General features: G+C 40.9%; 5 protein-coding genes across 6 annotated transcripts; 2 read left to right on the top strand and 3 right to left on the bottom strand.

Moving 5' to 3' along the window:
• The first annotated feature begins 6653 nt into the window (after positions 1–6653).
• On the top strand, positions 6654–62600 carry ctnnal1 (catenin (cadherin-associated protein), alpha-like 1). The gene is made up of 19 exons (XM_053863897.1): positions 6654–6984; positions 39334–39523; positions 44861–45048; positions 46808–46927; positions 50103–50192; positions 50385–50555; positions 50937–51137; positions 51779–51865; positions 52339–52497; positions 53199–53291; positions 54745–54895; positions 55817–55854; positions 55934–55984; positions 56298–56452; positions 56885–56933; positions 57377–57433; positions 59270–59389; positions 60526–60609; positions 61417–62600. Exons 1-19 carry the CDS (start codon positions 6895–6897, stop codon positions 61585–61587), a joined length of 2265 nt encoding a protein of 754 aa, XP_053719872.1. The 5' UTR covers positions 6654–6894; the 3' UTR covers positions 61588–62600.
• Positions 61649–65240, bottom strand: abitram (actin binding transcription modulator). The gene is made up of 6 exons (XM_053863898.1): positions 65080–65240; positions 64890–64941; positions 64619–64748; positions 64459–64535; positions 64077–64146; positions 61649–62876 (listed from the first exon to the last, which is right to left on the bottom strand). Exons 1-6 carry the CDS (start codon positions 65174–65176, stop codon positions 62739–62741), a joined length of 564 nt encoding a protein of 187 aa, XP_053719873.1. The 5' UTR covers positions 65177–65240; the 3' UTR covers positions 61649–62738.
• An 11298-nt stretch (positions 65241–76538) lies between these two features.
• sla1a (Src like adaptor 1a) lies at positions 76539–88648 on the bottom strand. The gene is made up of 9 exons (XM_053863228.1): positions 88531–88648; positions 81213–81371; positions 80911–81001; positions 80025–80124; positions 79854–79940; positions 79656–79759; positions 79359–79490; positions 77569–77698; positions 76539–77494 (listed from the first exon to the last, which is right to left on the bottom strand). Exons 2-9 carry the CDS (start codon positions 81249–81251, stop codon positions 77320–77322), a joined length of 858 nt encoding a protein of 285 aa, XP_053719203.1. The 5' UTR covers positions 81252–81371; positions 88531–88648; the 3' UTR covers positions 76539–77319.
• A 12718-nt stretch (positions 88649–101366) lies between these two features.
• Positions 101367–108099, top strand: ccn4a (cellular communication network factor 4a). Its single transcript, XM_053861913.1, has 5 exons — positions 101367–101546; positions 104692–104980; positions 105153–105407; positions 106136–106329; positions 106398–108099. The coding sequence occupies exons 1-5, from the start codon at positions 101499–101501 to the stop codon at positions 106695–106697; spliced, it is 1086 nt and encodes a 361-aa protein (XP_053717888.1). The 5' UTR covers positions 101367–101498; the 3' UTR covers positions 106698–108099.
• Positions 107861–124846, bottom strand: ndrg1a (N-myc downstream regulated 1a). 2 transcript variants are annotated; one of them, XM_053861911.1, is made up of 16 exons: positions 124691–124846; positions 117441–117512; positions 116618–116653; positions 114173–114278; positions 113843–113963; positions 113319–113381; positions 113155–113215; positions 112583–112669; positions 111684–111740; positions 111501–111604; positions 111368–111424; positions 111236–111287; positions 110739–110786; positions 110407–110442; positions 110172–110223; positions 107861–109083 (listed from the first exon to the last, which is right to left on the bottom strand). In XM_053861911.1, the coding sequence occupies exons 2-16, from the start codon at positions 117492–117494 to the stop codon at positions 108845–108847; spliced, it is 1173 nt and encodes a 390-aa protein (XP_053717886.1). In that variant the 5' UTR covers positions 117495–117512; positions 124691–124846; the 3' UTR covers positions 107861–108844. The 2 variants fall into 2 exon arrangements, with proteins under 2 accessions (XP_053717886.1, XP_053717887.1); XM_053861912.1 differs by lacking the exons at positions 116618–116653; positions 117441–117512; positions 124691–124846 and adding an exon at positions 114931–115092.
• Between the last annotated feature and the right edge of the window lie 1321 nt (positions 124847–126167).

Below are 126167 nucleotides of genomic sequence, written 5' to 3'. Positions count from 1 at the left end.
ATCCACTGATGAATATGACGCACAGACATTGCTACTTTGAAGATACCTCAAGTCTTCTCCTCACAACTAATGTTTGTGCATGAAATATTAACACAGTGGATTTAGAAGTTTCCGAACTTTGTTGGTCTACAATGTCTGAGATCAGCTGTCACCCAGCCTCAGATGAAATTTCTGGGTTTCAGGATATACAAGCAGCTCATTCAGAAACAGCACATAACAAACAGAAGAATGAAAATATGGGAACAACTTTGTATAATGCATAACAAATGCAAAATCTCTTCTACTGATATGGCGACAAGACCAGTAATTGTACCACAGAAAAAGCACTCAGAATAGTACATAAACTAGAATAAAGACCACACACAAACTGTTTGCAAAAGCAAGGTTACTTAAATTTCCTGAGCTGCATTTGTCTAAAATGTAAGACAAAATGTTGCCTGCACTACATGTATCGTAATGTTATACAAAGCCAAGAAATCTTAGTCACGTAAATCTCAAATGTGATAACAATGTATTAAAGAAGATTGACATAAACATTCATTCATTCATTCATTCTGTCAAAACAATATTATCCATCTTCTTATATTTATTTAAGGTGGCGTTGGAGGTGCATCAGCATCCCTGTTCCCAGAAACCTCTTGCTCCTCAAGGGGGAATATCAAGGTGTCATGTTTGAAAAAACATCTGTCTAACCAAGAGGTTGTGCAGGTTTTTGTACCAACCAAACAAGCTCCCGCAGTTTGACCAATATTTATATGGAGCTCTTTCATTATTCACATTATTTGGTGTGTAGTTATGTTGAGTGTCAACATAGTGTTTGATACTGCTATTTTGTCACAAAACAGAAGAACAATAATAACCCAAGTGCTAAGCTATGTTTATGAGGTATCCTCCCTTAAACTGGAGTTAAGATAAACAGATGAAACTTTCAGGACAAAACAAATGATGATAAAACATTTGATGAATAAGTGATGAGCATGACTAATTTCATTTTGCATCATGACCTCAAAAGCTATAAAGTCAAAGATACAAATTTCAAACATTACAGTGTGGCTTATTTCCATGAATAAAGATGATATGCTGCCTTTGCCTTCCAATATTGTGCTACAGCTCATACACAGCAATCCCGAGTGCCTGGTGTGTAATTTTAAGCTTCAGCACTCTCATCACTGTGACCGGCATTCCAATCATTCTGGTTTAATTGTGTGTTTGTTTGTTTTCCTGCCGCGTGAATTTTGTAATTCTATCTTATCTTGATATGTCTCACTCAAACAACCCAGGCCATTAGAGACGATAGAACTTCAGCTCGGGTGCAGTGTAAATAACACGTAGATTACAGATTGAATCTTGCTTAGAATAAACACAGATACAAATATTTTCATGGGCAGAAAAGGCACGTGTTCCACCATTCTGTGTCTCAAGGAAGGAGTAATAATCTTATGACAAGGTGTCCTTGGTTATGCAACAGTAATGGTGACACAGAAAATCATTGCATCGGATATTTGGCACGTTGCTGAAGTCTGTTCGTGCGCAATTAAATTATCTCCATCCCAGAGGGATGGTTGGCGAGAGTGCAGAAAAACAGCAGATGACCCGCTCCTTGTTAGCTGCGCTTCTCTGGTTCGCTGTTAAAAATGTTTCATTTCTCTTGGCATGTAATATTTAGACTGTCGGTAAAGTTCAACACCTGAGAGCAGCAGAGCACACTCATTACGAACAACTTTGAACCTCCGCGGATGCTCTTGTTTTCAGAGGGAGTTTGTGTAAACAGTGGAGAGTCAACTCCACATTGATCCATGCAGCTCGCTCGGATTTGACCTTCTCCCAAACTCACGGTTCCTTTGATAGCAGCTGTTTGACTGGCATCTTTATCAAATAATATTATGTTATTACTGCAAGTTGATAACTGACAGTGACAGCAATACAGTTTAATGAATGTTGTAAGATTACAATCATGATGAGCAAATAAGGGAAGCACTGGTGTGTGATATTTGAATCCTGATCCTAGTTTTTGTATTCCATGACCGTTGCAGGAATTTTAAATGAAATCAACTAATATTGTATGCACAGTACATTTTGGAAGGTAGGTGAGTTGAGTTTCTGCAGCATACATGAAATGTCCAAACACAGAAAGAACTAGAAAAGTGCTCAAACAGTGCAGATGTCTACCGAGCCGCTCATTTTTTGTACACTTTGTAGTTGTCCTTTTGTCAATATATTTCATGTTGAATATGCAAAGTATTCTGTGGTGTGACAGAGTTCCTGCAGGACACGAGAGATGACTTATTACAGTGACTATATGCTGTGCTTTATAGAATAAAACAGTCTGTTTATTGTCCACTTTCAACAAAGCTAGTCACATGACCAGATGTGTCAATTGAAGATCAATGGCAGGAACCAAACAAAAAGCACAAAGTTTGCTGTGTAGGTTTCTTTTAAATGTGTAGGTATGTTCTGTGTTAAGACACACAAACACATCTCAATTATTATTATTTTTTTAAATACTTCCCACTGTGATTAGCAGACTGAAACGCTTTGGACATCCATGAACAAAATCAAGAAGAAAATAAAAATCGAATAACAACAACAACCGCTGAACGACTGCACCAGAATTTTTAAATACATTTTGTATTAAAAAATTCTGATGATCCATTATATTGATACATTATATTGATGTATCTTTTATTCTTGTTTTAATAATAAAAATATAATAAAATAATAAAAATAAATATTTTCAATAGGTCTGTCAAGATGTATGAATTAGGGCTTTAAAATCGAAATAAATATTACTGCTGCTAATATTTTTGAAGCTAATGATATCGCGCACATTTGACCATCCACCTCGCCGTGTGCAAGCTTTGAGTGACTCTCCATCTGTCCCGAAGTATGGAAATCAGGAAGCTGTGAATGGAGTCAGAGTAAAACGGTAAAAATGACATTGTTGTTGTCTCTGACATTTTTGCCTTGTGTATTGTTTTTTGTTCATTATGATGCAACTGAAACATAACTTTCTCGTTTGATTGTTTTTCTTAATTGTCTTTTCCGTTGGCTATTTTAGGAGTATTTCTTGTCCCTTAAAATACATCAGAATTAAAGTAGATTTGGAAATGTATGAGACATATCAAATTTAAATGGAATGTGGTTCAAATTATGTAAAGCACAATAAACCAACATTTTCGGTACATTTTTAAGTGTAATGTGTAACACATTTAAGTGTAACACATGATGTCATCACATTTTATTTTCAATTTTCTGTCACCCTCCTTTCTTGGCCCCTCTCAACGATCACAATATGTGACCTGGCCCCTTAGGAAATTGAATTGCCCACCTCTCCTCTGTTTTAAAGTCACATCAGATGTTAGTCGTCAGTTATTTATAGTAACTGAAAAAATGTTGTGCTTCTATTCTAAAGAATGTTTTTGACATGTAGATATGTTTCTATCGTCGTGGGTTGTTGTAGTGACAACTGTTTCCTTAAGTTCCATTCATTAATCCCAAGGTAACTATGACTTTAGTGTGATTAATCATGAATAACTATATCATGAAAACATCATGTGACTGTACTATGGCTTCAGTGGTCACCATATTGCCCAAGGAAACAGCAGCTGTAAATACTGTATTGGCCATGCAGGTTATTGTAAACATATTCACTATCACAGCATAATATGACACAACTCAGATTTGGATATTAACGTTCAATTGAATCCATCAGCAACCAACTCACAACCCACTGTCTCCTTCTGGATAAAGTTTGTATTCTTTCAAATTTCCTGATCTACTTTTACGTTAAAAAAGAAAGCTCGATTAGTGTCAAACTTTAAGAATACGCTTTTGATGATGCCTGCACTGAAGACAGGGTCACATTCCATCAGACTTCTAGCAACAGGGACAGTTGTGTGAGTACAGCTATGGCACAATGGTGTCCTTGAAATCAAATAACAATTACAACACAATAAAATTAATTATTTATTAGTATATGGAAATGGTTTATTGTAGTGGTACAGGTGAGTGTTTCTGACTTGCTACTCTTCTTGTTCATTTGCTGTTTAAAACCAGATATCAATTTCCGGCTTACAATTACCATGAAAATGATTTCCTTCACGATTCTCCTTTGATTTCCAGGATTCCAAGCACTTATCCACTAGGGATGCATGACATCACACTCACTCTTACATCCTGCAGTAGGCAAGATGCACTCCCTCTCCAACACTTCCTGTCCCTTGAGTTGCACTGCCAGATGAATGATTGAAAAAAAAAGGGTGAAAAAGTCAGCACATGGGCAGACATGCAGCTGTGGGCAATGCAGTCATACCAGCATGAAGCATCTATTATTTAATGAGTAATAACCCTGCTCTAGTATGTATGTACAGTATACAAAGAGGACTTCCTGCTTGCACGAGATTTCGGGAAAAGAGTCGACAGCCAGCGTGACATGAAGAGATAAGTGAGGCGAAAGCAAATATTGAATAAAGGACACAAATGAGGCACTGTTTCCGAAAAAAAAAAAACATGTTCGTTTCACAGCAAGGGGGCTTTGACACACTTGCTCCGAACGCACTCACTAGTGAGTCTGCTTCTACAGTTTGTCGGCTGATATTTGTCAAAAGCGTTTACGTAACATACAACTTTCTTCTCTTAGTCCTCTTCTTGAACTCATCCTAAAGGTGAACTCAAGTTCATGGGGAACAATGGAAGGAGCCTAAGTGGAGCGTGGCATTATCTCCCTGCTAGAAAGCAGATTAACTATAAAATGGCATTAATTACTGGGATGTCACTTAAGGGCGACCACGGACACACACTCACAAAGAAGTGTGCTGTTTGCGTATCCCTGCATTGTATTCAGTTTTCATATCCATTTAATTATCCGCGTCTTTATTCAGTTCAGTAGTTATTCGTCAGTCTATCCGGCTGATTTATGTGGCCTGGCAGACACATCGCAGTCAGACTATCCACCTCTTCAACAAACCTATCCATTCATTCATTCTGGTAAACGTGCTTATTAATGAGGTCGATGTTGAATCAGAGTACACATGATTCATCTGACATCTCTGCAATTATTCCAAGTCCCAATTTCAACTCAATTGCACAATGCCTATTGTTCTCAGGGACAGATTACCTTCCTTAGTTAGATTCATACATGCAGCCCGCTACAGGCAAAAACTATTTATAGTGGATGTAGCTTTGGGGACATCAGACTTCATGTTGGTCACTATATAATATCAGACGTGTTCTCTAGCGATTATTTTTTTTCATGAAGAAGATTATATTGAAAAGGCATTGATTCGAATACAACAATGTTTGGTGACTGAATGGGTGCACTGTGGACGAATCTAATCCCTGTGTGTGTGGGTTGCTGTATGTAAACACTGAGTCTTAAACTCATAGCTCTGGGGTTTAAAATAAATACTGGCTGTGTGTGAGCCGGCGGAGAGTTTTCTCACACTCACCTACATACACATCTATTGTCTCCGGTGCTGACACAGAGGTCCCCGCCAGAGTTGATATTAAAACAGCCAGCAGAAGCTCTAATAACTGTGCTACAGTCCTTCTGTGCCACATCTACTCTCACAGCCATCTGCAGAGGTTATTTGGCTCTCGTCAGCCAGCGGTTTCGCTTGATAACTTTGCAATAATAAGAGGACAACACTTAGAGATACACTCATAGTTTGGTGAACACATTTTCATTACTTGGTCCAGCAAAGCAAAAATAACTCAGAAATACTAACATTTCTCTCATTACAATCCAACACATTTTTACATTAAAAGAGCGATTATGTTTCTCAGACACACTGTTGAAAATGAAAACTTGAAATTGCTGTTCTGAATATGTTGCTTGAGTTAATTAAAGAAATACATTTAATCCTAATATTGATTACGCCAAATCAATTTCTTGAACTGATTTTATTTTATTTTATTTTATTGTACAATGTGACTGAAGGCAACTTATTCATGAATTCTTACAGGGTCATGTGATCATCAGTGGCTCTGTTTATCTTGGTCATACTTTAATAAGTCAAACGTTCTCAACGTATTCTTTTCTGGAAAATATTATAATGCAAAGCACAGATTTTTTTTAAGTTTTAAATGTATGTTATGAGCTAAATAGGTTGGCATGGTTGACAGACTAGGTTTGCACAGTAAACAATTATAATTATGCAGAACTAATTGTTTTTACGTAACTAAACATGATACATCGACACAACTTTTGAGCAAGAGATTTAGTCCATCAAAGCATAAAACTTTGAATTGCGACTCCACTGCTGTAAGTTGTCTAGATTTTTTTCTCACCTCATCTTTTTTGTTTTTACATTGCATCATGAGCACTATCTTTATGCCCCTTGATCTGACCTCAGACCTTTTCACGCCAGGACCTCAAAACTGCAGGAAAAACATTCATATCCATATCTCAAATGGGTTACCAGTAATTAATGGTTATTACTCGTCAAACTATCTGAGGGTGTTTAAACAACCATCGTCAATGACTTATCAGGCACATGACCGCATTTTGGCTCTCTTGTTTCAGCTGCTACCGTCCTGAAATGTTCTAGAGGTGAATAACAGTGCTGCTTGTCAAACCGAGTGCGCGCGTGCGTGCGCGCGTGCGAGCGAGCGAGCGTGTGCGGTTGCCCTCAGCGGTGTGCTGCAGTCCTCTCGCCGCCTCGGCTCAGTAACTACATGGACATTACCGACCACTGTGGCGCAACCACCGAGCCGGAGTGGATTCAAACACCGTGAGTGTGGAGACAGACAGTCCGCAAACGCGCGTGTAACCGAGAAAGAAGCCTCCAAACTCGGTTAGAACAGTTTATAGCCGCGGTGGAGAAGAGCTGAGCTGGAGGACTCCGCGGTGTCGAGCTTTGTGTCAGCCAGGCAAGCAGCGACTGCTCGGCGGGAATGGCTTCGTCTCCGTGCGGCAACTTTGATTCCGGGCTGGAGATCAAAACTCGCTCGGTGGAGCAGACTCTTATTCCTCTTGTGTCACAGGTGAGTGGCATTAAAAACGCGTCCGCATCACGACTGTTCCACTTCATTTCCACTTAGTTAGAGTGGAAGCGTCTTTGGCTGGAGAACTTTCCTCATGCCGTGTTTACATGTTGGCTGCGTGTTTCCGTCTCGACTGTGCTGGGCTACTTTCACTGCTTCGCTTTAGTCATCTGATGTTCACATGAATGACTCGATAAGTTCCTTAGGATTCGTTTATAGTTACAAAGTTTAAACTCCCTGCACAAATAGGTTTAACTCCTACTGTTGTGTAACTTTAGACGCGGATCAAATATGATGCATTTAAAAATACTTATACTGAGCCCTTTCAACAGCAAAGGGTTACAAAATATCCAATCGACATTACATATCAGACTCTTATTTTGGAACGTCACAATTGGCAATGACTTCATTTCCAGATTTCTCGATTGATCAACAAGAAGTGGAATCAAATCTGACTGTGGAGAGCTAGCTAGCTAACAGGCGAACCACATGATTCTCAGGTGTTTGGCTGGTAGGTCTTATTTGCACAGCAATTTTAATGGTCTCACATATTTATTATACTTTATTTATCGTTTAAAAATGAATGAAATAATTGTTTGAGAAACATTCCATGTGATCACAGTTTAGTACCTGGATGTAAAGTTCCAGTGAGTTGCATCTTAGATTGTAAACCCATTGATTTTTGGGTTCTTCTCATGATGTTTATGACTGTATTCCTACATCAATTACATCTTAGTTTATCACTTGAGTCCCTCTTTATTCTAATTTCTTTAATTTGTCCTTATGAAAAGACTTCTGTGTTCATTCTGTGTTCTTCATTTCCCAGACTTGGCACTCCCAATCCTCTAATTGAGTTTTGTATTTAAGCAGTGTGACTGTAACAACTATAATAAAGTCAAATTAAATCTTTACTAACTGTAAAAGCCGTTAGTTTACTGCATGCTTTTGCCTTAAATTAGAGTGTTTGTGTCACTGCAGTTTTTTTTTTAACAGTAGCATTTTCACTGTGTCCTGCATTACAATGAAAGACGACTCACGTCTTGTGAATAAAAGAATGACAACCAGGCTCTTACAGGCCAATGAGCCATTGTTGTGCGGGAGGCTCAAGGGAGCAAAGACCTGTAAAAAGCTCTGTTGTTCTGCTGAGACTGTTTAAAAGAGTGGAACCTCTAATGGGTTTTCTGAGTTGCTGTGAGAGAAGTGAAGAACTGGCACCATTCAGGCCACGCATTGATTATCATTTATTGGTTTTGATATGGTTATGAACATAGATGTTGTATTTACATTTTTATTCAACTTGAGTTGCATCAGTAAACTGACTTAATCCTTAGTTATTATGGCTATCTAAAATGTGATTTGGTAAGTGTGATTAAAAGGAATCTTAAATTATGTAAAAGCATCAAACCCAATTTTCGCATTGCAATGCTTAATATTATAAAAAACACATTTGAGAACTAGTAGAACATCATCAGGAAGTACATAGTATTCTGTGTAGGTGTACATTATTAAGTATTTTCCCAAAAAAATGTGTCCTAAATCTAGAGAATGAATAAAGGGCATTAGTTTTGACAAGAAAAAGGCATTTGCCTTGTAACAAACCACATCACATCGCTGGTTACTTTCATGCATTTACATCTAACAGCGTTAATCTGGCTGTTTTGCACTCTCTGCGATTTGTCTTTCATTTAAGTAAATTAAACGTGCGCTTTATTTATGCCTTTTCACCGACTGTGCAATACTCCCGTACTATACACTGCGTATGGAGCAACTTCACATATACCGTCAAAAGAATTCATTTCACTGTCAGTAGTCAAAAGTGGGCGTCAAGGACATATCTAACTTTTTTTTTTTCTCAGCGAAGCATGTCCCCATAGCAACAGGACTTCGTCTTGCTGAAAGAAAGATTTTTATTGAGGCGCATCTCAATGTAATGTGCCACTGTTGTGTTTAGTGGTGTAAGTTACTATTTCACTCAGAAAGTATCTTGGCCTTCTTTCACTGTCACATTTTAACTTTAGTGAGTTACTCAATGACTTCCCAGTAACTTTTACTGACTAAGGATACAATGGCCTGCACAGTTTATGTCGTTCAGACTGAGAGGCAATGTGACGTTACGTAACAGATGTTCAGTCAGAGTTTTTCCTGTAAATAACGCGGCAGCAAGGATGTGATGTGATGAAAGATCACCGTTTTGGAGACCAGTTACTGTTATGTCTTTATCCATTAATCTTTAATTTTCTCCGCTGCAACCCTGAGTCTGTATGATTTACTGGACAGTGAGTTCTAGTGATTAGATACAGCAGACTCATATTTGTGAGAGAGTCACTGTTGTTGCTTTATTTTGTTTTGTTTATCACATTAACTTGAAAAATGGAGCTAGTCCAGATTCAAAGAATCCGCTGAGTCTCAACACCGCTGTTTTGTTTCCAAAATATAATTTCCTTTTCATGACTTGAAGCAGGACAATGTATCTCAATGTCAGAGGAAAGAAAGTGTTGTGGCTAGACAGATGTCCAAGATGTGGGTAACGTGATTTGATACATTAATGGAGCCAAACGTCAACCAAAGTACCCACAAAATCTATTTTGCAATTAAATGCCAAAGCGTATTCTGTTTTCCATCAATGGACAGTTGTTAATGTAATTGTAGACCTTCCAAAAGGAATTGGCCATGTTATAGGGCCTATTTATTGTTGATATTTGCTTGTTGCTCCACTATCATTAGAACATGAAATATGATCCAACTGAAGTGTGCAGTAATTGGAATATAGTAGGATTATTCTCCGCAGCGGTTTGGTCATTAGATAACTATCAGAGAGGAAATGAAAAAGCAGGTAACGTTTGATAGCATATCATGTTTTCCCCTTTTTATGAAGTTCTCCTTTTCTCTCTGCTCCTCCTCTCTTTGCACCTCTAATCTCAGTGTCTTGTTGATATCCTCAGCCCTGTCTTATCAGTTCCACTCCCACCACTGTGTAATTATAGACCAGGGACATCCGAGGCTTGGGTCACACACCAACACACAATTATGCACCTTTTGCATTTACTTTTTTATTGTTTATCTTGTGTAAAGTTTGGGATTAACCAGTAGCAATGGTTCAACATGGGCCCCTGTTTTGCATTTAAATGGTACATTCTCCAATTACTGTTTAATTTTAATGAATAGATTACGATAATTTAAACAGATAGAAAATCTTCTCAGTGTTAACTGCCAAAGCTGTGATCCAGTAGTCAACAATATCTCTGATGTGTCCAGGCGTCAGAGATATTTGTTTGTTTTTGGTAATAAAAGATATGAAACCAACCAGAACCTGAATGGACTTTTTTAATTTACAACTTTACTACTTTATTTCTTTACTTTTATTTATTTATAGTTTTGACTTTAAGTCAACCACTCCTCAGGACTGTCATCGGCTTGAATACGTCAGGTGACTGTGGTTTTGCTTTGAACTGTAGTGACTAAACAGAAACAAATAGACTATCATAGGAGCAGTTCACTTTGTTTGTAGTGCATAGACACATTATTTTGAAAATCACATTTAAATCACTATAAAACTGATACTATGTTGACAATTGAATGCAGTGCTCCGCTATGTACAATCTTTTTTTTACTTGAGTCCTGACACAGTGTTGGTGGAGTAGTGCTCCAGTAAAAGACGAAAAGCAGAGACGTTTTGTTGAGTACTTGAGTGTCTATACAGTACAGCTTGCAATGGTCGTTTGTTGCTCATTAAAATTAAAAGCTGCTGACAATTTTGTGTTAATATTTCCAATAAGCTCGACAGCTGTTTCCAATTGAGCACTGCTCTGTTGTCCGCCATTGTTGTGCAGTGGTGATAGCGTTTTCAAAATGCCATTTTTGATGCATCTGTAATGAAAACTATTTTAAACAGTTTAACAAGAGAACAACGGTTTTCTTTTAACAACAGAGCAAATGTAATAAGATACATGTAATAATGACGTAAGAATAAAGAATAATCTCCACTCAGCACACTGATCGAGTCGGAACTGACATGCTGTGTCGGAACTGATGAGCTTGGTGGCGCTGCGATCTTCAGTGATAATTCTATGAGTGTTCACTTCTTGCAAAGTGCATACAGACACTGTATTATGGACCAGCACTTCTTTGCCGTCACCAGTCAGATTCATCACAGTGTCCTCTGGCGGTCAAAGAGGAGAGGTGTGTCCAAGTAACTGTTGAATCCTCTTGGAAATTGAGAAACAGTGGATAATCGAAACGGTCGATAATCAAGGTTCTGTTGAGAAGTTCCATGATTAATAATTGAGGTCAATTTGTTGTTTGTTGTCCCGTCCTAGTTCCATTTACTATGTTTTCATTGGTGACAATAGTCAGATCAAGATTGTCTTAACATGAAGTGAATTAAGTAGAGCTGTGTATTGCAAAGCAATATGTATCCTGATGCAGGAGTGGTGATACATTGTGATATACTGCAATACTGTAAGTTCAGCAACATATTGTAATAAGAGCCATCATTTTAAGGGGGAAAATCTGGTAATGAAGTACAATATCATGCGCATATGTACGAGTTCAGTGTTGTGATGTCAGTCCAGTAAGACTTTCAGTTAAATTTCACAGTCCAAGAGAGGAATGAATTACTCCCTTAATTCATCTTAAGAGATCCAGAACCAGCGCATTGGAGTGATGGTGTGATTTGAGTGAAGAGAGTCGACAGGTTTATGGAACAAAATAAACATACACATTTCATTGTAAGCTTAAATATTGGGAGAGGATGTGGTCATCATGCTTTTCTGTATGTTGACTTTGTATTGCGAGCACAGTAAAATGTTTATTATGATTATAATAACCTTGCCACTGAGGTCTGTTTCAGATTTAAAAAATGCTGAAAACTACTGAGAGGGGAGTTCTGAAGAAAACACTGTTGGATCTGGTCTTAAATTTTAATAGCATTGTAAAATATTCACACAACAGAGCTGTACTTTTGTGTGAGAGCCCTGGATTGATTAGCAATATAGTTCATGCTACAGGTTAAAGCAATTTCTTTCAACCAATAAATCCTTTTCTGTAGTTTTCTTGTGAGAACCAGCCTCTTGAACCAGTAGCCCAAATCTACTCATCAACATCACTGATGTCTGGGTTGTGCGTTCATAAATCAAAACAGAAGTTTACCTAGGTGCAGGTCACTGGGTCCCAGTATAGTCCTGCTCAACCGTTACATACAGGTTTAATGGAGCTAGGGTTATCTAGGTAGCTTCACTTGACGAAGACAAATTCCGCTTTCTCTCCCACGGTCGGAGTAAGCAGTTCACATGCATTTCAGTCTGATGTTATCTGGACAGACTACTCTTATACTGAAAAAGTCTGGCATCTTCTTTGTTTTTGTTTCTTGTGCATCTTTGTGTGAAAGGTTGAGTCACTCCGGTTTGTTTGCTTGTTTGCTGCATAGGTAGAGCTCAATATTTCCTGTTAACCAAATTCTATATTGGAATAGAGCACAATTTCAAATGGATTGTCTGTTACACAACAGAGATTATTTAAAAAAAAAAAAAGATGAAGTGCTCCCTCTGGCCCAAATTCAATAATATGCTTCTACTTCACCTTTGCTGTTTCTGTATTGGAACCTGCTATATAAGGGTAATGAAACTAGCGGGGTTGGAAATAATGAGGGTTGCAGACTGAAAAGTGCTTGTTTTTGTGTTGCCCCAAGGATGTAGCGCAATTAGTGATAATTGGGATACGTTTATCTGGAGGTGTTCTTCTATTTTGTCGCTGTTGGTGGTGCTAATACACTCATCTTGTGGTGGTTTTATAGTTGATGTTTGTTCCAAGTAAAGCCAGCCGCTTGAGTGCGCAGACGTGGCAATCAACAGGCTTGAGGACATTGTCTGAGTGTTGTTTTCATGTAAATATCTGTGGGAATAACCACATAGGAGAAACTAAAACACAGACTTAGATCAGATCGCTGAACCTTTAAGCACATGTGACACACTGGCCTTGTGATTGCATAGTTGTGTCTGCTCAGTCATTGCTTTACAGAGCTAAACCAAGAGTTTAAAAAGTTTTAACTATAATTGGGCCTGGAAAATCCGCTTTCTGTCAAAGTTTATTAGCAGAGTTCTCTGTGAAACTTGCAGTTATGATGTGTGAGTATCGCTAAAAAACATTTTGCTCTTGTTTCCTGTGTATCGTAAAGGGGTTTTTATAATGTTGCGAGACATTTTTTCTCAGTAAAAAAATGTTATTTGTGAGCACGAGGCAGAGAAAGTGTTGACCCTGAAAAGATTTTATTGAAGTTTACATAAAATCACAGGAGGCACAGCCTTTAATGCACACTGAGGCCGTCACAAATCAAAGATGACAAAATGAATTTTAGCAATCGATATACTGAAGAAATATTGGCTTGTACCAAGCAACTTGACAGTATGACCATGATGCCAAGATGAGTGATAAGATTATTAACATATAGTGATTTCAAATCAGTCATGTATACGTCAAGATAATTTGATTCAGTCTTTTCGGTCAGGACTTCTGGACTAAGAAAGCTGCAGACTGACACAAATCCTCAACACCATTGGCAAATGTCTGACCTGTTCTCTTGTCAATGCCTGTTTTTCAACTGAAAGAAACAAATAATTATCCACATGGGTGTCCCAGCTATGTCACAGGTGCAATTTCACTCTTTTTTCTTACTTTGGAATCACAGGACTGAGAAACTTTGTGATTTTGTGCCATTATGCGTACGATTAGTGCTTTTTCAGTATTCAAAGTAGTCTTTTTATTTCCAACACAATAGCATTGCAATATCCAAGAATGGAAATGAGGACTATTTCACTACTGAATCTGCCTCTACTTGTGCTTCTGTGACCAGGATTGGCCCCGCCATGCACCTTGCTTTACACTTCAGCAATTGCTTTTAAGGGAGTACTTACAGATCGCTGTTCCCCTCAAGTACTGATAAAAGCATCTGGCTGTTGTGTTGATCTGTTGACCTCATTTTAACAAGTCTTGTTCCAGTTGAGAAAGTTTTGTAATGTTGCAACCGGCAAATAACCTGCCATGAAGTGATGAAACAAAAGAATTGCATCCTTTACAATGATGCGTGACGGAAATCGTCAATGGGGCTTGTAATGTGGGCCCTAACTGAGGCTGCATATCTGCATTTGTCTCAGTGAGTCTTTGCATTTTCTTCCGTTATGTTTTTCTTAATTAGTTCTTATTGCTTCATGTAATTACTCCTCAAAGAAGCTGGTGTCAAATAGTAGAAGACTTCATGCTCAAAAGAAATCACTGCATAATTACTGTGTGTTTGTATATACATACATGAGTATTGCAAACAAAGCCTCATTCAGCCTACAGTGAAGTGAGTTAAAATCAAGGCCAAATAGTGGTATCTCATGCAATGTAGATAGCTACCTTGCTATATAACTTATTATATAATAACTTGCAGTACGTGGCAACAATTATTTCAATTGAAATTGTGATGTTATAGAAAGCAATTTCCAAATATCAAAGTCTGTGATACAATATGTGCTGCAGTGCTCACTTCAGTCGAGCAACATACATATCAGTGCTTGTTTTTTTAATGAATTAATGAATTGTTATAGTTTTTCTGGCTTCGTAAAGCTCACATATACTGGAAGGTCCATTTGCAAACAGAACAATATTGCTGAAAAAACAAGTTATAATCATGGAGTTCATTTTTTCAATTTGATTAATCGTCCGCTGCCAAAAAAAGGTTGCTACATTTGTATTTTCTCCCTAGAATTCTGTTCTTTTATTTTTGACATTTGATATGATTTGTGTAGCAAATTTGTTCCAGTGGCTGTCTATTTTTTTTTTTTTTTCCAACCATTGTTTCTCCTTAATTTCCATGAAGCTGGGGCCAGTTATTTGACTACAGTAAGACTGAGTCATTGATTGGGCAGCATTCACCATGGGGCGCATGAGTCTATCTCTCGGATTACTCAAACTTTTTAACCTCTGTTTTGGTCCCAAAGCAGCTTTTGTGCTGCTTGTGGATTACGTGCAAAGCCCTTGTTTGTACAAGAATTTATCGCAGGTCTTTTTTATGCCTCTCACGAAGCAATTTACTGCAAGTGGTATACACTTTTTTTTTTGGCTTTTTGGTGTACTTGTTTTGGTTGAAAAGGTTGGATCCAATTCGAACAACTGTCATCAGGGATGTCCTGCCTAATCTTTCATTGTTGTTCAGCATCACTGGGTTTTGGCTAGAGCAACTCACTATTTATAACTGAAACCAGTCTGACGTCATCTCGGGGATCTGTCAGATGATTAATAATTTAAAATTAATGATGCAATTTATATGAAAAAAAAAAGATTTATTCGCATCATAAGGTAAAATTTCAGCTGAGGTATCTTCCATAAAATATCACTCAGTCCTTCCGATATAACAGAATTTCTTATTTGTTCTTATAATAAGTTGTTATATAAGGAACATTTTAGTTAAAAATTAAAAATCAGATTCTTTAAAGTGAAGTAAATGTCCATTGGGAAATGTGAAAAAACAAAAACCCTGACAACAGACTTGTTTTATTCTGCCCCCTGCCAGGATCAAAGGCTGCTTAAAATGATGACGCTGATCATTATTTATAAGCTCGGACAAAACCAAAAGATCTCGAGCACACCACTTCTCAGTCTGTCCGCAGTCAGCATATTTGTTTTTGCTGCGGTTCCCTGTCAGCTGTAACATTGCTGACTGCAACACAGCACAATCGTCAAGTCTAGCCTGTATGTGTTAATTGCTTTCTTTGAACGTCTTTGAACTCTTCCACTCATGATAATGAGTCCTCATCACAAGGAGAGGTTGGACTTGACAAAACTAAAAGAGCATGCGGGACGTCGAGAAGACGGACTACCCAAAAAACTTCTTATCTGGTCTCCACTCATTTGAATGATTCAAGAGTATTCAGGAGTAAAACCCAGAAAGTTGGCCTCCGCATCACTTTTAGTCTGACTGAATACGAAGGAAAGATAATGTGTAATCTCCATAATATAGTCCAAATAAATGTTTTTTGAAGAGTACTTAGGGTTTTGTGGTAATGCTAATTCACTCACTATGGTTATGTGAGCAGCATTTCCACTATCTGAATATATGTATTGTGGTCGGGTATTAAATTAAATTATATCAACAGCCGTCCGTTGCACAGCAGCCTTCCAGCGGAAGGTATTGCATTATTCAACTTATTTGTGTCTGCATCTTGTTTTTCAGCTATTTGTTTCGGATTAGTTTGAAATGAAAGTTCAACCAGTGCTTTGTCTGAGCCCCTTTTGCTCTCGGGGCTGCAAGCTCAGTTGCTGCAGAGTGGCTGAGACGGACGGTGCAGGAGGACTCGTATTTGTTAAGAACTGATTTAGTAGTCCTGTCACATGGAGTCATGTCATGCCCAGTGACACAAAGATTCAGCACAGACAGAGAGATATGATCAGACATGATCAACGATCAGCCTGATCCACCGCTTTGATCCGGGAGATATTTAATTCCTAATACACGGGATCAGATCACTTGTGTTTACGTGAAGAGTTTTGGTATTCAGTTCAGGGTCAGCCATTTATTCTGATTAGAGTGCTCCAGGCCGCAAATATGAGAATTGAGCCAATGAGCAAGAATAACGTCTTCTTTAGACTCAGGTATATCACAAACATGAAAGCCAATCTTTTCATTACATAATAGGTATTCCTTATGTCAACGCATTGTCACTCTCAATGTGTCAAATAAAAAAAACCTTGACCCATGGATGTCTCATCGAGTAATTGTCAAGGTAGTCGGTGACTAGTCGACTATCAAAATTATAGTTAGTTGCAGCACTATTATGTACTATTAAATAATCGGGGGGGGACCAATCGTCTTATTTTTGGCCGTTATCGATTTTTTGCAGATTGTTATTTTTAAAAAAAGTGTTAAATATGAAATTAATAACTTCTATTCCATTGAATCCATATTCAATGAACAAGGAACAGATCAAACCCACAACATGAACTTCACTCATCACTTGTTCAATACCGGAATGTTGCCATATAGCCTGACAGACAACTCTAGTTTTCATCGACTGCATGTCCAGGGAGGTTTTTTCGATTAGCATTGGTTTTACCTGCGGTTCACTCTGGTTAGCGTTCGCTCATTTAGCCTCTTACTAGTGCGGTGTTGTGATATTTATGATGGCACTGAAGTAAAAAGGAGACTTGACAGGGATAGGCTTAACTTATTTGATTGAGGGTGAGCACATGGTTTTTGAGGAAAAATGAAATAGACACACTAAATAATTACTCATATTTTTGCAAAAATAAAATTGGGGAATGGTATAGGGGTATAGGAGAGTATAGGAAATAGCTGTTTGATGGATATATAATAATATAATATAAGTAAAATACGAGCAACTCGATAGATCTGTGAGATAGAATGACTTTGCATGGATCTCTTAGAGAGCATGCGCTTTGACGGAGTTTGTGGACTGTAATAAGATGGGTGTGGTGCCAGTGACCATCCTTTTCAAGTGAATGTGTTCTGATATCAGAAATGAAATTCTTAACAAGAAAATCTCATAGGTAACATCATCTAACCTTTCGTGAAGGACGTGGAGGAATCTTTTATGTCCGTTTGGAATGTCGAACGATTCAGAGCGGAGTCATTCGTTCCCCTGTCAGAGCTTTTCCGTCGTGATCCTGCGTACTCGATCCTTCACTTTATGATGAAGTGTTTTCAGGTTGTTGGTCCGCAGAATGAAAGAAGTTCCATCACCTTGTCTGTATGCTTTACACATTTCCTCTGTTGCTCTGGCACCATTTTCCGAATTTGGTTTCTTGTCACACACCGTATTCTTTTGCTCTTTCATTCCCCGTCTTCAGCCCGGCGCAGAGTTGCTGCCCACCTTTCTCCACTGAGTCCCCTGTTTTCTCACTTTTAATCTCAGTCCCTCAAGAGGGTCCTCCGTCCCTGATTCACCTCATTAATTATGCATCCTTCTGAAAACCTAGCCAGAGGCTTCAGGTAGAGCTCAAAACTGTAAAGCTCTAGCTCACACATTGCTCGTTGGATTCTTTCTCATTTATTCTATGAAAGTAGAGTCAGAAAGTGGCAGGCCTTCATTTGTTCCGAGGAGTAGTGAGAAGAACATGGCGTTACCAGCTCAGTCAGTTTGTTCTGTCCTTTTCCTTGTCACAGGAAATCTGAGAGGCCTCAAGATGAGGACATTCATTCCATCTTCTGTCTGACTCATAATCATCTCATGAGGAGTCGTTTCTGGAGCCAAATAGGGTGTCGGAGATATTATCACCAATGCTAGTACAGTTTTAGCACTGTGCAATGATTGGATTTGATATTCTACTGATACGATTATGTAAAAGATGATGATGAGCTTTGGTTTGGCTTTAGTTTTTTTTTATAATCTTCATCTCTCAAAATAAAGTGTGAATGTTTGTGATGAGATTCTAGCAACACATCCATTATGCGGTAAAATAAAATCCCTCAATATTCCAGAACCCTCTGGTGGTTTTGAATGAAGAAAAAATGATGATCAACCAAATAATGCGTCTGTGATTATTGGTCATATTTTCTAAGCCTACAGTATTTTAATGATGACTTAAATAAACTTGCTTAACTCAGGCTTTTCTTAAAGGAGACTATTCAATGCCTGTCCCTCATTTGCATTTAAAATTAGGTGTAAAAACTGAAATGTTGTTCTAATTAAGCATGCAAGCCTGGTGTCTGCATCTCCTTTCACTAACGTTGTTGTTATAGGATAATCCCACCTGAGGGATGTATATACTTGATCATTTGTCCGGAAGTAAGCAGCCTTATCAGTGAAGGGATAGTGTTTTTATCTTGCAGTTGTTCCCGCATGACTGAGCCTTTGGGCTACAGATGTAGTCTGCAGGGATCTGAAAAAACAGTGTTAACACATGCACTCACAAAAATAACACTGTATCAATTCTGCTACTTTAAAAGCTGCATAAAGCCTTCATAATGAGTTCATGGCACAATCAATATACAAAGTGTATGATGACGGTATTATCAGAATTCAGCACCTTGTCTGTGCATTTAATAGTTTAAGGGATGTTGCCATTATGTACTTGAAGCCTTTGTTAAGTGTCATGTAGTGAAAGCATGTTCCTTAAGCCTGCATAAATATGTCTGTCACAACAGAAGCCATTATAGAGTCTGAAGTGGGGCGCTGCATTCCTTCACAGATATCATGTTTCCAACTCCGCCAGTGTGCCGCTGTGTGAGGTTGTGTGCCTTGCGGAACTTAATGAGGCAAATCAGCATAATGGTAAAGGCTTGTGGTAAAAATCAACACAGTGAGCAAGGAGATTCTTGTTCACACGTAAAGGAAAAGGTTATTCAACACCTATATGGAAGCCATTGTGTGCTTGCTTATCACTTCAATCAGAAGTGAAGACAGGAGGCAGAAAACTTGTTTTGAAATGGGTGGTTTTGGTCTTGATTGATTGCAGCCACACACCCCAGGGGAGCAGTTCGAACCGTTGGAAGTCCAGGGTGAGAGGGGTGTAGTCGTGCTTGTGTTCCTCTACGTCCCACTGGTGGGCACATCATGGATGGATGGAATACCTTTTTTCCACAATGGAAATAACTGTTTGCAATAGATAACCAGATATTTGTGGATGAATTATTACTGATGATTGAATTGGCAAAAAAAAATATTGAATCAGGAGGATCCTGGGGCTGGATTTAGGATTGAAGAAGATCCAGGGCTTAGCCCGCATGCGTGATGGATTCGGTGGTAAAAGGAAATAGATAAAATAAAACGTACAAATTAATGCTCCCTTTGCAATGAACTTTATTTTTAGCGTTATTATCCTTGTTTGTTTGGCTTCTTCCCAAATTGCCATCATGCACTTGCTGTGTTTCATAATTTTACTGACATTTAACCTGAATCAGTCTAAAACATATTTTAAATCCTGTCATGTTTTTTCCTGAGCTTTCTACACCAGAAAAACGCACAGACGCACATCCAAATATCATACTGGAAGTACCCAGGTTCATCAGTGAGCTTCACAATGTCAGGCTGTAGCTCTACCCACTTGTCCACTCTACTGCCATTTTATTAATGTTTCTGTTGCATTTATAGTTATTTTTCATACAAATTTATAAAGCAGAATATGCAATGTGATTAAATAGCTAAATTAAATATATGCAGCTGTTTGGGCAGCGAACTATGTGTTAAGACCCATTTATGCTCAATGCTACATACATATCCAGATACAGATGGAGCCTTTGTCCATTTTTGTCTATATTTCTGCATGTTTCCACTAAGCTTACGGATACAGACCAAATAGAGCAGTAGCTTGAATGAGACAAAGAAGATATAACAATGGCGGAAATTATCCGTCCACCAGTCACAATATATTTAAGTGGCTCGCTGTCCACCGCATCCTACAACATTGGCTTTGTTTTTCTTTTTTGTGCTAGAGGTACATTGTCAATACTTCTTCCACAGAAGCTTGTTGGCTTTGGAGTTTGTCATCAACTTTTGAATCTTGTCTACTCCCCCGGTGAATGTATTTTTGAACAGTAATACTAACGTAAAGAACGCATAGAAGTATGTGATAAGTGGGTACAATTTCGTTCGTAAAGGGACCATAAATGAGCCTTCAGAAGTGTCTCACTTCAGATGTAATTTTGGTTTATGTTCATAAATTAACTTGCATAGATATTTTTTCCATCACTGAGTTAAAAGGTCAAAGTCGCGAAAGGGAGAAAAGACATGGGGCCTCCCATGTGTCTTCAAGCACTTGTCACTGTTTCTCTGAATGAAGTGTTCTGATGTTCAGCCTGACAGGTTCATTAATTAATGTTGTCAGTTCCCTTTTAAAAATGTCTTTCTTCTTAAATGTCAGTCCTCCAAGATCACTCTTGGAAAACCCTTTGTTCTCTTGAAGAGAGTGAATTTGTCTTGCTGTCAGGATTTGTTGACTTCCTTCCCTCCCTGCCTGACACTTTGTCTTACCATCTCTTTTTATTTCATTTTTCAGAGGCAGCGACCTGGTAGTGTGTAAAAGCTTGCAGTCGTTTAATGGGATGAGTTAAATGGAGCCTTAAGTGAACTTGAAAAGCACGTTTTTTTTCTTGAAGTTCAAAGACACTTAAGTGTCAAATGTTTCAAAGTAGAAGTGCCACTGGCAAGAGTTTTGGGTACATCAAACTTTCTTTTCATTTGTTGTAAACTCCAAAGGAGCTCACCAACACCATTATTTGCTCATTGACTGTAATTACCTATTTGATGAGTGATGGGATGTTTTTTAGGCCAAGTTGGGAAGCACTCTGCAGATGAGGGCTGAAAACAGTTACTCATTGAACTCTGTTGGGGAACTGTTACTTGTCAGACCCTTGAAATCAGTAATGCTTGTCTAAAAGTGGCCAATACAAATATATTATGTATAAATGGTATGTTGGGACTGAAGTGTAACAAAATATAGAGCGTTTTAAAGAAACAATTCTGTGTTTTTCCCATCACATTGTGTATAAAAATAATGAATAGTTGTCATGGGGAGTAATCTTTAAAGTGGTCTTCATGTTTGTTATTAAATTAATTTTGTTCATTTTACTCTTCCAATTTGTACAACATCATATTTCTTGCTATAAGCTGTTATTCGGTGGCTTATAATGGATTTGGAAATAATGACTACATCAACAACATATACGCCACCAAATATCATTCTTGCCATTCCTGGTTACCTTTTTTGTTATTTGACCTTCATATATATCACTGTATTAGTCAATTGTCTAAATGCACATCAATCTATCTCATGTCAGTTAGATTAATGGAGAATAAAGAATGCCTGCCCCAAAGTGTTGTATAACATAATTTATTCTCCCATGCTCTCGCATACACAACCTATTTTTAACACACAAAAGTGTTTTCTTCTTCCACATTTGCCTCACGTTGCTCACACAAATCAACCTTTAGTGGCATGTAAAAAATTCATAACTGTTTTCTAAGGAAGCTATCAATCAGTCAAAACACTTCAAGCTGTAACTTCAGCTTTCGTCATCATGACTTCCATTTGTCGTGCTGAATTTCTGATTCATCTTATTCACTGCTCATACACACTCACTGGCAGCAGCACTGCCAGAAGACTTATTGATTTCACGAGCTGCATTATTGATTATGAATTTATTAGTGTACCACTAAAAACAAGTAGATATGTATTCTATGATATAATTTATCATGTTGCATCCTTGGCTGTTTGCTGCTTCTTCTACAATTAACTGGAAACATCTATAATGAAAAACTTATATGTGCTGAGAGACAGAAAGGCTTCTGTGTAAAATTAACCTAACTACATTTTTGCAGAAAAGAAAACACATATTTACTAGTGCAAAGGGTTGCCCTCTGTTTCTGTGATAGGCTCCAGCCATGTGCAGCCCTGCGAAGAGAATGAACCACGAAAAATGAATAAATGAAGGTCTTCACCCATGTATGTTGTCATCCTCAGAGTGAAGGCTTTTCCTGCTTCTACATCTTTTAAAGCGACAATGTATAGTTTAAGAATATTGGTATTTGGCGGCACTGCTGGTAAAAGAGTGTAATTGCAAACTGTCGTAAAACGACCCCCCAGGTCAGTAGAATAGCGGAGTCAGCTGCGGCAGCTGCCATAACAGTTAGTGATAGAACATGTTACGCTTGTCCAAACCAGATAGTCCATCAACACTGCTAATGACAGTGAATCGGCTAAACTCTTTTCTCCGTCTTATAAATGCTAGTAGACATTAGCCACAGACATTAGCCGCTAGCGGCTAACCTGTTTGGCTAGCTGTAGCTACACTATAGTTAAATAAACACAATAAAATGAGTAGCGGACATTGACACGTCTGTTACCATCTCAAAAATATGTGCCCAACATTTGACAGCACACCTAAGACCCACGATAAACACAAAGAGTCACTTACAAGACCGGTAAACACTGTCATCTCAGCATCTGTTCATTCGTCCTCGTTTCTCTTGCTCTGTCAGATTTGCGCTTTCTCTTCTCAGACTCGTCCCTGCAAACTCTTTCCTCTGCCATGATGATAATAAATGGTGGCTGCTGACTTAGCTCGGCATATGAAATTATTTGGTAGTCACACGGGTGAGCTGTGGTTACCTCACTTTTAGGACACACCCCTTTTGGGACCCGACCAGTTACATTGTCTAGATATTCCTTATACTGACTGCCAGCGAAACAGACTTGGTGACATCAGTCTGTTCAATATGAAACCTGTCATTACAGAAGGTGGGGAAATAATATATTGATGTATAAATGTTACCTTTTGCTGCATTAAGAGTGAACATTGATCAAACTCCAGTATTGACTTTTAGAAACTATTTTGGGTGAGAGTTGTTGCAGAGAGAAGTTTAAACTGAACTCGTCCAGTCTCTACTTCCCTTTCATAATAAGTTTGGTAAAAGTAAAATCATGCAGGAAAACAAAATTGCGAGGCAAATTATATGAGACCTAAGTGGGAGCTGTGCTTAGGGCCACACTTTGTTTTTTGTAATGTTATGAAGTTTCAAAGCAAAGGTGTGCAGATTTTTTTTGCTGTTTTTCTTTTGAAGTGGCTCCCCATCACTGGGTGAAACTAATCTTAATTGCGTTGTATCAGGAGTGTGAAGATTGTCTCCTTTCATGTGCGATACAGAACGTGAAGCAGTTGTTTTTGTATGTTGAGTGATGGTGTGATAAAATCCAATTCTTAAGTGATTATGTGACTGACTCCGGCACCACCATGCTAAACATGAAACTAAAACTTGTATCCAAGATACAATGATGTCATGAATGTGTGACAAAATTGTACTTTCAACATGAATCAGGTGAACATTAGCAGTGGAAAATAGTGCAAATACATATTTTACAAATGTATATGTGACCGCAGCCCTATAATATGAATTTCACTAATCCAATTAATACTGCCCAATGTTTAAATCGTAAATCAACCATTAATAATACAGTCAGCAGCAGCACTACTGGAAGACTTATTGATTTCATGAGCTGCATAATTGATTTGAATGTATTATTGTACCACTAAAAACAAGTAGATGTGTTTTCTATGATATAAAATATGTTGCATTCTTGGCTGTTTACTGCTTCTTCTACAATTAATTGGAAACATCTACAATGAAAAACTTTTATATGTGCTGAGACCGTTCAGAAAAGCTTCTCTGTGTAAAATTAACCTTATATCTTTGCAGAAAAGATGAAGAAAACACATATTTACTAAGGAAACGGGTTGCCCTCTGTTTCTGTGATAGGCCCTGCAAAGAGAAAGAACCACGAAAAATGAATAAATGAAGGTCTTCACCCATGTATGATGTCATCCTCGGAGTGAAGGCTTTTCCTGCTTCTACATCTCTTAAAGCGGCAATGCATAGTTTAAGAATATTGTTTTTTGGCGGCTCAATCTCAATCTCTCAATCAATCAATAATAATAATAATAATACCGTCTCCTTGAAAAGAAACTAGGAAGGCTTGAAAGGCACTTATCGATCTTAAGTATCTCCTCTGATTGGCAGAAACTTCCCCGGTTACCCTTGTCTCTTATGAAACGTTGCTTTGTGTTGAGATTTTTCTTAAGTCTGACTGGCTGCCATGGTGTCACAGTTGTTGCATTAACAATTGTATCTGGTGTCAGAATCTTGTAAGCCTCCCCATAAACGGGTGCAGGCGGGCAGTTAAATCCTTTTTTATTTTGTGTTGGCATTAAAAACAGAATTGCTCTTTATTTCCAATTACAGGTGGATAAATCATCACTGATTACTTACTATTGGAAAATGGTGTCTTTTCTGCAATAGTGAAATGCTCTTATGATGTACAGAATTTCAGTTGAGAGCCATCATTATTTCCATTTTTCCACACACGGGTGGGCTGAATCCTTCTCCACCATATGGTCCATATGTTGCCACATTTATTTGTGATATTGAAGCTTAGGATACAAACAGTAACTGCAAATTTAATATAGGATTTGCATGAATTTTTTTACACAAGCTCCTCCTACATTGTGGTGCCGATCAATGTCCATATGGAATGCAAGCCATGGTGCTTTAAAGAGCAACTAACAAAAATCACTTTGATTTTAAATATTTAAATGCAGAAACGCTGAACTAACTTCATGATCATAGCAGACTCGTTGTTCAGCCCGACTGGATCTAATAAGGAGATGGGCAGATTCAGAGCTGCAAGAGTCGTAACGTAACGGGCTGACCTCTCATTTGCCAAGATTGCAAACAGGGGAGAACTTTATAAAGCAATAAGAGTATTGAGGTAAAAACATGTTAAGATAAGTACTTTACTGCGGTGCTACTTTATTGTTTTTCAAATCACAGCCTTTGGGATTTGAAAATAGCATTATATTACGCTATGATGTCGATTTGAATCAAAGCAATAGTTCAGGCGTAGTTTCTCTCAACATGCAGTGAAGTGTGATTTGCAATATCAGGGCTGCCTCATATCAGGAGAACCCGCTAAGGAGGACTGTGAAAGATGCACAATACGTTCTGTCGTCATCATCTCACCCCGTCAAGTTGTGCTGCAGTTCTTCCGCATATTGTTGCAAGTGACGTTAGTCTGGTCAAGTCCAAACCACCCGTTTCATGTCTCATGTCAAGTCTTGCCGTCAATTATGCCGAGCTTGAGACTTCCTCAATGTTTCTTCCACGAGGATTTGTTGTTGTTGCTAAGGTTGATCGTTGGGAGATCACCTTTTGTCACTTTCTGGTGTACAATAAGGGCATATTTTATTCTCTCTGGGTCCACTCTGTCTCTGACTCACAGCCGTCCTAACCTTGTTCACTTGGGATTCTGTGACAGGCAGAAAGGCATTATAAACACTTAAACTTGTTTGTTGTGGTCATTCTTTCTTGTCTTTGTCAGCAGTCTTGCAACTGAGTTCTGTCCTGTTAGAGGAGAAGAAAGTTATTATTTAAATTAAAAGAACAGTTAAAAAGTCTCTCAAGAGGACCCAGTGATTTTGCGATACAAAGCTTCAGCGTAATGGTGAAATACTGTTCTTTGCTTCCAGTTGACTATGGCCTTTGCCATGTTTGGATTCTCTCTGAACAGACAAAATGATGTTGTCCAAATCTCTTCCAATTTCACTGTTGGAGAATTATACCCCATAGCACAGAAATGTTAGTGTGAAATCAATGCTGCGTGGCCTGAGAAAACAGACAGCGTTGTAAACAAACACTGCAGAAAAACAACAGCCTGTAAGGACACAAAATAAAAATATAAAATGACTTATTTTTTATTTAAAATTACAGCTGTTCAGTGCTTATTCGAATCTAGCATGGACATGGACAACAGCAAAACAGATTATTAGAAAGAGGGCCAGCACCAGAACTGTTGGAGAGATATGTTTTTTTTAATATATATTTTACTGTAGACATAGCCAGAAAAAATGTATACTATGAGGAAAGAATGTATTTTATTTAGCTTTTTTCTTCTACAGTTATTGTTTCCATTCCAGTTGCACCCTTGTCCTCTTTATCTCTACATCACAGCTGTCCATCTGGTTTTCTTACCCTTCTATCACTCTCTGTTATCAGCCACTGCTGGGTCCTCTTTGCTTCCTGTCCCTTGTGTCAGTCTGACAGATATCACTGCTTTTCTACTTCCACTAGGACCCACACTGAACACATGGCACTTTCATAGTGCTGGGGTGAGTGTTGCGATGCAGACAAGTTTCACATACTTCTAAAGGTATTATTCCAATTTCAACAGAACGTCCCAATCTCCTGTATCAACTGAATCGGGTGACCATGGCCTGTCAGCATCCCTCATCTGCTATATACAACACAAAGGTTAATAATTGAAATCCAATTGTACTTTGCCATGCAACTGAAATTGTAGCCCAAACCAGCAAAAAATATTTATATTAAAATGGATTGTCAAGTTAGGGAGTTGACGGGAAAGAAAATAATTTGAAAGATGGTGTTAAACTGAAAGTTAAAAAAAAATGAATGGAAACTGGAAAAAGTGAAATGAAGTCTTATCAGAAATGGGAAAAAAAAGATTAAAAAATGGAAGAGGATGTGGCAGTCTGAGATTTTCCTAACCAAAGAGACCCCAGCAGGGGGAACACTGGCCATCAATTGGATCATGCTCACATGTGTCTGGATGGTCTATGTGACAGAAGTGCACAGTGAATATTCACTTGTTTAGAACAGAACAGGTTTCGCTTCTGTGCTATGGCCAAACCAGCAGGCTATACATCGCGCTCCTCCACTCACATAAGCACTTCACTGTATTATTAGAATGCACTTCTTGTGAGGAACTGCATGAAGCATCAGAAATGACGTGGCTAAACGCCTTTATAATGACTGTGTGTCTTTCTTTATGCACTTGTATGATGCTTGTAGGAGCAAATCTGTAACAGCAAGTAAACCATTAAAATCTTAACTACTTTTTATAAAGCACAATGTATTGGGATTAATGTAAATAACAGTTATGAAATTAAATAATGATAATTTCTCATTGTCCACTTAATGCATTCAAGTGGATTAATTTAAAGTGTGTGCTTAGGCTGCTGTGTGTTTCATTCAATTGATTTTATGATCTATCAATCAGTAAAAACCTTGGCCATAGGGTTTTATTCCTGTTTTTTTTCTCATCACATTAGTCTTCTCTGACTGATGCTCAGATTGCACACAATCATCAAAGCTAGAATTAAGCCATCACTAACCACCATGAGCCCTATCTGTGGAACTGACTGCCTGAAGGCTGCGTAGTGATGACATTTTTAAACTCAAACATGAGACTTGCATTTGAAAATCTGCTGTCACAAGTGAGTAAAATTCCTGTAAAATCAGCACTTTCAAACCAAAGTTTGGAGATGTCATCCATTTGTGTTGATTTAGTTTGTCAGTGTTTGTTTCCTGACGGTATTAAAAACACCATTTTTTTAGAAAAATATTCTGACAGCTGATGACTTGTGTCTTGTGACACACTTATCGTGGTTCAGGTCATAGTGACTTGTAAGAGCTCCCTTGACTACACACCCAGTGGGCACCACTTAAGGCTTAATAGATTTCCCATTATTTCAGGCAGGCTGTGATGGAGTACCAGGTAGTGCCCGGGCCTGTTCTGCTTTTCTTTGTCAATTTACATCCTGAGTGGAAACACTTGTGTGAGATGGCACATGAGTGGGAAGCCAGAGAGCTACCAGGCCCAGATGAACACTAGTCTTTGTGCCAAACAATAACAAAAATGTAATCTAGATCCTCGCCTTTTTTTCTAATGCTGTTTGGAAATCGCTACAGAGGTTTATGAGCAAACATGAGCCATGGCAAGAATTCTAGGATAAATGCCAGATTTTAATACCGTGCCTGGGTTGGATTATTTTTGTAGTACTTCTCAACAGTAAATAATTCAAGTGAAAAACGAAGGCAGATTTTATTAGTGTCTGGTGTCTGCCAGCCTGAGAATCACTTTCTTATTTACTTTCCGTGCTCCCAAGGCACAACAGAGCCAACCGACTGTCAAAATTGCTGTTTAAAAAATCCCACTGTCACAAGTGAGAACAATTCAAATTCAATTATGCTAAGCTGTTTTGTATTTCCTGAAAATAAATTTACTTTTTGGGGCTGTTTTAAGTGCAGAGGAAATAATCAGATAGCTGCCTTCCCCTTGGAAAATACATTTTTTTGATAAAACATTTGCATTTTCCTCCTCCTCAACAATGAATCCGGTCGTGGAAATTATTTTGCAAAACTATCCAGTGGGTCAAAAGTGTTGTGCACCTAAGAGAACAGACTACCACTGAGAAGCAAGGCGTCTTTCGGGATAAATTGGTTCTGTCTCGAACGATACAAATTGTAGTGAAAAACACTTCGACCTTTTGTCTGAAAAAAATATTCTCTGCAATTTGGACTATAAAAATGTATCTTTTAATATCTGATCATATCTTTTAAGAACATATGTTATAGCAAAAGTTGTCATAACAACACAGAGTCTTGCACCCTCTGTGCAAGTGGATATCTTAAAAACCTGCTCACATTGTCATATTAAAACCACAAATTAGTAAGTTCATGAACAAAATCTTTAAAGGTCTGAAACCTGATGGATTTTTAGGTATTGCCTCTGTTGATGTTAGCAAAACAGAGTTAGCATTTTCAAACAGTCTGTGGCTTCAACTGTCCATTTGTACTCACAATAGTAGTAATATTAGCATTGGAAAGTTGCTGAACACTCACCCAGGCAAAATAAACACATCTGGGAGGATTGATGCATCTGCCAACGAACACACATAAGGCTGTTAAATTTGTGATCAACCTTTTATTTTATTTTTTAGCACTTTCCTAGTTGGTGGAACCCCCACTGACCATGGCAATAAATTCTATTCTGATTCTGAGGGTTTCAGCCAGGATTTTCTTTTTTGTAACTCTGGCATAACTCACTGGAAGTCACTGTGGTCAATTTAACCGAGTTGGTGTGAATATAAATTAAAATTTTAATCATGAAAATGTAATCTCAGCTATGGTCTGTCTCTTCATATGTTCAGCCTGAATGCGTGGCTTGAGTTCCGTGAGCTGGATAGCTTTGTTAAAAGCCAACATAATCATGTCCTCCTCCATGATGTGTTATGCGTTATGTGTGATCCACGTCTTCCGATGTTTCTGATGGTGATACCTGTGTATTTTTCCTGGACTTCTGGGCGGTAAAACAGGTGAACAGTTGAGACAGCCTGAGGTGGTTTGATCTGGCAGTCACGTTGTGTTTAGGACACATCCCCTCTTCTTGCTCTCTTCTCTCCTGACTCATTCCTTCTTTCTGGCCCCCGCCCTCCCACCTTCTTCCCAGAGAATTACGTGAGTACCAAGGAATGAAAAGAGGTATTGTGTTCTGCTGAATACAAGCTGTGTATGTGTCTGTTCTGTGTGTTCCTCGGTAGCAGTATCCAACTATGCAGGAAGGGCCGCCCTGGCAGGCCAGGACCAATTTGAGAAGGTTTCTTAAGCTTCATATTAAATACTCTGATTGTTAGTTCTAGTCAGAATCAAAGGTATGAAAAAAAGACTTAATGCAATTACTGAAAAAAGTTTGTCTCTTTTTTCACTGAGACTCCTATCAGCCTGTGTGTGTACAAAATTATCACCTAATACACAAGATAAAATTAACTGTACTCTCCTTCAAGATCCAGGAAAGGTTTTATTTAGCTTGAACTTTTATTTAACTTGAGTTTTTAGGTCTTTCAAAAAATCACCTTAAATGAGCTACGTGAGCTCAACAAAGACAAGAAAAGCAATATATCCTTTCCATATTTGTCTTCAGGGTGTGCTGGTGAATCCGATGACCTTCTGCTCTTCCTTCTCTTCTGCATGTCTACAAATGTCATGTCTGATTGCCCTAACAAGGCTTTAAGGTGAAACACTGGCCTTTTCCCCATAAACCTAGATACATTGTGATAAATGTCTTAACTAATTTGAAGGCTGTTCTGTTTGTTTTGGCTTAACAGACATCCAGCTTTCCGACTGTCTGTGTACGTCTGCCACATGCCCCAATTTCAGTCCACCTCTATCAGACGGTGCCAGCGTGTCTGTCTCGCTGATGGCCAACACAAAGCTGAACGTCTCCTCTGCTCTGTCAAGACTGAATTCAAAATCACTTGCTCTGAAGATGTTGATAATTAAAACAAAAACCCTCCAACTTCAGTAGTACTTCTGTCCAGGATTTTCCCACCACGGACTCAACAATTGAGTTGCATACTTTGACCAATTTTGGACACTAAAGACGAAAACTCATGCACTGCACTGATGTCAGTGTCCGCTAAATGAGACCAAATTGAACTTGAATGCAGCTGCTAAGTTGTAAGTTAAAAACCTTCACTGTAGAAATTTGTCTCTCACAATTCGTATATTACAGGATAACCTACCATCTATCTGGCTTTAGCGACAAAAAGCAACACTGACATGATGTTCATCTTTAATATCAAAGAGGCAGGAAGGCTTCGTCTGTGCCATATCCACTTAACTGAAGGCCCCCAGTGTGTTGATAAATATCCCCACCTCCTAGAAAATCCTTCTGTGCCCCTTTATTAGAAGCTATTCTCCCAATGATCTTGTGATTTGATGCCGAAACATAAGTGGCTGCACGCATATGGTGTGAAACCATCTGTGCTCAATCATCATAAATGGCCTTTTCTTTCTGTCACTGTGTCTTCATCCTGGGAAAATGAGGGAAATGAGGTTTCAGTTGTGTGGCAGAATGTGAGAAGAGCGTCTATATCCTGCATTTTCTTGATTTTGATTTATTCAGCAGGGATAGTGTAAGAGAAGGTGAAAACTGTTTGATTAACAGCTTAAACGCCAATGCTGGGGGGAGGCAGACACCCGTGGTGGATGTTTTCCTTCAGCCCATCTAAATATTTTGGCTGCACTTTCACGATTTAATGGCCTATTGATGCTTCTGTTATGTATGAATTTAATTTCAAACATTGTTACCATCACTGAAAACATACTTCCATGCATTCTTTGCGCTGGTATTGCTGTCCAGGGACACTCCCATGGTGTCTTATATTGACGTTGGGAAAGTTGCCTTTTGTGTCCCATACTGACGAAAAAGGCAGCCTTCAATATTACATGTTGACGCATTGGCTGTATGACTCATGAAAAAAAGATGGACACTCTCCACCCCTTTATTATTGATAATGCACCTCTATGACAAAAGTGGATAAAGGGGGCAGTGTTGTAGGTAGCAGTGGTAGGTGAGGCCATTAAATATTTCACAATCGGAGGACGGAGAATTTCCACCATTGTTACGTCTTCTTTGTGACTCATTAGCGCTACGTATTGGGTAGTCTAAGCAACACCATCCTCATGGTTTCCGTTGATAATGCTAGCTTTGTACTTTGTGAAAATGCTCCAAAAAATATGCACGAAATGAACGCAAAGCACTGAGAGAAGGCTCCATCCCTTTGCATAGCCAAAATGTAATATTGGGCTTAAATTGGCCATTGCTTTCAATTTTCCTTTTTCTTCTCTGTGCTCCTTTTCAATCCCTTAAACTATGGGGGAGTTGTTGTACTATGTTTACAATTAGTAAGTAAACAATTATTGCAGTGAAGAATACTATTAAAATGTTGAAATTTGAAGTCAAATATGTGCTGTATATTTTATGAAAATAGCTGATACTCCTGTTCTTCTGCATTAAAATGAAACCAAATACAAACTGTAAAATGATGAGCATAGCCACTACTTGAAAATACTGTTAATTTTGATGTAGTATAAATATTAAAACAACAATTATATGTTCCAAGTTTGGAAAATGTTATGGAAAAGTTACTTAATGCAGTCTGCTCATTGATCTAGCCGCTGTTTGTTAGTGACACTTTCTCTTCATTGAAAATCATTGTTGACTGCTTAATATATTTTTGTGAGTCTTTGTTATCATTTTTCATTTGCTGTGCTCCCAAGAATGGCTCCCAGCCTCTACGACTCTTTGGTATCAGTGTGTCTAAATGCGTATGTGAGGCTTGGACTGTGTGAAAAATTGGCTTGGCAGTCTGTGTAATTCCTGAAGAATGCATGACTAGTCAGGACTATGTATGGAGGTGGTTCAGCTCAGCTTTTATGCTAAATTGAAGTTCCGCCCTGTAGTTCTTTTGCAGCGGGAGTAAACTTGAGAAAACCTGCTCGCCCTTGCTGATTATGCACGGGATGTACCATACACAGCTGAATGTGTGCAGATTTTGCTTACTTGTCTGAAGGAGATGTCAGTAAATTTGCTGCTGGAGAGCTCTATTATGTTTTTTTCCCCTGGCTAACTAATTATAATAGAGCTCATGAGTAAGCATGTGACTTTTTTTTTACCTGACGCCTCAGTCATTATTTGCATAAAGAACTCTTTCTGAACTAGTTTTCCTTTAAACACTCTCACAATAGGTGATTCCTGTTTGATGATGGAAAGAAAAATCCTACCAAAACTGCATGGCATGATACTATCAGCAGGCGGCAGCCTGGACACGTTTTGCACCTGCGGCAGCAGCATTTCTGGCGTGCAACACTGGTATCCGTTGTAGCGCCATATTTTCTCTTGAGATGAAGATGTAGAGCAGAAAAAACAGACATTAGGTGTGTAGTTACCATGCCGGTATGTGGTCTCATAAACAAAACTTTTAGTAGATATGTGAAAAGAAATCTAGATGACACCGATGAGCAGCGCCTCCAACATAAAGGGGAGGCATCTATAACCATATCAGCATGTCATGCATTCATTTTTATACTAATAAACTAACTAAGATACATAAAACAGTACTCACACATTGTGTCACCTCATATATTAAAGTCTTTACACCAACTGATACTTCAAATGATGGAACTTCATTTCCAAAGACATTTAGTTTTTTACGTTTATCAAACATCCAAACAGTGATATGAATTTTAAGTAGCCTATTCATGCAGATAGTGCTGCTCAAGCTGACAATAATGTGCCTAATTAAAATTGAATTTCTGTGTGAATGAATGTAATCAGGAGGAGAGGAGGCATGAATCCTTCAGTATGTTTTTTTGTTCGACAGCTTTCTAGTGATTTAACTTCTGTTCACGTTCTGAAGCAAACCCCACAGGAAGCAGTTTAAACTTCTCAGGCTGCACTGGATTTCTTCCTGAGTAGTTTCTTGCTGCTGGCCGGCTCTTGGGACAGCTTCTATCATCATTGTACACTGGCAAAAGGTGTCTGGAGATTCAAGGTGCTGTTGAATTCACCAGGAGATTTTAAAACAGGAGAGGAAGCGCGCAGGAAACAAAGATGCGAGACATGCTCCCTTTATTTGACTTCCTCCGACACCTGTCTCCCTCTGTCAACGTGTCCTCTGTCTTTTCATTTCCTTATATCACCTTTCCAGTCTGGCTGTCGCCCAGCGCCACTCTGATCTCCATTTAGCTTGCGGTTAAGAATCTGTCACCGCTCAAATTCTCATCCTTTTTGATTGTAAAATAGACGGTAAGATCATAAGAATTGCCCAGTTGTCAATGGCACAGTGGCCAGGAAGGCTTAGTGATTTGAAGTAGTGATCTTATAAAATGGAAGGTTTTTGTTTTATATTACTTAACAGAAATAAGGCAAGGAAAACACCAGCCCTGAAGGGAACCATGTATCTTGTGCTTTCAATAAATACAGAGAGTTTAACTGCCCTAGGCGATGAAGGGAGTGAGTGAGTATCAGAAACTGGAGAGCTTGACTTATGTTATTTTAAGTGACTTATTTCCAGACGGTTTAGAAGCATACTCCTTAGCGTGCAGCATAGTGGCCCAAGGGTCAACAGTTCCCTAGTTCACACTTCCATATTAATGTGTGTTGTTGGTTTCATATTACAATTTTCTATATGCAACATTTTTATTGCTTTTTATCATTATTAGGAATCACTTTGTGTAACGTGCAAAATTTAGAAAATTATTCATTTATAAGTTTTTTGAAACAGTGGTCTATAATATTTTCATTATATTGATATTAAAATATAGAAGTATAATATAATATCACATTTTAATAGATATTATACAAATTATTCAATATGTCTTGCCAAAAATATAAAACTAGGCAAGAGTAGGACAAAATGTAATTATGCCTTAGCTTAGCTTAAAGTATGTATCATTCAGCCAATGAATTTGAAACCAGCCCGAGACTTCAACTTATTCTGTCGTAAACTATTGCAATGTGAGCACATCATCCAATTTAAGAACTTGAAAAGCAAAAGCTTAATGCTATTGATAGATTTTGGGAGGTGGCATCACAACACTTGAATCGAGTCTGGGAATCTGTTTGCTCGACAGATCAAATCCAAAAACTTGGCACTGCAACACTGCTGTCGATGTTACAGTTGTGTTTCTATAGAGCATTTGAGATTCAGCATTAAACGTGAAAGCTGCGTTTTGATCACAAGATAGTGTTCTCTTCAATGTTTTCAAAGTTGTTAAAAGTGTTCAGACCATTACGAGAGAAGAACTTTAAAGTAAGGCAGTGTTGTCCCATTAGAGAGGAAACAAATCTGATGTTCCACTTGGGATGTTTCTTCTCTTCGCTTCTCGCATATGGTGTCCAATTATTTATCAACCACGCACATTCAGACATAAACAAAGCTGTGTGGATACAGAACTATCTGAGAAGTAAAGGTCAACTTAAATAAAGCTTGGTATTGAATACAAAACAACACCATTACATCGAGGAGTGAATGCACTGCGCACATATGGAAGAAGCGGCTCATTTATCCCTTTAGAATTTGTTTTCCGAGGCATTGTATTGAAATGATGACCGAGACTTGCCTCAAGTAAAACTGTTGAGACTTCAACCACAACACAAATGCACAATTATGCAATTGAGCAACCACAACAGAGAGCAGAGGCCGGTAGCTATGGGAGGCCGTCACAAGTGTTTCCAGCTTTTGTTATTGTCTGATTTATAGTCAGCACTCTGTCCTCGAGTCGTTCATCTAGATTTCCTGCTACTTAATGTGTGGGCTCTGGATTGTCGTTGCTCAGAGCACACAGTTGGTTTATTGTTGTGTAATTGAAATCCTAATTTCCTCATAACACAGACTGATTAGTTGTTTACAAAGGGAGAGAAAAACAAGACCCTAGGTGGTCAATCATGAGTTCCTGATGTATATTACTAGGTGTGTGTGTATGCGCTTGAGACTGACACGAGTGACTGAGGACGGCGATGCTGTGGAGCTCAAGTAGATGATATAAAAAAATCGTATCACAATGCTTTTATTGTACTTTATTTGTGATTCAAGTGGTGCTTAGCTGAAAAGTATGATCGACGAAATGTGTGTTATATAGTCCATAAAATGTTTTTAAGCTCCATGTTGTGGGTAATGACTGCTGTAATTACATATTTACTTTGAGTAGTAAACAAAGAGAGGCGCCCTGAAGAATGAAAATGAATGGTAGGTTGGGGATAATCACAGAGTATAACACAGATAGTGTAGAAACAAAAGGCTGTTTAACTTCCTATCTATAGCTGTGGTTGCATCATGGTGTTTAATTCAGTGTATCTTGTCAGCACTACCTATGTTGTCTAGCATGTCCATGTAGGAGGAGGCACTGGGTTTGACCCGGGACTCATTTCTCCGTTGTCTGGTGGGCACAGGTTTTTGGAGAACTGTTGCTCCGAACCTGTCCTTGGATGAGCATTAGAAAATGGATTGTTACTTTCTAAAACAAAGGTCTCTATATATGATATTCCAAATGCATGTGTTTTTTTAGACTAAATAAATACAGCTTTTGATATTTTATGTCCTATTCATACTAAAATAAAGCACTCATGTAACCATAACCACCAGTGCAGTAATAATAACCGTAATTACACCTTAAAGATAAAACGGCTTATTCTAAATCTACCATAACAAAGCTTCACCTTTACTTCGGCTTCTCACTGGTTACTTCAAGAGAAATATAATTATTTTCACGTTTCTTTGTATTGTGTGCAAAAACACTGGCAACTGAGTTTAAGCCACTGTAGTGGGAAGATAAAACAGAAGAGTGGCGCCGTGGCCACTGTAATCATGTTGTTTAAGTGACTATATATCTGTCGAGCACTCTGCAATTTGCTGCATATACCAGCACATTAACACGCAGTATAGTCTTTCATAGCGCCTGTAAAGAAACCTCAGGCGACTGCATCTGCTTGTAGTATAATCTAGAGTTGTAAAAGATGTATCAATGAAGTCATCCTCTTGCTTTCCTCCCAATGTACAAATGGTCTTGATGCATTTGAATTGAATCCAAATGAAAAGCAAAACTACTGAAGCCACTGAAACAAAAAGGAAACTGGAAGATTAAGGCCCAACTTCATTTTTCAAGTCAGCAGAACTTTTGCAAGACCTTTTATGAGGACATCAAAATTCTTCCCTTTCATGTCGACGGCGTGACTTTAGTTTGGATGGTTGCGATAAAGATCTAGCTGTTAAGATCTTAATTGCTCGATCCTATCGACTGCTATTTAATTTTAATGATCGCCAAATACGAAACAGTTCCAAGTGGGACACAAATCTTCGCCTCAAGTCATGAAATATGATGTTAATGGGTTGTTGGTGTTTGGAGATTCTGGACACTCGGCGTGTCCGCCTATGTCTCTTTTGTGGCAAACTCTACATGGGGTTTAATAAGGGATTCGCCTGAAAGAGTGTTGTGAGTTCAGAGTGGAAGATTGAGTTGAAGATGAAAAATATCCTCTGTGGCACAGAAACACCTCCACAAGTGATAGAGGGAACCCAGGAAACCCCTGACAAAAGTTTGGACCTTTGAGTTCTGCTGTTCTGTTCTTATTTGTGACTTCCCTGAATTGACTCAATTTGTGTTTTTGACCTATTGAACCATGAATCAGCACATGCAAGATCATTTGAAGAATTAATCTTAAAAGGTATTAAAAAGAATGCAACGCAGTTTAAGCAACAATTCAAATACAATTACAATATTTTTGTCCTGTGGGGCAAAAAGGATTTGTTAACCACAGCCACTGGACAGAGACACGATGTCAACATGATATTCATAGTGGTTGGACTGAACTCTGATATACAAAGAAGAGACATTTGCCATAAACAGCCGTGTCAGATATTATGCAAACAAGTTTTGACATTGTCATTAAGACTTGTTTTTCAGTGTATTTCAGCAACATGTACCATTGCTAGCCAACAGCAACAGTACAGAAGTGTTATTGCCTCATAGTGAGCATGAATCTCTGTTTTCTTTAGAAAGACCTGCCAGAATTATGTAAGCTGCCATCAATCAATGCCCTTATGTCGTTGTAAAAACCAAAAGCCATTCCCAAATAGGACAAATATTTGAAGCTGATGCTAGTCTAAACATGATGAACATGATGATGTGATCAGCCCAGAGTGCTTTATTTTGAATGTTAGTAAATGAATGCTTGAATTTAAAAAGATTTTTGTTTGTCACATGATTGTGCAGGTTATTTAAAACAACAAAAAGTGGTGTAAAATGGTGCAGATTGAAAAGATGTTAGCCTACAGAACACTTGACACACAACCATTTAAACCGTAGGTGACATTCCTATTTTACAAGACTGACTCAAGTCTGACTCTTGTTCCTCTTGCCATTTAAACACAAACTTTCAAGAGGATAAAACCTATGATTATAAGCATTATATAGCGGTGTGTTGTTGCAGAACATTGACTTTGGTTGTACACATAACGTTGATGGAAAGAACTTTGCTGTGAGTGGCAGATGACTCAAGTGTTCTCCTGGTGAATTCGTTGCTAACAGGCAAGACTTTGGAAGATTCTCTTATGCTGCCTCTTAAACGTACTTCTTTGATCGAAACGTGCTGGTTGTGGTTATACTGCATCACTATGCTGTGTTCCACTTTCTATCAAACATCTATCTGATCCCACAATGACTGTCATGAGTCCCTGCTAAGACCACCCGGAGCTGTGGACCAATTAAAATCACCACTCGCTACTTCCTCCTCTGAATGCCTTTCAACACTCCCTCGAACACGTTGAACAGCTGATGAGGAAGCGATCAATAAATAACTGATGATTTTCACCATTCATTTATAATGCATCCACTCAGCAAGACCCACTAAGCCCCGCTGAAACACGTCAGGCTCAGCAGCCTTGTAGATTCAGTTGGAGTGGATTTGTAATTTCAATGCAACGTTGTGTTTGTATTATTTTTTTTCCATGAAGAAAAAAAATCAATCTTTCAGAGCCATGTTTACCTGCTGAATTATATCCTGAGAAGACTGTCATCATTTGTCTTTTTTGCTGTCTGTCACAATGTATATGGCTTTGATTGTTCAGTGAAATGTTTTATTAAAAAAAAATAAATAATAAATCGTCTATGGCAAGCTATACGAGCTAAATCTTGTGGAACATATTCTAATGATTTTTCATAACAAGAAATGTGACTTATTTTGCTGGATAAATAATCAACTTTATTTCTGTCAAGCTTTCCAATTCTGCTGCCTCCTGAGTGCAGCTTGTGATTTGAAACCTAGTGTGTTATTTTGTGATCCATTTTCATTTTATTTTCACTCAGAACTCAAGGGGGGCCTTCATTTGTCTCTTTTGGCCTTGGAAGTCTGAGAACAGCTTGAAATACCAGTCATACATCATTCAAAGTTCAACTTGCAAACAAAAACTTAGTGTATCAGCTGTGTGCAGGACGTTCTTGCATCGTATGTTCGGTTTGATTTACTAGTGCAACTTCTCCAGCATTCACCCTGGAAAGTTGGCGAATGCTTCTCAGTTTTTTGTGTGGATTGAAGTAGCACCTATATATATATATATATATATATATATATATATATATATATATATAGCTAAGGGATTAATGAGAGCACCAGTCAGTGAAGATTATACACATGAAGTTATTTAACCTTTTCTGTTTGTTCCTGAAGATCACAACACTCATCAACCACAAAGACAAGCCCAAGAAGTCTGAGCGGACCCTGGCTGCCATTCATCGAGTGGGTCAGGCTGTCAGCGTGGCCGTGGGACGGTTTGTTGCTGTGGGGGAGGCCATCGCCACCGAGAATCAGGAGCTGAAGGATGAAATGGGTCATGCTTGCTTCGAGGCACGCAGGGCAGGTGAGATCATATTATCACAGGCTCTGCTCTCTTTTTGCCACATTGGGAATGAAATTCACCTCATGAAAATCATGCCATTTCAGCTTCATTAGGCTTAATTCAGTAATTCTAATGGGTTGATTTCACGCTGTGTTACACCGGTTGACCCTTTGAAGTGACTACAAGATGTAATTGTTATTTATCTGAGATGAGGCAGGCAGAATAATGTGCCACTTCATGGAAGGCAGCGAGAAATGAATGGTCCTTTCCTGAATGTTTAATAGATTTCAAGTTTAACACATCAGCAGACAGATTTGAGGAACACTCGCAGTACTAAAGCATGCAGCCTTTTGAATTATAAGGCCATTTTATGTGAGGAATCTTTCTGCTTCTAATGTAGGTGTTTCTACCCTCTGTTTAACAGTCAAGTCGCTGCACTGGTTTAAGAACACGGTTTGATTTTGAAGCAAAATGCTTGATAAATATGCGGCTGAAACCTAAATATAAAGGTAGTTTGCTACAATTTATGGGTGGCTTTTCTTTAATTATGAAGTTTCTCTTGCATCTTGCGTGTATTTTTGAAACAAATATGCAAATTTCTGGTCAGTACAACCAAATCATTTCTTCCCTGCCTCTGGTCTTGCGAACGCTCAGTGACGTTATCCTTGCGTGTTTGCATTTGGAGCACATTTATTCTGTACTCTTTTTGCATTCACAGCAACTATTAAACAACAAGGTTAACCATGATGCCATACGAGCGTAAATAAAGGTTTGATGTGAAACATCTGTTAGTCAACCATCTATGGTGTTGCACTCCATCATCTACAGCAAACCTTGATTGCTGTGATCTGGCAGAGAAGAAAAGAAGAAAAGTAAATTCATGACGACTGGTTTTATTAGAGGGTTTCACGGGCAAAGAGTTATCTACGGCACATTTTCATTAAGTTAAATGGGACTATTCTGTGTCCTTAAGGGATCTTGTCACTGCTCTCTTTTCAAGATCATTTCTACGGTCCGCTGCTGAATATTTTAACACACTTGCAAATTGATATGCACATTCTCATATGCATTTTACTTGCAAGTTTATTGTTGTAGGAGCCAGTCACCTTTGAAACATCCATTGTTTTGTTTCAGTAGTCATGATGATGTGTGGCTGCTGGAAAATGGAGACTAGAGTATCACCACTTTTACTATGGTTTTGGGTAGAGACACATTTCACTTCATTTTTTGGCAAACTGTTCTGTGGAACATTGAAGCAGGCTGTTACGAAACACTCTGGATGAACAACACCACTATATGAGTCTGTTCATCATCCCATTGTTCCAGCCAATATTCCCACAGTACACGCGCTTCTCTGGGCAAGGAAGAGGCTTAATGTTTTTAACAAGAGCACTCTGAAAACAGTAACATCCTGGCTTAGAATTTTAGACACGACATGGTGATAATGGGTTTATTTTTGGGAAACCAGCTTGTGCAGCAAGGCGTTTAATCCTTACACAGCGTTGATTTGCAAAGATGGCTCCAGATCAGCCAACGGAAGCAGAGCCGAGAGAAGAATGATGACTAATTGTGTATGCGAGAGAGACAGTGTAAGTGTGTGTGTGAGTGAAGGGGCCAAATCAAGTCTAAATGTGAAAATGTCTGAATTTGGGATGCCAGCTTTTGACTAATTTAGACCGCTTTTCACAGGGAAAGTGTTTAAAAGCCTTCAACTTCTCCCAACAGATAAGGCAGAGCTGCTGGAGGCCCACAGAGCTTTTGTTAGCAGTTCATGGTGAAACTGAAGAAGATGTTTTGAGGGACAGACAACACAAAACGTATATTCTGCAGGAGAGAGAAGAGCTAGTTAGAGAAGCTTTGACATTTCTCTAATACCTAGCTGCAGGGAGAGTCTAATCAGGCAGGCTTCAGCCTTGTGTGCCAGAATAAACGAAATAAAGGCTGACTGAAAGCACTGGTTTAATTAGATGCTACCCATCATCAAAGCTGCTAAGAGATCCAACGAGACAGGTCAGAGAATGCAATCTGTCTTAGATCTCTGTCTCTCTCACTCTGTGTCATTCACATCATTTATGGCTTTCCTGCCCCCTTTTCTACCTCCTGTACCGAAGATTAAGAATGCTTTAGATGATAGACGGCTTCCAGAGAAAACTTTGGGAGCAAGTGTGTCCTGAAACTTAACATTTCTATATATTACCACTCAGAGGTTGCCAAATGTGTGCAAAATGATATTCAAATAGCAATGTTACAAGCCACTTTCCGAGGTGGCATTTATGTAAATGCTTTCGCAGCACTTTGGAACTCTGGTGAATCCCGACAAGACTTTGTGAAGTTTAACTGTCATTTTTGGGAAAGAAAAATGCCAGTTATTTTGAAAGACTTAAGTAAAGACATGATTTCTGAGGGACAAACGAAAAAGTGGCTTTTATAAATGTGTTTTGAAACCAAATGTTGAACATTGTCCAGTTAGCACAGTCACTGAAGAACAAATGAACAACTATCCTTGAAGTTTCGAGAAGATGGTGGGACAAGGAACAGGTGATAACATTTTGGTGGCGATCTCAATTACCATCTGGATCTTAAATAATTTGGAGCATGAGCTTTGACTGTGTGTTGGACAAGTGAGTTTCAGAATGCTACTGCCACCTGCTGTCTTCATGAGTTCATTGTTATCAACGGTGTTCCAAATGATTGGGACCAATAAGCAATTAAGTAGTCCAGGGGTGAACTCTGGGTCAAAAACACAAGTGAAGAGCAGTGCAGAGGTGGGCGCTCTAGCTGCTTTTCTGGTGAATGAAACGTTTTGATCCAAATCACGAGTATACAAGAATAAAAATGTAGCTCTCAATGTTGCAGTGGTATTCAACTGAAAGTGGCTTTTAGATCCTGTATCCTCTGCAGCTTCCTCCCACCCCTTTTCTTGTGCCTTAAGCCTTTTTTCTGGCCCCTTTACTATAGTGGCAACACAGAGGCAGGGAACCACTTACACAGATGATACAACTGTTAACAAAGAGCAACCTACAGACCAGCATGGCCGGTAATCTGAGAGGAAACCAGAGTTCCTTGAGAAACCCCACTGAATTACAATGAAAGCATTATTCTTGGGTAGAAGTACATATGTTTATGAGTAGATTTTAAATTTAAAATTCTGAAATCGCTACACTGAGCTTTCAATTTTAAGAATGAATATAATCTATACTGGTTAGAATGTGTTGATGGCATCTTGACTTCGGCGTGACTGATGACTGAAGTTCACTCATCATTAAAGTGACTCGTCGACTATCAAAATAATTGTCGGTGAAACCTTTGGAAAATGTCGTCCCTTTTGCTTTACTTGGGGAGGAACAGTGAACTACCAAGTAGAAAATGCAGATCTCCTCTCTGTCACAAGTATTTTGGGACGCGGTGATTTTGTATTAAAAATATTTTGTTCCCTCGGGCAATGACACTGTTATACATGTGGGCCACATGCGGTCTGTCGTGTGATTATGGCGATCAAAAATGTGCCATATTAATAAAAAAGAAATGACTGTGAATTGAATTTGAAATGAATTATACCACAGTATAAAGGCTATATCAATACATAACATATAACATATTACTATTTGACATTGTGTTTTTCAACCTAGTGTTATTGTCCTACATATATTATATCTACATAAGTCGATACATTTTTTAAGCATTTGAAATTGATCACAATTATCACAATCAGATAGGTGGCAGTAGTGTAACAGCACTCCTACAATTGCACATTGCAGGAACTAAGAGTTTTTTTCAGCTTGTCCAGCAAGGCAGCCATGCTAGTTAATGGTGAGCCAGATGAAACAACTGTACTGAAATCAGAGTCTGGCCATCGTCATCTTTATTTGGACAACTTTAATAGTGAAAGGTGCCAAATATGTTGTGTTTTGGCCTTAATTTGTTGTTGTTATTTTAATTTATAATCCTGGTCCGCATGAATTGGTGAGAAAGTTGTTGGCTCCAACGCCGGCTCTCCGGCCTGCTACTGTCACGCTGCTCGAGCAATTCTTTGTGAGTCACAGCGCGGTGGTAAAAGCGGCAACGGAAGCTGGAACTAAAGTGTTGCCTGTCGGGTGCAATCATTGTGTTACTGCCACTTCTTTTATAGGACCAGCCGAAAAAAGACAGAATGGTGACCTCATACAGACCCGCTCCCCTCCTATTCTTCCGTCTTACCAGCTTTTCTTTGGATGGTGCAGATCTTTGTTTATTGTCGACATGAATTGCTTCTCCAGCAGTTGTCTTCAGGCCTAAGATTTTTACCCCCAAACTGTCTGACATCACCGGAAAGCGTGACATTTTGTGTTTGTTCCCAGCTGGCATGGTTGTCGTACCTCTGTGCTGAATTTAGAACCATGTTCCGTCCTGTTCTGGATGATGTGCTGTCATGTCAGGTGCTCTTCCCTGGAGGAGACAGTGCACAGAAGGGGAGAAAACAAACTACAACAGTGTCATTCTCTGGATGATGAATGTATGGAACAAGACGTTGGGAAGCAATAGTGCTTAGTCATAGCTTCTATAGATGAAAATGCTCTCCATGTTTCTCACTGAGAGCGAGTGCTGTGTCAACTGCAGCCAAATCCTCTTCTAGGCAGAAACCTTGAGAGGCCAATTTGTAAATGACTGGATTGAAAGAAGAGCTGCGCTGAATAGGTTGGAATATAATTATAAAAGTTACAGATCACTTGAGGGAATAAGGCATTTAAACATGGTGATGGTTCGGCACTTGATGTCAGGAAGGTGGTTCAGTATAATGGCAACATCCAATTAGCCTAAAATGGGTTTCAACGGTGGGTGTGATTGCCAAATATCAGTTAATCTATTATTAACCAGAAGTGGTGTTTTCTGAGTAGACAGACTTGTTCAGAGAGCATTTCTCCTAGCCGACTTTAATGATCCTGGATGATGGTTTGTTTTTCTCCATTTTAAATTTCCTTATAGAAGCCTCATCATTTTCTTTTTCTCACTCATTTCCACTGAAAGCATCTCAGTTTGAATAAATACATTTGTTTCTGTGGCTATACTTGTGATTTGTCAACTGAACTCCCTAAACTGTGGCAAAAAAAAAAATAGAAATCCTAAATCTAAAGTAGATGTGTAACCCTGAAACTACTTCAGGAAGACAAATACCCCTTAACTCAGAAATTAAAGATAAAAAAAAATCAGAGTTGTGCTAAAGCACTTTTATAAAACATTGCAAAGCTGAATCTAACAATGATAAATGAGTGGGATGGATACTTGGCAGGGGCAGGCACCTGGGCTCATCAGAATCCTTGTCCTGATGAGGCTTCTGTACTTTCTGATCCACTGTCAGCTAAATCTTATCCTCTCTCGCAGGCGAGGCCATCGCCCAGTTGACGGACGTGGGATCAGCCTTGTCCTCCCACTCCGACGGACGCGTCACGGTCTTCAGCGACAGGACTGGGATGGTGAAGGCTGCTCGCCTGCTGCTATCCTCCGTCACCAAAGTCTTGGTGCTGGCTGACCGTATTGTCATCAAACAGATAATTGCATCGAGAAACAAGGTGAGAAGGAAAATGTGGCGTTATCTCTTACTATAATGCTGTTATTGGTACGACAAAGTAGCTTGATTCATTAAAAAAATAGATATTAGTAGACGTGGCAGGACATTCTTAACAGAGATTAGGGAATGCGGTGGGTGTGCAACTATATTTAAAAAGGAAATGCTCCAAGGTCATTTGACTGGGTCATTTTCTTCATTATGACACAATTGATTTGTCACCATAGTGAAATGTTAACTCGAACACCCCCTCCTCAGACAACGTGTTTGTGGATTCTGTCAAAATTATTTAGAGTGGAAACAGTGCCAGCTGTAATCATCATAAATTTCAAGGTTGCATTGTGGGAAATAATCTCCTTACTTTCTTATTGGAATTCCAAGGCATGACAATGTTAGCATAAGTTTGCAATTTAATAAAATAATTCTGTCAGGACTTGAACATATTTCGGGTTAGTTGTCACATTTTCTGCATTTGTTTTGTTGATAAATTCATTCAGAGGGAATGAATTAAGTGTGTGCAATGTGTTAAGACGTAATGAGATCGCTTCATTGCTCTCTTGGAGGGCAGGATCATACCAAGAGAATGTAATATGGGTTTTTAAGAAGTGTACGTGTGTGCTCAAATCTAATTGGATACATCATTTTCTGATCTATTTCTCTTGAATATATTCACTCCTGTGCATAAAAACCTGCTACACAGCCAAACACAGTCCTATTAGAAGAGCACTCAACACGATTAAATCAGTGCACGGACCTCACATGTACCTGGCTTTGCTCTGAGTCCAGCAGGAGTGATGAAGATGAAGGTGCAGACTGAGCCAAGAATGGAAACAAGGTCTAATCAGCACTGGTCATCCCTGTTTGGACAGACAGTCAACAGCCCTCTGTTCTCCATTACTGGCAAACACAATTACAGCTCTCCCTCCTTCGCTCTCAGTCTGCTGTGCATTAGAGCTCAGCTTCTGTCTTTGCTGAGGACCACTATTAAATACGGCCCAGCAGCCGTCTGTTCTGGGTTTATTTAAGGATCCAGCTGCTACACTCATTGGGACTGTGAGGACACTATCTATCTCTTTTTAAACTACTGACACTTGTTTTGAGAGGTTTACAAGTAAACTTTTAATGTGTCTTTTGAGCGACAGTCTGGGACAGGGACACTGCTTTTTAGATAAACTCTGAGCTTGTACTTATCACTTTTTATCCAAAAACCTGCTGACCAATAGTGATTAAGATCTCCCTGGAGACTTGTGCTTAAGTTGCACTTTCAACATCACTTAGTCAGGTGGTCGAAATTTAGATAAACATGAGTACTCTTTAAATGGCTCTATTTATTTATTTTTGTCCCAGGAGGCACCTGTATCCAAAATGAAAAAAACATATAGACAAACAAATCCGACCTCAGTCACCGGAATTTCCCTCAATAATAGCATGCAAGAAGGTTTGTTTGTATTGTTGTTTCAGCATTTATTATTTAAATCGAGTTCAGCAATGTAAAGATATCTTTATTCAACGGTAGATTTGCCCCAAGAGATTCACTGGTACATACAACTGTTATAGCTTCATGTTACTTTTAATTTTATTGGAGCAGTTATAATTTTGCCTGCAAACTGATTCGCTGTCTTATTCTGTTTTCCTCATAGAACATGAGAATGTTGCTGATCAAAATCCTGCTCCCTTCAGTCCAGAGAAGAGTGTGAATCTTGAAAGAGCTCGAACTGTAAATGTGGTGTCTGACATCCGTCTCTGATCTTCTCCTCTCACAGGTTCTGGTTACGCTCGACCATCTGGAAAGAGTCAGCACCTTCCAAGAGTTTGTTCAGATTTTCAGCCAGTTTGGCAATGAGATGGTGGAGTTTGCCCACCTCACCGGAGACAGGCAGAATGTGAGTAGCAAAGAAAATGTCATTTAAAAATGATACCTGTACATCTCAATTGGTCATATGCAATGACCAATTGAGGTTAAACATTAGAAAAAACAACTCTTTTAAACATCGTATACTTTATGTTACGCTGGAAAACTCATCCATTGTCAGGTTAAGGTTGACATTGTCAGTTACCACAGGACTTCTAGACCCTGAAAGTAGGGATGGCATGGATGTTCCATCAATGTAGTAGATTACATGAACAAAAAAGAGAAGTACACTTTGAAGTCTTCTGACCTCAGTCATCATGTTCCACAAGTAATTCTACACCTAGCAAGCACAGATTTGTGACGCAAAATGGCCATCCACCAGCTAAACCCAGCAGTGCTGATATTCAGTTTTTGTCAATGTTCTGTCTCCATAGTTACAATATAACTGTTCTGCTTTTTGTGTCAATCAATTTAGCTCGGTCCAGGAACATGAAAACAACGCACTGACTAAACGTTAATGTATTTATGAACCAAATGAAGAGTGATTAGCAAGAGACATATTTTCCAGGCCGGAATCATTCACAAGGTTTTTCTTTTTTCTTTTTTTCTTTGTAGATATGTTTTGTGTGGTGCAACTATGACTTTTAGAACTCTAAAAATCTAAAAACCTTTACAATTAAAATCCTTAGCGTGACATCAGCAGAGGGTGGCAGACATACTACATATTGTCTGTACCTGGCTGCATGCAATTTATTGTACATGCACCTAAATATTTACATAGTGGACAACTCAGTTTATTGGCGAGCCTGCAGATAAATAACAGCAAAAATGCTCACAAAGACAACAAAACCAATGCTATATAAATGCCAGTTTGTAGTATGATTGGCTGTGCCACAAAGTATATACACAGTACGGGATGATAGAGGCTGGCAAAGTATATATATATATGAATGTGCTGCTGCATATTTGCTCTCTTTGAGGCTCCATTTCTGGCTAAATTTGTTTATTCATGCAGATGTAATCTTCTCACAAACATGAATGAGCAAGCAGGTGGCGCAGTGAGGTCGTTGAACTCCCTTTGCTCTAAATGTGCATGCGACTAAGCAAAAGATCAATAATTCCAGCTGCACTCGTTTTCGACATCCCGAGTGAGTAAAAGGTGTTTAACTCTTAAGTGGTCACTGGCCGAAAGCGAAGGATCCAGCGACTTATTTTGTGTGACCTTTGGGGCCAGTACGCTTTCCTTAAAATGTGCCACATGACAAAACTTTTTCTCAAAGCTTTGGAGAAAAAAATCCACCAAACTTCCAGCTTTTAACTTTGTTCTGTCAAAGACCTCTAATCCCACTTTGATGCGCACATTCTGCCTCTGCGGCTAAAGCTCCTCGCCTGCAAACGGAGCTGATGTGAAGTGCAACAGCTGTGATATCTCGACAGGGAGGAGGATCGACCGCATCTCCTTTACAAATTTATCTGCACTTGTGTTTTCTCATTCACTCTTAGTGTTTCACAATTGCAGCTAAGTCTTTTGTATTGTCACTTTGTCCTCTCCAAGTTCTGCATGCTCATGTGAGCATGGCTCCACGTCTCTCTTTATCTGGGGGAACTGAGCTCACTTCCGCTGAGAGATAACAAATGTCAGATAATCACTGGTGTAATTTATAGCGTGGAACCAGGGCTCCAGTTGATTGATTCTACTTGTCCACCTTTCTCAGTATAAAAAGTGAGTAAAAGCCTCTGCATTTTCTTGAGATTGCTTTTATGAAATTATTACATTAGGGGCACCTGGCGATTTCGTTGCTATCAGAAGAGCCTTAGTCAATATTGAAAAAATGTAAATAGAAAATGTTGCTCCAAGTATAAATGAAAGGGAAATGTAGAAGGCATTTACCCGGTGAAGTGTTTGTCTCCACATCTTTGTTTCCTTTTTTCCTTTGTATCTTTCATTTGACTCTGTAAACCAGATCAAAGACGAAAATTTTGTGGGGCAAAACAAAGGATCAGGATTTTAGCTCATATTTTTGTAATAAACATAAAATGGTCAAAACTTGTGTAAATGATTGACTTATGATTAGCATATCTTTTTAGTGCACTGGTGTTTTACATAGGGCTGTATCATATTGAAAATTTGAGGCTGAAGCCGAATAAAATTTTAAATGCTTGCCTGAATACAGAATAATACAGAATACGGAATATCCAATGTGGTTAAGATTTTTTACTATTTTTAAAAAAAACATTGCATGAATAGTTGAGAGCATATCTACATAAGGTTTAGACGATAGAATATTTGACTTTTTTGCTATGACTTCAGACTTTGCTTTTCAAATAGTAGAAATAATAAAATAAAAACACAATTTCCCATTATATAATGGGCTGATAATGTAAACAGAAGGCTCTAGATAGTTTGGTTGAACGCTCTTTGCAAAATGCAATTCTATTCTTGCTCTTTCACACTTTAAAAGTATCGAAAACATCAACCTGTATGCAGACTTTAGATCACACATCGGCAACACTTTGACATAGTGGACAACAAAAAGACAGAACATTTGATATATTGGTTGAAAAGTCAAAATCATTTCCGCTTGTGTCCACTGTTTGGTCACCGGCGGACCAGGTAGTGAGCCGTGGAAACCGTGTTGTCACAGGTGAAGGTGGAGGATTGTGCTCCAGATTTTTCTCGGCGCTTTGAGAATGCGGGAGAGGGTTGCCTGAATTTCTTCTGCGGTGTCACGCAGTTAATGTTTGTATTTAAAAAGCACTTTCTGTTACATTACATCAATCACCATCAGCCAAATTACCATGGAAAAGAGTGGATGAGAACCAGTGAGCCCCCAAAGCTTCCTGCCAGAAAGTGTGACATCCCAATGACTGATGCCTTGCTGGCTGAAAGCCAGCTTTGGATCAAAAATGCAACTCAGCCTATGAACATTATCTCACGCCTAACCCTAAAAATAAACAACAACTATTCGAATACGCAAAAGAAACAACAGAGAGTCCAGTTTCCACTGGAGTTTTTCTGCTCCAATCTCTGTCTATCACACATATAAGTCTGCCTTTAATGAGTCAATCACGTTCCCATCTACCTTTAATTTCTTCTTCTTCCAACCTCAGTATATGAAATATGACGGTTAATGGAGATCATGACTATCTACTAAGTGCATACTAACCTGGGAAATGTGTGTGGTGTGTGTGTCCTTGTCGTCTAGGACTTGAAAGATGAGAAGAAGAAAGCCCGAATGGCAGCAGCAAGAGCAGTTCTGGAGAAGTGCACCATGATGCTCCTCACAGCCTCCAAGGTAAAGCCCCTGTTTGAGAATCCTCCATCGGCTTCTCTGACCCGATTGTAAAAGCTCTCACATATGTCTTGCATTCTGAGAATTCCCAAGCTTGTTGGAATATAATGAATCATTTCTGATCGATTTCGTGAAAAAAGCACACCAGCGAAAGAGTATCACATCCTTTGACTTTTCACATATGATTTTCCCCAGACTTGCCTTAGGCATCCAGACTGCGAGTCAGCGCGGATCAACAAAGACGCTGTGTTCCACCGAATGCGCTGTGCCCTGGAGCAGGTCATCGAGATTGTGACTGATGCTCGGAGCTCCGGGGAGAACAAGATCCTCTCTGCGAGTATCTACAACAGCATCAAGGACTTCAAGGTAGAAACAGAAGGAAGACTTAGAGAAGGAGTCGCTAGTGCTAGTAGGCCTGGATCAGATGACTCCGGGAGCCGCAAATCCTCACACTAAGATGTGTTTTTATGAAACCAAAAACAGTGTTTTGTCAGTGTGATAGTTGTTTTGCAAAAAACAGACACTGCTACGTTGTGAATTGATAACTGAATGAAGTCATTGAAATGTGAAAAGGGCTTTTATTTTTTTTGCGAAGTTGATCTTCTCCTTCTAATGTTCAAGTAATGTATTTAAGTAAATGTCTTGCGTAGCCGGAGGTAAAAGGAATCTCAAAGGGCGTCACTTATTTTCTCTGATCCTTCCGATGCCCTTTCACCTCACTTATTGGGCACCCCTCTTCTCGCCCAGTCAAGCGTAGAGTGCCTGAGGGAGAACTTGCACTCGCTGTCACCGCAGAGCGTGGGTGGCCAGCTGGAGGCGCTCGTGGAGCGGACGGAGGACTTCACAGATTCAGCCTATACCAGCCACGAGCAGCGCCAGGCCATCCTGGGTCTGTGCCAGCTGGCACGCCAGGACTCTCAGCAGCTGGTGCAAGCCTGGACCGAAGCGGTACGTTGGCATGAGTGAAAACATACTTATAGTGAGGAACACTCATTAAGACAAATTTGAGTGTATGAAGGAGGGCAGTTGTTAATGTCAAGAACACTAGAGATCCGATAAACTTCACATCAGTCGTGACAATGGTTCAGAATTAATTTGATCAATTGAATATTTTTAATGGATCAGAAGATGGCACAAGAAATCATTGCCTGAGCACAATGGTTCGACTATTTGGCTACAGTTTTTTTGTACTTTAAATGTGATGTAACCATTAATTATTTCTCATATTGTTGCATAAGTGTATCTTGTACTTTGTGTGTGTTGTTTATTTATGTATTTACACATTTTTTGTGAATGTACTTATTATTGTGTTGCTCACAGATAGATGTTTAAGTAATATATTGCTGTAAAAAAAGTTTTTATATTTTTGGTTTCTTTACTGGTTTGTAATGACGACAAATTAAATGATTTAATTATGCCATAATACAATGTATATAATGTCGCCACTTGCTTCTCATCATCAAAATACGATTTTAAATGGAGTAAACTGATGGCAAGTAAGACAAGTAGAAAATGGAAATGACTCACATCCTGTCTTATTCCATCGAATGATGCCTCATCTTGTGATGTTTGGCATTTCTCTGGAGCAGCAGTCAAGTAAAGCCAAAGAGGCCACGGAGGAGATGGAGGTGGCCATCCTGAAGACTTGCCAAAGTGTCAACGACCTACGACGTGAGGTCAGCGGTCGCTTCTCTTTCCTGTTTACTCACCGAAACAAATGTTTTATTTGTCACTAGTCTCCTTTGATTCTTTACACTCGTGGGTTCATACTAATAGGGCTGCAATGACTGGCTGACATAGTGGACTATAACCAACCTTTTCGCTGCCGATGATATTATAAGTCATCCCTCTCTCTGAAGTAGGCGGAGACCACAGGACCATTGTCACCCTAAACGTCAAATATGAACATAATCTTAAAAAGATAGCTGTTAATAAATTTGAGATGAAGTACAGTTTTACTTAAGCCAAAGTTTTTATTTATTAAATTGCCGAAACAGATACATGATGTATACACAGAAAACAGTACAGTATATACAATACAGTAAATACAATGAAATTATCATGTCAGCTGACAATCAAACACACTCACAAAAGGACGATTAAAATCACCTTCAAACATCTATTTATTTATTTGGATTCCCATCTGCAGCTACATAAGGTGGCAGTGGGACGAACATCTGATCTGCTGAAAGTTCACGGAGAGCAGTCGCCTCTGAGGGCACTGAAGACGGCTGGAGCCGAGGGAAACCTGGAGGATGTAGCAGAATATTCACGCACAGTCACTGAGCAGAAGGAGCAGCTGGTGGAGGCAAGTCGACCTGACAGTCAAACTCATTTTAAAAAATAGTCGTTGAATCATCGATTGGGACTTGGATAAGTTTGAATTTCGATTGAAACAATGTTTTATCGAAGTGTATCTTTCTGTGTGTAAAGCTCATTTGAATGGGATTTGTGAGCTGAGCAAATGTATATTCATTGACTGAGTTAATGAGTGTGGAATGATGACCTATATTTGAGTGAAACCAGACATCCAGCATCTGGAAAATGTCGCATGTAACAAACTGTAACTTTGGTTATGAAGCTGATGAGCATGCGCAGTTGATGTTTCGGTAATCCAGGTATGAGTTTTCCGCTCAAACTTTGATGAGATTGATGGATCATCGTACAATTACTGAGTAAAATCATGTGTGGAAATCTGAAATAAGTGTTTTTAAGTCTTTTAAAGTGTTGTGTGTTTGTTTAAGAAGGTGAACTTTAGGAGGAAAGTCTCACACACTTAAAATGTGTTACATTATCATAATATCTCTTTGGTGTTGTTTTTTGCTTTTTCCCTGGTTTTAGCTGTTGTGTGTCTTGAATAGTAAACAGCAGATGAATGCAGAGGCGGGCGGAGAATAGCTGCTATAGTTAAGCATGCAGATGTAGATACATCATAGCAGCCCCACAGTATGCACAGTGGGGGCAAAAAAAACGTATTACGTTTTATATTTCTTGATTTTCATTCCACAGAACTGTCGGCTTCTGTGTCACGTGTCGGGGACGGAGCCGCTGGAGATCACGTGCATTCATGCTGAGGAGACTTTCCATGTGATTGGCCCGCAGGTGAGTGTAAGATAGGTTATGTCTTGGCATGGACTTCCACTCCTGAGACATTCTGAGTCTGAATATACAATAAATGACTACATTAACATATTGCTTGGCTGCAATATACTTAAGAGAGAAGTTGTTGAGGCAGTGTTAATCTTAAAATAGGAAGTGCTGTCTAGTTGCTAGTTCTGTTGGGGAATTTGTATATATATATATATATATATATATATATATATATATATATATATATATATATATATATATATATATATATATATATATATATATATATATATATATATATATATATATAACTATATATATACTATATATACTATACTATATATATACATGTATTATGTATTGTAGAGAAAAAAATCATGTTGGTGGTCACAATTGTTCGCAGTTTGAGTAGCACTACAAAAAATAACCCCCAAATTATTACTTGATGCAGCACAAAATATAAGTATAGTTTGCCACCTTCAGTTCCACTACATATGATATCAGTCTCCACAACTCTGAGCACCACAGTGCAGGAAACCAGCAGCCACTGGGTTACAATTAAACAAGATGTTCTCACTCCAGTCTCCCACAGTTTAGTTTGTTGCACATACCATTATCCCTAAAGGAAAGTTGCCATCACCATTGTGATTTATTTGGCCAGTCTAAATCAACTGCAGCCCTTTTTAAGATCCTATAACGTCCATTCCACTAGACAGAGATTGACCTCCTGCGCCACAATGGTGCTGTCCACCAATTAATTATATTTGCTCTTGGACGCTGTCCATATCAGTAATTATCCCGCCACGTAGAATGTTCCTTTCCTGCGGCGCTAATGCCCGACCCCACCTGACTCTGCACTAATGACCACTTTCCAAAGTTCAAAGGTCAGACGATCAATTTCTTTGCAATTTCAGGTTTCGCAGATGATATCAATCTCTGTCTGTCTTCAGAAATCGAGTGTTTGCCCTCGGGTGACAGTTCAAGTGAACATCAGAGCAGGAAATGGCGGAATGAATCTGTTGTGTTCCATTATTTCAGGTGATGGACACAATAGATACAAAACTGTTATGGAAGAGAAGCTCTGTACAAAAAGAATCTCTTCAAAAAACGAAAGGATACAAATGGATCAGACCAACAAGCTGGACACTCAATTTAATGTGAATTTTCTGCGTCCTCTTTTTAACATTTGTTCATTGTTGATTCCATTGATGGATAGAATTGAACATTTTCCGGGATTCTAGAGTGAAGTGTGAGGACGTTTATATCACCGCTATGATGAAAAAAACAAACTGTGACATGGAATGTGTGTCATGGGTCATGGCTGTAGAGTGTTTTCTAGGGATGGATAGTTTACATCCCTTAGCTACATCAATGTGGTCATTCACCAGACAGTTTTGGGTTTCCAATTGTTTTTTCTTCACTTGCTTGTACTTTCTCTCTTCTTATCGTGTGACTTGTTGGACAGATCATCTCAGCTGCACAGACTCTGGCTCTCCATCCATCCAGTAAGATTGCAAAGGAGAACCTGGAGGTCTTCTGTGAGGCCTGGGAGTCTCAGCTCTGTGACATGGCCCTGCTGCTCAGAGAAATCAATGACGTCTTTGAAGGCAAACGAGGTGCGTTTTGCTGCAGTTTTTTTTTAGTGTGGAGAACAGCATTGATCCGTCAGCGAGGAACATATTTAAGGCACAGAGAGTCTTTGTGGAGCGTCTGAGGAGCTTTCTGAATAGAGGCTTTTTAAGAAGAGTGGGAGAGAGAAGTCTGCATTAATGTGCAATCCAAGACTCAACAGCCAGAAACATCATTACTGCTTCCACTTTGTGGCTTGTTTCAAATACAATTTTGGAAAAATATGCATATTTAAGTCAGAGAATAAAATGTGTATAAAAAAGATACATTTGACTAAAATAAAATATCCAACTCAACAAATGGCTAAAAGCTCAGTACTTTTCTCACATTACCCCAAAACAAACATCCATAAATCTTCAACATTCATTCTCAACATCTCCACAAATTTTATCAGCAAGCTTTTTGCTGGTCTAGTTTTTAGTGCACAGTAACTTTTTGAATTTGATGCATTTCAAGTTTTCAAGAGGCCATGTGGCAGGGCTGGTTATTATTATTTTTCACTAATCAAATCTAGCGTACTTAAACAGTGGCTTCACATCAAAATAAAGTTTAAATCTTTTGTCATTTAAACACCAGAGTTTGCAAAATGGCTCGTTCGAAATGTTTCGCTGATTCTGAAGGACCACGTAGGACTACAAAAATGGCCGATGCTTGTGAGGCTGTTCCATATTTGACTGATCACCACGGCAAAATGTTCCTCTCCCTCAAAGCCAGAAACACACTTCTTTATTTTACTTACTTTATTGATGTAATAATAATAACAATAACAACTCCAAACTAACTAATGAAGGATGTTGTTTTAAATTGCGAGGAATGACGTTGTTATTGTATATCTCATTTGTGCTTCGAACTGCAGTACAATGGTTTCCTGACTGAACTTTTGTATGGCTGTTATACTCTGTTTGCAGGTGACAAAAGACCTTACTTGTCACTTCCCAGGCCCGGGGTAAGTGTGGTAGCTTCCTAATGACAACTTTGATAACACAATCAAACCCTCTGATGATCATGGCTCTGTGTCTTCCCAGAAACACTCGGCTAATTTGAAGACTGCCAAAGCTGTCAAGTTGGATGCAGAGGTACTGTACGCTGTCGACTCAAACTATATATCATGTCATGTCTTGTACTCTGCTCCGACAGCAGTGTATTCATCTCCAAGAAACTTTGTGTCAAAAAGAATTGATGGCGCTGGTATGGTAATAAGCTGCGTTTGTGCTGCTGCAAGCAGTTTTCCAGGAGCCGCACCACCACTGGCAATGGGATTATGCTGATTATAAAACTTCTGTTAACAAGGGAAAAACAGCCTCGTGTGCTTTTGGGTTTTCTCCCTTTTAAAGGAAATGTTTCCTATGCAAATTATTCATTTGTGTGTGTGTGTGTGTGTGTATTCAGGAGCAGACCAGCATGGCCAAACTGGGTCTGGAGCTCCGTCTGCTGTCATCGGATATTGACACGGAGGTGGAAAAGTGGGACGACCAGGAAGTGGACATCGTCCGGCAGAGCCAGAGTCTGGCCAGTATGGCCTATAATATGTACCTGTTCACCAGGTAACACAACGCTGCCACACACACAGCAAGTGATAAACAATCCGGTGTCATATTGGGTATCACAGATGATCCAGTCAAAAAAAAAATAGAAGAGTCTATTGAAAAGTAGTGACATTTAAATATAAAAATGTTGACCTCTGAATTTTAATGTCGGACCCACGCAGAGCACAGGATAGAAACAAGGGACAAGACAGCAACCAGATTTGCTCCAGAGCTTTTGAAAAGCCACCTCCATGTGGACCTGAACCTCTGTCGCGGCGTAGTGTTAATGAGCCTCCTGCAGCTATACTCCTTCTCATGTGACAATGTTGACAAGACTGCAACTCATTCCGACATGAAAATCATTACCAGTTAGACATTTGGTCGATCGTTATGGACGTTGTGGATCCATCCGTCCCCCTCATTTATCATGTTTGTGTATCGATTCCACAGAGGGGAGGGGCTGCTGAAAACTACACTGGATCTGTTTCATCAAGCCGAGGTATGTTGGGCCGCTGATGCCGTCGCCTCTCATTTAATCCCGACTGTCGATGAGTACATGTGTTTTCTCATTAAACCTAACACGCAGAGGAGCCGGCGGATCGATGCTGAGCAAATGCCAACACCTGGTCAATGCCCAGACAAGGTCTTGTCAACGTGATGGAAATACGCTGCAGTAAATTTCTGCTCAATTTAGGAAATAACGTCAAGCATTTCACGGAACTGGAACTCCTGCCAGCTATGAGCAGCAATTTGTAGCAGTCAGATCAAAATGTCGGCCGTGATTTATTCTGCAGGCGTGAGTGGATAAGATAATGGAGGGAAGATTGATGGAGAAATGAGTTGTTTAATGTTTTGAACATTGTAGCTCAGGTTTCCTTTGTAGAATATACAAGTTGTTGTGCTGAAGGATCATTAATTTCACTCTTCGTCTCATGCCTCTAGGTTCTGTCAGAGGAGGGGCTCCAGCTGTGCTCATCTGTCCAAACTTTTTCAACCCAGGTAAAAAAAAAAAAAAGCCTTAAAGCCACTACTTATGGAGGACTTCTGTCTCTGACAGATGAATTCATCATTAATTTTTTTGGATACACTGAGAGAAAAGTATATTGTGGAACGTCAGTCACTCAAGTTTTTATTTACCAGCGGAAAATTTTATACTATTTGGTTTGCTTGCTGATCAGCTTCACCATTAAAATGCAAACATGAGACTGCAAATTCACATTAAAATAATTATTTATGTTATTATTTTTGCTGGTCAGTCGCACATTATTGCTGATAACCATTATTATAGTCAATATTATTTTGAAAACAAAATGTATTTGTACTCTATTTCTGTCAATTCAGCGCAAAATTAATGAAAATGTTTCAAAATATTTATATATAGAATTACAAGTACTGCAAATTTTTACTGGTAAAATCGATGATGACGATGATGAAGAATGATATAGAGTGTGATATAGAGTGACATGACACTACTTCACCACCACCTGATACTGTAGGTACTGGCCACTGCAGATGTCAAACTTTGCATATTATGTGAAGGTAAAACAGAGAGAAAATAATAGTTAGAAAAATACTCGGAAGGTGCAAACCTCCACCAAGCCGCTTCAGTCCACTAAAACTCAATCTCCCAATGAGCTCAAAAAATTCTTTCATTTTTCTTTGTCCTATTTCATATGAAAATTTTCACCAAATGCACCCATTACTTTTCAAGTTATTTTAGACACGGTCAAACCAATGCTGGCCAAAACATAGCCTGCATGGTGGAGGTAACATGGCAGATTGAGTACTGTGGTTCTTCTATATCTAGCATCTGTCCTCTGCCTCCCAGGATAGGCTCCAGTCCCCACAACTCCCAGTGCTCGAGTTGAGGGTCCTGCGAAAAAAAAAAACGCTCCAAATCCTGATCCCCCTGAGGAGTTTTTATTCCCCTCAAGAATCTAAGAATGAAGAAAACGTGGGTCACTTTTATCACGCAAAGGCTGGTGCTCGAGCACCTTGAGGGGTCTCTCTGTCCGTGTCCCAGTGGCGTCAGGAACATGGCCCCCACCATTTTTTAATGATGAAAAATATTGGCCTGAATTTCTTTTACAACTCGACTACTGCCCTTTAGGGAACAAGAGCTAGATGAGTCAATGAATCAACACTGGAAAGCTAGTGCTACTGCACTGCAAGTCTATTTGAAGAGACTTTAAGCAGAGAGGAAGACAACAGTTATGAACGTCTCTCAACCCAGTACTACTCAGTATTCACACTCCAGCTTCAGCGTGTCACACAGCCCCACCTTATAAATCACCCGGCTCCAAAGGGAAATTAAAGCTGCCACCTACTTGACCATCCTCTTGTCCTGTTGGAGGCGAGATAAAACAAACACACGCCCTTTTCACCGACACCAAACTCTTCCTCTGTTTTAATGAAATAACTTTCGACGGGTATTAATTGCTGCCATTTGTCTGCACTGCTCCTGCAGGTGCGCAACTGAGCGTCTGCGGATGATTAATAATGAGGAGGCCGCGCTCTCCTCGCGCGTCCTGATTAATGACTTTAAGAGAAGAGGCTTTGGCAGCAAACACGCGCCCTGCGCTTCTAAAGTTTGAAGTTGCAAGCATCGCAGCTGTTGAAATTTCAATTAAAAATGTATTTTTCCCACAGAACTGTAATTAGCTGGAGATATGGAGGAGACGTGAGGAGCAAGCAGCTGGATGTGCTGTTCAAGCTCCTGTTTATTGTTTTCATCCTCTGTTTTCGCTCGTCTATTTTTGAAGCGCAACGCTCCGTCACTGTCTCTAAATATTCTGACGACCTCCACACCTCTGTCTGTCTCTGTCCCTGCTCCAGCTGGTGGATGAGGAAAAGTCAGTCGTGATGACAGAAGTGGACAAACTGGTGACTTTGTGCCAGCAGCTGCAGGCTGGTGCCAGAACGCCTGTGCAGGGCAAGACTGCCACCTTCCAGAAGGTACGCACACTGCAACCACAGGCTCTGCAACTGCATGGAATGACAAGCATGTCCTTTTAGTCTTGTGACATTATTACTACAGGCCACCTATTAACTATAACTGACTTTATATTAGCCATGACACTGAGTGCACCAACTTGCAGTTCATCATTGTCTCCTCATAATGTGTTAATTTCTTTATTTAAATTTTACAAAATAGTTTGTTGTCTCCTAGGCAGACTGTTATTCACTCTGTTGACTTCATACTTTAAAAAAAATTACGTCTGGCTAAAAGAGAGGATAGTTAATGGTGGCAAATATCAATTGGGAATCAATGGTGCGCACATAGAGCGTGGCTATCCTTTTTGTAATGTCATCGTGTGAGTGAAGCACCAATATGGAACAAGAGTGAGATAAATGTAGGTGTGTTTGGAATGAATGAGCCGCTGTAGATCAGTAGCAGGTCGCCTTGTAGTGAAGCTGCAGGCTACAGTCTGAGGAGAAGCATAAGATCTTCTTTCATGAATGATGACACACGTTCGTTCTCCGACCTGATACTTGAAGCCCAGTGTATTCAAACTTAAATAATTGTACAGTTTCATTCATTATAAGGTTTTCTTCAGAACGTCGATAAAGCTAGTGTAATATATTTGTTCATATTTCCCTCATATTTACACTTCGTGTGGCTCTTTGATTTGACGCAGAAATCAGTCATTCTCCTCCTTTAAGTGATCTTTTATCGCTTGTTTTGGCGTAATTTTCCCCCATATGAGTATTGTACAAGTAACATCCGACTTACGACTGGGATCAGTTCCGGTCATAAGTCAGATTGGACGTAAGTTGAATGCCATTCAAAATATCCGACGCGAGGGTTATAGGTGCTACTGTAGTGGTAGATGGCTGTGTGAGAGTGAGATGCTGGGATACTGCGCTGCCGTAACTGTCGTACGTGATGCTGGGCTGCTACGTGCTGCGGTGCCAGACATTGAACAAAAAAAAAAAATCTGCATGCTGGCATCAGCTGGCCGTGGTCATAAGTACGGGTGGACGTAAGTTGCGCTGGTCGTAAGTTGGATGTTACTTGTATACACAATAAAAGCTTTCTTGTCAATATTATGAACAAATGCTGAACTGTTATTTCTTCTTTTTTTCTGCAGGTGGATTCGTCAATCCAGAAAACCAGATCCATCCTGACTGCTCTCCTCTCCCTCCTTCCTGTCTGCAACAAGCTCAACAGAAAGGTAACAGTTAGCTTGTTAGTTTGTTGTTAGTTTGGAGCCTCAGACAGACCTGAAGAACAATACATGTAAATTAGTTGAGAAATATTTTGGGAAAAACGACTGGGATGTGTTGCATGTGAAAGCCTAACATTGGAACCATTTTAAAATGTGAATATAGCTTTATATTTCAAGAATCTGGTATCATATGAAACAAGGAATTGTACTTTGTATTTCAAAATAAATCTGCCCAGCTGTTTGATTATGTTAAGCTTGTTGAAAATGAGCTTGATTTAACCATGTAACCGAATGTAATTAAGAATATAGGAGAGGGAGATCCAGGACAGATCCATTTCCATGACACAAAAGTCTGTGTTCTTGAAATGACTGGGCTTTGTTTGACTCCTCCACAAAGATCCAAACAGCGTATGAATGTGTTGGGTCAGGTCCAACACTCCAGTTGGTGAGGTTAAATGCCAGAAGCAAATGACTGAACAGTTCAAAACTCTCAGGACAAAGACAGTACTAATCGAACAAGGATGCAGTGATGAAGTCATTGGTCTACCGCTGCTGAACACGAGGGGGCAGCATTTCTCCCACGCTCTGAACGAGCGTCCATATGTTAACAAAACATTCAAAAGCAGGTAGAATTTTAGTCAATAACAATCAAGTTGTCATGCTTGATGTTTCCCCTAAAAAAGGAAGGGCAATGAACCGCTTACTCAGTTTAAAAGACTTTATTTAATAGACTTTTGTCATGCAGACGTCACGGGACAGAAATTGAGATATTCCTGTTGAAGCCTTATGTGTTTTTGCGGCTGCTGTGTGCAGTATAAGTCTGAGAGGAGCAGCCTGGGCTCCCCACAGGACTGGAAGGAGCGGCAGGACACGTCCACGCCGCTCACAGACAACGGGGTGCTCGCCGACAAAAATGGAGAGGAGTTCGGGGTCAAGTCTCTGGAGCAGCACATGCCAAGTCTGAGCATCCTGGAGAGCAACTGATCCAGGAAGTCAAGCTGCGACCGCACCCCTCTGTCACAGCGCAGCACAGCGCCAACCTCTTGATCCAGGAAACACCTCCCGAACCGCCATGTAGCCACCACCAGAGCAGGATGTCAGACAGCTGCTCCCTCAGAGGAGACTCGCCACAGTCCACGAGACAATCAGCCAATGAACACCCTCCGTCAGTGCGGCGCACCACCCCCACCTGACTCTAGCTATGAAGCCGCACCAGTCGTACAAGTGTGGACTTGGTGTTTTGTTTGTGTTGCTGTGTAACTGACACCATGTAGCCCCCCACGTGAATAACCACCATATCTCACTGTGCATGGTCACCACCAGCTTGTAGCGTCAACACTGTATATTGTCCGCCGCCTTGCTGCTTCCTGTCCGTGATCTGCAGAACACGTGGTCTCATTTGATATATCTGCTGTCTGCATGTTCCTGACTCTGTGCCATGTTGGTGAAAGAACGCTAGCATCATGCCAAATCTTATCGCCCTCACGGGGGCGCTGTGACCCTTTTAGAAACGTGATCTCGATCCACACTACTAAGGATGCGTTGTTGCGCTCACACCACCACATGAATGACGTTTTAAGCTTAAACACAAAACGAAGTGCAAGATTTTATTTTCAGAATTCAAGGGCTAAACAGTATCCTGAATTTGTGGAACCACTGTAATAACCTATATCACATAGGAGCCTGTTGTGAATCTGAGATGTTGCCAAACGTTTGTAAAGTAGTGTGGATGTAAATCTGTCCTCATCCCTGAGGCTGTTTTGTTCAGTCAACACCTGATGGATCATTATGGAAAAGAAGGATGATAACATAAGAGTCAAGGAGATGCGAAATGTGTCGACTGATGTGGGCAACGGTACGTGACGCGCAGACACTGATGGAGAGCTGTAAAGGATGCTGTAGCCGTGTCACCTGAGGAAATCATAGCTATAGTTTTGGACCATTTATTCGCTTCATGATCGAAAGAAAGTGAAAAAAATAAACTATTTTTTCTTAAACCACTGGCCTGTGAAAATAACTAAAACAGTTCAACTAAACACTATACAGTGTGAGCACTGGAAAACCAAAAAAGGCACAGTTATTTCAGAGTTTATCGTGCCTCCATGTTTGCAGTCTTTCAATGGTGATAGCTCCTGTCAGGATGCAGGCGATTGGCTCCTGCTTCTTTTAGCGACAACCTTTTCAAACTCCTCCCTGGACAGCAGGTTCTCCGTGATGCTCTTGCTTTCCTCAAATTTCGGCAGGATGACGGCGATGTATCCTTCGGTGGACGGCTGCCCAGATAGAGACAGAGGTGTATAGTTCAGCAAAACATTTTTTGGATCTTCTTCTTTCTCTTTCGGCTTCTCCCTTCAGGAGCGGATCATCCTCCTCCATCTCACCCTGTCCTCTGCCTCCTCTTCTCTCAAACCTAGGAACCTCATGTCCTCCTTCACCACCTCCATAAATCTCCTCTTTGGCCTTCCTCTCCACCTTCTGCCTGGCAGTTCCACCCTCAACATCTTCCTACCAATGTACTGGCTCTCTCTCCTCTGTACATGTCCAAACCATCTCCACCTGGCCTCTCTGACTTTGTCTCCTAAACACCTGACATGTGCTGTCCCTCTGATCTACTGCTTCCTGATGCTATCCATCCTGCTCACTCCCAGAGAGAAGCTCAGCATCTTCATCTCTGCTACCTCCAGCTCTGCCTCCTGTCTTTCCTCAGTGCCACTGTTTCCAAACCGTACAACATTTCTGGCGTCAACACCCTTTTGGACACGTTCCCTTTCATCCTTGCCGACACCCTTTTGTCACACATCACACCTGACACTTTTCTCCAGTTATTCCACCCTGCCAGCACCCGCTTCTTCACCTCTTTCTCACACTCTCCATCACCCTGGACAGTTGAGCCTAAGGATTTAAAATCCACCTTCTTTATCTCTGCATCCTGTAACTTCACCTGTCCACTTGGGTCCCTCTCATTCACACACATGTATTCCGTCTTACTGCGGCTAACCTTCATTCCTCCCCTTTCTACTGCAAACCTCCACCTCTCTAGCTGATCTTCCACTTTCTCCCTGCTCTCACCACAGATCACAATGTCATCTGTAAACATAATCGTCCAAGGGGCTTCTTGTCTAACCTCATCTGTCAACATGTCCATCACCATCGCAAAGAGGAAGGGACTCGGGAGCCGAGCCTTGGTGCAGTCCCACCTCCACCTTGAACTCCTCTGTTACACCTGCAGCACTCCTCACCACTGTCTTACACCTGGCACGTCCTGCACCACTCCAACATCTGCCACTCTAGACTTCCTCATACAATACCACAACTCTTAGCACTCTGTCGTACGCTTTCTCACAATGCAGCTCCTTCTGATCTTCTCTGTACTTCTCCATGAACATTCGCAAAGCAAACACCGCATCTGTGGTGCTCTTTTTTTCACATGCTACTCTTTCCCACAACTTTTGATACAAGATGGAAATACTCACCTTCTCCAGCAAGAGAGCCGGCCGCTCCAAAATGTTCTCGTTGACCTCGAGAAGACGACCCCTAATGCAGCTGGGAAGGTAAGAAGCAGTAAGAACTTATGTAACTATCCGGGATACGTGAAGACATGAAACGAAAAAGTCAACACTAATGAAACTTCATAATGAAACATACATTGAAATGTCACACAGAAACATTACCTCAGTCTGTAGCACTCAGCTTTATTAAATAAAACTAAAAAGAATATTCTCAAAATGAACAAAGCATTTTGACAATAACAGAAGAAATGCCGTTGTTGAAGGAGAATATTAGCCAGGAGGAGACAACTGTCACCCTCAATCTACTACACAGAGATGAGAAAAGAAAAGCAATGCAAGCCTTCACCTGTAAACGGTGTATTCGGTGTCATCGGTGCATGTTATCCGGCACACTGGTGCAAAATCTGTGAGGAACTGTCCGCCCTGCAGCACAACACAAGTGTCTTGGTTCAGCGGTCACTTGAGGATGCAACTAGACAGGAGGTAAATGCAGAAGTCAGAATCACCCGTTTGGACTTTCCAGACACTCTGTTATTGAGCCGACTGCAGCCATTGCTGATCTGGTAGTTGATGGTCTTGATGGATCGCCCGTTTTGAAGAACCGGGTGAGTCTCTGCGAGAGTGAGGACACATATCCTGCAGAGGGAAAAACATTCAGCTTGAGTTAGCTGTATGCAAAAGACCATTTACGGACAGTGTTTTGTCGAAAATTGAGGCAACTAAGTGACTCGCTTTATGTATTTTAAATGGACTACGACAGTCTTACGGTGATGTTACCTGTTTGAGTGTTGCAGGATGCAGTAGTCTTCACACTCCTTCCCCTTCAGATCTAAACCCGGACAAAACAAGACACGTCGGAGACGCTGAGATTTAGATTCTCAGGTGCAACTCGAGAACAGACAGCGACTCCGCGTCACATGCTAAGCTAACTTCAGTCAACCTCAGCAAGAAAATGACTCTTATTTACCGGTTCGGTACCATCGTGTGTAATATCTGTCAATGACTGAAGGTGCAATTGGTTCCGAGTCTTGCTGCTCCACGTCGTCCATCAAATCATCTCGCATTTATGTTTCTTTTAAAGTTGTAACAATTGTGGTGACAGTTCGTCCTCACAGACTCCGGACAGTAATTCATGTGACACACTGGGTGCAACGGAAATCATATCCGAATCTACGGCTCTATCGTTCCGCATGGTACACCTCAACAGAAACCGTGATGATGATGATGATTATTATTATTATTATTATTATTATTATTATTATAAGATTGTGTTTACGCCTCCCTCAGTGTAGAAAACGGGAATTTGCTAAATGTGTTACTATAATAATGAACATTGTTGTCAATAATAATAATAATAATAATAATACGGTGATCATTATGATAGTTATATCTTCTATTAAAATGTGTTCAGAACGTATTCAGCTAGTTTCACTTTGACATTTTTTTAAGTGGCATTCAGATTCTTGACACCACTGTTTCTCACCTCTAGATGTCAGGCTACCACAATACTGCGAAGTCAGCAGCCCCAGGTCACGTTACTGCAACAGCAGTGTCGTCTTTCTCCAACCAATAAACATTAGAACTTGGAAATCAATAGTTTCAGTGCGTCAAGCAGACAAACATGAATTATATATGATGTGGTTTGCGCCACTCCTTGTTCACATTAAGCCTTAAAAGGTCATAAAAACACCCAAACATAGATATGAGCTATTGCAACTGAAATTAAATGTTCAACAGCATAGGGTTATGAATAATCTCATCTGTAAAATAAATAAATGACAATGAAAAATAATCAAAATTAACTCAGGATAAAATTCCGTTTTAAAAGAGTTGCTCAATGAGGATGAAAAATAGAGCCAAGTATGAAGGAATGTTTTTTTCTCTCAGGATTACACGCATTTAAAAAATCATTTTCCAAAAATGTTGCTAGAATAAAGCTTAAGAGTTGTGGATAAATGTCACTCTTGCACAAGGCAGAATTTTGGATGACATCATCTGAGAAACGGTAGAAAAGGGAAAGTTTGGGCTGGAATCTGCGAGCACAGTGAGTTCTCCTGATTCTGCCTCATCACGACCAGGAGCTGGAAAGTTCTGTAGGGCTGTCAGAGCCAGTCCTTAATGAATGTTTCCATGGCTTCTGCTCCTGTGGTTAGACAGGATGAATCAAAAGATGAAACATGATCCCTCACACGTTTGAAGTATTGCATCAGGCCTCAAATATCCACAAATGGAAGCTGTGTATTACATGCCAGAGCAGAGATTGGCCTCCTTGCAGATCCTGGCTCCAGCGCTGTGCTGTCACTCCAGCTGTGAAGGAAGCAGACACAGTTCCACGTCAGCTACTGCTGTGCTCCACGCTTCTGCTCCCTGCCAGACGACACAGTGGAAAATTCATTTTAGGAACACGCAAACTCAATGAGTGGGTTCTGCTAATCGTCTCCAAATACAGATAAAGATAAAAAGATCAAACAGTCTAAGCTGTTGTTTTGATCTTCAATAACTTGCAACAGCACCTACAGTCCGCCAGTCATGTTTGTTGACACGTTTGCAACCTTTCATCTGATAACCCAGAGTCAAGGGAGGAAATAAATCATGTCAGATCTTTTTTAATTTTCTCTCTGGCTGCTCTCCAGACGCAGCCAAGCCTCTGGCTCTCAAACGTGTGTGAGCATAAATCATCTTCCATTCTAGCATTTTGGCGCTCAACGTTTTTCATTTCGGTTGCTTTGAAAGAACGTGCTGCAGCTGCAGTGTGAGAAGGTTGTCGGTTCAAATCCAGCTTTAGACACCTGGGTCTGGCTGGTTCCCTGTAGCTACTTCAGTTGAAGACATACTGAGGTTTATGAGTGTCTGTTTAACCTGGCGACCTGTCCTGACCCTGTTCAGGGAATAAATGGGGGAACACTTATGAACTATTAATAAACGAAATACTTCTTTATCTATGCTTAATACATGGTAATGTCGTTGTTTAGAGTGAACTTTCTGTGATTATTTCGAGGTATGTTTTCTCTTATTTTCATAAGTCTAACCATGACGACCAGACACTGGAGCTCATTTCCACCCGGCTTCAGCTTCACTTAGCACGAGAGGATCGGCGGCAAAAGGATGATGGAGCCACATGTGATCGAAGGAGACGAAAACTGTTGCTTATTAAGGGCTTTTATTTCTCACACATGCGAAAACTGGACTTTAGAGACTCACATGAGACGATGCCGGGAGTCGACACAGATGAGGTCATTTGAATATGAAGTTTGTTTATTACAGACTGAATGGATGCAGGACTTGTCTGGCTTAACACTTTTTCAGCCTCTCTGGATTAAGAAAAACACAATGTCATCTTTGAGGTGATGCTGAGTAAGCGCATGCGTCTGGGTCAGAGATTTATGTTGTAGCACATAATTACTCAGTAGATCAGCATCCAAGCCTGTGAGTCTGTTCTTAGTCTTGCTTTGACCGGACTACATTTACCCATGACACAATACATGTGGTTTTCAGAGGAACGAGAACGAAAAACAGTTCCCATCTACACTTCAGTCAGTATTTGTTTGTCATTTTTTCTCTTCCGTTTATCCCCATAATGGTGTTGGAGTCATTCCCAGCTATCACTCATTCACATAGGCTCCTACAGATCCCTCAATATTAAGGGCTGTTTGCTGCAGGGTGAGGGGTTACTGTATGTACCTTATTGTAGGGAATATACAGAGTCAGGGTGATAGGTCAGCGTGCATACCTGACCTGAGGAGACGACTGGTCCATATGACTGGGTCAAGTGTTCTGCTGTCACAGACGGCTGAGTGGTCGGCCTGTGTTGCTGGACCCCAACTCCATAGATGTCGGTATCATTGTGTCCCTGAGCAAGTCACATGGCCACTGACTCCTCTGTGTTGCAGCCTATTATCAGAGTGTGAGTGTGTGAAACCTCTGTGGAAGAACAGATACAAAAAGGGTCTGTGACTGATGGATCATATCCATATGGAGTATTGTCACGCAAGGCAGGGACACGGTAAACCAGAGATAGAGGACTTGAGACTCGAGTCCGACTTAAGTCGCCAGGTCAAGGACTTGTGACTTGCTTGACAAACAGTGGTAAATGACCCGACTTGACATTGACTTGAGACTTGACTTGGACATGCATGCAGTACCTTGACAAGCCATTGCTTTCTTTGTTATTGTGAGAATTATTAAAAACATTCTGCATTGTTTTTGTTTTCGATTATATAAGCATGCTAGCCACCCTGACAACCTGTATGTATGATCACGTGATTCAATATGGCTTTAAAGACTATAGGATGGACAAGAAAAGACAAATCACTGTTTCCACCGTCTGTGGCTCAAACATAGTGTTAGAATGGTTTAACTTGTCTCTTGCTTGAACAAAGCTATGACTCGACTCAGGGGCCAAATCTGAACTGCCACCTGATTTTATTTGGGCTGCAAGAGCTCAAAAAGTCCACTGAAAAATAGACTTCCTCCATCTATCACTGCTTGCAAATATAACAGTGTTTCGAGTTTTGATATTCTCCTGCCACAATTGTACACTAAATTCTGCACAGCACTAGTGACTGGTGAGCGTTGATACATTGCACCTTCACTGCGGTTCAACAACGTTTCTTGGGAACCGACTTGTTCTGAAACAAACACACACACGCACACACACACACATATATGTTTGTGTGTATAAAAAGTAATGTATCTGGTGTCCTCATCTCTTTTGCACCTGATCAACTATTTCCTATCAACCGGACTGACCTATGACGACCTTCTGCCTGCGTGACATCTTCACCTCACCAAACCAAAACTGAAGCGGCTCATTCCTGAGCACCATTTGTGTGTGCAGTCGTCCCCCGGGTCATTGCCAGCTTCAGCAGAAGCTGAGGGGAGTGGAAAGATGGCCACCGGGGGTCGGGGTGGGGAAACTGCATGCACATGTACGTGGCCATGAGACATATTTTACAGGATTTACGAGCGTTATCTTAAAACAGAAACATTTTACAAGATATTTAATGGCAAGTTGAAACGCACATAAAGAAAGCAGCCAGCGTCGTTTAGGCAGTTCAATGATCTCATTTTTAATGAGATGAGGCGCGATGTTCGTGCTGAGAGAAGCCACGTGGGACAGACTTTCTTCAGGGGAATCATACTACTAATGCAAGAGAAACTTTTTTTGGGGCTGCGACTCAGCTGGCTGCTCAACCGCAGTGACCACAGTTGGCCTTTAAACATCCTCATTGCACCTATGTATATGTGGCAAGGACTAAAACTGCTTCTCACCCTCCTATATATATATAGACTTAGACTTAGACTTAGACTTTCTTTATTGTCATTGCACAAAACATATTACTATATGATGGCAACGAAATTTCGGTCCGAGGCCTCCAGTTTCCCAAAACAAACGAAATGTCCAAAAATAAATAGATAGATAAATAATAATAAAATAATAACAGATAAGTGCCAGTCCAGAGGATGTACAATTGAACAAATAAACAGTATTGCAGCTATTGTCCAATGTTCAGCAACCTGACAGCACCAGGAACAAAACAACAACAACAACAACAACAACAACAACAACAAAATATATATATATTTAAGTCTGGATGCAGGTTGTTGACGCATTGTGTTGCCAAAAAGCATTTTGTGAGGCCATGAAATATTTAAGATATATACATAAACATGAGGCGTTTATGTAACCTACACACGTTAAAAACAGTTTCATAAACTAGCATTGTCAGTATCATTAAATCAAACTGGATTGTGGAGTCTTTCATATAGATTATAACCAGTTTTACTTTAAACATGGCCAATATTTGACCATCACATTAAATCAATTAAAAGAGAAGGGGGCAATGTTGTCCACATATTAATATTTGGGGTGCAATATCTAAACTGAAAAATGTAAATAAAACATGTTTGCATTGCTCACGGCATGTTGCCTATTCAGAGACGAAGTAACTAACTATAAGATACAGTTAATGTTGTTCATTTTTATATATTATCAGAGCATTTGTTTGTTTATCTGTTGTACATCCTTTGTTGTCCTGTTATGCTACCACTATTTTTCCTCCGAGTTAATCCAACACTTTGAGTGTTTCACATGCTCTATCAGTGTAAATATCATGTTCACTTGTATTGTGAACATGATATTTGTTTGTTTGTTCAATATGAATCTTGTAAATGATTTGGTCTCTGTATTGTGACGTCACTGGAGGCCAGCACCCCTCCGAGAGCAAATGTCTTTTTCCTTGATATTTTTGTGTTGTAGCCCAGACATCAAAGTTGTGTTCCAGCTCCGATGGAAAAATGAAAAAAAAATAAATCAATAAATAAACATATCACACATCATCGGACGTCAGTGGAAATGCCTGGTCCCGACCCCACCTTGAGAAAATGTTGCTAGTCAAGAAAATAATTTACCGGTTTGCTGCAGAAAATAACCAGGTTACAATGGGTTTCAGGATTTGTGTGCGGTGGGAACAAAATGACCCTGGGCAAAAAGTAAACAGCAAAAAAACGGACACCTAAGTTTGGAAGGACCAGAGAATATAGCAGCTAAAACACAACAATGACATACAGACTTTTCCTCGCCCGCACACAGAGGCAGGCCCACAACTTTAGAGCCGCTTTCCTTGATTCCCCAAGAGTTGGCTGTAAAACATTTTTTAAAAAAGTTGCTGTTTTCTACTGACATTTTTGAGTTCTTTCTACTCTCTCAGATCATTTTGCCAGTAAGAAATAGTGGTTTCTGGATTGCTGTTGTCCTACCAGATAAAAGTTCCAGCTCACGGCCATGATTCAATTGATTCTTGTTCTTAAAACAAAAGAGCTGTTTTACTAAATCAACTGGGTAAGAATGATGATTTGGACACGTTCGACTTCCAAGCAAAGTTCAGTTGTTTCTTGCTTCCAGAAAGTGTTTTAGCTTGACATTTTAATGTTTTCTTTTTTACTGTCACGGATAAACTAATCCAGATATTTTGGCGGGAAAAGCAAAAGCAAAAAAAAAGTCCTTCTCTTCTCCTATTTAATGACACATATCCTGGTTTAACTCATCAAAAAAATACCGCAAACCACTCTTGATGCATTTACAACCATTTACAACTTTACATTTGTCAGCTTTTCTGTCAGACTTTGCTCTGAAGAAAACGTGAGATGCTAATCAATTAGCACTCTGAACCTAAACGTAAACATCAAAGACAGTGCAACGTTAAAGCAAAATAAACAAATTGGCCTACGCCAGCTACACCGCAGTGAGAAGCAGCTAACGTTGCAACGTGGCGTTGCCAGTTAACACTTACTAAGTGTTTAAAAGAGAAGGCGACAAATATCTTCTTCCTCTTCACGCCGTCACAGATGGCAGACTTCGGTTTTAATAAGCAACTAGGAAGCGGAGGCTGTATCGGTAATAAAGTAAAGCAAACATTGCTGGGTGTTTTATTTCAGGTGTGTGTGTGTCCAGCCCCGGAGTGGTGAAGTCAGAGGTTTAGACAGCTGGATGGATGTAGTGAGATTACAACTCACGATAACAGAAACAAAACCAGGGGAGGATTCCTCTCCACTTTCACCACACATCACTCCTTCAGCTCCTATAAATCCTTGTGAGCTCCACTACGAACAAGGGCTCATTTCAAATTCGGGAAAAGCTGTTCTATTTTTCTGACAACATGAGCTCAGCGTTGAACTCGACCTCTCCCTCTCCGCTCCGAGGACGGCTTGTGTTTTCAACCTGGACATCAGTGTGATTGTTGGCACCGTGTTTTCTCCACTCTGACTTGTAGCTCAAGTGTGAGCGAGACTATAATATTTATTTATTAATATTTGGAGTCCAATGAGTTTCCACACAGAAATGTTCTGGCACTGACCGCAAATGGAACCAGTTTGAAGCAAGTTGGAGCAAAAGAACAGACGCATGATGCTGAGGCTGCAACACAGGCAGCCGATCTGATCGGGTCTGGTAGGGGAAGTGGAAAGAACATCTTTTGTGTGTCAGTGATGGTGAGATAAAGGTGCTTAAATAAGACATTGCAAAACAACGGAAACGCTCAAGTGTTAAACTGAGAGACAAGTGAGGCTCAAGCGCTAATGGAGGGCGACAACAAGCAGAAGTCTCAACCGCACAGGCTTAATATGAATAGCTGCAACATCACCAGGCGAAGCAGTTGCCATTAGTGGAAAGTGCCTCTTTGGAGCAGCTCTGCTCCGAGCACATGCAAAAAGTGCATCCGTTGACCGTCAGATTTGAATCAGGCTGAAAATAACCTCCCAAAATCAGCCACGAGTAGAGGTTCATTGATGAGTGGGAGATGAAACTCATGCGAATGAACATTGTTTTATTTGGGTCATTTTTTTGTACAAAGAATCCACTGGGTAGCGGTGGAATTTGAGCAGAATGGGGCACTTTTAGCAGGCCTCACTTTCAAGGTCAAGGTCAAGGCAGCTGTATGGTCAGTACTCAAAGGCCCTGCAGAAACACATGCACTAAAAATGAATAATAAAAAGACAAGAGTGCAAAATATAAATGATCTAAAAGTAAAAAAAAAAACAATAGCATACAATATACAAGCTGACTACCGAAAAGTAAACAATATCAAGACAAGACAAGCGAGACAATTGTGCAATAACATGAGATTCAAGTTTGGAGTACAAGTCATGGTAATAAGTACTAAGTTCAAGATGGCTAAAGTGGCTGAGGCAAACCTGAGTCTGGTCTGGGTCACTTTAATCCAGGGATGGCCAACCAGTCAGAGGCTAGGAGCCACATTGTTTTACTGTGTTGCTGAAAAGAGCCACATCCTACAAATATGTAAGGCTCACCTCACACAGCTGGTCACGTGACTTCGCGGCAGTATAGTGGTTAAAGCACATCCCTGTGTGTCACAAGGTTGCTGCTTCGCTTCTGGCATATGTCTCCTGTGCATGTATTTTTAAAATCCATACATTTTAAAATCGGCGTCGACAGAAATATGTGTAATCTTCTATATTTTTTAATTTTTTTTTTTTTACTTACCTCATGTCACCAATAACATCACCCCAGTCTGTGTCATGTGAGCAACGCTGCAGACTGGACAGTCTCATCTTCACTCCACTGAATTAAACACGACGACTCCACGATGAGCCACAATGAATAATAGGTGAAACACATGCCATACGTTTAGTTTAGGGAATGACAAAGTGAAACGTGGAACCAGGTCATGTTAAATTGTGTTGATCGTGGATCTGATGACAGTCTTAGGACCGTGGATCACATCGGCATTGAACGTGCTCTGAGCCGGGGGGCGGCGGCTTGGAGCACGTGTGTCCAGGTTTATAGTTTATGTTCCAAAGTTAAACTCGTGTCACAGTCTTTGAACAATATTTTGATATTTTGTTGGAATAGCTCTTACTTTTTCATCTTATTTCCTGTATAAACAATCATCTGAATAGCAACTTGACCAAAGTCGCAGCCAGTTCGTCTCGGCTCCGTAAAGAGCCGCATGAAAGTGGGCAAAGAGCCACATGCGGCTCGGAAGCCTCAGGTTGGCCAGGCCTGCTTTAATCCTTCCACGATGCCTTAGTCAACTGGTCATGTTGGCAATCACAAGGATGTTTTTTAACTGGATGCTGATGTATTTTTCCAAATTTCCCAATGACTTCACCAGCCAACTGCGAGTCTGTATCACTGAAGGACTTCAGGTGTGTCAGATCTCTGGGGTGATCTGTTTACAAAGGCTTTTGAGACTTTTGAAAACGGATGGATCGGCAATATCTCTTGCCTTACTGCCAAGCAGAATGGCTTTGTTTGGATTGAAATTTAAATTATTTTTGCTGTGATCTAAAGACTGTTCTGTCCTGCAGACAGTATCGGAATCTCATTACTCTACGTCTCAACATCTTCGGGTGAACTGCTTTGTTTGAACAACATGGGCTTTGTTTTGGAGAAACCTAGTTTTCCCCAAGCACATGGTGCCATCCTGCTCTGAGAGGAAGAAAATGCATTGCAAAGAGCTGACAATAAATGAGAGGACAGTTTAAATAGAAAATAGAAGAAGTTTATTGACTTGCAGCAAAGAGGATAAGATGCCAAACAGCCTGTAAAGTGCCGAATATATATCATAAATAATAATAATAAATCTTAATTACAATTTAAAAAAATAAAGACACAAGGTGCTTTACATTGAGACAGAATTCAAATAACACAACAGCACAAGAGAGATAAAAACAAGGCTGACACACACAGAGAAACTAAGGAGAATAAAACACAGAGTGGCAGTGACATGACAGAGAAACTGTTGCCCAGACTCAGCCATTCTTATTTCCTCGGGCAGACTGTTCCCAAGTGGAGGTGCTCACACTGAAAACGCTTTGATTTCAACCTGGACTAAAATGGCTCCGCCCGAGGATGGAAGACTGCGAGTTGGCTGTGAACATTTCGAAGATGTAGCTCGGAGCTGATCTGTGACCAGCTTTAAAAGAGAGATCTTTGGGGAAAAGCGGAGAGGTGGGAGTCGCAATGGAAAAGTAGAGTGTGGCTGAGTGTTTCTAGGTCCCATTCATTGAGCATAGGTTTGGTTTTTGAAATGGTCTTGAGCTGTCGACACACGTCCTCATGACACATTTTGATGGTGGAGCCATCAAACACATGAGAGAGAAGATTCTCGTCATGTTAGCATCTTTCTGGGTCGGCCGACAACAGCGAAGGCGTTGGTCCTGTAAAATATCTTTCCTGGTAACTAGATAGTCGCTGGGCTTCTGCAACCAGGACACAACGACACAATCTCTGCTGACATGAAAAGATGCTGGAGTCGACATAATCTCTGCAGAGTGGAATATGAATAATGTTACAGTTGTTTACAGAACAACCTCCAGGCAATGACTGCATATTTTTGAGAGTTATTTTCCTTAAAATAGTGACTGTAAATATATAGTGATAATATATAGTGAAACGTAAATATATTTAAGGACAGATTTGAATAAAAACCTTGTGTTAAATTATGTTTATGGCAAAATAAAGTATGAATAAAAAGGAAAATCTTTTTTTATTTCTCACCATAAACAGCAGACTGACTTCAGCTAATACCTCCACCTCCTCACATGCTCCCTGAACCCTCTCTGCAAGTCCATACTCCATTTTTTTCTCAAAATTGTCAGCATAAATGAGTAAAAACCACTTTGAAGCAGAGAACAGCAACCTCAGATGGACTTCATCCATCTATTAAATGGCTGTTCAGCAGAGCAGAACATTCATATGAAATATCTCTATTGTAAATGTGGACGCTGAATTCATCATTAAACTGGAAACTCAACATTGACGCTATTCCAACGAACATGCGAACGGTGTTACACAACGTCCTCGGTGATGAAGACGGTGAAGTGGAAAATCTCACTAGTCTAAGGTCACATGATCAACAATGATATCTGCATGTCACATACAGAATTAGAAACGCATTTTCAGAGAAAGTCCTTCAGTGTCATTGTGTCTTGTGTTTATATACAAGTGAGAAGGTTTGGGGAACTGTAGCGTAGGTTTCAGGCTTGAAACTGAACTGAGACTGAGACTGAGACTTGAGACTGAACTGTCCATCTCAGCTGCAAAACCAACCATGGACGGAGAGTTGTGACATGAGAAAGGCAGTGACACATCGGGCCGATCTGCTCTCAGCTCAGCTTCCCCACCCAGTTAAAAATATCTGATTCAGTTCCATGTTAAAAGACTGAGCAAAATGACTCGGCAGTGTGAACACACACCACTCCAAGACACGTTTGACTGACTGCTCATCACACATCCACCTGACAGGTTATCTCATGGATCAGTTGTCGGTGATTTGCTGCACAACCACAGGCCTGCGAGGACCTGATCTGGCTGGCCTCTCGCCACACAGCTTGCCAGGAAAGCCTGATATGAGCAGGGAGCGGTGCTGAGTCGACAGCCGCCCCTGCGTGAGGCTGCCACACCAGATGTGTGTTTCTGCATCACTGACTGTTCCACGAAACACACCCAGCCAATCACTGACCTCCAGGTATTTTACAAGACTTTGGCTGTATTTGATCTTGCTCTTTGAAAGATAGAGAAGTGCTGAGCTAGCGCCGTGACTCACCGATGGAAACGGGTCGACTGACGGTGCTTAAGGTTTGAGATGAAGGGCCTGACTCGGGGAAAGCTTTCTGTAAGAGGAAGAGGCGTTTTTTTTTTCATATGAAATCAGTCATACACAAACATAACCTCTCGCTCAGATAGAAGTCCAGCGAATTTTACGCTCAGAAAACCTCTCGCCCACGGGCTAATGGCTGCAGTGTAAAGAGCGTGTCAAGAAGAAACGCCTTTTATCTTTAAATAACTATAAACATGGCATTGTTCTCAGCTGGAAATATCAGTCAAAAGATGTTCTGTTTGTACAGGTTTTTCATGAATGACAAGTGAGAAGTATTAGGAACAAGAAAAACTGCAATCTACTGTCGGGTGGTTTGGTCCCTATTTATTTATTGATTTGTTTTCAGAAGTAACACCTGTAGATCCTGAAGCAGCAGCTCCGTCAGCTAGACAAATATCACAGAGGTGGTCATAATGTTGAGGCTTATTGTTGCATTAAATAAATGTTTATTCGACAAGCTTTTACAAAATGTACAGTAATTACACCGTCTCTTACTGAGTGATAATGCAGCATTTATCTTTACATTCATCATATGTCAATAAAGCAGGAGCAGGTTCAACCTCCATCGGTAACTCGGTAAAACTCCATCCGGCTGTAAACACTCGCCGCCTTCATCTGGAGCCACTTGATGTGTATTGCACTTGAGACCCTCTGATGTGGAGCTGTCATGTCGAAATGCTGAGCTCATATCGTCCACTTTAAAAGTAGCGTTAAAGTGCTCGAATATTTACAAGGTCGATCCCCAACTATATCTGAATAGATAAAGCAACTTCTCGTGGTGTTACCGGGTGCAAATGGCCGGCAAAAACTAGTCATGTTTCGGATTCCGTAATCTCCTCTATCTCCTCAATCGCTGCTGTGGTGTGACAGCTTTTTTTTTTTGGCTGTGAAGTGAACTGAAGTGAACTCTGCACTTCTCCATCTCAACAGTTTCACTTATGAAGTTTAGTGGCAGGTCATTTTGATACTTGGATAAAGCAGGGAACAAGAGAAGTGACGGCAGCACGACATCGAGAGGATAAAGTTAGTTTCTGGAACTAGTGAAATGCGATGTGTAAAGTCAAGTCCAAAACCTCCAGAAGGATTCAAAAGTCATCAAAGTCTTTCTCTGGGATGGCGTACACAGATTTGCTCTTCTTTCTCCTGCTCTCTGCCCTACTTTGGTCCTGAGCTCCGGACAGGGACAGATAGGCAGCGATGCTGTTCCTGACTCCGTAGCTCACCATGTCATTGCTACTGGTGTTGCTGAGCAGCTGGCCACTGGAGCATCACCAGATAAAAAAAAAAAGTCAGAGCCCATCACACAGCTTTATAAGGGGAGCCAGATCCTGTACCTGTCGATCCTCTGCCAGTCAAAGTCGCGTCTCATAACCACAGGGGAAGTTCCAGCAGTGAGCTCCGGAGACGCAGGGGATGTGGACAGGCATGGCGACGTCAGCACGCAGCACAGGCCGTCGGCACAGTCTGGAAGAACCAGTCGGTGAGTAATGAAGATGATGATGATGATGATTTTTTTGAGTTATTGTCAGTCATTTAGTGTTCAGTCTTTTTTGTGTGTTCTTGTTTCTGTCATTCAGTCAGTTTAGTGCAAGTGCTTACCAAGTGTTTTGGTGTGTTTGCTCTAGTCATTTGTGTGTTGGTTGCTTTTCATCTGTGTAGGCTCTTCTCTAAGTTTCCTGACAGTTTCCGACTCAGATCTATTTCTTGAAAACGCTCATGGTGTTTCCATTTTCTTTGTCAGCGAGTTCCACATTTTAACTCCCACTATTGCAGTGTCCATTTGTTGTTCTAACATAAGGTTTTATAGAAGGTCCCTCTCCTTCTCTGCTCCTCCTCATCAGGAGTTAGTTAGATGTTCCAGAACATCCAGCAGCATTTCTGGCCCTCAACATGACTAGCGGAAATCATGCTTCATTGGCACGTGCTCTGTTCTCTGCTTTATGCCTTATTCTGTTAGCCATCTTTTGTAGCAGAGGCAGAGGTCATGTATTACTGTGGCAGGTGTTCCCCCACACCTCCACTCCAAAGAGTAGGTGTGGGTGTGCTACGCTCAACGCTCTTTCATTCAAGAAGTATTTGCATTTGTTCAAGTAATATTTACATTTGTTCATTATGCACAGCTGGCTTGGTTACGTGTTAGGTTTCCATGTGAGCTGCTCGTCCGTACTGAAACCCGGAAGTATCTCATTCTGTCCATCCATATTTTGAATTGAAAAGCCCAAGAATTTAGTTTTTTTCTATGTTTAAAGCGGTGTATTTATACCGAGCCAATTTTAAACTTCTTCTTTTCCATTTCAGTGTTAATGTGTTTTTTTGTGTCTCTCCACTGGTGATTCATTTGTTCTGACACCTCACTGATATCATTAATATATAGTATGAACAATTTGGGTCCCAGAACTGACCCTTGAGGCACTCCACATTCTACCTCTCACTTTCTTGATTTAACGTTAACTACTTCCATCGACCTCCGATCCATTACCTTCCACTTTTTAAATATTATGGTCAATGGTGTCGCAGAGTCGCAAGCTTTTTTTAATAACTAGAAATATTTTTGAAAGAAAACTGTTTAATATTCTGGAATTCTATCACAATTTCTTAGAAACTTGGACTGAAAGCATGCAGAAAAATGGAGTGCTATAATCTATTTTGGAAATATTATTGTGCTTTAAAACTATTTAAAAAAAAACAAAAAAAAAAACCACTGGTATGAATACGAATAAAATTTTAGCCAAAACAGGTGGATACAATGCAAATTTTATATGTCATAATAATAAAAAAAAACATATATACATTTATTTTAAAATTTATATATAAATATATATGGGTTTTTTTAGCAGAGGCTGGTCAGCAAAAAGGCAGAAATTGAGTGGTGATTTCAATGTGTTATTTCTGGATGCAAAAGGAAACTTAAGATGCATCTGTCTAGTCGACGATGGAAGTGAACACGCAACAGATTATTAGTCACGAAACGTGGCTAAAAATATCAGACGTGATAAGAAAGCGCGCGATGGCTATCAGCGCTGGTTTATCTCTGAGCAGCGAGCTTGCACACTCGACACTACGGCTTCCTTTGTGTCTATTTTTAGGAGCACTGATGTGGTGGGTGCGGGTTGTGCCGACTCACCAGAGTAGTGGCTGATCAGATCTTCAAGACACTGGAAAGTGAGGCGGGGAGAGATGTAGTACCAGTTGTTGTCCAGTCGGAGGATCCGATAGTGCTTGACGGTCCTGTGCTTCACCGACAGCACGTACACACCTGAAGACATCCAAACACGGGTGTTAGAAACGCTTCTGCTGAGGAATCAGTGGCAGCAGCTTATAACCACAGTGGAAAGAAGATAGAAGCGGCGTCAGAAGATGTTTGCTGTTTTGTGCTCGTGCATCGTCACAAAGACAGTGGCGGAGAGGTGACCATTCTCACCTCGCTCCCTCAACCCCTCTCGCACCAGGAAGGATCCCACTCTGTTTCCAGGAAGCATCAGCAGCTCCTCAGCCTTCCTCCTCTCCACCCCCTCAAACAACCACCTGGTGAAACAACAGCATCTTGAGACCTCCTTTCAAAAGAAGCTAAATATTTTATCCTCAGATCAGCTCATGCAACGCCATAACTGCTGCTCACCCGTGGTAAACTTTGGCCACCAGACTTTTTGGGATGTAGTTCTCCTTCCCTGTTCGGTGGGAGACGACCCTGCAACAGTAGGACTCCCTTGGAGGAGTAAAATAAGGAGTTGGTGTCACTTCCTCAGCACATTGTTGGACTTGCTGGCAAAACTGGATTGCAGGGTCTTACTGGCTGATGAGGGTGAGCTTCTCACCCATCCTGTGGATGGGCGTGCTGACATCAGGAGACGGGTGGTCCTCCAGAACCACCATCACGTCCTCTTCCAGATCTGCCACAAGATTTTTTTTTTTACATTTGACTTCACATTTTTATATAGATTTGGACAGAAAAAAGAACAGGAACAGGAACTAGTGCGATGAAAAATGTTCCCTGTGAAACAAGCTGGATGGATATTTTTTGATGTGACTATTTAATAGAAAATAAAAAGCCCTGTCCCAACGATTCCTGGCATTTTCTTTTAAATCTACTTTGGCTTTGCTCAACAGATTCATGCTGTTTATATGTCTTTTTCTGCAAGGCAGGGAAATGAAGAGGAACAATGCGTGGATAGAGATTAGCTTTGCAGTTCTCAAGACATTGTCGATTGTAAGTTGATAAAAAATGACCTTAAATCATTGACTGTTGGGAAATAAAGTGAGGAAAGCCTAAAGATCTGAGTGGTAACCTGCACGCCACTGGCCTTGCGAGCAGTAAACGACAAAAAGCAACAGCTAGTGACCCGTAACCTTTCACCTTTTCCATCCAAGTCTATGAAGCGACATTCGTGTCTTGGATTTTCAGTGATATGTCCGGATTCACCGTCGGAATTATCGCTTCATAATCTGACTTCTCTGAAGCACTGGTGTTCTGGGAAGCACGTATGCGCAATACTTGACTCACTCCTGACTAAAAAAAGAGCGTAACGCCCAAGTTTGTATCGAGCAGTCGACTGTAGTACTCTTTCCATTAGTCGAAGAAAAACACTGTGATCCATGTATTTTTACCACCGCCGTGGCTCGACCAATCATCTTGAACATTTAAAGTGCAGTTTATTTCAACGCGATGCATTTCTTACCATTGGATGATCCTTGGAGATTCTTGTTCTTGGCTTTGGGGCAGGCTCCTCGCACTAGGTTCCCCATCCTCCTGATGGACAAGACTGCAGCCTGAAGACAAGCAGCGGGTCACGGATGCACCCTCCACCACTGACTTATTTGTGCGCTCATGTGCAGCCTCGACTTCCTTTATGTCTGACCATCAGCGGCGTGAAAAAGGGGAAGCTGAGGCTAGCGGCTGCCTTGCTCAACTTTCCACGCCAAGTGTACAAAACAGACTGTGACTCATGATATTGAATAGTGGTCAGCTGAGTGAAACTACCTGCAGGACTTGAAACGTGCACTGGCGCCGCGAAGACATCAAGCGTCACAAACACGGGTTTCGTCTGTAGTGGAGGCGGCGGCGTCTGAACCCGGTCCCGGTTTGAAGTGGTGACACAGAGCGGTGGCGGACCTGAGCCTTTTTTGACGAAGTCACTTCCTGTAATGAAAGCAGGAAGCACGCATGCAAGACCTGCCTTCGTCGTTGAGGTTTCGTCACAGTAACAGGCTGGGTGAACCAGACTCTGCTGACACGCACAGGCCCAACATCACACCGCGCTGCCGGTGCCACTCGCACCATCACTGCAGAACACAGTGTTTTCAGCTGTGCTTCGATACTCAAGCAGAAGTGGACCGGCCTCTCATTATTAATTCCCAGAAACGCTGCAGCTGTGGTTTCCCACAACACCAAAGTTACTGAAGTGCGGTGAACTCATCTACATGTCACGCATTTGCATGTTTACACACTGAAAAATTTTCCTTTTGTCATCCACTTCCCGCATTCACAGCTGCTGAATCATCACCAAAGTCAAAGTCAAAGAGTCAAAGTCAAATCTCCTCATGACAAGTTGAGTCCAAAACTCACAAATTTAGTGCAAGATTATTTTATGTGGTGAGATGGAACGAAATATAGATGATGCTGATGCGTTGTACATAGCCTAGAATCTATATCGGAATCAAGCATCAAAAATAACTAGCGATAAAATGACGTGTCCCCAGTCAGTTTTTTTTTTCAGCAATCCACTCACTGAAAACACATTCAGAATGTCACGCTCCATTTGCGCTTTTTACTGTAATGTTCTTTATCTGTTCCACTCTCACGATGAGCAGTTAAAAATGCGATCGAAAGCGATGCGTGCTGGTGTGACTTCATGCCAGCAGCAAGTGGCACATTAAATCCCAAGTGAAATGTAGGTGTGAAAACTACGCTTCTCCCCGCTTCACTAAAAACAATCTACCATCATGTTTTTCACTTACTGTAACAACAGTGTCTTCTCTCAGGAGATGCTAAATTTAGCAGCCAACCAGTTTCTAGTTTCAGATTTCGTTTTGCTTCACAACATCAAAATAGTTTAACAATGAGTCACACCATCTGTCCAAAACAAATGATTTTTTTCTTTTCTATTTTCCCACACTCATTTTTTATTGAGGCACAATTTATTACACAATTATAGTGTGAATAATATATCACTATTTTTAACAAAATATCAAGCTCAATTCTTGTAGGTATTTATTTAACAGTCTATAACTAAGACTCTTCTTCAGGGAATATGAGTCTAAAACGGAATGACATATTCAGTAAGTCTCTCTTTTCATTATCGGAGGATAATTTTAGCACACAGCTTGAGGTCCAAATATGCCTCCACGGTCCCCACATTCATTGAATATTTCTGTTGTGATGACCTTGCAGATTAATAGGATTTTGTGACAGAAGCTAGCGCATCATTATCAACATTCATGTTTTCATTTTAATATTAAATTCGAATTAACAATATGTATATAAAGCCATAAATTGACCTTGCAGGCCGGACGCCATCCAGAGTTTGATACAAGATTTGGACATTTATTCCCTTCCTCGCTAAAGAAAAACAGGTGGCGTCACAAAACATAACGCAGCACATAAACTTCAATAGCATGTTTTGTTTTTTTAAATTAATTATTTAGGGAATTACCGACTATAAGCTGCTACTTTTTTTCTCACGTCTGATCCCTACGACTTATACAACGATGTGGCTAATATAGGGATTTCATAGGCTGTCATGGAGTGTCATGTTGTCAAAATCTTGTCACACCAAACCGATGAAATCACAGGCATTTTATTGACCTCAAAATGGCTCACAATGTGCTGTTTTCGCAGCACCGCCAACAGAGCTGATCTCCTGGATCTGACCGGCTCTGGTGTCAGGATTTCGGGCATGCGAGTGAAATTTTTGATTACTTTAAAGATGTGAGGAGTTCATGATTCAAGTTCAGAACATTGCCCAGTTTGTTTCATGAGTCAGTCTCTGAACCCCGTTTGAAAAACTAGTTTAGAAGTGATCCTCATGCATTTTAAAGCACTACTGGCCTTTCTGGAGCTCAGACAGCACCACTGCACTAGCGGCTTATGGACCAGTGCGGCTTATGTATGAACAAGATCGATTTTCCCACCTGAAACTTACTGGGTGCGGCTAACATTCCGGTGCACTGTATAGTCCAGAACTTACAGTAATATATTTTACTTTTTTTCTGGGGACGATGTTGCTCTTAAAGCGACCAACCCATCAAGGCTGAAGGGAGTTGCAACTAGGGTCGGCAGGTTGCTTTGAGGAAACATGTTTTTCCTCATCCCTGGCAAGCAAATCCCTAAACAGTAAAACCTCTTATAGCATTCACTATATGAACGAACGGCATCTTTTCATCCTTGTAGAGTGACATCATCAACAAGTGCCAACAAGCAGTAGCAGACCAGGCCCATTCACATAGTTGATCTTTTAGTGGATATAAATCTTTCATGTGGAGTAAAAATTGCTTTTAAAATGGTTAGTTGAAGTGACATAATTATATTATTATATTATATTAAAAACAAAAATGAAGCATTATCAGAATGTAAATACACAGCACACAGAGCCGCGGGTGTTGCAGTAGCGTTCAGCACAAGCTTGTCTGGACAGCAAACTGTTTTGCTTCATTCAACCTTCACCCGTCCATCATACTTAGCAATGCTTCACCATCTGGTGAGCTCCACTTCGAAAAATTCCATTGGTCAATGTCTTTTTAAATATAACAAGCAAGGCTGAAGTTTCAATATTTCACGGACAGATTTCAATACTAAATGTGACTTGATTTGCATTTAGCGGCTGTCTGTCCTCTTGTGTTTGAGCTGTTGCATACCTGACTGAACAAAGTGAAAAAGTGATTTATGACCCTTTCCACGTGGCGACTGGGTAGCTGCCAACACAAGCGCACGCTCGCACATATTCACAATCGATCATAAAGTGAGAGCATTCAAAGTAAGGTCACACAAGCCGAGCTGACCTGGCTCGCGTTGTTTTACGTCCTGATTTCACAACGTGATCCCTCAGTGTCGCACTTTATGGACCTGGAGTCAGCTGAACACACATGTTTTCCATATTAGCGTGATGATGGCTCTTCTGCGGGCCATTAAATCTGAGACCCTGCCACCTCTCCACTGCACACGTTGCAGGACGGAGAACTTACTGCCTTTGAAAATAAACCACGCGTTGTCGAGTGGAAATTTACAGCTACTTTTGGTGATGTATTGCAGTTTTAACCAGCCAGGACAAATCCTTCCAGTCCTCACCTACTTGTAGCTTTTATAAAGAGATTCATCAGCAGATAAGTCAACAGTATTATTAACCCACCCTCACTACCATGGCATAATATATTGAGGTTGGGAAAGTGGACCTTTGCGTCCTATTCTGACGGCAAAGGCAGCCTCCTGCATTGCATGATGACGCGTACGTTAAAAGAACGGTTTCCTTCCCATGTAGCGTCCAGGTGGGAATCACATGTCATGAAGCGTAAGGTGCACGCAGGTGTGGGATGCAGGGGCTCGCGAGGAGGACAAGTGACACGTTGTTACAAAGACAGTGAATGCAGCGCCAACCTCCGTCTTCTTTTTATGTTTGTGCTGCCAGTGTGTCCACACGCAACACTGAAAGCTGCTTCTGCCGTATGTCTATGTCTATGTTACACAATGGGAGTCAAAATGTGTTGGTATCATCAACCAACTGTGTTGCTACACATGTTTCATTCCACAACAAGGCATCAATAATAGCATTTACTATCACAGTACTGTAACAGGGGGGATGGGCGATAACATATCGTTCACGATAAACCGGCCAAAACAATCTCCACGATGACAATTCTGCATCTCACGATAAATTCGATAAACACGCGGCTCATTCGCTGCATTGGACTTGCACACGTGAACATGACGAGACCGTGACAGCGTGTCGCGCTCTCCAGCTCCGCGGCATTTAACAGCCGACACTGGCGTGTGACAGTTGTGGAGAATGTGGTGGACTTTGGTTCGTAGTTTTAAACTTATTTTCAATACAGAGAATCTTTGATAATGACACTGGTCGACTCTGAGACTCTGGATCCGTGTTTGTTTTATTAGGTTTCCTGATGCGGTTGTCTGACTTGATTCACATCAACACATGGAGGTGAAACACCGCAGTTAAAATAGTTGGATATTTGTCTAACATTCGCTGTAGTATTGCCGGCGGCGTCTTCTTTAGAGTTCATCACCCCATTATTTCTATTTCTTTAATAGCACCTAGGAAATGCGTCCAGACTGGTCCATAGTTAAAGTCAGCTGTGAAGAGACATGAGATACAGCAGACAGACGGCTCAATTTAACCTGTAAACAAACCTCTGAAATAACAACATTTATCATGATAATTTGTTTTTGTCCATAGCAACCATCCCTATATATCAGTTTATGAATATTTATAACCAGACAGAAGTAAAAGTTCTGAGTGAAATATTGAGGAAGGCATCTTCAACTGAGAGCACATACTAAGAGGAGAACACCAACGGAGGGTACAAGAACATGGCACAATATCTTGGAAGGCACTGGACCAGCGGGAGACAACTTGGGTTTGGTGTCAGCTTGAGACACAGAGGTGAGTGGAGGTGTGACGTCGGAGGAGTGATAGAGTCCAGTGAGGCATTAACTTGTACACTTAAGTCTTGAAACACTACAAATAAGTGCGAAGAGACAGAATGTAGCCACGGACTCATACAGGGCCAGAAACAGATCCTTGTGGTACTCCTCATGTAACCTTTGACCCCCAGGATTCTGTATATTCACACATCACACTCACACTGCACTGCTTACTTCTACTTATAGAGCATATACCAGCTCTGCATTCGCTGACTCGCCCCTGAATATTTGGGTGCGCTTTCTGGCTGACTTTGTTTTGACCACAATCACATAATAGATGCTTCGAAAAAGATCTCCCTCTTTTCCTGAAAAGCCGACACGGATGGAAATGTATTCAACATGACAGCACTTTTCCCTGATCTGACCGTACATCATGGAAGTGTAACGGCTCTGTCAGCTTATTTCAATGTTTCCATTTCTGGGCTTGATTTAAAGTCCATACTGAGGGCTCAGACAGTGGAGACCAGCCTGCGGCCAGTTGAATCCAGATGTGTGCGCGGATGAACGTCAGCTTGGAAAGATAAAGATTATATATCACCTGGAGGAAGTAGAGGGGATCACATGTTACATCAGGTCATAACTCAAGTATTTCAGACCCTGACTGGGGTGTGGGACCAGCAGTTCTATGCTACTGTGGTTCAGAGGGTGGAGCCCAGAGCCAAAACAGGCTGTTGTGGTAGCAGTAAAGGAAGGACGTCTTTATAGGACAATAAACATTTGTTTAAAATGTTCAGTGATATATGTGTAGAGTTGATGGGCCTTGATGGTGCCTTCATAATAATCCGTACCCGGGGCCATAAACCCAGAATAATCTCCCCTCTCAAATACTTTCCTACTGGCGACACTGCAGCCTCCGTCTTTGCTCATTTCCCCCTCCGAACTGGCTGTGTCGCTCTCAATCATAACAGACAGAGCAGAGCTGAACTTTGACCTCCAGCTCAACAAGCCATTTGCTGGTTTCAGGTTGAGATGTGTATTTTTCATTTAGTGAAGGTGATTTGTTCTGACGGGACACATACAAAATGCTTCTATTCATTTTTTGACTTTTTTTTTTTAAACACTCACACAGTATATACTTAGTACTAATACTTTACTTTGCTTTTTCAGAGAATAGTTGCTTCATATGTGAGGCACAAGTTTGTGAGCATAAATATAACTTGTAAATACGAAGATTTTCAAACTTTTATTCCGATGCAACTCTATGAGTATGTGAGATTACTGAGGAAAATGAATAATTTCATTGGTACCCATAAACTTAAACTAGGTTGACATCTAGTTTTTTGCCAACAAAGAGTAAAGATAAACCAAATAAATGTATGTTTTTGGGAAGGGGAAGAAATCCAGAGTGTCCAGAGAGACTGCTCACAAGCGCACGTATACAAAGAGAAGTGGAATGTCAGTCATACTTGTAAATGTCTCTTTTGGAACACAGTTAAAAAAAAAATTAATAAATACATATTATGCCAAAACATCCGATTAGTTTTGGGAATAAATTATGTTTCATATGTGTATCATAATATACAGTAGGGCAAAAATGATACCACAGTCATGATTGATGCTGTTTAGCAACAAGTGTACATTGATATTCTCTCATACGCAATTATTTTCATGAATCCAGGAAACAAGCCAAACAGGAAACAATGATGAGCCAAAGAAACTTGTACGATTAAATAAGTAGCACAAACAGCTCCACCAAGGTTGGAGTAAATACAACAAGGCAAGAATCCAGGGTTGTATTTCTGTTGTTGCTGTTATTCCTGTTACATCAGCACGGCATGAGGAGGACTGGGACACTGCAGGTGGGGTATCAGTGTCAACTAAATCCCTCTTCAGATACCAAAAAAACCTTCCAAAAATTGAAGAGAAGAGAAAAAGGCTCCAGCAAAATGGGCACTTTCTTCAGGCAGGGAAAAGGGACACTATCTCTGCAGATGTCTGCCATCCGATGACAAAACCAATTGCTCAATGCTGTAGTTCCATTTATAGTTTCTTTCCCATGTTATGTTAACATAATGACTCACTAACAAAAGTCCTTGTCAAGACCCAGCTGACCTTTTACTGACAAGCTGCTACAGAAGCAGGAACTGCACAAATGAAGCAAGTAGCGATGTGGACAAAGTGTTTTCACCAGGTCTCAACTGAGAGACATGAGATCGGCGTATTACGTAACAATAATATCCACCTTGTCCGTACATTCTTCAGCTCGAATCTTGCTCATAAAGTCAGTTTGACAGATGTTTTGGGGAGGTTAAAGAGGTCATAAAGATCACAACTGGCTGTCTGGGATTTCAGCACATGGACTCTTCCGCAGGATTTACGTCCTTCATAACACTTTTTAACACCCTATTAAACAGTTTCCTAAAAATCTCTGCGTCTTCTCAAGGTTGTGCTCCGCTCGTGGCTTCCGAACAGAAACGTCTCCGCCCTGCGTCTAAAATTACTGACCAGGAGGAATTCACGTTATAATTTCTTTCCATCTCCACAGCTAAATCTGCTTATAGGGAGTGGAGGCCGCACTGGCGTTAAAAAGGAAGCCTTCCAGGGTTTGTTCGAATCCCAGAACAATACACATTCCACTGTTGCTCCTCTGCTAGTTAGCGCGTCTGTGGTGGAGGCTAATTGTAGCATATAAAGTAAAGCTGACCTCACTGCAGCTGGAAACCGCTGGAGAGACAAGACTCCTTGTTTGTAACCTCAGTTTCATCCACAGATGTTGATCATTTGAAAAAACAGAAGAAAAAAAACGGGAGTATTAAAGACTTTAAATAGTCCCGCGATCGCTCTTTAGCGTGTTGTCACTCCTGCACCTGGGAAGTCTCATCTGCCAAACCAGAGTTTTGTGATCATACCATTATTAAGCCAATTTTTGGAATGAAATGATTCATCACGTTTTAATTAACATCCATATACCTGTCATTTTAGTCACTATTATTATTTCTTTATTATTCAATTCTTTATCATTCAATATTATTCATTGATTCATTCATTCTCTTTCTTTATTTTTATTTTCGACATTGGATGTTTTTACTTAAGTTGCTCTTTCATTTCACCTTGATTTTAATATATTTTTTATTTTCATGCCCAATAACTTCCTTCTCTACACCAGTATCTTACAGCATTTAGAGCGGTGGCTCTGGACCTTGTTGGAGGAACCGAACCCCGTCAGTTTCATATGTGTGTATAGGTATACGTTTTTTTACTGGTGCACAAAATGAACCATGTATGAACATCATCTTGTGACAGTGTGACAGTGTGACTTCTGCTTTGAGAGACCAGTTCAGATATGCGTGGCTTCACCTTGGCAAGTGCTGCGGCAGAGGCCAGTCGAACCCCTGAGACAAACTCACTGAACCTCTAGGGTTCGAACCCAGGTTAAGAACCACTGGTTTAGAGTAATGCGCTGCTCAAGACTTATTCAGTAAGTGAAAAATGGGAGTGTGATTTTTTATTTTTTTTTGCATTTGAAATATTGTTGATAGCAATGAGTTTAATGGAACAGTAGGTGGCAGTAGCATTTGGGAAGGCGCTATCTCCTTCTACATCTCAGTGTGACAAATCTTCAAATGATTTGTGAATCCAGATGGTCATTTGGGACACGACCAAGAATAATCTGTCCCTGCTCCTATTTCCCAACCAAAAACATATGTTAGGTCAGCCACTTATCTGTTGTCAAGTAAAGACGTGTCACAATACTGAGAACAAAACAATACACAAAAAAAACATCATAAACTTGAGACTGAAATTGTGTAAATACTTTCAACACGAAACCAACTGATTCAATTCTGTCAAAATCTTATATTTACGATCCTTTCTTTTTCAGTTACTAAATGATCCTTTTGCTGAAGACGGTGGTGTGTTTTTTGGAGTGGACTGAGGACCTTGAGCTTTTTCTCCATCTCCTTCCAAAAGCATTAACAGGTCATGTCCTGCGAAATAGCAAAAGCATAGCACCGTCAAAATTGGTCGCTGTTATCCCAGACAGCATGACGGATGATGGAAACACAAGAAAGAAGAAATATTTCTGCAATCACATAGATCTCGACACCATTGGCAGTGAGTTGGTGAAGAAAAGGGGAGTCACACACTGCTCATCATTCCAGTCTAGTACAGTAAACATGACCTAATGGTTTAGAGAGGCAGAGAGGAGGAAAGTATTACTCATGGGAATAAGGGGCACCAGTTTAACATCAGCTCTGTCGTGGCATTTAGCTGAGGAAAGGTATGAGACACGTGGAGCGGAAATATCTTATCATAGACGGAATGAACTTTATTACAGGCTCCAAAGATGAAAGCACTTTAGACTCATTTTCATTGGATTCAAAGACCCCTGGAAAGTTCTTCCTCAAAATTGACCCTTAGAAGCGTCTGCTCAATAAGTGGCAAATGTCCCAACGCTAACCCTCACATGCGTGTTCAGCAAGGGAGAAAGTGTTTCTAATGTGAGGGGATCACTGCAGCTCTGTAATCATGGACCGTACATGGGCCACCTGTGTATCCAAAGTGCGCACACGCCCTCCACCTCTCCACTCACACACACACGGATAATGCCAGCCCTGACCGCCGGTGCGGGGTAACTATCAGTTACCTTGCCAGCGGCTCTGCCAAGCCCATAATGAGAGCGTGCGCCTGCCGACCCGTGGGCTTCCTTCAGCAATCCAGATGGGAGTTCAGCATTTGTCGCTGCGTCATCTTCCATTACCCATCATTAGAGGCCGAGGGAGATATTTTCATGGTGTGTGTTTGCACCTGTGAAAGTGCCTGAAAGCCCCTCGCAAAATAAGCCCAAAACACTTGTTTTCAGAGCCGACAAACTGGAGCCGAAGACTTTAGTAAACAAATGCACATCATCTTGAGCAGAAAGTATCAACTATCAAGGGTATCTGTCCGATATCCGGCTTGAGTACTTGTACTCATAGGATGGCCACCGATACCATGAAACCTTCTTTACACCAGCACGCAGTTTTAGAATGTCACTTTACAGTACAACAATTTTGTAAAATCTGTGTTTGTATTGCAGTAAAACTTGTGTCCGACACCCATGTACAAGAAAAACATACGGAAGAATGTTGTTCAAATAACGAAATAACAAATATTAAAAACGCAAAGTAACTTCATGTGTATTGGCACAAGAGCTCAGTATCAGTGAGTACTCGTACTCTATTTGTTTTTGGGGAAAAAATGGTATTGGTGCATCCCTAATCAATACCACTTATTTTCTCAAGTTACAATAAATCTAATAAGATGCTAGGTGCAATATTTTTCACGACAGGAACACACACAATGTTTTTAAATGGAAGTCAAGTCTCCTTTACTTTTGACCCCTTTCACTATCTTTCAGTTCATCTTTAAACAGACAGAACGCCCCAGGTGAGCCTTTTCCTGGGAATATAATTCAGCTTGACCAGAAGGTTCCCTAGGCTCCAGTGGAGGTACCACCTTGTTGAGGAGACATGTTGATCAATAAAACCCATACTGCAGGATCACTGGATTTGAAACATGAGTTGGCGTGTGAAATAGAAGTCTGCCATTCTGGAAAGAAACATATAAATACACGAAAAAAAGTTTATCTTGGAGGTTAAATTTTGCAAAAATGTCTCATTTGTCCTGTACAACTGGTACTGCATCATCACATAAACATGCTTTCATGCCCACTTTCCTAAAATAGCCTGTTTGTTGGGATTCATTGTTGACCTTTATGTCATGGTCAGTGGTGACCCTGGAGGTCAAGTCTCAGCCAAGGACTCAAATAGTGAGTAAACTGTTTCACTTCAAGACCAATATACACATTTATATTCCTTATTTGCAACAGAAATGACATGACAGGCCAGAGTTGGACCTCAGGTCTAGGGATGACATGCAGTTTTTCTCATCAGTCAAGCTCAATGGGGGAAACAGTTGACATGGTCCAGGTCGCAGGGACGTCAGCCAGAGGCCACACTCAAAATTTGGTAAAAAGTCAAGACAGATTTTGAGGAAAATCACAATGCCATTAAATGATTTTTGTTTCACTGATAACACTGTGAGAGACACCAACATTCACAGAATCGATACATTGACACATCAGACCTGACTGACAGCACTTGTTAAAGCAGCATGGCTGAAAGTCAGAGGCAACCTGGCTCGACATTCCACCCCTGGATGCATCACTGATAGGGTCCATTTCTCCCATTCCTGACATTCCAGCCTGACCTTTCTTTTACTTTGGAAATCCCCTGGTCATTCATTTAATCTGGATAAAGATGCCAGTGGCATCTCAAGAAGCCACTTCTTTATTCAGTTAATGATGAGAGTTGGCCTGATGCAGCTGGGGAAACCAGATGCCATGAGCAGGTTTTACTCATCCATGACACAAAGGGCCTCCCCAGGTCTATCACCAGGTTTAGTGACACGACGAAGGGAAACCGACTGGCCACAACTGGAGTCATCACAGGCTCACAAGTTTCCAGTCCACTTACAATTGCCATAAAGGAAAGTAAAAAGTGTAATATTTTCCTATCAAATGGCCCCAGAAGGTCTGGAAATGTGACGGCGTGAACCAGCCAACCTGTTCGGGGAACGCATTAACTTGTTAATCTACTTTACGACTGCTTTTTACTTTGTCAAAATTCATGCAGCCTCGACTGTTCCCAGATTCCTCCCGAATTTCTGTGCAGATGAATCTGATAAGACGATTCAACGTGCTGATAGATTGTTATTTAGCACTTGTAAGTCAGACATTTGATTCAATGGAACTTTTTGTCCCCGTCGCCTGAGCACGAAGAGCAAATACTTACAAAAATGTGAGTCATTCTTCAAATGCTGTGGGGATTAGACTGCTTTAAACCTGTCTGTCATTGAGGCCGTGATGAAAAGGCTCAGCAGAGACCGGCCGACGTCTACAAGTGCTTTACATGGGAGATGGAAGAGTGAGCTTGAAAAGAAGGGCTCCTCATGAGAGCCACCTGCTCACAACGTTCGGGTCTGACATCGTGTGCGGATCAGTCATGTTTCATAGAAGATCCTTGGCTACTCTTCGCCGGCCACCCTGCCATTTACAGATGCAATGAAGGGTTTATTGTCAGGTAGCTTCTATTTGTCAAGTTACTTTGTTGTGGCATTGACTAGCAGATGACACTAATGCCCAACAAACGGACTGCTTTCCTCGGCTGAGCATCTCAAGGCCAACTTCAACTTGCCTCCAACAGCAGGTTGTTATAGCATGTCTCTTTCTTCCTGTCATGGCTGCCCATGGGATCAGAGCCCATCACTGGATTGTTGCAGGCTGACAGAAGAAGGCTCAGAAGAGCGAGAGTAGTTTTGACAAGGTTTATTAGCAATTACACGGGAACTGAAAAGACGAACAGGAACGGAGAACCAAGGGTGCCGATACCAGAACACGGAACAGGAAATACACTCAAGGGAAGGGGAAAATAAAAATCAAGCCTAACTAACAGGGAGAGCACAAACACACTCGGAAATTAAGTCACAAGGCCAAATACACTGAAAGTGCTTGGTGGTGGTTTTACACAAACACACATACAAGGAAATAACTATGACAAGAGGAAAGCAAACAGTGAGTTATACAAAGAACTCACACACAATCAAATAGCAAGATGTGAGAAACATAAAACTGAGCGAGAACAGACTAAGTAGGCGGCAGAAAGAAGATCAAGCGTGCACGGAATTTGGAAAATAAAACAGGAGCATGAGAGAACGGAGGGTCCAAGGAGTGTTTATCGTGAGGACGCGAAGCAACCATCTGGCGGCGCAGACTGGAACCCAGGTGTAGAAATCAATGGAGTCTGATCAGCGGAATGGGACCCAGCTGCGCTGCTGTGAAGCTGAAGAAAGACGGAAAAGGAAACAACAGGATCACCGGAAATAACAAAATAAAAGCACAAGAGAAAGGAAACATGACAGATTCCTGTCAATGGTTTTTTAAGTTTTGTATTGGGACACAAATGTTCATAGAAACTTCCACGTCAAAATGACAGAGATGCTCAGGCATGGTGGCCGAGTGAGTGCTCCTGTCATTGTACCACACTCGTGGTCACAGTCACTGAAAAAAACTCTAATAAGATGGAAAATAAAACCATTCTCCTGTGGAGCCATTGTGCTAATTTATAGCCCAACAACTTGTAATTTAAGGGAATTAAAATGCTTCATTGCCTAGGGTTTGCAAAGTAAATGAATAGAAATGAGAGTGTGCCTGTGGTTTGACCATCAGACCATCCCTACTTACTTTAAATTCGTTGGGTTCTTCCCACGGAACTGCTCCCAACTAAAGATGCTTCTGGGAATCACAAAAATGTGTCTCCTTCAGTCTGTTCTTTTAACTTTAGGGCAGTCTCAATAGAATCCTTCATCTGTGCACCGTGTTCCCATCAGTGACTCCAGCAGCACAGGCTCTTGGCAACAGATGGAACCTCCTCACATATCACATGTCCAGAGAGCAGCGGTTTCAGAGATAGCAGGTCAGCCAGGATAAACACCGCAACACCAAGCATTCCTACGATGGGAGGTGCAATCAGGCAATGCCCACAAGTTTGCCATTTACATCCCAAAAAAAGTGTTTGTTTTGCCCTCCGTCTACATGCGAGTGTCTACTCCAGGCTGAGTTTGTTTTGTTCTTAAGCCAAAGAGCCACACTGAGTAGAAACAGACGTTCCTCACTGTGCTTCTTATTCTAATCCCACACATTGAATCTTCAAAAAAAAGGTCTTTTGTTAAAAGTCATGTGTAGAGAGAGCAGTTGAGATCATCCGAAATCCCCGGCTGTGTCTACATGTCACCGCTCAGCCTGCCAACAGCTGAAAGATGAACAAGGCAGCACAGCATGAGGTCGTGGAGGAGAGGTCTGACGGAAAATAGCTCAGACTCTCCCAATCCCAAGCAAGATGGATGCATCAGGTGGTCCTGCACATGTGACTTGAGGGACTTGATGTCAGAGTCAACCTATATCCATGTTCACAGAAGATGACGATGAAACATCTTGAGGGTAGACATCTTGGATAAATTATGTAAGAATAACATTTCCACTAGTTTTGAGTAAAAACCCAGATTAAAATCCCAAATATATAATTCAATAATAATAATAATAATAATAATAATACTAATGCACTTGGAAAACAATTGTACATTTTACACTTTAATTTCTAAAGCTACTTATTTTTTCCTATGTTTTACCTCTTAATAAAAAAAGATAATAAATAATAAAGTGCCGCACAAAACGTCATAATTTCATAGATGAAGTTCCAATATAAAAACATTTATATTTGTAGACCAATCTGTCTCTGCCACTAAGAGGAAACAAAGCCTGCGTGCTGCATTTAGCATAATGACTGCTAAAACAACATTAATTTTCCTTGTTCACAATACTCAATCATAAAACATAACAGACACTGGTTTACCATTTCTGACACTCTACTCTCGACCAGTTACAAAACAGCTTGCTTTAAAATGACTTGGTTTGGAGCTCCTTGCAGGCCACTTTAAATGACTTGGAAGGCCAGACTTGGCCCCCTGGCCTGAAGTTTGACATCTTATGGTGGTTGTTCTCGCCTCACCCACTGTGTGCAATACATCCCACGTCTGCCTTGCCACCATGTCATGCTATTCATGCTAAATGATTCTTCATATCTCATTGCACTGTTCACTTACTGCTCGTAAATGGTGCAATAGAAATGTAAAATGTGGACTGAGAGTTGTCGCAACAGCAGTGGTGCAGCGCTTGAGCGTGATGATCACTGCAGAGATAAGAGCGCACAAGGACATGCAATCCGTCTCGACTTGTCCGAGAGTGGAAACATGCTGCCAGGAAAGTCACAGAAACAAAAGTGGAAAGATTCTTGACATCAGTCATCAAAATCAGAGCCTGAAATCAGAGATTTTGTTTGTTCATACATTAAGTTCTATCCTCACATGGACTGTGTTTGCGCATGACCTTGAAACCTCACATTCAGTTGCGTCAAAAGAAGATAAACGGCTTTAGTGCGTCATGGAATATTATCGTGTGCCGATCCCAACATGCAAACATTTACCAAAGATACATCTCACTGCTACGTTTGTGGACATGATCCTCTTGGATTCTTCAGGGTGAAATACTTTTTAAAAAGGTCCCACTAAAAACATCACTGATGTGGATGATGAACACACAGGGAATGTCTGAATGGTTGACTTGTGCACGACTGGGCTGCTGTGAGTTCACATGAAGCTGTTTGCATTGAGCATCTGTGGAGTCCAGCAGATGTTTCCCTCCGTCTGTGACTCTCTGACCACAGCTAAATAAAGACATAATTACCAGACTGGCCAGAGACCGGCCCAAAAATTCAGCCTCTTCCTCCTCGCACACGCAGCACCGGAGCTATTTAAACTTCATGGTCATCAAGGAAATATGTGAATCCCACTGTAGTGTTGCTCCCCTCCGCAGGAAATCTCTCAGGCTGCTACAGCTGAACTGGAAAGAGAGCGAGGTGAAGGTGGCGGTGAACCATCAACCCATTCTGCTTCATGTGTCACCTCGGCTGTTTTTGGTGGCCCCGAGGTGTTGTAAGCTAATTCTTCCATTCTAAGACGGATTACTGACTGGACTTGACTTTGAAGCTCCTAGATTTCCAAAATAGGGCCCGACTTCAAGGCTCCACTCAGAGCCCAGAAGATTTTAATGAGAGAGTTTTTGGGTTAGAGCAGCAAAGCATGACCTGAGTCATAGAAGGTCCTTTGAGCACAGAAACACTTGCAAGTCTGAAAGCTGCATGATTCATTTGATAGGTCTTTTGTGTTGATCCTCGACTCAGACACCTGCTGCAGGACGTCTACTGATGTGTTCCCAGGTGAAGAGAGAGATTTCTCCAGCATGTCCGGGTCTGCCATGGGCCTCATCCCAGTAGAGCAAAACTGAAGACCCTCACCCAGGAAGTGTCGAGGAGACACCGGGGCAAGAGCCCAAATGACCTTCAAATATCTCCACTGAGGCACAGTCTAGGGCCGGGGCCCTATGGTTAAGAACCCCTGATATTTAGACATGGGTTTTTTGTTTTTTTTTTAATTCTGAATTTTATTCAGTTTTTCCAATTTTCTCAACAGTTTGCAAGTGTATTTTTTTCTTCTTTCCTTTAGTAAATTTGATGAATATGGCTTGCACCTGCAACTGCTGCTGGTTGGACGTTTCCATGACAAATATATTTGCAATGACCACATGGTTTCATGTCATTTCACAAGGTTTTGGTTTGTTTATGTCTAAAGTAGATTAAATATGGTTATTGGTCACAAATGAAATCAAGAGGAATGATTCAGTTCTATTACTTGTATGGGCCCCGGGCCTTCAGCTACAAGATCAAAAAGGTTAAGAACCCCTGGTCTAGATGACCTGAAGATAAGAAACATTTCTGCTTGCTTGTATCTTCCATTCCAACTAAGAACCAGAAGCTGAATTGCGCCCAGGGCTCTCTGGAGCTCAGTCCCAGCACAGACACTGTAGCTCTGCTGGTTTATATGGGTGGTCTTGATCATGAGTCAAGCTACCTGGGGCCCCAAGAATTCCAAGGCCAACCAGATGAGTCTCATAGTAATCACATTAAGAATGTCTCATGCACCTTTGTGGTCGACCTTTTGTTTACTTGGCCAAAGCCTTGCAAGGACACCACACTTTCTGAGTCTATTTTTGAAGACTGCGTGTACTTTTGTGTATATTGGGGTTGTAAATCACTTCAAGCATTCTGCGATAACTGATGACATTTGTCCTATTCGACTCTTCTGATCCCCACATAAAAAAAAAAAAAGTCCAGTTTCCTTCAGCTAAAATTGATATCCAAAATTAAAACCGCTGGTCACTACAACGGAGGATTAGGGCCACACACACACAGGGCTAGTAGTAGTATGTGATTACGTTGTAATATTACGAGTTTAATCTCATATTACGATTAATGTTGTAGTAGTAGTACGTGATTTGCATCGTAATATTACGAGTTTGATCTCATATTACGATTAATGTTGTAGTAGTAGTACGTGATTTGCATCGTAATATATCGAGATTAAACCCGTAAATCAAGTAAAGTTTTTTTTGTGTGTGTGTGTGTGTGTGTTTGGCCCTAATCCTTTGTCGTCCTTTAGACACATGTGAAAGCATGGGTTTTAATTTTGGATATTTTATTAATAGCTTTTGAAGCCCTTGGCCTGGCCCTCGATTACACTGTAGAAATGCTCATCCCCTTCCAGCCAGACAGGACCCTCAGATATAGGTGGCAGAGCCTTTTCTGTCCGGGCTTCTGGACTGCAGAACACTCTGCACCCCTTCAAAACTGGAGCTTTGAAAACAAGAAGAAGCACAGCAGGGTCATAAGTGTGGGCTACAAAACATCACCACCCTTGTTGCATGGGCATCAAACACAGCCAAGCAAAGGGAGAACAACAGGACCATCTTAGCAAAGCAGCTTCTTTGCCCATTACAGGAACCAGTGTAGCAAAAAGAGCTCACACAGGTGCTGAGAATGGAGGAAGAGTTTTAAAGCAGATCCCTTTTGTTGAGAAGCAGCCAACCACTGCTCAGACATGCTTGTCCTTATGCTGCAGTTTCTTAATCTGGCATGAAAGCGGGGGCTAATCCCATTGACTGAGCAACACTTTTAAGTGAGATTTGCTCTTGACCATGAGCAACAGAGACTAAAGGGGACACGCTAGTTGAAGCTTCACTCCGTTGTCCCGAACTTGACCTGCAGACTGAAGTGCACATTTTTCATGTGTCACTGACTGTTGAGACATTTGGCTTCTTGGCTCGTCCAGTTCTGCGCAGGGAAATGTGTTTGTTATGAATTCAGGAAGTTCTGGGAATCATTTCAGTTAACTGGCTCCTTGTTTCTTCTCTTCAGTCTCCACCACGATAACATTTGACTTGTAGCGTCCCACACACACACTCAGTGAAGGAAGCATGTTTGACTCCATCACTCATTCTGCTGTCCACATCTGCCTCCGATTTTCTGGTCTAAAACAACTGCGGTAGATTTACATGAACATTTTAAACGTCAGGTGACGTATCTCAAGTTCTGCCAAGTTTGGAGCGGAATGTGCTAAGTAGGGAGTGTCTGCAAAATATTGACGTTTCCTCCGCGCACGGTGCTGTGAACTTGTGTCGTGTCAGTCAGGGAACATTCAATTGAGCAAACTTAATCGTGATCATCCCTGAAAACAAGGGTTGGTTATTTCATTCACCAGCACCGTGTCATGCACTGGGTCTGTTGTGACTGTGATAGGACACAATGAATAGTTGAAAATAATGGACTAGTCGCCGACTGGTTCATGAGTCGACTAGTCATGAGGTCATCACTCAGTCTGCAGCTACAGGACCATAACAATACAAAACATTAAAAGTATGGAACCATTTCCCATAGACTACATGACAGGATTTACACCATATTTTGGAAAATTAAATTATATTACATCAAGTCTCAAAATGACTATTTAGTTGAAGCCCTGCAAGAGTCTCATTTGGGGGAATAATCTTATTACAGTAGATGGTTAAAGTGAAAGTCAAGTTAAAGTGAAAGTCAAGTTTCAGTTAAATTACTATCTGTCCACTGTGTCAGGGTCTTCTTCACCTGCTGGAAGTCTCAGCATTTGTTGAATGGCGCAGGAAACTACATGTTGCTTACAGACTAGTGCAGAAGTTATCAAATGTCAAGGAAATAAAGTGCAAACTCCAGCTGAGAATCAACTTTCATAGTGTTCAGCACCATCGTCATTGCTTCAGAAAGGCCCTGCGCTGCAGCCGCCTGCTGTTGTGGGACGATTATCCAGCTCGAATAAACACAATATCATGAAATAATGTCACACATTTTATTATGCTGGGAGCTGTAAGTAAGCAAAGTTAGTTTTCATGGAAGCAAACTGATGCACACTGGCTTGGAAAAAAATGGTCTCGATCACAGTCGAAAAAATATTTTGAATAATGAAAACAAAACAGTTTTAGAAGTATAGAGAGACATGAACATATATATTTGCATAAAAAGTCAAATAAGATCAGATAATAAAAAATGACATAAAACTGTTGCTCACATTAAAAAACAATAATAATAAAAAAAATACTTATTATGAATAATATTATGGTGTAAAGGTGTAATTTAATTGTTAGATTATTTTATATAAAGTAATATATTCCCTTAAAATGCAAAAATTCCAGTCAAATGACCTTCAAATCAACATACTTACGAATTATATATCCTGAGACAAGGTCAAATTGAGGGATACACGGATGGTTTGGACATGAGACGCAAGGGACACATGACAAGGGAGAAGGATCGAGGGAGGTTTACTGTTGGTGGATGGGGTTGAAATACAAAGCCTGAATCAAAAACTTCCAGTCACTGCCACGGCTTGTCTTTTGTTGGCGTCATAGTCAGCCTTCCATGTTGGATGTTGGAAGGGGTTGGTTGCTTTAGACAGCAAGCAACCTGCACGTTGATGATACTTGGTAACTATAGCACCTTATTTTGGTATCCAAGTAGGCACCGTTAAATCACACGATCATTCTTAAACCATGCTTCAACTGAAAGCCAACATGTGCCAACATTAGATTTCAACCTCTCAAGTTTTGGTAACTACAACAGATTGAGTTACCTTCAACACACAGATAGTGTTTGTTTGTTTTGAATTTTTGACATCAATAGTTTGACAGTAGAACTAATCCAGATTATCATGACAAAAAGTCACATATTTGGCCAGGATTCTTCACATCTGAAGAAGCTCCCACACACCAGCCAGTTTGCCTTGTGACCCCTCTGAGTCGGCCGCAGGGTTGACAAAGATGGAGGGAGCGAATGAGAGAGGGCACATTGTGTCGGGTCACCTCAGACGGCGCAGAAAGGGAAGTGCTGGTCAGATCAGCTCAGAGGTTGACAGCTCTCTGACAGGGATTAGAGTGCAGGCTGTAAATAATAGGGGTTCAGACCCGGGGCACCTTTCTCTGTGACAGGCTGCTCATTTCTCATCTCTCGCCTGCAGAGCCGAGTTTTCTCACAGTCAAGGTGAAGTTCAAAATAATGGGAGGAATGATCTGGAGCTCAAGCTGTGTGAAGAGTTTTAGCAGCACAAGATCAAACTTGAACCCCCAGGAAATGCCTCATATAATCTATCATTTATCATGAATAAAACAAGCAAAACAAGACTTTAGTACGACTTTTCTTCAGTGACATGGAGCAGCTTTTCACTGCAACATCCAGAGTTGGAGACTGGAGTCCACTTTCTTTGGTCACTTCATCTGTATTGCTGTAAACCAGCCACAGAAAACTGGAGCGGCTTATGACACAAACCTGGCTCCATGTGTCTCCAAATGCATAATAATCATAAAGTCGCCACAAGTTCTCTGCACATCTGCACACGAGCAGCGAGGCTGCGGTGTATTTTGGGTCTGGAAGACCCGCCCTGAACCAGCAGGAAGGTGCGGGGGAGGAGGACCGGGTGAGAGTGGAGCAGATGGAGGGATGACCGACCTGTCAGAAGCATGTGGGCTCGTCCACCCGGAGCCTCAGCACAGACTCTGGACGCGGACGCACGTGTCGAGGATGCGCAGGGGCCGCAGGTGTGTGCGCTGGAAGCGACGCTGATTTCTGGACTCGATGCATCTGCGGACCGTCGCCAGTGATGAGTTGGCTTCTGTGCTGGATTCTTACAGCAGCCGGGATTCAGCAGGTGAGATCAAGCCTCCGCCTTCCTCTTTCCCGCGCCTTGTTTGCTACGTGGATAAACAGAAGGACGCACTGTTTCTGCAAAGATGCTGAAGTCACTTTGCGGACACGTGACCCGCCTCTGATTCGTATTTTACGGTCGTGCAGACGTTGCGTTGCGTTCAATGTCCGGAAACGCTCACCAAACACAATAACAAAGGAACTAAATCCACCTCTGCATCCCATGTTTTAAGGAACGAAGGCACAACTTGTCCTCAGATCCCAAGTGTTTGGAAGCTCAACAGTGTTTAGCAGGTCAGGAGCGGAGATGAAGTGGAAGTAACCTGATCTGAAGGTCTCCTCATGTTTTGGCTCTCTGCTCTCACAACTTGAATGAGGCGGATGTTTCATTCAAGTTTCTGATCAATTCTACTTCACTGAGTTTGTGTTGGATGCCTTGAAAATGACGAGGCAGACTCGCTTTTCGCAGAATAATTTGTGGTATTGACTATTCCCAACTTTTGAAAGCTACCTCGGGAAACAAAAACGCTACATAAAACAAGATACTAGTTAACATGAGTCGAAAGCTAGCTTTTATATTTTATTTGCATTTACTAACAGAATCATAAGCTTTCTCGTGAACTCCACTAATGTATGACTAAAAAAAGCTTCTTTGACAACACGATGTTACCTAGTATTTTAGATGTGATTTCTGTCTCGTCTCGTCACTTTTACCTAATGAATATGAACTTTTCCCCTGGCCGAGATGCGTTCACTGACCACCTGCAGATCCCCTTTTTTCCACTTGGATTTTACTCCCCCCGTGTGGTCATGCGTGGTATACAAGCACCACGCACATATACTGTATATACTGTGTGTGTGTGTATATATATATTAGGGGTGGGATTCTATTTAAAAAGAAAAATCTAGTTAATGAGAGAATTTGTGATTAATTAATCACAGTTAAATGGTACAAGAATATTTGCCACAAGAAGCCACATTTTTCAATTTGAATGAATCTGGTATATTACTGAATCAAATGATAGACCCTTACATACATTTAAACAACAACATATTTTTCACAATGGCACAATAAACCACGATGGTGACTATATTCAAGTTTTTATATCACCTTATTTCAACTAAAAGCTCTTTTAATGTCTTGAAAATATCTGTTTAAGAATTTCAATTTCATAAGAATTTCAAGTACTTTCAGAGTAGTGGAAACTCAGGCCATTGTGTAGTGAAAAACATCCCTGAACAAAAGCAAACAGATGTTTTGTTCAGGGATTCCTCCATGTTTGTTGTTGTTGTCATCATCCTCGCTGCCACGTGTCTTGTGCATGAGTGGGATCAGTGGACCAGGAACTCCTGCACTTACAAAGGTTCCCTGTTGTCTGAAGATCAAACTCTTAAATTAAATTATTATTATTAAAAAATATTATTTTTGTTGTTGTTGTAATAAATCATATAAATGTTGTAATTAATTAATCATATTTAACTTGTCAAGTCCCAACATTAATATATTTAAACAAACACACACACACACAAAATGATTTTGATCTTGAACATACCAAACTGTTGCCTTGTGACATGCACAGAGAGAATATTTTTGTACTTGGTCATGTGTATATCATGGCCAAGTCTCATACCAATATCAGACATGTAGTTCAAAGTTAAGCAAATGTTGGGGAAATGACTAGATTCTTGGATTCACAAGCTTGTCAGCTGCGTCAGTGCTGCTGTGTTCCTGCCACGCTGGGTGAGTGAAGTCATCATCTGATCTGGTCAGAGAGTGACAGGACTGGAAGATGAGAAGAGAGGAGTCGTCAGTTCTTGTCACCTTGTCACCGTATCATAAGGTTTCTTGTGAAAAAAACACTTCACCAAGATTCAGAGATATGACGACAGTCTGAGCTCCAAAAGCAGCTTATCCTTGCATATGTCTGATCTGAGATTATCTGCTTATATCATGCATGTGTCCTTCCCCGACAGTGGGATGGAACAACAACTGCAATACAAACTCAGTGATTGACCCAACTATATGTTGTCGTCTAAATGGGAAGCCTTATGTCATGTTGAGGTTACGTGAGACCAAATTTGCTGTTTAAGATGTTGAGCGCTTTAGGGTGGGATTTAGGGGATAAAACTGTGTGGAGATTGTGGTGAAGCTACGTAGTTTGATACTCAAACCTCCTAGAGATAACTATATCAGACTCACATGACTGGTTTCACCACTTTTGAGGACCATAAAGTCACACAAATGCAAGTAAAAAAGCTGATGACTGCGACGTATTTATGTACTAAGAGAAGCTAATTGTGATGAAGACACAATCTCACATTTACCTGCGGAGGTCCACAGGTCTGACCAGAAAGTTGACTTACCGGACATGACTGAGTCACTACTCTTCTAAACCCTTGTAATAGTGCCACTGTTTGTTGTGAATCTCACCAGCCAGTTGAGGGTGAGCTCAGAACTGTAGAGTAGAAGACAGCAATGGTCTCTACTTCCTTGAGAGTTCACAATGGCAAACCACAATTGGTGAAGCTAAGAGGAAATACATGTTACCGGACTCGCGATCATTTCTTCAGAAACGTTGGTTTCGACTTATTGCTTTGAAATGTTCACGGAAAATGTTTTCAACATATTTAGCATATTTCATAACATTTCGTCGTGGAAGAGTCGCTGCAATCATGCCTCAGGAAATTTGTAGACCAAATCTCTGTTGTGTTTTCTAGGCAAAATTACTGTAAACATGAACTCGTGAATGTGTCACCGAGTTGTTCTGGACCACACTCCCAATGTGTCAGTCTCATGACCTCAGTTCCTAGTAAAGATACGTACGCTAAATCAATTCGGGAACACACGCCCGTTACATTTGTTGTTGTTGAGCACAATGAGGGTCTTCTGTTGTCATGATCATGTGACTTGGTGATCTTAATTCTCAGCGCCGAGCAGACGATAAAAAGTCCCATTTCTTTATTCGGCTTCAGTGATTCGTTGTTGTGTGCATCATCTTAAAGAAACTTGTACAATTAAGAATACAACTTTTGTTCTCCAAATAAAGCAGATTGTCCTAGGTAGATGGAAGAGACATAAAGGGAGGTTGGTGCTCTGATGTTGGAAGTACAGTCGTTGTTTATAACAAGCTCCGCCTCTTCTCTGCCAGGTCCACTCCCAGAATTCCACCACCATGCCGCCCAGTGCTGCCGTCACCTCCCCAGGCTTGGACCACTACAACCGAACGCAGTACTGCAAGTGGCCCTGCGACTGTCCCATGGTGCCTCCCGCCTGTCCGCTGGGCGTGAGCCTCCTCGTGGACGGATGTGACTGCTGCAAGGCCTGCGCCAAGCAGGTGGGCGAGTCGTGCAATGAGGCCGACACGTGCGACTATCACAAAGGTCTGTACTGTGACTACAGCTCGGACGCCCCGAGGTACGAAAAGGGAGTGTGTGCATGTAAGTGTCACCCAAACCGAGCATTTAAACACACACCACATGCATATGCATAAATGTTGACAGCTCACTGAGCGTTGTTAGAAACTAGGACGAGTTAAAATTGTTTAGTGGTTCAATATTACCATGAATATCCACAGATATTATTTACAAGGGGGCTCATGTGTCTCGCCAGACATGGTGGGCAGCGGCTGTGAGCACGATGGCGTGCTCTACCGAAACGGCCAGAGCTTCAAGCCCAGCTGCAAATACCAGTGCGTGTGTGTCAACGGCGCCATCGGCTGTGTGTCACAATGCACAGAGTCCCAGCCTCCCAGGGTATGGTGCCTGTCGCCACGTCGGGTCAAAGTCAAGGGAGAGTGCTGCGAGCAGTGGATCTGCGACGAACCCAAAAGAGGGCGCAAGACGGCGCCCAGACACGCAGTGGAGGGTAAGACGCTGCCGATGTGGAGGTACTCGATCCACCCCACACATTTCAGACTGTTTGTGTTGCTCATGTTGCATCAGCAGACGAATGAGACCCAGGCGACGTTTTAAGATTGGAAACAGATGTTGGGCAGGCGTCCCAGCTTTTTTTCCTTCCACTCCTTAAATGACGGGTGTTGCTGTATTAACGGTAACAAATATGTACTTTTTACAAAGCCAGCTATTAATGTGGCTGTTCCGCGTGAAAGTCCGCTACTATAGTGTGAACTTTCAAGAGAGAAACAGAGGGAAGGAGGCACTCCGTATAAGCAGTGTTGCGATCTTAGCACTGTTAGCATCAAAAGTTGCTATCTGCAGCTACACAATGTGTTAAAAGTAGTGGTGGGACTTATAAAAACCCAATCAATTACAACAAAAAAATGCGTAAAAAAATGTAATTTAATTTAATTTAAATAACTTGAATATAGCCACCATCATGATTTACTGTGCTATTGGCAAACTGATGCAAAATAAACAATATTTTGTTGTTTACATGTATGTATGGGTCCATCATTTGATTCAGTAATATACCAAATTCATTCAAACTGAAAAATCTGGCTTCTTGTGGCAAATATACTTATACTATTAAACTGCGATTCATTTGAGATTAATTCCCTTTTTTAAAAAAAAAATCAAATCCCACCACTAGTTAAAAGTATTTCACTCTTCAGTGACATGGTGATCTGACTTTAGTGCCCCCTGCTGAGACCAGGAGTTGGCACAAGAACTGCATCACCCAGACTACCTCATGGAGTCCGTGCTCCAAGACCTGCGGCCGCGGTCTGTCCTTGAGGGTCTCCAACGCCAATGAGCAGTGTGAGCTGGTCAAAGAATCTCGCCTCTGCAACTTGCGACCGTGTGAGGTGGATATCACCAAACACATCAAGGTAAACACCTCACCAAGTCTGAGGCTCTCAGATGTGACCTGCCGGTTTAATGTGGCCTTTGATCGTAGCCAGGGAAGAAGTGTCTGAACATCTACAGGGAGGAGAACCCCTTCAATCTGACCATCTCCGGCTGCACAAGCAAGAAGCAGTACCGACCCAAATACTGCGGCGTGTGCACGGACGAGCGCTGCTGCATCCCATACAAGTCCAAGACCATTGAAGTGGAGTTCCAGTGCCCCAACGGGACGGGCTTCACCTGGAAGATGATGTGGATCCAGGCCTGCTTCTGCAACCTGAGCTGCAAGAACCCAAATGACATCTTTGCTGAGCTGGAGAGCTACTACAGCTACCCGGAGGTCATGAACTGAGGAACCACCCTTCCACTTCTGCATTCAGGTTTTAGGTCTGTGCTTTGAGAATGACCTCAGACAACCTCTTTTACAGTGGAAAGCACAACACAAGAAGAAGAGCAGGTGATTTAAGGTGCAGCCAGCTCCTGTGATCTGTTGTCAGGCAGGTGTTTCGACCATAATGTGCACAAATATGTGAAGCTGAACTGTATACGAAGTGTCTGACAGAAAGATACCAGTAGAGGGCGCTACACAGCAAAGACCATTTGGAAAGCATCGCAAGCACAATGTTATTTAAAACATGAATTGTACAGTATAGTATTTATGTTGTCAGTCTTTATGTTTACGTCAAAACTCACTTATCTGGACATAGTTTCTCTACATTGTACTTAATAATCGATGAGGATATGGTGGAGCTTTGACAACAAATTCATTGTCCATCCCTACTCTGTTTCCTAAATACGGCAATTTGGGAACTTAAACATACACACATTTAGGACAGGGCCTTTGTACGGTGAATTTTTGCCCATTATTATGGTGAAATTAAAATGAAAATATGTTTTTCCTTCATGAAACCACTGTTGAAGGCGATTTTTGGGGGAGTCTTTCCACTTGTGATGTAGATTAACAGGGGAATAATTCTATATTGTATATGATAAAAAGTATTTTCGACAATGTTTCTGTTGTTTCACTTTAAATTTCAATGAAAAAAAGGCATCCAAAGTTGCTGCTACCACCCAGATTTGTCTCCACTTAGGTAAGGAATAACACCGTGACTTTCTGATTCAAACCAAATGCTCATAATGTACATTATAGCAGACTAAAATAATGGCGCAGCTTGAGCTTGTATCCGGTCCTCAACAGTTACGTAGCAACATCGATATTAATTCCCAGTCTCCATTATTTTAGGTGTTTTATTGTCTTAAAAGTAAGCACAATAAAAACAAACATGATAAGAACTTGAAAGAAAAATATCATTAGAAAATAATCAACTTCCTTTTTTCACGATTGAAAAAGATGAACACAAAAATGTTAATAAAAAACGACTTCATAAAAAAGAATAATTGTGGAGCTCATTGCTTATTTTTACAACACACATCAGTTATTGTATTTGATTTTGTCAACTTTAACTGGTGATAAATGGACTCAGAGGCTGAAAAAAACAAACTGACTCAATCATGTGACGTGTGTTACAAGTTTTTTATTCATCATTTTTTAATAAATACAAACTGTTATGTCACTTTAATGTTGTCTACAGCCTCAGATCGCTGCACGAAGCCGTGTCTGTTCTACTGTGCATTCAGCGCTGCAGTGTGTGATACAGTAAAAATTAGGAGAAGGAGGTGTGTGTGGGGTGGGAGAGTAAGTTCTATGGCTTCCTTCTATTCAATCTGCGAACCTTTCTATCACTCACCCAAAGTCCTCCTCCACCGCCACATTGGAGCGTCGCGTCTAAATCTGTCAACATCTTAATGGCACTTCTTTGTTCTGTCCTGCTTATCATTGCATAGAAATCATCATATAAAAAGGTTGTTGTTTTCGTCTGCAGCCATTAATACGTGAAACAAGCAACCTGCTTGTGCAACTGATGAGAAAATCCCACAGAAAAAAAAAAGTGATTCTGGAATGTGAACTACGCTGCTGTCAGACATACATGAGTTTGTTAGAACGACCTGAATTTGAAACAAAGAAAATGGGCCGATGTATTTACAGGATATGTGTCCCTTAACGTGATCTGTGAGGCCATTTTCAACCCTCTCCAAATGTGCTCTAACAATGTACAGACCCTGGGGAAGTTACAGTGAGAACAAAAAGGAAGAGTCATTTACAGTCAGGAATAATGGAGAAATCTTTGTCGATGTGGTACAATGGAAAGATACAGGACGGAAGGAATGTAAGATAAAAATGAAAGGTTGAAGACTACAAGAGACAGCTGGTGCTCTCTTTGAACATTCTCTGCTTCGGTATCCCATGATGCTGTGCGGCCTTCAGCTGCACACGCAGCTGACCGAGGAGTTGAACTGCTCTAAGTCCCCAAATGATGACGGCACAGAATGCGGCGGCAGATTGTGCGATCAGGAATGTGGAAGGTGTGTTTGCAGTTGAAGGCGGCGCAGCACGCACACGGACGAACCCCGTGAGGTTTCTGGGGAGTGGAGGTTCACTTAGCAGGACACCTCCGCCGACTTGGGCACAGGTTGGTCCGCAGTGCCGTCCATGGAGCCGGCCGTGTGGGAGCGGCCACGCTGGCCGTCCGCCGAGCGGTTGCGGCCCTCGTTGGTGTGCGAGCGCGAGCGGTTCCCCTCGGTGGTGTGGGAGCGGGAGCGGTTGCCTTCGAAGGAGGTGACGCTGGAGCCGGAGGCGGTGCGGGAGCGGACCAGCCGGGTCATGCTGGCTGCTGGCACTGGGGAGGAGGAAGCTGCGAGTTAGCCTCTTGTTATGTAACACAGACAAGTGGGATAAGTGGAAGCTGACTGGAACACAAACTCCTAATCCTCTGGTTCAGTTTAAAGTAGGGGTCTCAAACTGGGCCACTAAAGGGCCTCAGTGGGGGCAGGTTTCTGTTCCAACCCATCAAGCTGAAACTGCTTAACCAGCTAGGTGCAGCTGAAACAAACAGCACCAGACTCCCAAGCCGCTCGTGACAGTCTTCAGACACCTGATTGGATGAAAAGGCGTGGCCCTTTGCGGACCTGTTCGAGGCCCCCTGATTTAAAGGAACCATATTATCTACTGTGACTGTTGTGAGGGAACGTCTTTAGAAAAAGTCTTACATTTAAATTACATTTTATTGCTATGGCTATATATATATATATATATATATATATATATATATATATATATATATATATATATATATATATACTGAATCCTTTTAACTGGTGAATATTTTCAATATTTTCAATTTATTTTCAGAAAATAAATACATGCTTGATTTTGAAAAATTAATATGCAGAATATTTAACATTATAAAATCACTACCAACTGCTATGGATGCCGAATAAGGTCATATAAAAGAGAGAGAGAAAATAAAATTTAAAAAGGCTATTCAAAAACACGTCAACTCCTCTGCTCCAGCATCTATTTCATATGAAATAAAAAAATACCAACAATGGCAGATAGTCCTCCATCAAATCTCTTAACCCACATCAATCCAACACAAAGACCGGGGGCCAAACTTGTCCAGCCAAATAATTTAATGTGGCCCTCGCTAAACCCGATAATTGGCTTGAAAATAAATTCACTTCAACTTTAAAACTCACCAAAAACTATATAATTTGTGATAGTGTTTCGATATCACGACCCCAAAAAGGCTGCTATTTGAACAATTGATGGGAGGGAATTTATAGAATGCAGATGAACCTCTGATATAAACATAAACAAAAGTCAGACCAGTCAGCGAGCGGTTGTGGCTTTTCGCCACTAGATGGCAGTGCGACGCCAAGTTTTTTTTTCATAAGGCTTGAAACTGCTAAGATAAAGCACACTCACTGTATCCCATGCCCTGGATGAAGTACTTGAACGCCTCAGTCAGTTTTCCAGGCTGCAGAGAAGAAGATAAGCAGTCAGATGACTTGACTCACACGTCTGGACAGTATTTTGCTGCACGGCAGCTGGTGTGAGCAGGTGCTGCACCGGCACACGGATGGATAATGCTCTTAAGAGCAGCCTCCCATCCCACACCGCCACCCACACCGCGACAACAGTGTTGTTTATCTGCACACACCTGGTCAACCTGGGGCATGCCGCCGCAGTCAGCCATCTGCGGAGAGGATGGAAAACCAAAATCAGCAAGTCGAGCAGGTGACGCACCAACACTGACCATTAACCTCCGTGAACATGCCTCTCCACACAACGGCCCTTAAACCCGATTATTGTCGGCCATTCGGAGCATTGGTTTTACATAAAAAGCTGCCAAGGGCCAGGCAAAGTAGGTCGTGCGCGCACGTCTGGCCGCTTTGCCGCCTCAGGAACTGGTTAATCAGTCACCAGGTAAACACTAAGCTCCTGAACTCTTATCTACTGATAGTTTTCCATCAATCTGAAGTGGACTCTCACCTTCAGCAGGGTGGCCTTTGTCGGGTCCAGCTTAGTGTTGCACTCAACCTGCAGGAAGGAACAGTCCCTGTATCAGGTTTATGATTAAAGATGGCAGCTTAATAAACACCTGTTGCTGTGGCAACAATTGCAGCAAAACAAGGACACGCACCAAGGTCATCTAGCGAAATAGAAACAAGTCACTTGTGACGGTGTTTTTGTGGAGCATCTTATTTCTCACTCATATGTGAAGAGGATCGTTGTCGGTCCGACTGAATTACTTCTAGAGGACGGGACTGACCTATGAGCGCCATCAAAGGCACAACAATCACAGTAAATCTTTGACTTTGATGGATTACAGTTCCACAGCGAAGCCTTGTGTAAGAGTGATGTTCTTAACAACTGGTATCACACACGCGTCGCAAGTGAATGGAAAACACATTGAGGTCAAATTAGCCGGTGACTCGGGCAGGAAGTCGAATTATTAGCAACTGATCGCTGGAGGAACATCGACTTACCACCGCCTCCACAGCAGGGGAACTGTCGCCCACCACCAGCAGTGTAGGACACCTGGAGAAACATCGGAAACAAACATCATTTTTTGTCACCTATAATGCGGTGTATCGAGAGTGGACTCCCAAATAACTCACTTCAGGGTCCGGTTGTTGTATCCTGGCGCAGGCCTTTCGATCTCCAGGTCCCTCCGGCTGCAGACACGCAAAGATTGAACTACATTTTGAGCTCAGTGTCTTTGAAATCTGTGAAGGAATCCGCTGGATTTACCTTTCATAAGACTTCACGAACAGATGCAGGTTGTACGGGTTCATGTCGTTGACGATATGGTGGCGGTACGTGCCGATCAAGTCCTGATTGGTGTGAATCTCCTCCTACACACAAACATATCTTGAGGTAACCCTGACCATGACCTGGCCTCGGTCTCGAGGGAGGATCGGTGGAAATCAGTACCTTTCCGAAGAGGTGGGAGATGATCATGTCGGGCTCAGCGTGAGTCCACCCACTGATCTGCAGGTGCCAAACAAGCAGCCTTGAATATGTTTGTTATTCTATCGTCAAACTAAGATTTTTTTTTTCAGCAAATCATAAGACATGATTTGCACATATATTACAATGAATATTTATTGTGAATAATTCTGTTTTTACATCAAATTCTGACGGATTTTAATATAGAAATTACTTTTGTCCCATGAAAAACTTAGGATTTAATAAATTATATGTATATATATATATATATATATATATATATATATATATATATATATATATATATAATTACTATATACTATATATATATATATATATAATTACTCCCCCATCAGACGCCTTTTTTCTCATATTACATAATGGTGAAGTTACAATATAATTTCTCACCGACACTTCAAAACCATGTTATTATTTAATGCAAAATACTTCTACATTGTAGATGTCTTAAATCCAATATATTAAAAATAAATAATTATTAACAATGCATTTTGGGTGTAAAAAAATCATTCTTCTTTAGTGTTCAGTAGAAAAACAATACTGAAAAACAGAAAAGAATCTGTGATGAAATCCACTATTGTTCAGGTTTCTCTCGATAATGTTGCCTGACCTACTTAAATAGTTTCTGGTTGAGGTTTAAATATTAGCTTTTATTCTGCTTCTGTTGTTGACATTTTTATAAAGCATTTCCGTTGAATCAATATTAGCATTGAGTTAACAAAGAGGAGGCAAAAGAATGAGCAAGATGATGTCCATTTCTGATTCATAATCCTGAGCCTTATTGTGGTAAATATGACTCCAAATCCAAAATCTATCCACTTCCTTTCTGCGCCAGCTAACCCTCCCGGTGGTTCCCTCCCAGGTACCTTGTGTGCGGCCCAGTTCATCCAACCCTCAGCACATGGGTTGATGTTGATCAGCACCAGACCTTCCACCATATTTGGGTAGTCCAGCTGAGAACACAGAACATTCAGAGATATTGAGAAGGTTTTACCATTCACCACTTCCAGATGCCGATACTTTATTACATACAATTTATGCTTATCAGTTAGGATTAGAGGATCCAAAGTAAAGGGTCAAACTAGTTACATTCATAACTCAACAAGAAGAGTTTGAGGTATAAACTGAACACACAACACTGTCAACCTCATGTCAAAGTTCTGGTAAGTTTGAAAACTATTTTCAGATAGTATCAAACACATGTATGTATGTGTTTCCTCCAGCTACCGAGCCGCAACAGAGTCAACACAGTGAGATTCCCAACTGAGTGCTACCCTAGTCTGGAGCTGATCCTTGGCATTCCAGCAGCTTTTATGGCTCAGCAGGATCCAGCAATAAGCAGCGCTGCTTTGCCAAAACCAACAGCGAGTAGAGGCCCATTAGCAGGTGCCCATAATCCCAGGTTGATTAAAAGTCTTTGTCATTGAGCTTCACTTACAGCGAACCTGGTGAGGATGTAGGCGCCGGCTCCGAAGCCCATTCCAATAACACTCTTCAGCCTAGAGGCACATAGAGACGGGGAAACTGTTAGAACAACCGGTTAGAAACGCATCCTGGAGGAAGGAGAGGAGGAAGCGGGAGACAAGTTGGTGCTCCACGTACCCAAAGTGCTTCAGAACCAGAGGGAGGGTCTCAGACACTTGGTCCATGGAGGGATACTCGTATCTGTGAGGAAAGGAGATGAGACCGTAAGCATCATGTTTTTGCCATTATGATGCGCTTTTCTAACGCAACTTGTACTTTGAAATGTAACACCCTGAAATGTTTTGCCAGTTCTTTAAAAATACCTTTTGAAAAGATGTTTTGTTTTTTTTTATGAACATGCGACAACAATAAAGTAAACAAGGTTTTAGTAGTCTGTATTTAATAACAAAGTGCTTTTTAATGTTCAGGTCAAAATGTAACTGGCAACTGAAAACAAATAAAAGCATCCAGAAATGTCCGCCAGCTCGACGTGTGACAGACAAGATGTACTCCACAGTCAGATAGTGTTTAGGTCACAACGTCCCGCCGCCACAGCAGAGATTAGGCCAGACACTTGTCAAATTAGGTCACCGGTGAGAACATCCGCACTGATCTACCTGCCCTGTCAAAGGTCACGGCCTGCCTCTGTGTGTCCCACTCACCCGGTGGAAAAGGTGTTAGCGCCCTCGTGCTGGCCGGGCGCGTCAACGTGGCACACGGCGAAGTGGTGCGTGATCTCTGCCATGTCCTCGTGGTTGAAGAGCGTGTTCCAGCAGGTCTTGTCTGAGAACAAACAAGAAGAAGCTGATACACGTGTGGGACGTGCAGAGTTCCCTGTCGGGTGTCGCTGCCTCCTCATCCCGCCCAATGTGTCATAAGACTCTCAGTGAGTGAGCAAAGTTTGGATAGTGTAATGGAGTTGACTCAAAACAGATCTGGTGAAATCTTCCCAGGACTGAGGCCAGATGTTGTGATCGACAGTGCAAACTCACGGTTCAGTCCGATGTCATGGAAGGTCAGGATGACTGGACGCTCTCCTTTGGGAACACCCTTCATCGTGCAGTGGATTCGACCGTATGGAGTCTCCACATCATGCTCCTGTAGACGTCAACACAACGTACGTGGATGAGTGACTCACAAACAGGAACATGAACAATTATGTGTTTTATTCTTTTATTCTCCCTCTCTCCCTCTCTCCATCTGTCTATCTATCTATCTATCTATCTGTCTGTCTATTCAAACTAAGTGACAGCGAAGGACGGAATATTACAATCCTCACACATGCAACTTCGCTTTTGAGATTAATAAACAAGTTTGAATTGATTTTGTGGACACGAGTCATTTTTCAAGATGGCATTTGAATTACTTTTTATGGAAATTAGTTTTCATTTGTATTGTGTAGTGAAAGAATAAATAGGATTTATGATTGAAAAGTTTTAAACAGGATGAAAACAGAAACAATAGAGTACTAATTAAATGTTTAAACAGAACAAATTGTCAAGCAAATAAAAGCAGAACTAAATAAATAAGTAATTCAGAGGACAATTCAATGGACCCTTGAGGCACCGGCATTTGCATCTTCAATTCAAGTCAACAAAAAAGGCGAGAAAATGCAATTATAATCCACGAACAAAGTTTTGCTTATGATCCATCCATTAAAAATGAAAGAAAACAAAGGGACAATTTTCCTTGGAAAGCAGCCAGCTTCCACTAGGATCCAGCTAAAACGTGAATCTCAGTGTGTACTCACACTTATTTCAAGCTCTGGCACAATCATTTCCACATCCGAGTCCTCCAGAACCATGTTTGCAGGGGACAAGCGCAATGATATCAGACTCCAAAAACACTGAAGCGGTGGCGTGGCGTTGAGCTATAGATCCAAATGCCAGTAAGCTGTGCGCTCAGAAGCTTTATATCGGCGGCGCTGACCAGTCGGCCTAAGCCGCTGGCCTCCCATGGTGCCTTGCAAGCTGGTCAAAACAAGCTAATTCAAGATGAAGCGATCCCTAAATTGGATCACTCAATGTCAGGCAGAGGGGCAGCAGGGACCTCTGAGGTGAGCGTGGACGTGCGCAATGAACATCTACTGAATAAATCACTCTTTTGCTTCAGAGAATGACATCAGTTTAAAAAACACTGCACACCATCGTGGGAACCGAGGTCAGGCTCATGAACGTGCTTTTTCTTTGTCCTCTTTAAATCATAGCATACGGCAAATCTCAGAATGAAGGTTTTCAAACCAGTTCAGACTGCCTGAGATCAGTTGCAGATGAAGCTCCAAACAAGCTCATGACCTATTTAGCGGCTGTAATGTGCGCGTAAACACTTGACTCCGCCCACTCTGCCACCCTGCAGGACACACTCGACTACTTTGGTGAGATAATCCTGTAAGATAACAAGTGTCCCATGTGTTTTCGGGTGTGTTTGTCTTGGCCATTCATAAAACCCAACAGCAGGCCAGCCAGTCAAATCGGTCATTCTCAAATAAACAAAGTCACTGGTGCTTTTTTTCCGTGGTCAGAGGTCAATTCTGTTTGTCTGTGACTCAACAAAAGGAGCCATAAACAAAAGCAAAATATTTTTTTAAGCATTAAAGAAAGCAAAATGAGCCATTACTAGTCATGTCTAATGATGGTCCAAATAAAAGGAGATGCAGCTCATGCTTTTAACCCAAACTATCCCTTCGCTGTGGTCAGGATCATGTTTTCAATTACAAGGACTGTGGTTGCATCATATCCTCATGTGATCGCGACAACCTTTTCACTATAAAATGACTCACTAGGCCACAACCCACAGGCTTTTTTCTCACGCAGAATATTGACTTTTGAATTCTCATGAAGACTATTTGGATGCACTCTATATTAAGGTCTCATCTATAATGCATTATTCATCCATTCATAAGACATCAGTTTATAAGGCTTTATACAAGGTGCTATGAATGTTCATATTCACGTATGACAACTTATGACAATGTTTCTTAGGTATTAAAAGGCTGAAGGGTTCCTGAGTCTTTATCACTAAATTCAGTCAACAACTTACAATACTTAATAAACCATGTCATTACTTATCATACATAATTATGAACATTCATAACATGCTCTATAAATCCTTGTAAATGCATTATATGCCTTATTAATGTACTAATAATACATTATAGCCGCTACCTTTCAGTAAAGTGACTATTTTTCATTATATAGAGAAGTATTTAAAAATATTTTGCATTGTTTTATATAATTTTTCTTTTTTATAAGGGTTCTCAAATTGATTTTCTCACGTGATATTATTCATTTATTTACGCATCATTTTTTGCTGCTTTAACTGAATTGATGTGTCACTTTTCGTTGTTTTTTTTTAATGTAAAAAAATACATATTTTAAAAAATAGTATTTTTATAGATTTTAATATTCAAAACAAAAAGGTCGAACAAGTCCACCCACCGCCATGGCGAGCTGCTCCACAGCCTCTCTCAAGCCCTGAAAGAAAGAAAAGTCACACATCATCAGCTAATGTGATCACAGACACACAATCTCTCACACACAAACACAGACACACACACTTAAACCCAATTCACAGTCAGTAACATCCTCTTTCTGGATTAATATGACTCATTTCATCTGCTGTTATTGTTGAAACAGATTTCTTCACGCATGTTCTGATGTGCAGCATATTTAGGACAAATGTCAGGGAAGGACAGAGCAGACGTTTTACTCTTTGCTAATACTCAAAGCACGTATTTTGTTGTTGGCTTCTTATCGGCACCAAAGCTTCTACACTGCGCTCTATTTAGCTCATCATGCTCATTTATGCAATGAATGAATTCGTTTTTGCCACAGGGAGACAAGTGACCATTGCAAAACCACCAGATTTCTCAGATATGTTTACTGCCATCTTGAGGAAAAAATAGTTTTTTTCTACAAAAAAGTTTTTTTCTTCAAATTGGTGAATAGGTTTCCAAGTTCAGTATATGTATACAGGATTAAATCTCCGCAACACTGACAGACTTACGTCAATAGGAAGTATCAAACGAAAACAGTGTGACATTTTGCAAAGTGTGCAGTTTTGTTTTGTTTTTTATTCTTTAGCTATAATGTGGTAGAGTCTCTTTGTCTGTTTTAGGAAGTAATGTGGCTGAATCGACGTGGTGCAGCTGTGTGGCGTGAGAGCCATGAAGGCATGCAGCTGCATCGGAGGTCCTGGAAGATCTCGTGGATCGTGCTTTACTCCAGATGCTTTTAAAAATCTGTGGTGTGAAGCACATACCGGCAATTCCCGGTCCACCAGGAGGTGTTTGGTCTCAACTTGGATGTCGTCCATTTCGTCGATCTGCAGCGTCTGAAAATAGAGAAGATGATTGTTGAGCGTCAGAGCCGTTAAAAAAGACAGACAAAGCCTCCGGTGGTAACATCTTTGGTCTTACTTCAGCTGCCTCTGAGGAGATGTGAAAACCACTGATCCTTCTGCTTTGTGCTTTCAATAATCCACTGTTTTAAGTTCTCATGGAGCTGACTAGTGTTGAGCAAATACTTCCTTATAATTGAGAGGGAAGTGCTAAGGAAAAGTGGGAAAAATTCAAATAGCTTGTTTTAAAATGATTTGCATGCATTTCAATGAAAACCTGCTTCACAACCTTTTTAATCTACAGCGATTGAATTCAGCTCTTTTTTTTTTCCGGCGGTGAACCAGGTGACACAACAAACAGACAGAAACCTTGTGGAAAAAAATGGGCGTGGATGTTGAATTCTAAGTTTTCAAAAGACTTATTAGTTGTACTTTGGATGTGGGTGTGTTCGCTATCTGCTGTGAACCTGAGCACAAACACGTCCACACACACACGCTCGCACTGGCACAGTGACCTGCAGTGACATGCAGACCACACCTTTCACCACCCACACCGGTGGAGACTGACTACTAAAAATGTTTATTATCCCTCAGCGCCGACTGGAAGAACAGGTCGAGAAAGGGAAGAGCAGAAATGCGCTGAAACTCAAACCATTCGGTGGTTCGTTTTAGGTTTGTCTCTTGACTGAAATTGCTCAGGGTTTATGGGTAATGTTTCATTTTTTTTTATGAAGTTGTACATCTTTTTATACATAAATCAAACAATCCTATGTTTTGGAGCACCGCTCAAGTCAGTAGCTCTACCCTGGAGAATACCACCTTTGTAATTCAGTTAAGCTATAACAACCCCAGTGGCTGTTCAGTTTTGAAAAGCTCCTCCAGGTCATTTCATTTTTCAGACCTTAGACTGTCCTGTCCTGATGTGTCAATCCTGTAGCTACCTGTGGTTGCTTATAGAACAGAAAATTTCAGAGATTCCTGGTTTTTAAGCCAAGACTCATGCCATCGCTCGACTGCAGTGTTTCGTGGCGGACCCTTCTGTTTTGAGAGACTTTTTTCTTCTGGACATTAAACCCATCCACTTCATGAATCTCTCAAACAGGCAAAATCACTTCTGCATAAAAAGTTGTGTATTAAAAGTTGTAATTTTCCATCAGCCAATAAAACGGTTCGCTCAAGACGATTGGATGATGATGGGTCAGTCACACTGACGCTCGAAACGGAGCCACGGTTTGGCATCAACGACGGGCAGGAAACAGAAGACGTTTTTGAAAGAGCTGCAACAAACAGATGAGTGGAACGGTTTACAGCAGAAAGAACAGAAATTTCTGTTGTCACTTTGGTAAGTATCTGTATCTAAGCCTGTTTGAGGACAAAACCAATAAGCATTTTATGGTTCTACACCAGTGAAACTCTCCCTCTGAGTCGACTATCCTGCCTGGATCTTCTCACCCACGTTGTCAACATGCTCATAGATGGTTGTCCTCATTGCTATCAATTTTCAACACAATTTTTTGTGTTACAGTGCAACAAGAAGCTACTGTACATGGACTCTGGAGGCGCGGCTTCAGAGCGCTGGAGTCAAAATGAAGCTTGCTCAATGTGTTTCCCGCCATGTTGCACCCTGTCATGAACCTTCTCATGCTTTTTTGGGTGGATTTTCCACTTCAGGACCCACAAACCCATGATATGCCAAGCGTCGACATGTTCATGGCAATCATGTGGCGAATTCTCACAACCAAAAAAAAAAAAAAAAAAAACAGTCACAAACTCAAAGCTCCTGTTCAATCAATTCACCTCAGGGCTCAAATACATTTTGAATTCCACAAGAAGTTGGTGAATTGAACATTTGACTGCTTGTAGACTTCACATTGACGTCACTGCAGATTCCATTTTTGAGTTCATATTGAAGTCCAATTTAATCACAGAGTTAAATGTAGCCTTCAATACTGCGTCAGTAGGCTGAGGTTTGTTTTACAGTTATCGCAACGAAAACTATATTGAACTTGTGACCAGACTCCATAAATCCAGACCTGGGCAAAGTGCAGTCCTGGGGCCTTGTGCGGCCCTTCGCTTTTGTGTTCTTGCAGCCCTCATGAGGCGAGACTGAAACTATTTAACTGATAACTTGTCATGTTCGGTCATTTTTTTCATCCTGTTTTAGCCAGTAACAGTAAATAGAACATATTCCTGAGTAACTTTTTTGTTTCTTCTTTTCATTTGTCATTTTTACCTGAAAATCCATTGAAAGAAAATTCCAAATATATTCCATGCCATATTTACACTTCTTAATATCCTCGCTTCCACTGAACCTTTTATGGCTTATTTCATTCTGGATGCTGGATGCAAGGTTTGTTTTCTGTCACATTTCACAGTGATCGCCACCTTTCTTTTGGAATGAAGGCCCCTCACAACAGTCACAGTTTATAATAATAACTAAAAAATAACTGATCTGTAAAATAGTCCAGAGTTAGATTAAAACGCCTCCAGGTAAGAGTCTCATGACCAGAGGCCAAGTCGCCTTGAAAATGCCTGCTATGCCCTCAGAACAGTGTGTGAGTCTGAATGAAAGGCGGGCGTGTGGTGAAGGGAGACGCCAGGCAGGAGAAGGTTCCGGGATCATGATGCTGTTGGAGCAGGGCAAGCGTCCTGCATGCTAATCTAATCGGTCAGTTCAAGAAGCTCTTTGTCTCACGCCATGACTCCTCTCTCTCACAGATGAGGGGTCACCAAACTGACCCGCATGTCCACAGGAAGTGGAAGAACACCCTCTTTCCCATCGTAACGTCCAGAACTTTTCACGCCTTCTCAGCCAGGTTCAAGTTTGCCCTGGTTACTCGCTTGGCTGCGGCCCGTGTGTTTGCTCTGTTTTGGACTGAGTGCACTCAAGACCTCGCCAGAATAATGTGAGATAATAGTTCCAAACGCCCTTGTCATCCATCAATAGCTGTCATGCTGTTATTGATCTCATCCTCCAACTATCCCTGGTGATGTCCGGCCGTGATATGAACTAAACTGGGCAAGAGATTTTGAGTCTCAACAAGAGCAGTTTTGTTTAAACGTGGATTTGAGCGATCGCCCCTCGTGCTTGTGCTCCCACTGGACAAATGGACCACACAATCGCGCTCTCACAACGGAGGCCACATCCAGCCAGATCCCACAATAGCACAAAGACGACAAGAAAGGAACAACTAGTTCATTTTTCTGCTCGGCTTTTCAAAATGGTGGGCCGTCTTGACACTGCAGGACCTTTGTTCGGAGGACCAGAGATCAGCCCTCGCTGAGATTCCACCGCCATGACACAGAGGAGATGATAGCCAACTGAAGCCACACAGAATGTTCTAGAAGATGATGTGTGAAAAATCAGTTGAGGACGGGCTGATACAGTATGTAACCCGGGAATAAAAAAGGGCTTTTTGAAAGAGACCAGATGCAAGCATTGACAGTAAAGCCAGTCATTTTTGCTCTTATTCACAAAATGAAACTTTTTTTTGCAGTTATCCCTGAGAAACTTCCAGTTGCAAAGCAGCATCTGTGATCCGACTCTTTCTATTTACCAAGAAGGAGCAACACTGGATGCACAGATTATATATATATATATATATATATATATATATATATATATATATATATATATATATATATATATATATATATATATATTTTTTTTTTTTTTTTTTTTTTTTTTTTTTTTTTTCACACAAATGAAAGTAATTTGTTATAAAGTATAAATTAATGTAATATAAAATAAAGTGAATTAATATTTAATTTTGTTTTCTTCAACCGCAAAACCTATAAGACAAAAAGAAAAAATAAAAGATCAGCTGTTGTGACCAAAGTAGAAACAGGTTTGACCCATCAGCGCTGGCACCTGACCCAACTGGCAGGTGGTGTTTTACCCAGACTATCATTCTAATCTGCAGAACAGTCCACCCCAGCCAGATTGCTTGTTTAGAAAGTGCTGACTCCCAGATCTATGTGCTGTTGAAGAAGCTGACCGGGCAACCGGCCTAAACAATTGGGTCGCCTGCTGTTTGCTCAAGAGGTGTGTGTCCAGATAATGTTTAACGCGATAACAGAGACTATCTGACCCAGCTGCTATCAAAGGAGAATAATCGTGGAAATAAATCTGTGGTCTTTAGTTCCTTCAGGTCACGATAACAAGCCTAATAAATCTGGGTTATGAGGACGCTTTGTAGTTGGCGCTATCATCACTGCTTCTTCCATTTAAAATAGCGTTGATATCATCTGAAGTATTTAAACACCACATAATTGATTTTAACAAACAATGCTCCCAAACCAAAAGAATGGAGAAAACATGCTCATGCATGGACAGTTTTTTTAATTGTTTGTTCCATCGTGATAACATTTGCGAAACATTATGATCAAATGATGAAAGTTGAGTGACAACTCAGCTGTCATAATAGGAATGAGCAGGATCTTTGACAGTGAAGTTTACATGTCATAATGTTGACAATGTTGCTGCTGCAAGAACAGTGAACAGTGTGTGATTTGTATTCAGATTTCAGCTGACACACTGTAAACGCTTATCAGGTTCTTAGTGAACTAACGTAACACTGTTCTTGTCAATAAGCATAAACCGTAAATAATCAATGCCACAGAGAAACTATATATACAGTGTCATGTAATCCATCAGAAACACCAGAGAGTAGGTCCTTGACAAGCATTGCATGCTGGGACTTTGAGCTCTTATGAAACGCTGTGATGGACAATATTTTTCTAAATGCTGGTTATGGATCCCAGCATTCTTTATTGAGCGCCATGTTTCCATGAAGGGAAGAAAACTATTAAACTATGGCCAACATGGAGATTTATGAACGTGGATGTATGGTGCATGTGCTCGGTAGGGTTAAGTGTCAAACGTCGCAGTATGTGCCAGAAAGTGTCATTTGAGCACCTCATGTTTGCACGAGAGTTTGTTTGGTTAACGATAATAGATGCTATTCAAGTGGAACTATTGTTCACGTGGATGAAAACACCATTTGCTTCTATGTACTTAGTGTTATGTGTGTAGAAACACTACTGGTCAGCAGTTATACTGGAGCTACTGGGAGTGATGAGGCTTCATGAAACAGTGTCCTCATTATCAGGGACCACTAGATGGCGCTGAAAAGCTTTTGATTTGAACAACCATTTCATTGAAACGTCACCTCATTTTTAAACCAAAAGGAAAAAATAACAACACTGTTTCATGAAGTCTCATTGCTAGCTACAGGTACATCGACTGCTCCTTTTGAATTTACTCACTTTTTAATAAGTAAACTAAACTTCACAGGAAGAATTTTATGGTAATTTCAGGCTCAAGTGACACCTTTATATCAGCAAAAGACCAAGCATGTGTTCTACTTCCTGGTCTTCATGATGGTCTGACATGAACGGACTAGTGTGTCTATGCATCAATCCCTTTTCACCCTTATGAATTGAGTCCGGGTGGTTTGACGACATGGTACATGTGACTCGACACTAGCCGACACTCTGGTCAACAAATAATGTCTTTCGCAGGTGGTAGAAAGTGCCGTTAAATCCTTCATTTGAATGACCATTTACTCATTATAAAGTTCCTAAAATCAAACTGCGACTGCTGGATGTGACATCATCGCCTGGACACATTCCACAAGTGGACACATTTGGGATCAACACTGGCTAATGTCGCAGCCCACATTTTGTATTGTTTATTTATTTATTCATTTATTTATTTCCTGCATATTTATGCGTGTTGGGGTAAACTGCACACAAACAAAGCAAGAAATTGTTAAAACATTGCTGCTACTATGTCAATTGTCCAACTTCATTTTGAGTTATTTACTCAGTTATTAAAACAAAAAAGGTGATTTTACGGTTGGTATGACACTATTTGTTTTTATAAATTTTATAAATCATACATTTTTTATGACGTCCATCAGTACAACTCCATTTGTTAACTGTAACTTGGCTACAGAATATTGACTGTTTTACTTTTACGGAAGTGCAACGGAAGGTGAAGGAAGCTAGTGATATGCGATATATCGCACACACATTCTGGGCTGCCTTTTCTCAGGGGGCGCTGGCTTCTGACTGGCTCCTCTCCAAACTCCGTTGACAGGAGACATGCATTGTGTTTAAGCAGGTCAAACCAGTTGCGACATGCACGTCCCTTTTGAATGATATGCTTTTTCTTGTTTCCAACTCCGACACATCCAGTGTAGGAGTTGGACTCTGGCAGAAGTGAGAGTGTTATGCAACCATCAACAGGAAGCAGTTGGAGGATATGGAGTAAAGATGACGGTCTGCCTCCAAATTTTCCTCTCAGCTATTCCTCCTGGTGCACTTCACACTTTTCAGCCAGTAAATACTCCCTTGCCTCTGAGAGCACTACACACTAGATTTTCCTCAGTAATTCCTGAGAAACGTCCAGATGCAAAGCAGCATCTGTGATCCAACTCTTTCTATTTACCAGGAAGGAGCGACGCTGGATGCACAGATGAGATCTGCGCTCTCAGTTTTAGCGAGGAAGCCAGGTCATGGTAGCACCAGCCATATACTTTTTAAATCCACAGGCCGGCAGTGTCCATCTGCAGAAACAATGATTGCTTCCCTAATCTTTGGGAACTCGCTTAATCTGTCAAATCCCTGGTTCTGAAATATCAGTGGAGCAGCAGGCCCGAGCGGCTAAGCTGTCACAGACCTACATTTTCAGATTGTCAAAATGTGGGTGTCTGTGGTTTGTACACGACAAGTTGTACAGTGGAGGAGGGGATTTATAAAAAAAAAAAAACAAAAAAAAAAACACTCTATTAACAGCAGCTGGGGTCGGAGTCATCATCTGTCCGAGGGGACTTAAGTTGAGGAGCGACATGTAAACAAAAGAACACTTGCGCATGGTTTAAAAGAATGTCGTATAAATGTGGGTTTTGTGTTTGTTAGAGGACAGAAGGCAGATGTTTCACAGAGCAGGCATGTGGGCGTGTGAGTGAGCGATCAGTTCGTTCCTCTTTGTACAACTGCTGTGGTCACACATGCACATGATCACGAGGAAAACAAGCCCACAAAATGATCACTCTGACAACTATTTTTTAACTCGGTCATTATGTTTTGTATTTACAATACCAGTACCTTTTCCGTAACCTGCTGCATCAAACTGTCATGAGGTAAGAAAACACTCACAAACTCACCTGAGTGGTTCACCCTCTGATTGTCCTGTGAAGAGCTCTGACAGCCAAAGTCCACAAAAGTTCTTTTTTGTTTCAGTGAGGAAAACTGTTGCCCTGCCAGAAAACCTTGCTTTGTTTACAACGTGTAGCTGAAAGCGGATGTATGAGGGAATTTTATAAAGCCTGGGTCGAGGGGTGGAGGCAGTCCAGCCCACTTTTCCCGGCCGCTCCTCTATTGGGTAACAGCAGCTGGAGAGTGATAACTGCTCCTCTCTTTCCAGAGGTTGCATGACAAGGAAGTGCACCAAGGAGACTCGTAGTTGATCCAAAATTGTGTGGGTTTTTTTTTTCTTTTTTCTGAAGTGCAGCCGTGGGTTTTGTCGACTTAATAACAAGGCAAGATCTGATAGAGGAAAGCATGCTTCCCTGTCTGTGTGATGATGTAATATCTGAGCGTGTCAGGTAACTCGGAGCAGAGCAGAGCTGCTTGCAACTGGGGTGTGACTTGGAATCTTGTTTGTTTAACATCAGTTCAGTGCTAATTCCAACAAAGAGATTCCCAGAGAGTGAAGAGCCGCAGCGGCAACTTGCCAGTTTAGACTCATCATGTGGTTAGTGTTGGCGTAAGGATGATTTGAATTGCTGTTAGTCCTTTGGCAGGTAGTTTGTCATGTGGGGTACAGTTGTCACATGACTTTTTACATGGGTGGAGGTGTGCAGAGCAGAAAGTGAACCGTCACCTCAACATTCGTAGAAGTGTGACATCACAATGTTCATTCATTTCCAAGCAATTTTCTTTAAAAAAAAACAAAAAAACATAGCACCTACACAAAACACTCCTTCCGTTTGCCTTCAGTTCTCTTGACATCGTCAGGCCTGATGTCACCAAAGCTCGCCATGTAAATGTCCTATTTTTGGTGTGAATATTTCGCACTGTATTTATTTTTTTTCGAACCTGCTTTTTTTCAGTGCAAACTTGCACATCAGCAATGTCGCTGAACGAAATAGCAGCTTTTTTTATGGACCGAGGTTGATTTTTTTCCGAAGTTTCACTCGTCCCCAAGCGAAACTTGGGGGAAACTTCCACCAACCAATAGAAACACTTGTTGTTGATTATCAAAACATTCAACATGGCGAAGTGCATGACTGTGTTCATACCACAGAACCTAGTTCTTTACAAAAAAAAAAAAAAAAAAAAAAACAGAAAAACTAAAAACATGATTATAAATGTGTTTGGAGGAGAATAGCCGCGGAGGTTGAATATGATGACGGTGCGTGTGTGTGTCGGACCAGGTTCCTACTGAAAGGTCAACAAAACAGTCCATGTAAATTCCATAATCAGACAATTCCACGATTCTGTCCTGGATCCTGCAAATCATAGGTCCCTGTGACTTGTGTGACGCAAATTCTATGTATTTAATCGCGTCACTTTTCACCTCGGAATTGTTTGCAATTTCATGCCATTTGTTCACATCGCTGTTGGTGTCCAGGGACCTTA

The sequence above is a fragment of the Synchiropus splendidus genome, chromosome 4 (assembly GCF_027744825.2).
Source record: "Synchiropus splendidus isolate RoL2022-P1 chromosome 4, RoL_Sspl_1.0, whole genome shotgun sequence".
Taxonomy (NCBI): domain Eukaryota; kingdom Metazoa; phylum Chordata; class Actinopteri; order Syngnathiformes; family Callionymidae; genus Synchiropus; species Synchiropus splendidus.
Note: the sequence above shows the minus strand (reverse complement) of the source record. Positions and strands in the feature narration are given on the sequence as shown.

Coding starts and splice junctions, on each gene's coding strand:
- ctnnal1 (XM_053863897.1), top strand. CDS start 6,895: ATGGCTTCGTCTCCGTGCGGCAACTTTGATTCCGGGCTGGAGATCAAA. Junction 51,138..51,778: donor TGCAAGCCTGGACCGAAGCG/GTACGTTGGCAT, acceptor TCTCTGGAGCAG/CAGTCAAGTAAAGCCAAAGA. Junction 55,985..56,297: donor CTGTCAAGTTGGATGCAGAG/GTACTGTACGCT, acceptor GTGTGTATTCAG/GAGCAGACCAGCATGGCCAA.
- abitram (XM_053863898.1), bottom strand. CDS start 65,176: ATGCGAGATGATTTGATGGACGACGTGGAGCAGCAAGACTCGGAACCA. Junction 64,942..65,079: donor CACACGATGGTACCGAACCG/GTAAATAAGAGT, acceptor GTCCGGGTTTAG/ATCTGAAGGGGAAGGAGTGT. Junction 64,749..64,889: donor ATCCTGCAACACTCAAACAG/GTAACATCACCG, acceptor TTCCCTCTGCAG/GATATGTGTCCTCACTCTCG.
- sla1a (XM_053863228.1), bottom strand. CDS start 81,251: ATGTCTTCGCGGCGCCAGTGCACGTTTCAAGTCCTGCAG. Junction 81,002..81,212: donor GCACGTTTCAAGTCCTGCAG/GTAGTTTCACTC, acceptor GCTTGTCTTCAG/GCTGCAGTCTTGTCCATCAG. Junction 79,941..80,024: donor AAGCTCACCCTCATCAGCCA/GTAAGACCCTGC, acceptor TACTCCTCCAAG/GGAGTCCTACTGTTGCAGGG.
- ccn4a (XM_053861913.1), top strand. CDS start 101,499: ATGAGTTGGCTTCTGTGCTGGATTCTTACAGCAGCCGGGATTCAGCAG. Junction 105,408..106,135: donor GCCCAGACACGCAGTGGAGG/GTAAGACGCTGC, acceptor ATCTGACTTTAG/TGCCCCCTGCTGAGACCAGG. Junction 106,330..106,397: donor ATATCACCAAACACATCAAG/GTAAACACCTCA, acceptor CTTTGATCGTAG/CCAGGGAAGAAGTGTCTGAA.
- ndrg1a (XM_053861911.1), bottom strand. CDS start 117,494: ATGGACGACATCCAAGTTGAGACCAAACACCTCCTGGTGGACCGGGAA. Junction 113,382..113,842: donor GCTAACACCTTTTCCACCGG/GTGAGTGGGACA, acceptor CTTTCCTCACAG/ATACGAGTATCCCTCCATGG. Junction 113,216..113,318: donor CTGGTTCTGAAGCACTTTGG/GTACGTGGAGCA, acceptor ATGTGCCTCTAG/GCTGAAGAGTGTTATTGGAA.